The sequence below is a fragment of the Arvicanthis niloticus genome, chromosome 7 (assembly GCF_011762505.2).
Source record: "Arvicanthis niloticus isolate mArvNil1 chromosome 7, mArvNil1.pat.X, whole genome shotgun sequence".
Classification (NCBI taxonomy): domain Eukaryota; kingdom Metazoa; phylum Chordata; class Mammalia; order Rodentia; family Muridae; genus Arvicanthis; species Arvicanthis niloticus.
Genome location: NC_047664.1, coordinates 35,194,173 through 35,302,813, shown reverse-complemented (window position 1 = coordinate 35,302,813; position 108,641 = coordinate 35,194,173). Strand labels below are relative to the sequence as shown.

General features: G+C 45.1%; 2 protein-coding genes, 2 long non-coding RNA genes, 1 other non-coding gene and 1 pseudogene across 6 annotated transcripts; 4 read left to right on the top strand and 2 right to left on the bottom strand.

Moving 5' to 3' along the window:
- Nucleotides 1-24,107: 24,107 nt before the first annotated feature.
- On the top strand, nt 24,108-25,599 carry LOC143442961 (uncharacterized). Its single transcript, XR_013111586.1, has 2 exons — nt 24,108-24,324; nt 25,242-25,599. It is a non-coding gene; the product is annotated as an uncharacterized LOC143442961 (long non-coding RNA).
- A 16,126-nt stretch (nt 25,600-41,725) lies between these two features.
- LOC143443062 (uncharacterized) lies at nt 41,726-48,448 on the top strand. Its single transcript, XR_013111773.1, has 4 exons — nt 41,726-42,040; nt 44,964-45,113; nt 46,358-46,452; nt 48,243-48,448. It is a non-coding gene; the product is annotated as an uncharacterized LOC143443062 (long non-coding RNA).
- Nucleotides 48,449-61,504: 13,056 nt separating this feature from the next.
- On the top strand, nt 61,505-66,327 carry Xbp1 (X-box binding protein 1). Its single transcript, XM_034509175.2, is given in 6 exon segments — nt 61,505-61,785; nt 62,463-62,559; nt 64,253-64,387; nt 65,167-65,226; nt 65,229-65,312; nt 65,662-66,327. Coding segments are annotated over 6 exon segments (1,140 nt in total). The 5' UTR covers nt 61,505-61,579; the 3' UTR covers nt 66,220-66,327.
- Nucleotides 66,328-69,932: 3,605 nt separating this feature from the next.
- Nucleotides 69,933-82,299, bottom strand: Ccdc117 (coiled-coil domain containing 117). Of its 2 annotated transcripts, none has more exons than XM_076938187.1 (5): nt 81,976-82,299; nt 81,502-81,552; nt 75,988-76,212; nt 75,519-75,653; nt 69,933-72,512 (listed from the first exon to the last, which is right to left on the bottom strand). In XM_076938187.1, the coding sequence occupies exons 1-5, from the start codon at nt 82,152-82,154 to the stop codon at nt 72,272-72,274; spliced, it is 831 nt and encodes a 276-aa protein (XP_076794302.1). In that variant the 5' UTR covers nt 82,155-82,299; the 3' UTR covers nt 69,933-72,271. The 2 variants fall into 2 exon arrangements, with proteins under 2 accessions (XP_076794302.1, XP_034365266.1); XM_034509375.2 differs by having other exon boundaries at nt 75,997-76,212.
- Nucleotides 82,300-91,701: 9,402 nt separating this feature from the next.
- LOC117713204 (small nucleolar RNA SNORA17) lies at nt 91,702-91,833 on the bottom strand. Its single transcript, XR_004607383.1, has one exon. It is a non-coding gene; the product is annotated as a small nucleolar RNA SNORA17 (small nucleolar RNA).
- Nucleotides 91,834-100,613: 8,780 nt separating this feature from the next.
- Nucleotides 100,614-102,129, top strand: LOC117712498 (uncharacterized; annotated as a pseudogene).
- The last annotated feature ends 6,512 nt before the right edge of the window (nt 102,130-108,641 follow it).

Genomic DNA, 108,641 nt, shown 5'->3' with positions numbered 1-108,641 from the left:
CACTTTAACCAACAGTATTTCTTTCTCTCATTTTGGAGGATCAAGGTATCACTAGGGCTGCATTCTCCCAGCTTGTAGCGGCTGCCAGGGACACGCAGCCAGTATTTTCTTATCTTCAGATGGGTTTATCCACACCTCTATGCATCTTCTTTTCAGTCTCTTCTGAAGACTTTTTTTTTTTTTTTTTTTTTTTTTTTTTTTTAAGTTTTTTCGAGACAGGGTTTCTCTGTATAGCCCTGGCTGTCCTGGAACTCACTCGGTAGACCAGGCTGGCCTCGAACTCAGAAATCCGACTGCCTCTGCCTCCCAAGTGCTAGGATTAAAGGCATGTGCCACCACCGCCTGGAAAAACTTTTTTTTTTTTTTTTTTTCTCACGAGACGCGGGAGGAGGCGGGTGGGAGCGAGCAGGATTTGAACACACGCAGAGACTTGCGGGCAGATGCCTTACGGGCTGCGCCACCGCCGGTTCGCTCTTCTTCTGAAGGCTTTTAATGTTACATTCACGATCCATCCAGGAAATCCAGGATGAGGTAGAATAATTGATATAGTTTTATGTGCAAAGACCCATTTTGAAAGCACCATGTTTACTTATTCTAATAGGGTACATCTTTTGGAAGTATGCTGTGCTGGGGAGTAGCAGAGGACGGACCACTGTGACAGACCTGACCATATTGTTTTGGGGAGGATAGAAGGCATGTTTGGAACCCTGGTCTGGAAAATCCATTGAGTGCTCGAAGCTTTAATGGGCTGTTCTGTGGGAGCTTGGAAGACATGAGAATTGAAAGAATTGCAGATAATGGAGACCTGGCTTGTAGAGTTTCAGAAACTAATATTCTGCTAGGGTTTTTGTATGATCTATTAAAATAAGGATATGTGGTTTTTGTTCAGCTGGGACTGCAAAATCAGCTGTGATTAACAAGAAACTAGCACTACTGAAGTGAAACCTTTGTTTACTGGAAACACAGCTGGTTAGTTGGAACTGAGAACTCAGCTGTCTAAGAACCCACCATCACCGAGGTGACATTTTTTAAGAGTATTTTCTAAGGGTCAGCACACAGAAACTGTGGTCCAGGATAGCCAAGGCTATGTCAAGCTATGTCAAAGCTATGTCAAGCTGATAACCAAACTTCATAATATGTAAGAGTCTCCCACATGGTAATGGTTTTGAAGCCCTAAAGGGGTAAGTCACGGAAAGCATCTGAGTCTTGGCACTGTGATAGCCCAGGAAAGGCCATCAGTGAAGATTCAGCTTCAGTGGTAGTGGAGACCTCAGGGTTGAAGATGTCATGGAGAGATGCTGAGGCTGGGTACCATGTGGCAGGGTTAGAGTCCCTCCTGCAGAAAGCCAGGGAGTCTTCAGTGAAGGTGCAACCTCAGGTAGAGTAGAGACCCCAGGACATTGGAAAGTCCAGGACTTGATAAGACCACCACAAACAGTGGCAGGTGTGCCGGAGAGCTGTCTTGAGCCTACTGACAAACAGTGGGTGCTGCAGAGCCCAGAAGATAACAAATGAGCCCCAGATGTTGAACACTGAGCTGTTTATACGGTTGGATTTTGGGTTTGCTTTGATCTGATTGTAACTATGTCCTGGTTTTTCCCTCTTGCAATAATGAAGTCTTTAACTTGTTTTGATTTTACAGGAGCCCATAGTTAAGAGACTTTGAGTATTTTTAAAAAGAAATTGAACTTTTAAACCCCTGGAATTTTTAAAGACAGTGGTACTTTTAAAGTTGTATTTGAGATATTAACATAAAATCTGTGGAAAGAAACGAACAGGGTATGAATTGAGGTGATGTATTTGTTTCAAGCTGACAGTCAATCATGCTGACTAGTTTTTGTCAACTTAACACAAACTAGAGTCACTTGAGAAGAGGAAACCTCAGCTGAGGGATTTCCTCTCTCAGATTTGACTGTGGGTAAGTTTGGGGGGGGTATTTTCTTGGTCAATGATTGATGTGGTAGGGTCCAGTTCACTGTGGGCAGTGGCACCCCTGGGCAGGTGGTCCTGAGGTGTTTAAAAATAAATCAGACTGAGCAAGTCAGTAAGCATTCTTCCTTTGCTCCTGCGTAAGTTCTTGGTCTGCTTTCTCTCAAAGATCAGATGTGACAGGGACATGTAAGCCAAGTAAAACCTTTCCTTCCCAAGCTGCTTTTGGTCATGGTGTCTGTTGCAGCAATGGGACCCACACTAGGACATATACTGTTCTGCAACTATAACTAGTATTCACTGACGAGAGAGGAAAGATGTCACCTTAGGTAACGAACACAGAACCAGTAGCTGGTTGTGGTGGCACATTCCAACAATCTCACACTCTGAGGCTGGGAGAACACAAGTTCAAGGTCAGCCTGAGTAGCTAGCAAGTCCCTGCATCAAAACACAAAGAACATATATGGGGCTGGAGAGACACTTTAGCAGTTAAGAACACTGTTTCTCTCCCAGAGAACCTGAAGGGAACTTAACATATCAGAGGAAGGAGAAAGTTCTAAGCTGGGAGTGGAGGATAGAAGGGACAGGTCCCTGCAGTACTAAAGAGACCAAGGCAAAGAAGTGAAGGCTTTACTTCCATAACCTCAAAAGAACCTAAATCAGGAAAGTAACATTAATCAGTTATCACTAATTATTAAACATCTGGGGAGAAGGGCTGGAGAGATGGCTCAGCGGAGCACTGACTGTTCTTCCAGAGGTCCTGAAACCACAGGGTGGCTCACAACCATTTGTAATGGGATCTGATGCCCTCATATACATTAAATAAATTAATCTTAATTTAAAAAAAAAAATCTGAGGGAAGAAGACTTGCTATTCAGTGAGAAAAAATAGGGGTAGGGTAGGTAGATTTCTTCATCATAACACACATAAAAATTCACTTTAAGAAAACTCAGGCCCAGATGGTAGTGGTGCATGCCTTTGACCCCAGCACTCAGGAGACAGAGGCAGGCAGACCTCTGAGTTCAAGGAGGTCAGCCTGATCTATAAAGTGAGTTCCAGGATAGAGAAACACAGCGAGACCTTGTCTCAGAAACAAACAAACAAACAAAAACAGAACAAAGCAAAAACCAAACAAACTAAGGGCCTGTATTTGAAAAACAAAACAAAAAACCTTGAAGGGAAGGTGTGTGTGTGTGTGTGTGTGTGTGTGTGTGTGTGTGCAGGTGCACATGTGTGCGTGGGTGAGCATGTACCTGTCTGCATAGGCTGGAGGACATCTTGGCTGTCAGTCCTCAGCTACAGTTTACCTTCTTTCTTGGGTTAGGTCCTTACACCCACCTGGGACTTGCCATGTAGACTAGACTGGTTGGCCAACGAGCCCAGGGTCCTGTGTGTCCCTGCCCACTTGGGGCTGCCATACAAGAGTGCCACCATGCCCTGCTTTTTTCCATGGCCTCTGAGGGATCAGGCTCCAGTCCTCATGCTTTCAAAGCAAGCCCTTTACTCCTGAACTAGCATCACAGTCCCTAAGGGGGTTCTTATATAAGTCAGACCATGCAAGAAACAGAGACAAATTCAATTTAAAATCTTTTGTTAAGGAGATGGAGAGATGGTTTAAGTGTTTATAAGCACGTGCTGTTCTTACAGAGGACCTGGGTACCCACATCAGGTGAGTCCAGGTCTAGGGGATCTAACACCTCTGGCCTCCTAGGACACTTGTACTTATCCCCACACAAACATACCTTAAAACATAACCTTAAGAAATAATAAAAATCCATTTTTAAAATCTTTTGACAAACAAGTGATATCATTAAAAATGGAAAATTACCAGCCACAGATGAGAAGATTTTTTTTTTTTTTTTTTTTTTTTTTTGGCAACAGGTAATCAATGAAAATTAGTGTTTGGGAGCCCATAAAATCATCCATAAATAAACCTAAGGAGTCCAGTAGGAAAGCAGGCAGCCGGATAACAGTAGGTGAACCTCCGAGCAGAAAAACTGACTGGCAACAAATGTGTAAGGAAATTCACTCACAAACAATGAAGAGCAAATTAAAATCCCTGTAGGAACACACAGTGGAACAGCCAATAAGACTAGCAAGAATCAAAAGTCTGAAGCCAGGCAGTGGTGGCACATGTCATCAATCACAGCCCTGGGGAGGCAGAGGCAGAGAGGCAGAGGCAGAGAGGCAGAGGGGCAGAGGCAGAGAGGCAGAGGCAGAGAGGCAGAGAGGCAGAGGCAGAGAGGCAGAGGCAGAGAGGCAGAGGCAGAGAGGCAGAGGCAGAGAGGCAGAGGCAGAGAGGCAGAGGCAGAGAGGCAGAGGCAGAGAGAGAGGCAGAGAGGCAGAGGCAGAGAGGCAGAGGCAGAGGCAGAGGCAGAGGCAGAGGCAGAGGCAGAGGCAGAGGCAGAGGCAGAGGCAGAGGCAGAGGCAGAGGCAGAGGCAGAGGCAGAGAGGCAGAGGCAGAGGCAGAGGCAGAGGCAGAGGCAGAGGCAGAGGCAGAGGCAGAGGCAGAGGCAGAGGCAGAGAGATCTCTGTGAGTTTGAAGCCTGCCTGGGCTACAGAGCAAGTTCCAGGATAGCCAAGGATACAAACAGAAACAGTCTCAAAATGTTAAATAAATGAGTAAGTAAAATACACACATAAAGTCTGGCAAATGCCGCTGGTGATGTGGAGCCTCAGTGGACAGATGGCAACGAGGATTTGAAGAGCAATTTCATAATACAGGCTGGACCACAAATATGGAATGCTCCAAATTCAAGTGTTAATTGATGCTACAGGCAGAAAATTCCATACGAGTCTCATTTAACAGGTTGTAGTCAGAGCACACCTTGTATAGAACTTACATATAGAACTTACATATACATATAGAACCTACTGGTGCACAGTTAAGCTATAAACATATGTAATATTCATAATTTGAGTGAACTTTTATGTTTAAAATTGAGTCTCATCCTCAAGGTCTCTTTCTCTCCGGTACCTGTGTGTGTGGTGTGTGGTGTCGGCTGTGTGGTGTGGGGTGCGGGTGTGTCTGTGTGTCTGTGTGTCTGTGTGTCTGTGTGTATGCATATAACATGCCTGGTGCCCAAAAGGCAAGAAGAGAGCAGTGGATTCCCTGGAACAGGAGTTACAGATAGTTGTGATTTTCCGTACTGGTTCTGGGATCGAGCCCTTAACCACGTGCTCTTAACCACTGAGCCATCTCTCCAGACCCCTTCTTCATCTTATTTTTTTAAGACAAGGTCTGTCACTCAACCTGGGACTTTGTTTAGACTGACTGGCCAGTGAACCTCAGGCCTCTGCCTAGCTATATCCCCCAGTACTGGGGTTACATGCATGTGCCATCATCGTGCATGGCTTGGCTTTTAAACTTTTTTTTTTTTTTTTGACAAGGCCTCAAATATTTCAAGCTACTTTTGAACTTGCTGTGTAACCAAATATGACCTTGAACTGACTCTTCCTGCTTCCCCTCTTGAGTACAGGGATTACAGGTTTATACCACCACAGCTAGAGAATGTGGTGTCCGGGGATCAAATCTGAGCCCTACGCACCTTAGGAAAGTACTCTTAACAACTAAGCTGTCACCCCAGCCTGCAAATGTTCCAATTAAAAAAATTTGTAACCCAAAGCACTTATAACCCTAAGCATTTTGTGCAAGCTCAAGCTGCCTCTGGCACCCCCACAGTGATGCAGGACCCCAACAGCTCTTGGTTATATTTCTACCTGTGTGTGCCCAGGGAAATTCTTGCTCATGCACACATGGAAGCACGTGGAAATCTTGAGAGGAACACTGTAACAGAAAGAAGAATTGGAGAGTGGACGACCATCAGAGGTGGATGGCGGGATGTGGCATAGTCATTGTAGGAGACAAAGAGCCAGGGAAGTGGATGGCCTGCAGCTGCTGGTGACAACTCAGTGGATTCAAATGTAACATTAACAAGTCTAAGAGCACATAATGTCTGATTTCATTTAAATAAGCTGTACAAGCACACAAAACAATGCCACTTCTTCTTAGGGTGTACATATAGACATCATGCAATTATAATGCCTTTATTATGGGAGTAACGCACCTAGCTGGGGCACTGTACACTTCATGGAAGGACAGATGTATTAGGAAGGGCACACAGAGATGGTGCACTCTGGTGGATCTGCCATGGCTCTTTAGAAAGGGCTCCATGTCACCCAAGCTGACCTCCAGCTAGGCTGAAGTAGCCCTTCTGCCTTTGACTCCCAGGTAGGAGGGATTATAGGCAAGTATCCCACGAAAGGCCATACATCCTGTATCTAGCTCTGTGAGTTGGTCTTATTTTATGTGTATAGCTGTTTTGTCTGCATGTATGTCTGTACACCACTTTTGTGCCTGGTGTTCACAGAGGCCAGAAGAGGGCATCAAATCCTCTGGAGCTGGAATTATATAGATGGTAAGCTGCCATGAGGGTGCTGAAGATCAAAGCTAGGTCCTCTGCAAGAACAAGTATTTTTTATTGGATATTTTATTTATTTACATTTCAGATGTCATCCCCTTTCCCCATCCCCCCCCCAAGAAAACCCCTATCCCATCCCCCTCCTCCTTTGTGCTTTTATACCATCTCAATTACACGAAAGTATTAAGGTCAGTTCTAGGTTGAGGAACTAGCAATACAATAGATGCAAATAGTCAAGGAACAAGCAAGACAATAAACACAAATAGTCAAATAACAAGCAAGGCATTAAACCCATTTACATGAACACTCCCATTATCACTGTTTCTAAGAGCTTATCAGGATGACCAAAGTATCTGAGCCTACTTCCCTGTCCTAGCCCAAAGTAATTTTCATGCCTGAAGCCCACTTCTTTGTTCTAGCCCAAGATTTAGATAACCAAAAAGTGTTCTTCATGCTGAAGAACACTAGTCCTGGCCAGTCTCTAGTCCTGGCTCTGTGGGTTTTAACGAAGTGAGCACATCTGTGTGTGAAGCACCTAGCAGATGAAGCCTGATGCCATTCTGTCCCTGAGGAGCCTCCTGACTCTCCCTCTCAGACCCTGCCGCCCTTCTGAGAGGAACCAAAACCATCAGTTCAATCAGGTGAATTAGGCTTGCCTTTGAACTGAACATAAATATAATTCGATGGCCGCAGTCTTTTGTGTTTGTGTGTTTATTTGTTTGTTGTTGTTTTTGAGATAAGGCCTTGTCATGGAGCTTTGGCTGGCCTCAAACTCACACAGATTGTTTCTGCTGGGTTTAAAGTGCTGGGTCTAAAACCATGCCTGATTGTGTGTGTGTATGTGTGTGTGCTCACACACACACACTCACACGTGCATATGTGTGTGTGTCCTTAATCGTGTAATTGTTTTATGGTTTTAAATATTGTATTTATTGATTGGTTGATTTGTGTACCTGTGTGTTTGTGCTTGTTGGTGCAGTACCTGAGTCAGCCAGAAGAGGGCAATAGGTCCCCTGGAGCTGGAGTTAGAGCCTCTGGGAGCTGCTTGCCTCCAGTGTCCTCTGTGCAGGAGAGTCCAGGAGCTTAACTGCAGAGTCATCTCCAGGACACAGTCCACCCTCTTTGAGTTTGCATTTTTAATTGAACACTGTAGTTATGAGATTCACTGTATTATAGTGCTTCCCTTTGATTATTCCATTCTCACGGTAAGAATCTCACAGTGTGAGCAAACCCCAACTTACCCATTATACTGTTGATGGGTCTTGAGGCAGCTTTCAGGGATAATTTTGGAAACAAGTTGATCTTGAACAAAAAATCCTGTCTCAGCCTCCCAAGCGGCTGGAGTTATAGGCGGATGCTACAACATGTAGCTACTCTTCAGTTATTGCGATTACAACACAGGGCGCACAAGAGGTTGAAGTGGAGGCGCTGAGTTTAAGGCTAGCCTGAGTTATATAGCAAGTTCCAGGCTAGACAAAAATAAATAGTGAGACCCTATCTGGGAAAAAATATGCTATACACTTTAGAACAGTGATTCTCAACCTTCCTAAGGCTTTATTATATGTTCCTCATGTTGTGGTGATCCCTAACCAGAAAATTACTTTGTTGCTACTTCATATATATAATTTTGCTACTGAATCATAATGCAAATATCTGATACCCAGCCCCCAAAGGGCTTGGGGTTTCTAACCCACTTTGAGGGGCTGAGAGCTGCTGTTCTGGGACATGTCCTTAGAGGAATTTGTGGGCACATGACTACTGAGTATCCGCAGGCATCTAGGAGTGGAAACCTTGGTTTACATGCAAACAGTGTACACATACTGTAAGCTTTTAAGTGCAATTCCAGCACTCAGGAATCACCATGAGTTGAGGCAGGCTTGGGGCATACAGTAAGTTCCCGGCTGGTCTGGGCTACAGAGTGAGACTCTGAACAACAAAGGACTCAGGAGGTAGCCCAGTGCAAGAATGCCTAGCATGCATAATGCCTAGCATGCATAATGCCTAGCATGCATAATGCCTAGCATGCATAATGCCCTGGGTTCAGTCTCCAGCATCAAAGAAATCGGATGGGTAAAACAAACAACTAAATAAAGAAATGCTGACATTTCTCCAGAATGGCTGTACTGATCCTTAATCCTGAAAGTCTGGGGCCAGGCATATAGCCCAGTGACAGGGGGCTTGCTTAGCATAGACAAGGTCCTGAGTTTCCTTCTCAATATCACAGAAAAAAGAAGAAAAGGCAGGCTGGGGAGATGTTTCAGTAAGTGAAGCATTTGCTAAACAAGCATGAGGATATCAATTCTTTTTTTGTTGTTGTTTTTATTTGTTTTTTTTTAAACAATTATTTATTTATTTATTATATATAAGTACACTGTAGCTGTCTTCAGACACACCAGAAGGGGGCATCAGATCTCATTATAGGTGGTTGGGAGCCACCATGTGGTTGCTGGGATTTGAACTCAGGACCTCTGGAAGAGCAGTCAGCGCTCTTAACCCCTGAGCCATCTCTCCAGCCCTTATTTGTTTTATTATTTATTTAGGTTCATTTTTTGAGACAGGGTGTAGCCCTGGCTGTCCTGGAACTCACTCTGTAGACCAGGCTGGCCTCGAACTCAGAGGTCCGCCTGCCTCTGCCTCCCAAGTGCTGGGATTAAAGAAGTATGCCACCAACTGCCCAGCAAGGATATCAATTCTTTTGCCTCCTTAGAGGCCACGTGAAATCCAGATGTGGTGGAATACATCTGTAATCTAGTACTATAAGATGAGAGGTAGAAAATCCCCAGAAGTCCTCAGACCAGCTAGCCTGGCACATGAATCATAACAACAGTAAACCCTGACACACACACACACACACACACACACACACACACACACAATTAAAAAAACAAAACAACAACAACAAAAACAAAATGAAGAAGTGTTTATCCAGGTACAGTGACACATACCTGTAATCCCAATTACTAGGGAGACAGAGGCAGAGGGATCATAAGTTCAGGCCAATGTAAACAAAATAGTAAGACCTTGTCTCACAACAAGCAAGCACACACACACACACACACACACACACACGAGTCTGGTTGTCTCACATCCTCAGTGTTTGGCTCAGTCCGCCTTTCTCATGTCTAGTGGGCCGGGGACAGCGGTGGTACGTGTGACACCTATAGCTTTGTTTCCTCTGAGACAAAGCATCAGCATATAGCCCTAAGCTGAGCTAGAACTTGCTATATAGACCAGGCTGGCCTCGAACTCAGAGATGTACCTGCCTCTGCCTCCTGAGTGTTGGGATCAGAGGCATCATCACGAACCTGTTATCCACATTTTTGAGGCTTTTTGTATGTGTGTCCCAATAGACCCTGACGCTTTAGTTGGCTTTTCTGCCAATAAAGCAGATCAGGAATCTTGAGTTTTTTGAGTTCAGGATAATAAGTTTGTCCCCAGTGGTCCCCTGAACAGCGTGTCTGGTGCAATGGACTTTCAGGACCTTCTTACTACCTGCTGGATTGCCTCAGTTTCCCTCATTTTGGGTATCCACTTATCAGTAGCAGACAGTTTATCAACTGCATGCCACCTCTCCAGCCATATTTATAACCCATATCATTCAAAAGCAACAGATCCAAGATTTCACAGGTGAGCCAGCACTGTACGCTTTGATGGGACTTTGTGTCTCTATCCTGATAGGAAGCCTGAGTTTATAAGCTGAAGTTTCAGAAGCCAGGGAATCCAGAGAGCTATATTCTTTATGTATCTATCACATACGCAGGAACAAAATTACCAAATGTGTTCCAATATGTTGGTTATACTGCCCCCTGGTGTAAGAATAAAGAACAGCATGTGATACCATTTTCTAGTGTCTAGTTGGCTTCTGAGCCATCAACTCTATCCCTTCATATGGCAGTTGAAAAGGGCAAGATCCATAGGGAGAAGGGCAGCCACCAGAGCAGAGGCAGCTTAGTAGGGCAGTGAGACTATAAACAAGGTCTAACCTCTGGTACCTTTAGTTCCAGGATGCTTGCTGTGGAGAGAGAAAAGAAATTACCCTCCCCACTGGTTTGATGGAGGGTTTCATGAGCCTGTCTTGAGCTTTCTATGTGGCTTCAATTTTAATACGTGGCCAAAGATGACTCAACTCCTGATTCTCCTGCCTCTACCTCCCAAGCACTGAGAGCATAGGCATATACCCCTGCACCCCGCTTTCCTTAAGAGAAACAGTGAGTAGTCCAGGAACTCTAAACAGCTAAAGGCACATTGAAGTCTCTTTCAGGCTTGGGAGATGTGACTCTGTGGAATTCTTGACTATGAAGGTCTAAAATCACTCTCTGCAGTAAACGAACAAACAAACCCCAGACCAAACAAACTCAAATCCCCAGTCTCTCCTTTTTTTAGAATGTGTTTAAAGACACAGACTTTAGGTGATATGCCAAGTACCCATCATAAAACTGGGAGAGATTCTGAATGTCTTCCACCATAAAGAAATGGCAATGTAGGCTGACTGGGTAGCTCAGTGGGTAAAGGCCCTTGCTGCCAAGCCTAATGGCCCGAGTTTGATCTCTGGTTCTCACATGGTAGAAGAAGAGAACCAACTTCTGCAAGTTGCTTCTGATTGCCTCACATATTTTCTGGCACTTGAATATCCATACTCTCCTGTCACACTAATAATAACTAAAAAAGAAAAAAAAATTTTAAATGTTAAAGGAAATGACAGATGTTTGCGGATGTAGGCTAGCTATCTTTGGCCTGATTTCAGTGTTACAAAGTTGCTGGGGGTGATCTCTGTGGCTTGCCTTGTATGCTCCAGGCACTGGGTTTCACCCTTAGTACAAAAAATTAAACAACAAAGAGAACATTATACTATGTACACGCACTATAATGTTACAGGGCTTCCATATATATGTACAGTTTGGATATTTTATGTATCAGTTAAAGTGGGTTTAAATTAAACAGTGGTAACAATAATTTGGATGGTTCTCACCACCTAGTGTGTTCTTCCCATGTGCCTGACACCAGGCTTGGTGGTGTTTGTCTGCTACATTGTATCCACACCCTCCTTTCATTCATTCATTCCACACACACCCAGCATCCTCTATGCCAGTTAACTATCTTGGTGCTGAAGCTGTCACTGTGGCCAAAACAGAGTGAGAGAGACTAAATTCTAATCCAGGATTAGAGTGGCAAACACATTAATAAAACAGGGTTATTATGGCCCGAATACCCATGTCCTCTGAAAACCCACATTTGAGGCTTAAACTCCCCAAAGTGACTACATTTATAGATAGGCCTATAAAGAAGTAATTTAGGTACATGAAATCATAAGGGGAAAGTCCTGCTCTGACTTAAAGAACAGATGCCAAGCCAAGGAGTTGGCACACACCTATAATCCCAGCACCCAGGAAGATCAAGGCTAACCTGATTTGTAGAGTGAGTCCTGTCTCAAAAAGAGAAACTGGCCCATATGACTTGGGTTGTATTTACTGCTGAACTTAGCATATGCCAAAACAAGCAGAAGCAGAGACACCTGAGAACTCAGGGTTGCCCCTCATCTTCCATCCTCACTGTGACAGCAGGGAGGCTATGTGATCAAACAAAGATGTGGCCTTCTGAAGCCACAGACAGAGCCTTCACCAGACACCAAGTCAGGGCAGAGCCACGACCTTGAACTTCCTGACATCCTCTAGAGCAGTGGTTCTCAGCCTTTCTAATACTGAGACCCTTTAATCCAAATCCTCGTGTTGTAGTGACCCTGCCCCAGCCATAAAATTATTTTTGTTGCAATTTTGCTATTGCTGTGAATCCTAATGTAAATATCTCTGTTTTCTGATGGTCTTAGGTGACCCCTGTAAAAGGGTCATTTGACCCCCAAAGGCATCAGGGTGAGAACCACTGATCTATAGTAAGAAAATAAATGTCTCTTGTTTTAAGTTTCTCTCTCTCTCTCTCTCTCTCTCTCTCTCTCTCTCTCTCTCTCTGCATGAAAGTGTGTCTGTGCTACTGTGCACATGTGGAGGTCTACTGGCCACCTCAGGTGGCTCTCACTTTCCACCTTGCTTGGAGCAGGGTGTCTTGCTGTTTGCCACTGAGTTCACATCGCTGTTCCAGGCTTTCCCAGGGAGCTTCTATCTCTACCTCTCATCTCACCAGAGGAATGATGGGATTGCACTGTCATGTCTGGCTTTATGTGGATTCTGGGGATGCAACCTCAGGTCATGATGCTTCAGTGTCGAGCTCTTCCCACTGGCTAGCTCCTCAGCCCCACATCTGGGCTTTTGTATGGTGGCCACCAGAGTTAGCTAACACAGGTGGTTGTGATTACTGTGAAAAGGCGGAGCGTGCCCCTGTCTCCCAGCAGCTACCTAAGAGTGAGCATTGTCCTAACTTTCATCAGCATGACCTAAGCTGTTCCTGAACTTTATAAGGACAATCTTGTGTCATGTTGATAGGGGGGTTGGGTCCAGTTCAAGGGTTTCCTATACAAAGTTGGAAAAAAATATTTTTTTGTTTTTCTTTTTTGGGGTGGTGGGTCTCTATATAGTCATGCTCGGCCTAGAATCTATGAAGATCAGCCTGGCTTCAAACTCAAAGATCTGCCTACCTCTCCTGTCTCTTCTAGGATTAAAGGTATGTGCCACCAGGTACAGCTTATGTTCTTGAACACGCTATGGTCTAACATTGACTGGCAGCTGTGTTCCCAGGAGTAGACTTTCAGAGGACACAGAGTAGACTCATGTTTAAGTCCGGTGTCTTTTCACCATATCTGAGCAGGGTGTTCTGTAAGGAGAATGTTGACTATAAAGAGGCACCAGGGTGTAACTGCACTCCTGTAATCCCAGCCTGGAGGGGGCAGAGCCTGTGGAAAATATACCAACATTGATTATCGAGTGTCTGAAGAGTGGCTGGCACGGCTGAGAAACCGAATTTGTTTTCTCTTGTTTTTGAGACAGAGTCTCACTATGGTTGGATAACAGGGGTATGCCACCAGACAACCTTGAATGTGTGTGTGTGTGTGTGTGTGTGTGTGTGTGTGTGCATGCATGCATGCTTGTGTTGCTAGATACTAGACACACAGTCTTATATATATATATAAAGATGTAGTCTCTCAACACTAAATCTCCAGCTATTTGCACTGGGAATGGTAACACATACATGTAATCCCAGGCCTCCAAAGGTGGAGGCAGAAGGCTCCATGTTCAACCCCTCACTGCACTACATAGTGAATTCGAAGCTGGCCAGTAGAAACAAACAAACAAACAAAATTTAAAGTGCTTTTAGTGAATACTATGGGGTGTGGGGAGAAAGCCAGGAGCATTTTTCCTTTAAAATGATTCATTTACAAGTTTATCTTGAAGAGTGGCAGTCTCTGCCTAAAGCCCAGGGCCTGGGTTCCCTAGAAGGCTCTGACAGTGCTCTGTGATCTAGCCTGGTACAAATTCAGCATTTGCCTCTAATTCCTGTCTTTCCAGGCCCTAAAGTCACGAGCAGTGCCCCGGCTTAAAATCTCTCTGTAGCTCAGCCTTTCTTCCAGTTATGGATTGGTTTGGCTCTGTAACTGAAAACCCAGCCAAATAATGGCCTGGCTCTTCTTGGACGAAAAAAAACCCAGAAGTGGGCATTCCAGGGCTTGTGTGCTGCCAGCAGAAACCCACTCTATCTGTCTGTCCTTTCTGACCACCTAGCCCCGACGCTCGACACTGTCTTGCTGGATTCATCCCTTCATGGTCACAAGATGGCTGCTCTGTCTCCAGGATCTCTGCATTCCAGACGTGGGGCAAAGTAAAGATCAAATGACTTGCAGGGTAGACGGCTCAGGGTGGATTGCTGCTAAGCTTGATCTCTGGAATCAACTGGCTTCTGTAAGCTGTCCTCTGCTCTACACACGTGATGCATGTAGTTTAAAGTGCCACCACCTTTGCCAGGACCATACTACCAGCTCCCACCCGGCTTCCCAGACTCCTGGGATAAAACACACACACACACACACACACACACACACACACACACACACACACAGATTGTTACTTTACAGCTTGCCTTCTAGGCACAATTGCTGGGGGCAGAAATCTCCTGCCTAGAAAAGCATGTGCTTACCAATCTATTGTCTCCATTTCTCCACCCACCCTAAACTTAGTGGCTAGTCTCACCTAGTCCCTGCCAAAGAGTCTTGGCTACCCACCTGTAGCGGAAGCCATAGGCCCCAGCTCTCCCAGAGACCTTACACGATTGCTGGATTCTTCTTCCTCCAAAGAATAGCAGAAAAGCCTCTCTCCTTCTCTGTGTCGGCCTCTTCCTGGGACTTGGAAGACCCACATGTACCTTCCACCCAGCATTTCCCCTCACCCACCCCCCAGCCTTCTTTACTGACAAATCAAGAACCAATTGGGGAACAGAATGTTAGGAACTGAACCTGCCCTTACACATACAAACTCAAAATAAATGTAAAAATATTTTAGATTAGGAAAACTATGTAAAACAATATCTACCATAGTGATTATAGAAAATAAAGAAAAAAGTTCCATAAGGCAAGCCTCACAATTGTCTTTTTTTTTTAAATTTATTAACTTATTTTATGCATGTTAAGTACACCACCATTGCTCTCTTCAGACACACCAGAAGAGGGCACCAGACCCCATTACAGATGGTTGTGAGCCACCACATGGTGGAATTGAACTCAGGACCTCTGGAAGAGCTGTCGGTACTCTTAACCGCTGCGCCGTCTCTCCAGCCCCACAGTTGTCTTTAAAAGATTTACTAGTGGGAGCTGGCTGCTCTTCCAGAGGTCCTGAGTTCAATTCCCAGCAACCACGTGGTGGATCACAATCATTTATAATGAGATCTCATGCCCTCTTCTGGCACACAGGTGTACATGCAGATAGAGCACTCATACATAAAATAAACATTTAAAAAAGAAAAGAAAATTCACTCCAAAGTCTATTTTAGAATTGAAGAGATGGCTTAAAGAGTAAAAGCACTTGATGCCAAGCCTGAGTTCCCGGAGTTCAAATCTCCTGGGATTCACAAGTTGTCCCAGAGACAGGTCTCTCATTGGCTAGGAACTCCCTACTTAAGCTTGATTGGTTGGTTGGCTAGTGAGCCTCAGCGATCCTCCTGTCTCTGCCTCCTCAGTGCCGGATTATAACAGAAACTACCAGGTGCAGCATCTTTATGTAGGTTCTGGGTATTAGATTTAGAATGTTTAGTAAGAAAAAAAAGATATTATAAGAAAACTGATATCTGAAGATCTCTAGCCAGCAACCCTGGTCCCTCACCAGCCTTTGTTTATTACTAGTGATGGCAGTGGTTTTTATTTGTTTGTTTTTTAAGACAGGCTCTCATGGATCCCAGGCTGACCCTGAACTTACTATGTAGCTGAGGATGACCTTGAACCCTTGATCTTCCTGCTCCCCGGTGCTGCAATTACAGCTTTGTGTTGCCATGCCTGGATTCCGTGTACTGGGGATTGAAGCCAGTGCTCATGCATGTTAGATAAGCACTCAACCAATTGAGATACATCCCCACCTCCTAAATATTCTTTACATTTTTTTCTCTTGCTTGCTTTTTACTTATTTTCTTTTTCCCATTCTGAGGATCAAGCTCAGGCCCTTGAGCATGCACAGAGCTACATTCTCAACCCTTTGGGGGTCCATTTAATGGCAATCAGAATCTTTCTCACAAAAGATTCCTTGGCGGGCTGGAGAGATGGCTCAGTGGATAAGAGCACTGGCTGTTCTTCCAGAGGTCCTGAGTTCAATTCCCAGAAACCACATGGTGGCTCACAACCATCTATAATGGGATCCGATGCCCTCTTCTGGTGCCTCTGAAGACAGGTATTGTGTACTCATATACATAAAAATAAATAAATCTTAAAAAAAAAAAAAAAAAAAAAAAAGCTTATTTGGCTCTGTGGTTCATCTGTCCTGGCCCTGGGGACAAGGCCTTGAGAACAAGGACTGTATATGGTGTCTTCCTCCTCTTCACATGCTCTTGTCAGGTGGGGAATAGAGTCTAGTAAGTTTCTGGATCAAACAAAGTGTGTGTGTGTGTGCATATGTGCATGCACTTGTGCAGTGAATGTGGGTGTGTGCATGCCATAGTTCGAGAGAGTCGGTCCTCAGCTCCTACCTGTTTGAGAGACTCATTATTTGCTGTGTACAACAGGTATGCTAGCCTGAGGGCTTCTGGGAGTCTTCCTGTCTCCATTTCCTGTCTCTCCATAGAGACACTGGGATTGCAGACACTCATATTACTGGTCTGACTTTTACATCGGTTCTAGGGATTCGAACTCAGTTCCTCATGCTTGCACAGTAAATGGTTTTACCCATGGAGCCATTTTCCCAGTCCACAAATAAAATATTAATTTTTCTATTGATAATAGAAATATTAGTGCTTTTTGGTTTATTAATTTTTCGAAATCACCAATGAGCATGTTGTTTTAATACTAACAGAATAAGATTAATAAAAGTGATAAGTAAAACTAATATTTAAAGGCATGGACATACTTTAATGTGGTACTTTACAGTGATACATTCATGGTTTTGAAGACGCCCCCATACTCGGGAGACCCTTCCTCAAGCCTCCGGATCGCGACCACCCAAAAATCACAAGAAACCATACCTGGATGCAATCAGCAGAGGTTTATTAGGGGAGGAGCCGGCGGTCAAAAACGACAAGCTCTTTAGCTCCAAGAGCAGAGTTTTTGGCCCCGTGTGGTGGGTTAAAGGGTCTTTTATAGCATGGAGTGGGGGGAGGAAGGCATTTTCACGCGCTTACACATGATTGGTTGTTTTACAAATTTTGGACATAGCACTGGGAAGACCAAGGGAGGGGTAACCAAGAACAGTGGAACATTTCAGAGAATCTAGCCCAAATGATCTAGAGTCATGTGAGATCACTCTGCACACTCATTCTTCTCAAAAATGTGGTTTTCACCATGCTATTGTGTCCTATTCTGCCATTTCAGATTACTATCTTTACTTTTTCTGGCTATAGGGCTATGGCCCCACCTAGGTGGTAGCATCTTTATCTGTAGTCAGGAATGCCTTCCTGCCTTGGGCGAGGCTTGGGGAATGTAATCCAGCAAGTGTCCTTCACCTGGAATGTGAAGGCCTGAAATCTTATTTTCAGTTCCGAGTTCTGTAAGGCGGAAAAATCTACACATATTTCATAAAATGGCCTTTATAATTTTTCACTCTACAGTTTAATCATACCTGCAGTAAACATTTAAACCATATACTGTGTTGGCTGTGGAGGCTACTGTGATGATGAAGGTAGGTGTGGTCCTTGCCTTACAGAACTGTTTTCTGATACCACTAGGATAGACACATAGTTCCCTAAGCAAAGGTGAAACATGGCCTGAAGTTTCCTTTGTTTACTAGTATACAGTACAACAATCAGTAAAGGATTTCTATTGTTAAATTACTGGAGGAGAAAGGGTGTTGGGAAAGTAAGTAGAACAGGTCTATTCTGGTTATCTTGTTGAAACTGTAACAAAATAAAACTAACAGATGTGTGTGTGGGGGTGCACAGTTGGGATCCCCACTCTCAGGGGCCAAGGCCAGCCTGGGATTGGAATGTAACATGATGAACTCTGAAAGTCCTACTGAGCATGTGCAAAGCCCTTGGTACCATGCCAGCACCAAAACCAGGAGCACAGCTAGAGAGATGGCTCAGTGGTTAACAACCTTACGCTGCTCTTGCAGAGGACCTGGATTTATTCCCCAGCACCTACATGGCAGCTCACAAACACCTGTGACTCCAGGTCTTGGGGATCTGAGGCTTTCCTCATCTCCATGAGCGTTATATGCACATGGTGGGCAGACAGGCAGACATAAGGCAAAACACCCATACTCATTAAAAAAAAAAAAAAAAAAAAGCAAAACAACAAAAACAAAAACCTTTCCCAAACTCCATGTTTTAAAATATGCCTTTAATCCCAGCACTCGGGAGGCAGAGGCAGGAGGATCTCTGAATTTGAGGCCATCCTGGTCTACCAAGTGAGTTCCAGAACAGTCATGACTACACAAAGAAACCCTACCTCAAAAGGCCAAACAAATAAATAAATGAATCTGACAAGGGTCCTGGGGCTGGGCTGGGGTGGGGGTGGGGCACCCAGCTGCCCTTCTCTCCACTCCTTATTCTCCTGAGTTCAAGGTCCATCCTTGGACCTCCTAAGCCTTATATAAGTGGTACTACTCACATGGTGACCTTCCCAAGAGAGCACTTGGAAGAGCAGGCCATTCTTACAACTTAACTTTTTAAAGGCACTTAGTATCAAAACATGCTTAATCAGGTTCTATGAGACTCAGGTCCTGTTAATGGGAGATGTCATGGTTAGGTTTATTCTGGTTTTGAAACCAGAGCTTGTGAATAAAGACCCTAGGTCTCACATAGAGCAGGTTGGCCTTGAACTTGCTCTGTAGCCAACGATGAACTTAAGTTCTCATCCTCCTGCCTCCACTCCCTGAATGCTGAGATTACAAGTATGTACCACCACAGTTGACCTTCTTTGGGTTTTTATGTGTTGAAGGTGTGGTCTTCAGTGCAATGGTTCAGAGGTTAGGCTTCTGGAAGGTGACTGGATTATGAGGACTCTAATTTCATAACATAAACATGGGCAATTCATGCACACACACAAGCATATTAACTCATTGGGCTTTATTTATATTAGAATTTCATGTGATATAATGGTTGATACACCCCTGCCCTGAAGTCAGTCTCTTAAGCACAATCAGGAGGGGCTAAGAGCTGGGCAGCTGTTTGGAATTAAAACAATGTCTTTTGGAAATAGCTGAAAACCTTTCTAATTACAAGTGTCAATGATTAGTGAAGGGTCTCTAGACCAGTGGTTCTCAACTTTCCAAATGCTGTGACCCTTAATACAGTTCCTGACCATTATAAAATTAGTTTTGTTACTACTGTATAACTGTATAGTACTGTATAAATACTGTCTAATTTTGGTACTGTTATGAATTGTAATGTAAATATCTGATACATAGCCGCCATTTGACTCCAAAGGGGTCACAACCCACAGGTTGAGAACCATGAGTGCCGCTGTAGCATGAATACAAAGATATTAGATAACTTTTAAAGTCCAATTATGTTAAAATAGTAACAACAGCCAAGTTGCTCCTGAGGTGCTAAGAACCTGCTAGTTGCTCAGTTTACGTGGCTGGGACTGAAAGAGTTAAAAAATTTTAAACCTTCCACAGATGGAGTCAAGAGTGCAGATCAGCTTGTTCTGTGCTCTGGGTCCTAGGAAACTAGCTATCCACAAGACAAAATAAGTAAGATAAGAGTTCAGAGCTGGGAGTTCAGGACAGTGTGACCAAGCGCTATGGGTACCAGGAACTAAAAATTGACCATAAGATAGATTGAATAGGGTTTGAGCTGGGAGTTCAAGTTAGCGTGCCTGTGCACCCTGGATACCAGGAACTTGGCTGACCACAAGATAGATGGCTGATTACGTATAGGCTCTTAGAGAATAGCCTGTTCCTTGTACCCTGTCACAAACTGAATAATGGGCTGGGACTTTCCACAGGTGCTCTCCAATAGCCCTCCCTTACTCCCCCTGGGTTGTGGTTCCCCCCTGAGTTGTGGTTTTGGGCTTTAAATTCTCTCTGTTTCCAAAGCCCCGGGGTCAGACCCCATTGCCCTTTCGTGGGCCATAGGTCTTGACCTCAGTATACTGATTAAAATATGCCTCTTGCTGATAACATCAAGTTCCGTGTCTTGCAGTTAATGGGTGGCAGCGAATTCCTGAGGCTTGAATGAGGTCCTCCATTCGTGGGGGCCTTACAGAATCTCAGCAATCCCAACCTGGCCCCCAAAACCTAGAGAGTTCTGGGAACACAGCTCATTCCCAGTCAACAAAGAAAGCCTGCAAACACTGGTTCTAGTATCAGAGAAGGAAGTGAGAGACCAGATCTTTTGGGTTCAGACTCCATCTCAGAGAACCTGATCTAAAGTTGAACTTGTAAGATTTCAGGTCTTGGGCTGGAGAGATGGCTCAGCCGTTAAAGGCTAGGCTCACAACCAAAAATATAAGATTTCAGGTCTCAGTCCAAACTTAAAATTGAGAGAATCCCATTGTCCCAGGACACATCCCGGGAGGGGCACATTCCTTAGTCAGAGCACACTAGCTAGATTAACATTCAGAGGAAGAAGGGAGAGGCAGATTAACATTCTTCAGACCACAGGGAAGGGAACCCACCTGCAGGTGAGGAAGGCCCAGAGCAGGTAGACACATTCCAGGAGAGGGCCTCAGGATGGGAGGTGGTCAGGAAGCTGGGCCCTTAACATGGTAAACCTGGGCAAACTGAAGACACTCATTGTTATAAAAATAATGTGTGAATCTGAGTCACCTAGAGACTGGACCTGGGAAGGTCAGCCTGTGTGGTTGCCCTTATGGATTCTATATAAAAGCTGCTTCCAGCTTTGGCTCGGGGTTCCTCTTGCCTGTGTTCGAGGGAACCCCAGTGCACTGTTATTATCATTAAACCTCATGTTTTTACAGCAAATCCCCTGTCTGTGAGTGTTTCAGTTGGGTCCAACAAACTCAAGTTGACTCACAGGCCAGTAACTAGCACCAGTTTCCAGGTCATTCCCGAACAAAACTGCCCCTCCAGGTTACAAGCCTGTCCCTGATACTTCATTTCCTAACAACCACTAATCAGGAGGAAAACAGAGGTTAAGTTAACGGTTTGGCTCCCAGCACTAGCCAATTATATTAAAGGCCACAATAACCCCCACCACACACCCCCAGTAAGATGCTTGCCAGGCTAGAAACTCTCACCCCTTGCTTGCCATTTCCTATAAAACCTTGTCCCGAGGAGGGTTTGGGGCTGCTCCACAAAACCGTCCTGTGGGTCAGCGCTGAGTAAGCACAAGCTCGAGCTTCTGAGTAAAGACCCAACAGGAGGAGAAACTCAGCGGGAAGCCCGAGGGGGATTGTGGGGGTCGGGTTGCGGGGTGGAGGTGGTGGGGGGATGAGGCGCCTGCCCCCATGCCCTTTATACCTGGCTGCTTCCGTAAGGGGCTGCCCACACTTGGGCACGTCTTCCCGCTTCCATTAAAGGCAACAGGACAGGTCTCCAGGTGCTGCTCCCTGCAGGTGATTTCGGATTTTGGCCTGTTGCTTTTAAAGATGACCAATGACTTTGGGAGATTCACAGGACAATGAGAAAGCCAGACTCTTTTTATACCCAAGATCACAGCCTCTGCTAAGCCTAGAGCAACAGCAGAGAGAGGCTGATGAACAGGCTTATGCTTTCAATAACTGAGAAACTTGGTCAACGACTGAATTTACCAGAGGGAGCAAGGTTGTTCTTGGAGCTGGTAAGGTGGCACGCACTTTTAACCCTGTGCTCAGTAGGTAAAGAAAGGCAGATCTCTGTAAGTTCAAGGCCACCTTGATCTACATAGTGAGTTTTAGGATAGCTAGGTCTACATAGTAAGACACAAACAAATAAATAATTTTTTCCTGGCCATCGAGTGGAAAATAGTTTCAGAAGCAATTAAGTTCAGCTGTACAAAGATGGCAAGAGGGGTTTCTTCTCCAGTCTTGGAAAAACTGTAGTCAGACTAATACAAAGAAGCCCAGGGAAAAGAGCGGGTTGTAGCTGTTTTTCCTGTCCCAGTGTTTTAGTCCTCAGATTGTTTACAACCAAAATAAGTTATGAATTTCTTGGGGACCTAAAAATTGTTGGAAGTTAGACAAGCCCCAAACTGCCGATCGTTGGAAGAATGGATGAACAAATACGGAACAGGCCTTATAGAGCTTGTCTCAGAACTCCGGGGGCTGAGGGTGGAAGGTAGAGTTCAAAGCCAGCCAATCAGTCTAGGAGAGAAAACCAAACACCACCACCACAGAAACAACAGACAAACAAAAACCAAACAGCATTCCTTCAACACAAAAAAAAAAAAATCATTATGCTAATTCTAGAACCTGGAAAGTAGAGGCTGGAGGATCAGGAGTTCAAGGCCATTCTCAGCTATATCTGAAATTTGAGACTAGTCTGAACTACATGAGATCCTGTTTCAAAAAAAAAAAAAAAAAAAAAAAAAGGTAACAAACTACATTTTGCATTATATGTATTCTACCATGACTTAAACATTTTTTGAGAAGAAAGTTTGATTTTATTCCTAGAAACTTTAAAATGTAAGATGCTACTAGTTTCAGTAAATTGAAGATTTCTGAACATCATAAAGTAAAATAGTTTTTATTTATTTACTAGTCGTTTGGAGGCAGGGTCTCATTGTATATCCCTGACTGGACTTGAATTTGCAGCAATCCCCCTGCCTCTACCTCTAGAAAGCTGGAATTTAAGGGCATTTACTATAACACCCAGAAAGATGGTTTTCTTTTTAAAAATTTGCTTAGTATGTGTGTATGTGTGCGTGTGCATGTATGATCATGTGTGTGCATGTGCATGCACACATGTGCTTGCTAGCCTATGAGCTTCTGGATGAAACTCTTATCTCTGCCTTCCATCTCACACTACACGTAGCTTTTATTTATGTGGGTTCCTGAGATCAAACTCAGGCCGTTAGACTTGGTGGGAAGCATCCTTTCCCACTGAGGCATTTCACTGACCACACAGAACAACCTACATGGCTGCCCCAAATATGGCAGAGAGTGCCACAGCGTCTGCTAGTTGTCTGGAGGGCCGGAGGGGCTGATGGGCAAGTGAAAGGACCAATTTGGTTGGGTGTGAGGCTTTGAAGTAGTGAAGGATAAGTGTCCATTTTTTACATGTGCCGATTACACTAGACACCTAACACTACCCTCACCAGTCCTTCCATCGCTGCCTCTGGCTGGAAGAACCCAGAGAGTCCCAGTTTCATGTCAGTCCTGACCCGTCCATGCTCGGCCAGTCTTGTGAGGTAAATCCCGAGGCTCTCCATACAGCGCATTCCTGGTAGGGAGACAGGTTTCAGTTGGGAGATATGGTGGCTCTGTCCCAGGCAGGGAGGCAGTTTTCCTTCTTTCTACCTTGCTTAAATCAGCCACATTGTTTATCTCAGACTGACCCTCTGCATGAGCTAAGTGTCATCCATGACCTATAGCTGAAGATTTAAATAAATACATTAATAAATTAATAAATAAATATGCACATTAGAAAGATTTATGGGCTGGCAAAGTTCCTTAATTTCCAGTACCCATGTTGAGTGACTCACAACTACCTGTAACTCCAGCTCCAAGAGATTCAATGCCTCTGGTCTTCATGAAGACTCATGTACACATACCTACGCGTTGACACACATGCATACACATAATTAAAGATTAAAAATGCCACAAAATGGCTCCAGTTATTGGATGGGTGTGAGAAAACCATTTTGGGAACCCTTGTATTTGCAGTAAGAACCAGTGGCCACTAGATGGCTCTGCAGCTCTTTGTGGTACCTTTGCCAACCGCCTTGGCTCAATGATTCCCAGGGCCAAACCACAAATGAGAAGGGAGGAAATGCCGAGCAATGTAGGACACTTAAAACAAAACAAAGCAATCCTCCCCCCACAAAACAAAAACAAACAAACACAAACAAAACTGAAGGCACTGAATTGCAAAGGCAATCCTACACCCAGACACCCTGTCCTATGCCCCCTGAGTGGCCATAGATGTGACACTCATTTCTCAGCAAACATCTTGCTTGGCATAATTGATCTTAGACACACACCCTCTCCACACCCCACTTTCTGTTTGTTTCCAAACTTTATGAACCATGTCCTCTCAAAGTCTGAGATCAATGAGGTTAAGCTTTCCACTGATACCTGTATTTTCTCCCAAGTGAACAGAAAGAGGAAATGGGCACCTCTCTCAAAAGCAGGAGGACTCTGCCACCTGGCCATGCTGGTTGGGAAACAGCCACAAGGCTGATAGGCACGGCAGCCTGCCCTCGTGAGCTGTGGGGAAGAGAGATACTGAAGTCTGAATGGGGAAGTCCAGGGACAGTAGGTTTTGAACAATAGCCATAATGGAGCCAAGGACAGGTAAGCAATGGGGTTCAAGGACCAAGAATATTTAGTAAGCTACCACTGCCAAGACCTTGAGTCAGTTATCACAAACTCCAGAGAGCATCAGAAAAAGAGCCTGGCCCAGCATCTTACCTCCACCAGGCGGCCCAGGAGTTAAAGCCTGTGGGGGTGCAGTGGGGGTGAGGGGCTGAGGGTTGGGAAGATTGGAGAGGGGGTGTTATGGAGTGAGGGGAGATGACTCCTCTGTGCTCATTTCCCCTGTTTTCTCCCTCTGGTTGCTCTGAGCCCTAAAATTACACCAAGTTTTTCACAATGGGAGACAGGCATGCAAAACAGTTCAGTAGGCATGCAATTTGATTATTTTAATTCTAGGCTTCCATTTTCAAACTGTATTTTTTAAAAAAGAAACACATACCTATAATTTGTTTTATTCATCAAGGTAATTTCCCAAGCTTATAACAAAACCGAGATTTTTGTGCTAGGGCGACAGAGCACACTCATGGTCTAGGCTCAGTCTGTGGCACTGAACAGGAGCTAGGCTCAGTCTGTAGCACTGAACAAGAGCCTGGGCTCAGTCTGTAGCACTGAACAAGAGCTAGGCTCAGTCTGTAGCACTGAACAAGAGCCTGGGCTCAGTCTGTAGCACTGGACAAGAGCCTGGGCTCAGTCTGTAGCACTGAACAAGAGCTAGGCTCAGTCTGTAGCACTGAACAAGAGCCTGGGCTCAGTCTGTAGCACTGAACAAGAGCCTGGGCTCAGTCTGTAGCACTGAACAAGAGCTAGGCTCAGTCTGTGGCACTGAACAAGAGCCTGGGCTCAGTCTGTAGCACTGAACAAGAGCTAGGCTCAGTCTGTAGCACTGAACAAGAGCTAGGCTCAGTCTGTAGCACTGAACAAGCAAACCCAGCTTGCCTGTTCTTCCCTTCCCTCAGGCTTTACATAAAACAAAGTAAACAACAACAACTAAACAACCTGTGTATGAGTGTTTTGCCTGCATGTATGTGTGTCCATCACATTTGTGTCTCATGCCCATGGAGGTTGGAAGATGGGCATTGGAACCCCTGGATCTGGAGTTAACAACCAGTGGTGATTCACCGTGTGGATGATGGAAACCAAACCGGAGTCCTCTGCAAGAGCAGCCTGAGCTCTGGACTGGTGAGCCATCTCTCCAGTCCCATCCCTCCGCTCAGTCTTATTCCATAAACGAAACTTCCTTGCTGTTACTTTATGTATTTAAATGAGTATATGCTGTAAAATAATAAACTGCTATCCATTCACTACAGAAGCTTACACTTGTTTTTATCTGTCTATCTGTCTATCTATCTATCTATCCATCCATCTCATTCCATGACCCTAGCTGAACTAAAATTTGTGGTAATCCCCCTGTCTCAACCCCTTGAGTGTTAGGATTTTTGATTGGGTTCCAGTTTTAAACCAATTCCATTGCCTTTCATTCTCCTAATGCATTTTGCATCACAAGTGTTTATTATATTTATTAATGACTGTGAGTGTGTGTGTGTGTGTGTGCGCGCCACAGAACATTTGTGGTGGCCAGAGGACAACTTTTGAGAGCTGGTTCTCTCCTTCCATCGTGTGTCTTGAGGATTGAACTTGAGTTGCCAGGCTTGGCAGCAAGCACCTCTGGCTCGTATGCCACCACCTTAAGGAAGCCAGTTCTGCATGTGCCCTGTGGGTCCCTGGTGTCACTGGCATAATGTGCAGCATATGGCCAAAATTTCATTCTAGAACTTTCTGTTTTTCATATGATCAGTAACTTCCCCCCCCCCCCACCTTGTTTAGCCTCACCTGGCCTGAGTTTATTATGCAGGCCAGGCTGGCCTCAAACTCATAAGAGATCCATCTGCCTCTGTTGAGTGTTGGGATTAAAGTCATGTGACCCCACACCTGACTCCACTGCTAGTTGGTTTTTTTGTTTTGTTTTTCTGAGACAGGGTTTCTCTGTGTAGCTCTGGCTGTCCTGGAACTCACTCTGTAGACCAGGCTGGCCTCAAACTCAGAAATCCGCCTGCCTCTGCCTCCCAGATGCTGGGATCAAAAGCGTGCGCCATCACTGCCTGGGTCACTGCTAGTTTTTACACAGTGTTTCTGAGGATCCTTTTTTTTGTTTGTTTGTTTTGTTTTTTGTTTTTGTTTGGTTTGGTTTTTTCGAGACAGGGTTTCTCTGTGTAGTCCTGGCTGTCCTGGAACTCACTCTGTAGACCAGGCTGGCCTTGAACTCAGAAATCTGCCTGCCCCTGCCTCCCAAGTGCTGGGATTAAAGGCGTGTGCCACCACCACCCAGCCGAGGATCCTTTTTGTTGTCTCTGTGTGTTGAACCCAGATTCTCATGAGTGCTAGGCATATGCTCTCCCACCCGGGCACACGCCCAGCAAGTATGGCTGTTTGTATCTTTAATTACTGTTTGTATAATTATAGTCCCCCTTCTCCAACCTACACTGCCTATTCTCTAGAATAATTTTTTCTGGATCTTATACCTCTGTCCCGCATCATTTTTATTTTTAAAATGTTTATTTAGGGCCTGAAGAGATGGCTCAAGTGGTTAAGAACAATCTGCTCTTGCAGGGGCCCAGGGTTTGATTCACAGCACCTGTATGGCAGCTCACAACCATCTGTAACTCCAGTTCTGGGGCACCTGACATCCTCTTCTGGCCTCCAAAGGTGCCAGGCATGCACATGGTGCACAGAGACAGATGCAGGCAAAACACTTATACACATAAATATTTACTTTAAAAAAGATTTACTTTATATGTATGTTTTACCTATATATGTATGTCTGAGGAGGTATAAGACAGTGTCAGGTTTTCTGGACTGGAGTTAGACAGTTGTGAGCCTCCATGTGGGTGCTTGCAATCAAACACAGGTCCTCTGCAAGGGTAGCCAGGTCTCTTAACTAACCGCTGAGCCATTGTTTCATCCTGAAACATACATTGAAAAAACAACTTTATAGCTGGGCGGCGGTGGTGGCACACACCTTTAATCCCAGCACTTGGGAGGCAGAGACAGGCAGATTTCTGAGTTCGAGGCCAGCCTGGTCTACAGAGTGAGTTCCAGGACAGCCAGGACTACACACAGAGAAACTCTGTCTAGAACTCCCACCCCCAAAAACCCTTTGTTTAAATATAATCAACACACTATCCAATTAGTCCATTTACAGTGTTGTTTTATGATTCTTTTGTAAGCTCACAAAGTTTGAAACTACTCACACAATTGATGCTTTCAGAACATTTTAGCCATCCTCAGAGGAACCTCCATACTGTTAGCCATTACACCCACACCCAGACTCAGTAACAGCCAACCCCTGTCTCTATGGATTAGCTTCTTATGGATTTCTCATAAAAGTACATTTATAATACATGGGTCTCTTCAGTGGCCTCTTTCCCTTGCCTGGAGTTTTCTTTCCACTCCCACTGAGAATTGAACCAGGATCATTTATATCACAACATGTATCAGTATTACCTACCTAATTTTTACACTAATTTTTTTTTTTTTTTTTTTTTTTAAGCAAAGTCTCATTTATCCCAGGCTGGCCTCAGAGTCCCCATGCAACCAAGGATGACCCTAAATCTTCTGGTCCTCTCTTTACTATTTCCCCTTCCCTGGGTTTACAGGCATGCACCACTGTACCCAGTTTGTGTGTTGCTGGGGATCAAGCCTAGAGTCTTCATTTATATTAGGCAAGCAGTCCACCAACTGGCCTACCTCTCCAGCCCAAAAATTTTAAAAATATTAAAAGCCTGAATAACATAAAATTACCTTATCATGACCATGAAAACAGTTTTATTACATTTATTATTTGTTTATTTCTTTATTGAAGTGTGTGTGTGTGTGTGCACTTGTGTGCCACAGTATGTGTGTGAAGGTCAGAGGATAACTTGTAAGAGTCTGTTCTCTCCTTTACTGTGTGTATAGCAGGACTGTCTGGATACACCAGTGGTTAAATAATGACACAGAGATTTATTAATATTTATCGTAGTTTAGGCCTTTAGCTGAGCAGACTCTCAGCTAGCTCAATCTAAATGAACGTAACTATTCTAGCCTACCATGTGACTAGTTCTCTATGCTCCCGTTCACATCAGAACACCTCTGTGTCCCGCTCGTGAATTTCCCCTTCTAATTTCTTCTCCCAGAGACCCTTTCTCTGCCAGGAAGTTCCGCCCTCTACTTCCTGTCTAGCTATTGTCCATCAGATCTTTACTAAAGCCAATCAGCAAGTGAGGAAGGCGAATGTTTACAGAATAGAAAATCCAGTGATGGGCCACAGCTCTACACTGGTACAGAATTAACAATGGAACGTACAGAGACACACCTTCACACAGTGCAGACCAACACATGTGGGTCCTGGGAATCAAACTCAGGCTGTCTGCTTGGCAGCCGACACTGTACGAAGTGAACCTCTGTAAGAGTGGCCATCAGTCAAGTGCGTTCCTGTTGTGCAGATGATTAACTGTGTCTTTCTATTATGTAAAGTGGAAACTCTACGTACCACACCAAACCCTTTCTCTCTTTTGCACAGCATGAAAACCATCCTTATTTAGTGTGTGAACTTTCTTGTGTGGGGGGCGGGACATGTTCATTTTTTTTGCACAAATATGGAGACAAGTTATTGACATCTAGTGTCTTCCTCAATTGTCTCCTTTATTTTTGAGACAGGGTCTCTCACTGAACCTGACACTTACTAATTTGGTTGGGCCGCTGGCCAGCAAGCCCCAGAAATCCAGGTGTGTCTATCACCCCAGTGCTGAGATAACCCCGTGACCAGCTTTTTGCATGGATGCTGGGATCCAAACTCAGGTCCCCATTTTTGCTTGGGAAGTACTTTACCAGACTGAGTCACCTCCCTATCTCCCATATTGACTTTTAGTTTTTTCAAGATTTACTTTCGTGTGTGTGTGTGTGTGTGTGTGTGTGTGTTAGATCCTCTGGAGCTGGAGTTTCAGAACTGAATGTCTCTGGAAAGGCACTCTAGCCCCATTGTTTGATTTTTTTTTGTTTCTAAGTCTGATGAACTCCATGTAAGTGGAATGAGACAGCATTTGGTTTTTTTTTTTTTTTTTTTTTTTTTTTTTTTTGTGGTTTACATTGTTCTACTGAGGATTATGGCCTCAAGCTTCATCCTTGTGGTAATAATGACAGAGCATCGGGAAAACATGTTTTTTTAGAGAGTCTCATATATTTCAAGAAGGTCCCCAAATGATATGTAACGAAGGATGACCTTGAACTTCTGATTCTCTTTCTACAGGCAAGCAGTACCACACACTTGGTTTATGTAGTGCCAGGGGCCAAAACCAGGGCGCTGTACACGCTGGGCAAGCACCTACCAAATGAGCTACATCCCCCCATGCCTGAATTCCTTTCTTTTTGAAGGCTGAATACTTTCCCACTGTATGTATATGTCACATTTTCTTTGTTTTTCTGTCAACAGACACAAGTTGTTTCCACTTTCTGACTACTGTGAGTAATGTAGCCTTGAACACGATTGTACAAATATACCCAACCTCTGGTTTAAAATTCATTGCAGAGGCCCTGGGGAGATGGCTTAGTCAGTAGGGCACTTGCCACAGAAACATCAGGACCTGCATTTGGATCCCCAGAACCTATGTAAGATGCCAGGCAGGGCAACATGTGTTAATTCCCAGATAGGGCTTGCCAGCTGGCCAGCCTAGCTGAATATATATGTGAGGCGAATAAGAAACCCTGTATCAGAAAACAAGACAGAGAGTAATTGAAGAATAAACTATTTGGCCTCCACACATATGTACACACACACACACACATATGCACACACGAGAGAGAGAGAGAGAGAGACAGACACAGAGACAGAGGCAAATAGATACACAGAGACAGACAGATACACAGAGACAGACAGATACAAACAGAGAGATATGAGAGATACACACAGACAAAAAGATCTACAGAGCTCCCAGGGTCTAAACCACCAGTCTGGGAGCACATAAAGGAGGGATCCATGGCTCCAGCTGTATATGTAGGGGAGGATGGCCTTGTTGGGCATAGGTGGGAGAGGAGGTCCTTGGTCCTGTGAAGGCTGGATGCCCCAGTGTGGGGAAATTTGAGGGTAGGGAGGTGGGTGGGGACACATCCTCATAGAAGCATGCAGAGGGGGGATGGGATAGAGGGTTTCTAGGTATGTGTGGGGGAAATGGGGAAAGGGAATACCATCTGAAATGTAAATAAAATATCCAATAAAAAAGATGAAAAAAAAAATAAACAGAGACGTACGTATCAGTGTGGTGTTTTGTACAGACATGGTTCTATGCACTGTGGTATGGAGATTCTATGTTTTGAGGGTAGCCCAAAGCAGATGGACTATTTTAAGGTCCCAGAACAGGCACAGAGGTCGATTTATCTACATTCCCATCCCCACCCTCCCTCGACATACTCATTGCTGGTCTTTTCTTGATAGGAACCCCAATGTTATCATGAGGTATACCTCTTTGTGTTTGTTTTGGTTTTAGACGGGGCCTACTTAGCAAGACTAGCCTCAAACTCATGATTCTCCTCCTTCAGTGCTGGGATTACAGGCATGGCCACCATACTTAAATTATCTTTGTGCTTTTGGTCTACAGTGTTCTAATAACTACGGAAAAGAGATGCTTTTTTTTCTTTTTATTTTTTAAATCAGAATTTTTTATTCATCTTTTTTATCTATATGAGTACACTGTAGCTGTCTTCAGACACACCAGAAGAGGGCATCGGATCCCATTACAGATGGTTGGGAGCCACCATGTGGTTGCTGGGAATTGAACTCAGGACCTCTGGAAGAGCAGTCAGTGCTCTTAACTGCTGAGCCATCTCTCCAGCCTGCTTTCTCTTTCTCTTTCTCTTTCTTTCTTTCTTTCTTTCTTTCTTTCTTTCTTTCTTTCTTTCTTTCTTTCTTTCTTTCCTTTCTTTTTCCTTTGGCCAACTATGCATCTTAAAAATTATAGAAGTGATGGGGCTGGAGAGATGGCTCAGCAGTAAAGAATGCTGACTGCTCTTCTAAAGGTCCTAAGTTCAAATCTCAGCAATCACAACCATCTGGGATCCAATGCCTTCTTCTGGTGTGTCTGAAGACAGTGACAGTGTACTCACATATATAAAATAAGTAAATCTTAAAATTTAGAGGGGCTGGAGAAATGGCTCAGTGGCTAAGAGTCTGGGTTTGAATCCCAGCACCCACATGGTGTCTCATACCATTTGTAAACTCCACTACCAAGGGATCTGATGCCCTCTTCTGACTTCTACAGGCACCAAATGCATGTGGTGCCCAGTTATACATACAGGCTGAAGAGTCACACACATAAGATAAATCTAAATTTAAAAAAAGTGTGTGTGTGTGCATGTGAGTATGGGTGCCTGTCAAGTCAGAAGAGCACTGAATCTCCTGGAGCTGGAGTTGCGATTACACAGTGTGGGTGCTGTGAACGGAACTCTGGTCCTCTGGAAGAGAGAGTCTCGGGCTCCTAACTGCTGAGCCAGCTCTCCAGCATCACTTAGAGTCTTGTCAATTTGAAGTGGGCTGTTCATGTTACTGAATTGTAATGTATGATCTAAATGTACACACCTCAGATACAGAACTTGTTTTCTCTGACTTTGTCCAACTCTTTTTTTGTTTTCTTTCTTTCTTTCTTTCTTTCTTTCTTTCTTTCTTTCTTTCTTTTTATTTTTTGAGACAGAGTTTCTCTGTGTATCCCTGGCTGTCCTGGAACTCACTCTGTAGACCAGGCTAGCTTCAAATGCAGAGATCTGCCTGCCTCTGCCTCCCAAGTGCCCCAGTCAAAGGTGTTCCACACCTCACTGCTCTTGTTTTAAATCGTTTTTTAATCTCTAAAAATCTCCCAATATTTCCTCAATTTCTTCTGCTATAATCCTTATTATCAAAACCTCTGTTTAAGGTTTGTTCCTTTCATAGTAGCCTGCTTTGCAATGTATTGTCTGTCTCTTGAAAGAACTCTATATTTTGGTATGTCATTATTGTTGTGGTGTTGTCACATGCTCCTAGATAACCTGCTTATTTATTTGTTTGTTTTGTTTTGAGACTGTAGGGGGTGGGGTTCTGAGGTCCTGTTCCACAACTGGTTCTTGATCTATCAGTAAAGAAGCCATGGGCCAATTGCTGGGCAGAAGGGACAGGTGTGACTTCTGGGTCCTGGAGGCAAATGGAGAGATGCAAGGAGAGGAGGTGAGAGTTTTCAGTGCTTCTGAGGGAGAAAAGTTGACCAGCCATGTAAGATTTCGTTCAGAGTGGCCATACGGGCTGTTCCTACAGGTGGGTGGTTGGGGTTGTCTAGCAGGGACTAGAGGTATTTTCGGGCAGGTGGAGAGGGGAGGAGCTTAGAGTATTGATAAGGACATGCTTTTCCAGGCCAAAGATAGTAGTGCCCAGCAGTTATGTCAAAAGCAAGTTGAGGGGCTGGAGAAATGGCTCAGTGGTTAAGAGCACTGGCTACTCTTCCAGAGGTCCTGAGTTCAATTCCCAGCAACCACATGATGGCTCACAACCATCTGTAATGGAATCTGATGTCCTCTTCTCGTGTGTCTGAAGACAGCTACAGTGTACTCACATACATAAAATAAATCCCCCCCCTAAAAAAAAGCAAGTTGAAATTGAACAACTACTGAATGTGTGTGTCTTTTATCCGTGGATTCAAGGGAAGCTGGGTGGGGATAGCCAGAGTTATACAAAGAAACCCTGTCTTGAAAAACAAACAAAAAAGAAATATCGCATAGTACCTTATAAATAAGCTTAAATTTTCCATTGAGAATAAGCAAATTAATTCAGTATACTATGAAAATATGTGGGTAGGGCAGAAGCAGAAAAGCTTTCAGTACATCCAAATTTTATGTGTCAATTTTAAAAAGACTTTTGTCTTGTTTTTTTAAGAATGAGTCTGGATGTATAGTCCTGAGTGGCTTGGAAATCACCATAAAGACCAGGCTGGCCTTGAATCATGGCAAGCCTTGTGCCTCTCAGGTGCTGGGATTGGAAGTGTAAGCCACCATGCCTGATTTAAAAGTGTACTTCTTCCATTTATGTGTGTTCATGTGTATAAATACAGGTGTGTACATGCCACAGCATGTATGTATGCATGTAGGTATGATGGTCAGTAGACAACTGTAGGGGGCTGGAGAAATGGCTTACAGGTTGAGAGCACTGGCTGCTCTTCAGGAGGACCCAGGTTCAATTCTCAACCCTTCTCAGCACCCACATGTAACCCGAGTCTTGGAAGATCCGATGCCCTCTCTGGCTTCCTTGGTCACAGCAGCACACGGAACAAAGACATACATTCAGACAAAACATTCATATATATAAAATAAAAATAAATAAAATCCCCCCCAAACCCACAAAAACTTAGGTATCTTCCTCATTTTTCCATCTTGTTTGACCCAGGATCTCTGAGCCAGCTGGCCCACAAGTGACTCAGGACTCTTCAAACTTGAACTACTACATCTGACTTTATGTGGTGGTGTAGAGATTTGAACTTGGGTCTTCAGGTTTATGAGGCAAGTGCTTTACCATGGGGAACCATCTCCTGAGCTCTTAATGTTTTTGGAGACCAGGAGATGGTGGCAAATGCCTTTACTCTGAGCACTTGAGGGATAGAGGCAGGGCTGCTGGGAGCGTGAGACCAGCTACAGCTATACAGCAAGGTCCTGTCTCAGAAACAAAAAAAGTAAAATAAGTCAATAAACAGCTGTACATGAAATAATATTAATAATCATAAATAACAACAGATGACGAGTCCAGGAAACTTTATCAAATCAAATGTTGCCTTTTCCTAGGATGTTTACTTGTTTGTGTGTTTACTGCAGGCTACCCTGGGGCTGGAGAGGACTCAGCAGTTAGAGCACTTGTGCTTCTGCAGAAGACCTGAATCCCCAGCACCCACATGGGACGGTTCACCAGTGCTTATAACAGCCTCAGGAGATCGGTGCCTCTGGTCTCTGAGGGCACCCACACTTGTGTGAACATACTTACACACAGATAGATACACATACATGCACACAAATACAAGAAACCTTTTTTTGTTTGTTTGTTTTTTGAGACAGGGTTTCTCTGTATAGCCCTGGCTGTCCTGGAACTCACTCTGTAGACCAGGCTGGCCTCGAACTCAGAATTCCGCCTGTCTCTGCCTCCCAAGTGCTGGGATTAAAGGCGTGCGCCACCACCGCCCGGCTACAAGAAACCCTTAAAAACAAACAAACAAAAAAACAAACAAAAAAACAAAAAAAACCCCAGGCTATCATGGAGCTCAGGCTGGCCTTGAATTTACTATGTAGCTTGAACTTCTGACTCCCCCTGGTCTCCTGCCCAGGCTGGCCTTGAACTCACACCAAAGCAATTCTCCCATCTTAGCCTCCCAAGTACCTGAAACAACAGGTGAGCGCCTCTGAATTTCTTATTATTTATTTATTTATTTATTTATTTATTTATTTATTTATTTATGTGTTGGTGTGTGTCTCGGGTACTTTTCTATTGCTGTGAAGAGACATCTCCACCAAGCCAGCTTTGAGAAAAACACATTTAAGTTGTGGCTCATGGTTTTAGAAAGAAAGCTATAACTATCCTGGGGGTGGGCGGGGCATGGCTGCAGGCAGTCGGGCATGGCTCTGATGCCGATGCTGTAGCTGAGAGCTTATAACTTGATCCACACACATGGAATGCGAGACACCAGGATCCTTCAAAGGTATGAGCTATGGGGCTGTGCTCACTGAGGTCACCACGGTGCAATACATAGCAATAGAACCTTCAGATCTTCAGTTATTTGTTGCTCTGAAATCACTGTCTAAAGGACAGTGTCTAATGTCCTCAGGACATGGTTGCCACCCCAGGAACTCCTTGTTCATTGTTCCTCTTCCCAGTGACCTCAGATTGTTCTCCGTGTGGAGAGGCATAGCAGGTTCTCAGCTGCAGGTGCAGAGACTCACAGACTGTGCTCTCTGACAGCTGCCTTTTCCCTGTAAGGTCACGTTTGCTTTGTGGTTGAGCTGAAATCCACGTGGTAGGAAGGTAGTCATTAGCTGGGTGTGGCTATTCACACACACCTGTGTGCACAGTGGAAGCAGAGGCCTGAGAAGCTTTAGTTCAAGGCTGTAGTGTGGGCTACAGGGTGAGATCTTACCTATGGGGATACAAACCACCACCCCCTCCCCACGCCTCACCCCCGAACAAACGAACAACCCCACCATTTGAAAGTGTGCAGTTAATGCATTTAGCTCACAGTGATGGTTAGTCAGTGCCTTTGTCTAGCTTGAAAATGTCCACACACCTTTGCTAGGAAAGATTTTTACAGGAGGCTTGGACTGGACACTTGCATCAGGCCTAGCAGGCTCAACTAGTGCAGATTCTGTCCATAGTAGTTGCCTCTTACTGGCTGCAGGAGGTTAGGCAGCTAAATAGCTAATAAAGCTATAAACAAGTAACTAGTTGGGTAATAATCAACTGGACAGCTGGTAGCCGGCTCATTATCCCTCCCTCCCTCTCTCCCTCCTTCCTTTGCAGTCCTGGGGATGGAACCCTCCCCTCTCCCCCCTCCCCAATTCAGAGAACAGGTTAGTGAACTCTCTCCCACTGAGCCACACCCTCAGCTTCTGTCGCTTCCATTTTTTCCCTATAAACGCTGCCGGATTGGGCTGTGGGCCACACTTTTCAGAACCTGCTTGGATTCCAGGAACTGCCCAGTTCATTTTGCTTCATTTTGTGCTTTGCTCAGAAAAACTCTACTGAAGTTAACTGGTGTAAACAATTTCCCCTTTGGCACTCCCACGGGAGATGCCCTACCTGTTGACCAGGCCTCCCCCTCCCCCTGCCCAGCACCTGGCATGCCCAACCCCGCTTTCAGCCTGCCCTTTCCTTCTATGGCTCACTGGGTTTTTACTATCTGATAAAGTCTACACGAGAAGAGAAGAAACATTTAGGGTTTCAGGACTCCCAGGGACAAGACTGAGAAAACAAAACAAAAAACCCCACAACTCTGAAATCAAGGAAAACTCAGCCAGGGTATCCAGCCCAGAAGAAACCATTAGTAAAGTCAACTACAGACGCTGCTCTTCATCCTGGATGCAGGGCTCCTCCTGGCCCCAGGCTTGAATGCTGCCCCTGGTGCTATCGACAGTGTTTATTTTCTTATCAACCAAGTAAAAGTCAGAGGCCAGGTTGAAAGAGAAAAATCCCCACAGCTGGCATTGACACAAAGACTAAAGTAAATGTTAACATCCTGGAAACGGGCAGGAGTTTTGAATGCAGGAAAGGCCAGGGCTAATGTGGCCGTCTGTTAAACAGCACCTCCATGGAACTTATTTAAGCACTCATAAAGGACGTGACGTCATCTCAGTTTTAGATTTTTGGTCTTGTATTGTTTTAGGAGCTAGGGTCTCATATAGGGTCAGAGCTGGTGTCTGACTCATTGTGTAGCAGAAGATGACTTTGAACTTGTGATTCTTTTGATTCCACTTTCCAAGTCCCCAGAAGGTGTTGGTCATCACGTCGGATTTCGCTTAGTGCTGGAGACTGAACCTAGGGCTTTGTGTAGGCCAGTCAAGCATTCTACCACCGAGCCCTGCTCAGCTCAGCCCTCCTCATGCTGCGACCCTTTAATACACTTCCTCATGTTGTGGTGACTCCCAGCTGTAAAATTGTTTTCATTGCTACTTTATAACTGTAATTTTGCTACTGAATCATGAGGTAAATATCTTATATGCAGGGTATCTGGTCTGCGACGCCCACAGGGGTCCAGACCACAGGTTGAAACTGCTCTAGCCCCAGCTCCTATCATATCTAAAAGGAAGAAAGGAAAAATAAAAGAAGGAAAATTTTTGGGTCTGGGAAGATAGTTCAGTTGAAACTTGAATTCAGTGTACAGAACTCATGTCTGGCACTGTGCTGAGAACTGAGAAAATAATCACTGAGCTTCTCAAGAGGACCACACACACTTTATATGTAACTGGTTAATCCCCAGTTTCTCCTGAAACTACCATGATGCCACTTCATGTGTGTGTGTGATGTATATATGTCTGGGTGTGTCCATGTGTGTGGTGTATGCTTTTATGTGCATATATGGAGGGCAAAGGTCAAGCACAACTGTATTCTACCATTCTCCATGTTGTATTCTTGAGACAAGGTTTCTCACTGAATCTGGCAGCATTTCTGCTAGACTGGCTCACTACTGAGCTCCTGACCTCAGTCTGTCTGCACTCTCTCAGCACTTGGGGTTACAGACATGTACAGCCACATCCAGCTTTTATTTGGGTGCTAGGAATTCAAATACAGGTTCTTATGCTTACAAAGCAAACTCTTTACCCACAGAACTATTTCCCCAGCCCACAATGACAATTTTTAAAAATATTTGCTATGTGCATGCAGTACCATAAGAGACCAGAAGAGGGCGTCAGATTCCCCAGGAGCTGAAGTTATACATAGTGAGAGCCGCCTTGTTGGAGCTGGGAATTGAACCTGGGTCCTCTGAAAAAGTGGACAGTGCTCTTAACCACTGAGCCATCTCTTCAGCTTCAAAATGTCAATCTTTAAAATTATATTTGTATTGCTTTGAGGAACATGTGTAAAGCATGTGTGTGGAGGTCAGAGGGCTCATTCCGGGCCTCAGTTCTCTCCTTCTACCCTGTGGGTTTGGGAATTGAATTCAGGCCGTGAGGCTTGGCAGATGTACCTGCTGAGCCATCTCACCGGCCCACAATGGCATCATATGTTTTTTCGCATCATTTTAGAAATGCTTCTTCAACATATACTTTTTTCCTTGGGCTGGGGAGATGACTCAGCATTCAGGCATGAAGACTTGAATTTGAATCTCACAACCTACATAAAGATGGATACACTAGCTCTGGACTGTGGCCCCAGTGCGGCCGTGTGGAGATGGAATGGTGGGCAGAGGTAAAGGTTACCTAGCCTGACCTGAGTTAAAGATCCTGTTTCAAACAATGTGGAGGGGGAGGACCGACACCCAAAGTTGTCTTCTGACCATTACACATGGGTGCTTGTACACACACACACACACACACACACACGCATGCTCGCATGGGAGAGTGTTTTAAAAAGAAAAGATGCTGTTTCGCTCGCCCTGTCCGAGTCACACTGGGTTGAAGGTGCTGCCACCATGCCGCTATTACAATCTTTAGGACCTAGAAGAAAATTGCTTGGCCTTCTCCTGAACCCCTGTGTGTAGGGGAGGTCTGATCATGGGTCTCAAGGGTCCCTCCATGTCTTCCCTCTGTGCTTCGGCCACTCGGTGTGGGGGAACAAGTGAACCCTGAGAAGGGGGGGGGAGAGATAAAGGGAACCAGAGTTGACTCACTGCCTGCCGACAGAGATCCAGGATCAGAGCCAGTGGGACAGATTCCTAGACCGGCTGAGAAGAATTCTAGGGAACTGGCTTAGGTAACTTCTCACAGAGCCAGAGTCTGAAGAGGGCAGGGTAGCTCAGTGGACTCTGAGTGGATGTCAGCACCGCAACCTCCTGCCCCTCCCCCTCTTCCCCATCTTCTCCCACTCCTCCTCTGCCACATCCTTTCTGTCCTCTCCCTCTTCCTCCTTCCCTTTTGCCCCATCATCTTCACCCTCTCTTTCTCCCTCTTCATCCTTACCTCAGTTCTGACCCAGAGAAAGGCCCTTCCTGGCCGGCAGAAGCCTGCTCAGATCTGCTCTACCTGAGTCGACTGACTGTAGATGGGGCCACACCACCTAACCTACATTAGTGTTCAGTGGTCAGTCTTACACATGGCCAGGTTGGACCTCAAAACGTCACAGGAGGAAAAGCACTTGGAGGAGGTGTGTGAGCCACCTATATTATTTGAATACACACTCTACACAAATGGAAGTCAGCCTCCTCCATTTTTATTGCTGTGAGTACGGACTGGGGCAGGCATGAAGTCTCAGTGCAGGTTCCAGATATGTGACTTTTACTCTGTCACCATCCTGTGACTGTGTGTGGGACAGGAGTCAGAGATGGCACTATTCGAGTGCTAGGAATCTAACCTGAACCTAGATCTTCTAGAAGGGCAGCCAGTGCTTTTAACCACTGCAGCTCTTTCCAGCCTGGACTGTGCACTCTTTAACAAGTCCACAAGTCTAGACAGAGCCTAGCACCCCATGCCAGGCACTCAGCAAACATTTAAAAAATTAGAAGATTAAAAAAAAGATTATACACACACATACACACACACACACACACACACACACACACACACTGTTGCTGTCTTCAGACACACCAGAAGAGGGCATTAGACCCCATTACAGATGGTTGTGAGCCACCATGTCGTTGCTGGGAATTGAACGCAGGACCTCTGGAAGAGCAGTCAGTGCTCTTAACCACTAAGCCATCTCTCCAGTCTCAGAAGATCTTTAAAGTAGGGGCACAGAACTAGGGATTGGATCTGAGGCCTGAGGCCTGCTAGGTGTTTGCTGTACTCCTAAGCTATACCTCAGCCCTCAAAATCACCGATAACCTTTATGATGGACGGAATGTTCTATGTCCTATTCCTGAACAAAGCTTCAACTTCTCACTGTTGGTATGGAACAGGTCTCAAGGAAATCAGGCTGGTATTCAACTCAACTATGAAGTCAAGGATAACCTTGAATTCATAATCCTCCTGCCTCTATCTCCCAAGTGTTGGGATAACAGGTGTGAGCCTTGGCTTTTTTTTAAAACCTTGAGATAGAGCTACTTTGGCCCAGAAGTCATATGTAGTCCAAATGGTCTTGAATTCAGAGTGATCCTCCTGTCTCAGCCTCTCAGAAAAAAAAGGAGAAGTGATAATCAAAAGAAAAGACCCTGTGTGACAGTATATTCTAGAATTCTATAAGTACTTTGAACTCTACTTGCCAGCCCCAGGGAAGTCTAAGTTGGTCCCTTACAAGAAAACAGAAGCCGTGGAAAGCTGAGACAGCCTTGGTGTAGGGCCCACACACTAGTGCTTGATCCCAGCAACTAGAGATTCCACCTGGTATCTGATAATCAATGCTCATGCCCAGTAGAGAACTCACCTATTTTTTTTTGTTTGTTTGTTTTGTTTGTTTTTGTTTTTCAAGACAAGGTTTCTCTGTGTAGCCCTGGCTGTCCTGAAACTCACTCTGTAGACCAGGCTGGCCTCGAACCCAGAAATCTACCTGCCTTTGCCTCCCAAGCTCTGGGATTGAGAACTCACCTATTAATGGCTCATTCCCTCTGTTCTAGAAGTGAGCAGCACAGAGGGATGTTTGTGGTAATAACCAATGAAGGGGCGGGGCTTAGTTGGTAGAGTGCTTGCCCACATGCCGGAAGCACTGGGTTTGATTTTTCAACACTGCTTCAACCAGGGTTGTGGTGGGGTCTTGTAATCCCAGCACTGGGGAGGGACAGTTGGAGGATCAGAAGTTTAAGGTCATTCTCAGCTACATAATGAGTTCAAGGCCAGCCTGGGCTGCATGCTACTTGAGAACCTTTTTTTTTTCTTAATTAGTATTATTTTGTAAGCAGCTAGGATCGTCCTGAGCTCTCAGACCTTGAGCCCTTTCTTGGTCAGCTCTCCAAGGCAGACCACAGCTGAGAGCTAATGAGTCCTACAGTGGCCTCCATATGCTGTTTGCTCAGCTGGGTGTGAGCTCTGCTGTCTCAGGACTTTAGTGCACTCTGCAAATGTCACCTGGGCTCCCCACCAGTCTGTATCTGCCACCAAAAGACGGGAACAAAGACACAAAGGAGCATTCTCTTGCTTGTTTGAGACACCCTCACTTAGTTTTCAGTCTCTGTTGAATACGGAGGAAAGTAGAGGCCAGTTAATAAGCAAGGAAGTAGCTGGTGATAGACTACCTGCCTGCTGGGCATGTGTGCAACCCAGGCCGGCTCCATCCCTAGAACCAAATGCTAGGAGGTCATTGGTAAAGTGTTGCCACCAAAGAGCAGTTAGGACAGGCCCTGCCTCCTTCCATGCCTGGGAACCCACAGGACTCTGCACAAAAGCTTCAGCTGCCAGGAACTAGGATTGAATCCCTGATCATTCTCTCGGAACTGGGGTGACTGTGTTTAACCTCTCAGAACCTCACCTTTCTCCTTTGACAGGCATAGCCCAGGCTGGCAAAGCAGCTCAGGGACAGGACATTTGCCTAGCCTCTGCATAGCTTGGGCTTGCAGGAATAACAGGAAACGAGAATGGCAAATGTTCACAGTGCTTGGCTCGTGTCTGTATTTCTTGGCCATTGTTCCTAATAGTGACTTATTTCACATGGTGCCTCTGTAAATAAAGACGCTTCAGAGTCGAGTGAGCAGAAAGTGAGCAGAATGAGGCTTCGTGTTCTTTGTTCCTCTTCTTCCTGGAAAAGGCTTCCAAGAACTTCTAGTCATGGGAAGTGAGCAAACAAGGGAGATACTAATCTATAAAAAAACACATGCCCCCTTTCTCCAGCAGCTGGGCACAAGTCCACTCACTGGTAACTCTACCCCCTGATCAATGTACAGCCAGAGCTTCCTGGTCTGACCTGTAAACAAAGCCCCTTACTGGAAGCCAGGCTTCTAGGCCTCTGGGATTTCGTCAGCTGCTCACTCTCCCAGGAGAACCAGTGATACCTGGCAAGCTTGCAGCCAAATCCAGAAGGCAAGGTGCACACTTCAAGGTCTGCCAGCCGCTTCTTTTTGAGTTTCTAAATCAAGTGTCTCGAACGTTTGAAGACACCTGTACCGTTGCCAAGCCAATCGAGGCTGGAAAAGAAAACAGGAGACTAAAGGTCAGTAGTCTCACTGTGCAAAGCAAGGAGGCAGAAGAGGAGAGTGGGGATAACACCTCTGAGAGTCTGGGGAGCATTGGGGCCTTGCCCAACCCCAAAGGCCACTACACTCACAGAGGGAGGTGGGAAGGTGAGGGACTGGAGGCCAGAGGGAGAGGTGGGGAAGACTCTCTTACTGTTACCTCTCTTTATTTATCTGTTCATTTATCTAATCTATTTTTTGAGATAAGATCCCATAGTCCAGGCTAACCTCAAACTGTGTAGTGGCAGCTGTCATCCAACTTCTGACCCAACTGACTCCATCTTCCGTGTGTTCACTGTAAGCATAGGCCCTACCCTTGGCTACCTACCCACTTTAACCAGTTTCTGAGAAACAGGAAAGCGGGGCCAAGGTGCCCATACCTTCCTTGTAAGCTAGAACTGTAGCACGGAGGCAGGAGGATTATGACTCCAGGTAAGCCTACGCTGCTCAGTGACTACAAGTCCATCTTGGGCTGCAGGGCAAGACCCTACTCCTGCCTCTCTCTATATTCTGACCTGTGTATCTATGGTTGGAATCTTGAGTAGTTTGGGAGCCATATTAGGAAAAGGTTCACACACAAAAATTAAAATATATAGAGAAGGAATCTTCTTGTGCCCTCTTGGGGGCAGCGGCAGGTGTTAAGGTCTGCACCTGTCACTCTGTCAGTTTCAAGTCACTTTTAGCACCGGATGAACATTACTTCCTTCTCGAGAATTGTCTTGGGTGCCAGGTGGCACTGAGCTTCCTTAGCAAGGAGAAGCAGAGCAGGGGGAAACACCATGCCAAGCCCTATGCAAACCCCTACCCATCCTTCAAAGCCCGTTCCAGCATGCCCTTCTTTATGAAGCCTTCCTTGAGGGCCTGGGGATCAGACCTTGTTCCTAGGCTTTGCTAGGGGCCTTTTACAATTGGGTTGCAAGGGCACTGGACATAGTGTTTGCACAGTTGTAGAAGTTGTGATCCCAGTTACTCTGGAGGCTGAGGCAGGAGGATCACAAGTTCAAAGGGTGCTGGGACCACAGAGTGAGTCCAAATCCAGTCTAGGCAGCTTAGCTGAGATACTTTTCTAAAAAAGTGTATACTGGTGGTCTGTAGTGTGTGTGTGTGTGTGTGTGTGTGTGTGTGTGTGTGTGTTGGTATTGTGTGGTGTGTGTGTTGGTGTTGTATGCGTGTGTTGATAGTGTGGGGCCGTGTGTGTTGGTACGTGGTATGTGTGTATGTGTGTTGGTAGTATGGGCTGGAGCTGTGTGTGTGTGTGTGTGTGTGTGTGTGTGTGTGTGTGTGTAGGGGTGAGGAACAGGTGTGTATCTCAGTGATAGAGTATTTGCCTAGCATGCACGAGGCCTTGGGATAAATCCTCAGTACAGGAAAAAAGAGCCAGGTGCGGTTGCAGCTGTTTCCTTATTGCTGGAAGGAAAAGAGATCGCAGCCCACCCTCACTGGGAGATCGCAGCCCACCCTCACTGGGAGATCGCAGCCCACCCTCACTGAGGGATCGCAGCCCACCCTCACTGGGAGATCGCAGCCCACCCTCACTGAGGGATCGCAGCCCACCCTCGCTGCTGAGTGAATGACCACTGCACAGGCAGCAGGGCTCTGAATGAGACAAGGGACTTCTGGGAATTCTCACTGCCGTCTTCACTAGGTGCCTGGCCTATTTCTGTCCAGAGCAGCCCTTGGCTCAAGGCGTAGGGCTCTGAGTTGGGTTGTTCCAAACCTCTGCCCGTGTGACCCGGTGCTGAGGAAGCTAAGGCCACCTGTGAGCGGGCGGCCCTGCAGAGGTTGTTCCAGTTGTGGTCGCCCTTCTCATTTACTTGTTCACAAGCATCTGTAACTCCAGTTTCAGGCTATCTGACGTTTTCTGACCTCGGGCTCCTGCATACCGTTGGTGCACATGCACACACCCAGGCACACACTCATATATATAATAAATAATGTTAAAAAAAAAAAGAGGCAAGGTCAGGAGTTGGGGCATCTCATTTGCTGGTGCTGTTACAGTGCATGTAGACCAGGGCGGGGTACTCCTCTGGTGGTAGAGCAAGCTTGTACTTTCAGGACACAGGACATGGAGGCAGGAGGATCAGAAACTCAAGGTTATCCTCAGTACACAGTACCTTCAAGGCCAGCCAGGGTTGCATGAGACGATCTCAGAAGGTAGGGGGAAGAAGATAGCTTAGTCAACGAAATGTTTGCCATACAAGCACCCATGAAAAAAGCTGGGCATGCTGGCACATTGTAATTATAATCCCAGGACTGGGGAGGCAGAGACAGGCAGAACCTCTCTGGCTAGCCAGTCTGGTTTAACTGTCAAGCTCTAGGTCCCAGTGAGAGACCTTATCTCAAAAAGCGGGGGTAGGGGTGTCCTGGAAAGATGGCTCAGTGGTTAAGGGCACTAGTTGCTCTTTCAAAGGACCCTGTTTGATTCCCAGCACCTACCCGGCAGCTCACAACGGTCTATATTTCTGAAACTGTGGATACTGTATGTGTACATGGTTACATGGTACACAGATATTCACGTAGGCAAAACATCAATAGACATAAAAATAAATGCATGAATAACATTTTTTTTTTTAAAAGACTTGGCTATGGAATGTTCCCTCAGTCTTCTGGGAAGTGCTGTGTGTTAGCTACTATCTAGGGGATGAACTATCTGGAGGAGCAGAGGCATGGCTGAGGAGCAGAGCGGTCTGTCTTGGAAGTACCAGGCCCCGATTCCATCTTTGGCCTCTGGCCAAGGACTAGAAAGAGGAAACCAGATATTGAACGAGGGAGGAAAGGCTGGGCCTGCTGGAGATTGGAGGAGAGGGGGATGCCTGTTGATAATAACAGTGATTAGCATTAGTCCATGCTTTCCCTGACACATGCTGGGCTAAGGCATTCTCTTATGCAATCTCATTTTAGAGACAAGGAAACAGAGGCTTGGAGAGATTAAGCAACCGGTCCAAGCTTACTCAACCAGTGTGTGTGGAGGCCTGACAACCCGCCCTGTGTTTCTATTTCACAAGCCAACGCCCGGGCCACCACCGGGGCAACTGTTCCTGGGAATAGAGGGTGAGTGGTTTCTCTCCCAGTACCCTCTGAAGTAAATGCGATTCTTTCTCCTGAAGCTTTTCTCTATCTCTATTCACCAAACCAGAACTTGTTGTTGTTGTTTTCAAAGTTTAGAGTGTCCCTAGGACATTCTTAGGAAGTCTAGACTCTAGTGAGACCCTGACATCACCCAAACCTACAGCGTCTTTGTCTTTGAAGGTGAACTTGATGACTCAAGTTTAGCTTTTTACATAAATATTGCTTTTTTTGGGACCAGTCTCAAAACACCCTCCTGGGTGCATACACTACTTAGTAGCAAGGCCATCAGAACCAACACTGAGACTGGAGACTGCTGATGGCTCCTGCCTGTGTGTGGAGATGATGGCATGACAGGCTGGCTAGCAGAGGGAGAGACTGGGTCGACAGACAAAGCAGAGCCCTGGAACAGAGAGAGGACATTGAGGACAACTGCCTCAATCTACCTCAAGTCTAGCTCAGTGAGTGTCTCGTTGACTTACTAGTTTATGGCCAAGTGGATCAAAATAATGTAAGCTGATAACAGGGAAGTGGAGGTTGAACAAGAAGGAATGCTAAACACAAGAGTCTAACACTCTGAGACCATGTCTCAAAACTTAAACAACTGCCAGGGGTGGCAGGGTATGCATACCTTCAATTCTAGCCCTTGGGAGGTAAAAGCAAGAGGATCTCTGTGAGCTTGAGGCCAGTCTGTCTGCATAGTAAGTTTTAGGACAGCCAGAGCTATCCAGTGAGACCTTGTCTCAAGTAAAATAAGATAAAACAAAATAAAATAACAATATATAAAAAGTTATTATTCTGCCAGGCAGTGGTTGGTACATGCCTTTAATCCCAGCACTCAGGAGGTAGAGCCAGGTGGATCTGAGTTCGAGGCCAGCCTAGTCAACAGAGTGGGTTCCAGGACAGCCAGGGCTGCACAAGAGATCCTGTCACAAAACAAATAAACAAACAAAAACCAAAAGTACTATTTCCTCTTTATAATGTGTTTGATTGAGTCTACTCCCAACTCCCTCCCTACCAATTCCTCCCTGTCCCACTGTGATGGTTTGAATGAGAATTGGCCCCCAAAGGTTCCTATATTTGAATACTTCCCCAGTTGGTGGAAGTGTTTAGAAAGGATAAGAAGGTGTAGACCTCTGGAGGAAGGGTGCCCTTGGGGGCAGGCTTTGAAGTTTTAAAAACCTGGTGAGATTCCAAGTCTCTCTCTTTGCCTCATGGTTGTGGATCAGGATGTGAGCCCCCAGCTACCGATCCAGAGTCATGCCTGTGGGCCTGCCGCCATGTTCCCAGCCACGATGGTCATGGATGCTAACCCTTTGAAACTGTAAGCAAGCCCCTTGTGAGTTCTTTCTATATAAGGGTTGCCTTGGTCAGGTTTCCTTTTGCCATAGCGATAGGAAAGTAACTGAGACACTCATCACCACGATCCCCTCCAATTTCACGTGCTCTTTCTTTTTTCTTTAATAGCTCTGTAAGTGTCTGGGTATAGGGCCATCTACTGGAGTATGGGTAGCCACTCAAGGGCTGCAGCCCAGAGAAAATGGTCTCTCCCTTGCCCAGTAGCTCCTCAGCTGGGGTGGGACCTCACGTCTGTCTTGATTCTGTGCTCAGTCACGATCACTGTGAGTTCTTATGTGCAGCTGCCTTGTTCTATCCCTGGAGTCACTCGCAGCCTCTGGCCCTTACAGCCCCTTCCTCCAAGATGATCCCCGAGCCTTGGGGGACAGGGTGTGTAGATATAGACATCCCGTTTAGGGCTGAGTACTCTGGACTCTCTTATCCTCTGCACATGAACCAGTTGTGGGTCATTGTGTTAATCCACGTGTATTACAAAAAGAGCGTCTCTGTGGAGGGTTGAGCTATGTGCGAATCCATGGGTGTAAGGATTAGTCTTTGGGAGTCAATTTAGTACTACGTCCACTTAGTAGAATAATGGAGGTAGGTTCTCCCTGGGGCCTATGACCTCTCTAGCCACAGACTCTTTGTCCCAATATCAGCATCAGGCATGGCTTCCTTTTTGTGGAGTAGATCTTACATTCAATCAGAAAGTGGTTGGGGACTCTCATAACGTCTCATCAGTGGGCATAGCTTGCCAGGCTGGTCGTTATTGCAGTTTGTAGGGTTTCCAACTGCATACGATTGGTGCTATCTTTTCCAGTAGCATGCATAGTCCCTTTCAGTGCTGTGAAAACTAGCCAGGAGGGATGAAATTTCAAGATCTGTACCAACCTGATTTCTTCAGAGACTCATTTCTCTGGAACTCTCTATAGGCCTTGATCTCAGAGATTTATCTACCTCTGCCTCCCAAGTGCTGGGATTAAAGGTGCTTCCAAGTGCTGCCATGCCTGGAATTGCATTTTTTTTATGTGTTGTATGTGTGTGTGTGTATTGTCTCTGTGTGTATATGTGTTTGTATGTGTATATGTGTCTCTGTGTATATGTGTATGTATGTATATATATATGTATGTATATGTGTGTTTATGTATATGTGTGTATGTCTGTGTGTGTATGTGTGTTTGTCTCTCTGTGTATATGTGTTTGTATGTGTGTATGTGTCTCTGTGTATATATGTGTGTATATGTGTGTTTGTGTATATGTGTGCATATGTCTGTGTGTGTATGTGTGTCTATGTAGTATATGTGTGTGTATGTATGTATATATATGTGTGTATATATATGTGTGCATTGTATGTGTGTTTGTGTGTATATTTGTATATATGTATGTGTGTTTGTGTATGTGTCTGTGAGTGCATGTGTATGTGTGTCTATGTATGTGTGTTTGTGTGTCTACGTATGTTTGTATGTTTGTGTGTATGTGTCTGTCTGTGTATGCACACACCATGTAGAATTCAGAGGATAGATAACTAGCTGAGGTTGGGTCTGTCTTCCCCTATCTGTGTGGGTCTTGGTTATGGAACTGAAATCATAAGGCTTGGCAGAGTTCCTGCTCACAGAGTCCCCTCCCTGCTCACTCGTCTGCTGTTGGCCAACTTCTCCTCATTCCTGCTCTCACAGCTAGAACATGTGTGTCAGGGGTTGGGGGGGGGAGGTTGGTCAAATAAAAGAATTAAAAAATAAATAACATTTATTCATTCCATCTGTATGTTTTCTATAGGTATGTATGTGCTTTGCCCCCTCAAAGATCAGAAGATGACATTGGATCCCTTGATTCTGAAGTTACAGGTGGGATGGCTGTGAGCCACCATTGGGTGTGGGAATCTAACTTGTGTTCTCTTTAAGTGCTCTCAACCACTGTGCTGCCTCTCTAGACCTTCTTGGTAAAATTTAAATAACATCAAAATAAAAGATTTCAGAAATTTCTTTTTTCTTTCTTTCTTTTTTTTTTTTTTTTTTTTTTTTTGTTTTTGTTTTTGTTTTTTGTTTTTTGAGACAGGGTTTCTCTGTGTATCTCTGGCTGTCCTGAAACTCACTCTGTAGACCAGGCTGGCCTCGAACTCAGAAATCCACCTGCCTCTGCCTCCCAAGTGCTGGGATTAAAGGCGTGTGCCACAACTGCCCAGCGATTTCAGAAATGTCAACGCCAGTGGAGTGCTTTTATTTCTTCTCAGCGAAGAAAGGGTTCACGATGGTTAAACTTCTTTCAAGCAAGGTAAAACTGGTTACCCTTGATGCTTTTGTACATCAGAGTCCAGAAGACTTAGGGACAGTGGATAGCTAAAATAAAATCTGAAGTCGGGTGGCAGTGGTGTACTCTGGAAGAGGCAAGGGGATCTATCTCTGAGTCTGCGGCTAGCCTGGTCTACAGATCGAGTTCCAGGAAAGCCAGGGCTATACAGAGAAACCCTGTCTTAAACAACAACAACAACAACAAAACAAAAAACACATCAAAACAAACAAACAAACTGGAATTATTCTCTGCCACGGGTGGCAGTGAGTGGACACCTTTGTCCAGCCAATGAATCTTGTCCTCTGATTGTACCCTTCCATGCCTTGTGTAATTGACTGGGCAAACTGACTGCAGCACTGCAAACCCAACCTCCCAATGGAGGGTTGAACTTCCTGGAACCTTTAAAAAAAAATACCAGTGAACTTCAGGAAGTAACACACGCAACTCTTTTTCCAGAAAGAGGTCAATGGTCACAGAATCAAAGGAAATACCACTATGACCCCAGGACTTCCTGCCCCACATACTCGGCATCATCTCAAAGTTCAAAGGGCTCAGGAACTGACATCCGGCTGACAGACTAGGAGTGTGGCTCAGTGGTAGAGTGCTTGCCTACCTCGTGAGGAGCCCTGGCTTCTATCTCCAACCCTGCAAAGAAAAAACTTAATCAAACGAAACGAAAATAAAGCAGGCTTTAAACGGGGAAAAAAAAAAAAAAGAGTATGAGAAGAAATAGCTTTCCCTGGGGTCTGGTTCTCTATCTAGAATGGGAGAGCTGATGACCACAGGTCCTCCCCTGACCTCCACAGGAGTGCAAAGGTATAGCCGTGTGCACACCCGTGTGCACATTCATACTCACACACACAAAAGAAATGACTGTACGTGTTTAAAAGTTCCAAGTTTTCTTTGAGATTATAAAATGTCATCCCAAGCATTCAACTTCCTCTCAACATTCCTCTGGTTTTGGACAGGTTCTTATTTTGAAGCCCAGGCTGGCCTTGAACTTAATCCTTCTGCCTCAGCTTCCTAAGTACTGGGCTCGGTGGTATGCACTACTAAATCCAGTCTTTTTCATCTTAATTGGTGTGCTTGGGTTAGTCCTCAGTGTGTTGGGTTTTTTGTTTACTTGTTTTGTCTATTTATTTGTTTGCTTGTTGCTGGAATTGTGGCATCACCACAAGCAAAGTGCACATGAAAATGGTGGTACCAAGCATGCTGAATTCTATGCCTCTTCTTCAGAAAAATTTCCACACCTGGTTAACTGATTGTCAGGCAGACACGCTTCTACATACCTCGTGAGGCACAAAACACAGGATAGCCTCCCCCACATCACCACAAAGAATTGTCTAGTTCCAAGTGTCAATAGTTCTGAGGTAGAAAAACCTGACTTAAACAGAAAGAGGAAATGGGATTTGTGAGCACAGTAAAAGGGAAGAAGGGGCTGGAAAGACGGCTCAGGCTTCCAAAATGTTCGCCACAGAAGTACGAGGACAGACCCCTGTTCATATCTCCAGCACTCATATGACAAAGAGAGGCACACTGACACATACCTTCATATACCAGAGGAGGAGACAGGACGATGCCTTGGTTTGCTGGTGAGCCAGTCTGGCCAGTGACTCAGTGAGACCCTGGGCCCAAAAGTAGGGTAGAGAGTGATAGATGAGACCAGAAGCCAGTTTCTGGCCTTCCAACATATTTGGATCAACACTTGAGTGCACACTCAGGTGAAACCATACACACACACACACCACACGGGAACAGTCTTGGAATGAGACAGGGATAAATGAGAGATGTCATCAATGGACAAAACTGATTATCTGTTCTTTTTCTTCCCACCCACAAATGTGACTCCTGCTGAGTGGCTCAGCTCATTTCCTGGTATCAGAAAACAGGCCACTGTCTCAGGATCACCTGCTTTCAGATGCCCTGCTCAGATGGAGTTGCTCCCAGGGCTGGCAACCCATCCATGAGAGCAACAAAGACTCAGTATTCAGAGAGGCCATCACAAGTCAGTGGGAAAAGCAAGGACCGTGTTTTGTGACATGTCACAGGAACCCGGCTGCCCCGGTATTTACGGTTCTTACATAACTGTGCATGTGAGCATGCTCAGTCCTGGGTAGACGGCCACTCTATGAAGCCACGAGGTATCGGGTTCTCACATCTTTAGCATGCGTGAGCTCTCTTTCCTCATACTTGCAAAATGGCTGCTGAGACCCACTCGAATTTTGGAACTAGGTCAACATTCTAGGCAGGATGGAAGGAAAGGAAGTAAAGTCAATAGGCAAGAGGTGAAAGGCTTCCAGGGAAGGCCTCACCTCTGAATAAACTTCCTGGAATCCTCAACGCCTCTGAACTTCCACTGATACATTGGTTCAAACTGTACTGTTTTCTTGCCTGAGTCAGAAAGCAGCCACTTGAACTTTTCTTCCCTGTGTAATAGAGGAAAACAGATATCTGGGTGTGGTTTGTGTCTAATCCGGAGTCCGGAAGGGAACCCCCAATGTGCGGAGCTCTCCTTCATACTTAGCATGTGTATGGCCCCAGGTTGGTGTCTGAGCACCAAGAGACAGCGACCATGATGATGAGGACAACAATGACTGCGACAACAAAATCATCAGTACTGTAATAAACAGAAACTGTCTTCTAAGAAGAAGCTATAATTCACTCGCTTTCATTATTTTTTTTTCTACTGAGCCATCTCACTAGTTCTCTTTTGTTTTCTTTAAATGTAGTATATAGCCCAGGATGGCTTTGAAATCATACTGCAGACAAGGATGGCCTTGAACTCCTAATCTTCCTGCCTCCACCTCCTGATTGCTAGGGCTGTTGGCCTCTGCCACCACACCCAGATTATTCACATTTATTTGTTATTTTATTTCATGGTGTATGAGTGTTTTGCCCTCATGTATGTCTGTGCACCACTGGCATGACTGGTACCTGTGGAGGACAGAAGATGGCTTCAGATCCCCCAGAAGTGGAGTTATAGACAGTTGTGAGCTGCCTTGTGGGTGCTGGGAATCGAACCCAGGTCTTCTAGAAGATCATCTAGTGCTCTTAAGCACTGACTCAGAACCTTCAGCCATTAAATAAATAAATAAATATTTATTTATTTTAAATATTTATATATTTGGATGTGTTTACTAGTTTATTTCATGTCTTCTAATTATTAATTTCTTTTAAATGTTTAAAAATTTTGTGTGTGTGCACAGGCGTGTGCATTTGGTACTGGATAGGACCCAAGGCTTTGCAGTAAGTACGATCCCTCCTGACATGTCTTCCCTTTTGACTCTATTTTGTGGAACAGTTTTTATTGTTCTCTGCCTTCTAGTGCCTCTGTCTCTCGTTTCTGTTAACTTTCTTCCTCACAGTGTCTGGTTCTGCTTTTCTAGCATAGTGCTCCCAAATGTTTCAGTTCTCACTGACACTAAAATAATGTAACGATGTTATATCTCCCGACAAGGCTCCTTTGCTTGTAATCCTGGCCCAACTCCTCCTCTCGGCCTGGGTGTGCACTTTCTTACGGAATCGCTGCATTATGAATACTTGTCTGTCTCTTGTCTGTCATGCAGGACTTGGATATCTGCTCACCTCTAACTTGTGGCTGGCCACCTGACTTGCCTGCAGTCACACAGCCTGTTAGGTCGGTTTAGCCAGGATCTCCTTCACCTTTGAAGCTTCCTCTTAGTAATTTTCCATCCACTGGCTTCTCTCCTGCTCCTGCACTGAAAAGCCCGGCTTGGTCATGCTGTGTCTGGAGTTGAACCCAGTCTGTCTCCCAGCTTTAGGAGCCATTGTTTGACCCTCCATCTACAGGGAGTAAAATCTAACAGGATGTCTTTAACAAACAGCACAAGAGGTGTTTTCTTCAACACCCCTATAGATTTCTAATTTGATAACTAAAATGTTTTGTCATAAACGTAAATATTTCCAAGGATGTTGTTTCATTTTTTTTAATTAAAAATAAATCGGCAGTGCTGGGGTCCAAGCCATAGCTTGAACATGCTGAGTGCATACTTTTACTACAGAGTTATAGTCTCAGGTCCAACACAGTAGGTCTTTTCCTCCTCATCTTAATCTCTGCCCTCCGCCTCATTTTCATTCTCCCTTTCTTTGTTTTGTTTTGAGTCATGGTCGTATGTAGCCCAGGCTAGCTTCAAACTGACTTTGAGGCTGAGGATGACCTTGAACTCTTGATCGCCCCGCTTCCGTGTCCTGAGTGCTAGGGTTCACAGGCACGTCACAGCAGGGGCGGTTTATGCGGGACTAAGAAGTGAGCCCATTGAGGCAGCCCTCTACCAGCTGAACCCCTAGTTCCTCTTCTCTGCCCCATTTGTGTAGCTGAAAGTCGAACTCAGGGCCTCAAAGGTAGCACACAAGTATTCTGTAAGTTTTAACCCCAGGTTCATCATATAACAACGCTGCGTGTGATTTCACTTAATTGTAAACTTTCCTTAATCTTTCAACTCCGTGGTGAAGCATCCTTTGAGGAATCCCGCTGAGAAAGCCACGCGGGGTCATATATGTAGTGATCGTAAAAACTCTCTGGAGCAGTCACACACAGGTCTTTCCTAATAGACTTCCTGACTTCCTCCAGCTCACCCTGAAATTCCTCCCCGCAGCATCACCAAGGTTTCCCTGAGGGCTGGACCCGACGCTGGAGGGAGATAGAGGCTCCCCAGGCTGGTAGAGGCTGTGTCGAGCTGTGTCTGCCTGCTACCGATGGCAAAAATGTACTAAGAAAATGAAACAAAACGTGAGAGCCCGTAACCCCAGTAAACCAAAGCGACTCCATCCATTTCTAGAGGCCACGAAATCCTACCCAGGCTGGTCTTGACTCACAGAGATCCGCCTGCCTCCGTCTTTCATGTGCTGGGTGGGACTAAAACCTTGCACCACCACCGCTCAGCATCCATTCCAATTTAAATGACTAAAATTTGTAATAAAAAATTTAAAACAAATAAAACTCCTTTTATGACTCTTTTAAACCTGCTCAACCAATGAGGGTAGGGAGCATAGACGGTAAGTAAGCCCTCATCGCCACAGATGACGTGATGATGAACCGAGGCTCAGTGGGTCGAGGGCTTGCCCAGTCTGGTTGCAGTGGTACCTGGAATCCAAGCACTTGGGGTGGGAGTGGGGGCGGGGCAGAGACAGATGGAGCTCCGTAGCCCATTGGCCAGCCAGCCTGGAGGAAAAGATGAGCTGCAGGTTCAGAGAGGGACCCTGACTCAAAAAACAAAACAAAACAAAACAAAACAAACAAACAAAAACAAAACAAAACAAAACAAAAAAAGGTGGAACGTGACGGAAAAAGACACCTGACATCAGCCTCTGGCCTCTGTACACACGCTAATGCGCATGTGCACCCCCCCCCCCCAGCCCTACACTAATGCGTATGTGCACAACCCCCATGAATGAATGGCTGCTCACACTGTCACCTGAACACTCTCTGAGGCTGAAGATTGAACTCTCGCTTGATGATAATAGATAGACTGCAGACATGTACAAACATGAATATTTATTTAGCAAGTAAGGTCATTAAGGTTAAGAAGAGCTTGTTCTTCCCTCGCTCCTTTCTCTCTTCCTCTCTCCCTCACTTGTCTTTCTCTCTCCCTCTTCTCTCCCTCTTTCTTTCCCTCCTCTCCTTCCTTGCCTCTCTCTTTTCCTCTCTCCCTCCTCCCTCTCACTTGTCTTTTTCCCTCTCTCTCCTGCTTGCTTGTATCCCTCCCTGTTTCCTTCTCTCTCTCTTTTTCTCTCCCTCTCTCCCTCCCTCCCTGACAGGATGCCCCTGCCCCACTCAGTACCCAGGCTGTCTTTGCCCTCATTTTCCTGCCTTGGCCTCCCAATAACTGGGTCAAGCTGACACACCCAGCTTGAAGGCCCTAGTCTCACTGTTAGATAACAGAGTAAAGGACAGGAAGGAGTCGGGGAGCTGGAGAGATGGCTGAGCAGTTAAGAGCATACACTGGGTCTGCCGAGTTTGGTCCTCAACACCCAGGTCAGGCAGGTCACAACTGCCTGTAACTCCAGCTCCAGGGGCTCCTAAGCCTCTGGTCTCTAAGGCACCAACACATGTGTGCATATACCCAAACACACATACAACTGAAAAATTAGAAAAATCTTAAAAAAAAGATCTGGAGGGAGAGGGTAAGAATATGCCTTTTGAGCTGACACAGTGGCACAGGTACTCGAGGGGCAGGGGCAGGGGATTTGCTGTGAGTTTGAGGCCAGGGCCACCAGAGCCACATAGTGAGACCCTGTCTCAATATACATATATACATTTTGTTGTTGAGTTAGAATTGGAGTTATTAGAGTGAACTCAGATTTTTTAATATACAATGCTGATCAACAGGAAAGTAAACATAGTTATCTACATCTCGTTATAACTGTTGGTATGCAGATATTGCATGCACTGAGAGTTCTTGATTCTGGATACTATGAAAATGTAGAAACAGTGACACCCCACCAGCACTGTTAAGTAAATGAATATGTAAATAAACAATAAAAAGAAGCAATAATAATTCTAGCAACAACAAACAAGTTTAGTGCCAGATCTTGGTCACTAAGTAACATTCTTCATTTTTTTTCTTGAACGAGAGAAAGTACATACACATTTTCTCACATGCTTAAGGCATTGGAGTATGAGGTCACACTCTCTGTTAAAAGTGTGAGGTTTAATCCCCACCACTGCCAAAAAAAAAGACAGACAAACACAAAGCAAAGCAGAGCATGGTGGTGCATTCCTGTGATCCCAGCAGGGAGAGGCTGAGGTTTGGGGCCAGACTGGGCTACATATTGAGCTGCAGGCCAGCCTGGTTACATAGCACAGACTTGTCTCATAAAGACAGTAAAAGGGCCTGGAGCGATGGCTCAGCGGTTAGGAGGAGAACTTCCTGCAGTAGTTTACTTCCCAGCACCCAACAGCCGCTCACGACCATCTGTGACTCAAGTTCCCGGGGATCACCAGACATGTATATACAGACATACATACAGGAAAAACACCCATAAGCATTAAAAAATAAAATAAAACAAAAAAAATTTAAAATGGGAGGAAAGAAGAAGGAAAGGGAAGATCATTTGAGTTGGGCATAGCTCTGTAGCAGAGAGCTGCCCTGGGATGTGCAAAGCCGCATGTTCCATCCCCAGAGCTTGTGCAATGGCTGGTTACAAGACTAGATCTGGACTAAGAACAGAGGGATGTGGCTCAGAGGGTATGAGCCCGGCTGCTCTTGCACAGGACCCTGTCCAATTCCCAGCACCCACATGCCAGCGCGCAGCTGTCTGAGACTCTTGTTCCGGGAGATCTGTTGCATTCTTCTGGCTTTGGAAGGCAGCAGAAACATATATTGTGCATAGACATACATGCAGACAAAGCATTCATATACATAAATAACAAAAAATTAAGAGATTTACTGAAAACAAATCAAATATATTAAAACTATCAAAAATGGTCAAAAACTGAGAGAGAGAGAGAGAGAGAGAGAGAGAGAGAGAGAGAGAGAGAGAGAGAGAGAGAGAGAGAGAGAGAGAGCAGGCATTGTGGCTCAGTAGTAGAACAGTTGCTGAGAATGTACAAGAGCCTGGGTTTCATCAGCACAAGGGGAGAGCGTTACAGGTCAGAAGGAATGCTTTAAGTTAGGTCTGGAATGATGGTTCAGTGGTTAAGCACACTTCGGAGTCTGCCAGAGGGTTTGAGTTCAGTTCTCAACACATACGTGGCAGCTCACAACCACCTGCAACTCTAGCTCTAGGGGATCTGGTGACCCCTTCTGAACTGCATGCATGTGGTACACAAAACACAATCAGGAAGAACACACATACACATAAAATAAAAGTAACTGAGAGTCCTGAGGCAGGGGGATTTCTGTGAGGCCAGGCTGGTCTACAAAGCCACTTTCAGGCTAGCTTCAGGTACATAGTAAGACCTTGTGTCAAATGCATAAAATTTACAAAATAAGTAAAAAGATATTTGCAAATTTAAAATTTAATGAACATAGATGATGATGCTGAGGTACTGTTCTTCCAGGCATATGGCTCTTGGGAAGAGTTTTCCGCAGGCGCCCCTGTACGTGCTCTGTGTAGAGGGTTCCTGCACCCTTGGATTAGTTTAATTTTAGACACAGGCTCTCCCTATGTGATGCAGGCCTGGAATTCTTGGAGCAAGTCATCTTCCAGCCTCAGTTTCAGCAGTCGCCATGTCACCTGTCTGAAATCTTATTCTAAAGCAGTGAAATATCAGTAAAAAAGATAAAATTACAAACAACACATTTATTTATGTAAATAGTGTCTGAGATTAACCTGCCTCTGTCTCCTGAGTGCTGGGATTAAAGGCGTGCACCACCACTCCCTGGCTTTGATTTGGTTTTTTAATTGCAGTAATATATATAGACAATTTAGCATTTTCAACTTCTCCAAGCCTACAGTTTGATGGCATAAGCTACTTTGCAGTGTGCAGGCGAGTGTCCTCAGAGCAGCCACATCTCAGGTGCTTTGTGGCCCATCCAAGATCTCCTAAGAGACAGTGTCCCCTCTGTGGGTTCAGGCCATCGATCCCCCCTTTTCTTTGACTTGTCTCTTGACTCCATATTTTGCTTGCTTGTCATTGCTTCTTGCTTGTCACAGAAGCTGGGGACTTGGTAGTTTATCTGTTTTCTATCAATTGCATCTTGTGGATGTTTTAAAACAGTAATGGTATCTGATGCAAGACCCATCTACTTAATCTTGGACAGAGGATCTGAAACCACTCAAGCGTCTGCACTTGACTGTTGAAGATTTCATGAACGGCAGTTTGCAGCAGGTCAAGTTACTGTTTTCAGTATGATTTGAAATGTTTGCCAGAAAGATAAAAAACCTTGAAAAATATTAATGAGTGAAAAGTCACCATTCCACTTCTATTCCCCTAACCAAGACCAAAATAGAAGCCACTAAATGCTTCTCTCCTGGCCCACATCCTGGGCTTTGTCCACTCACGAGTCAGTCACTTTGCCCTGCAGGAATCGTCCACATTCTTTTTATTTCTCTCTTGTTCCTTCCTCCTTCTCTCCCCTTCTCTTTCTTTGTTATTTTTTTTTCCAGCAGTGGTAGGATCCCGTAACTGAACCCCACCCCCAATTCTGCCTTTTCTTTTTATGCCTAATGGTTTATTATAATTATTATTACTGTGCGTGCGTGCGTGCGTGCGTGCGTGCCTGTGTGTGTGTGTGTACACGCGAGATGTAACTAGGCATGCACACAGCCTGTGCGTTGGAGGTCAGAGGCAACTCTCTGGCGTTGCTTTTCTCCTTCTACCTTTCTGTGGCTTCCAGGGATCAGCTCTGATCTTCACCTTTCAGGAGCCAGAGCCTCGATGGGCTGAGTCATCTCCTCAGCTCCTAAAGGTTTTGAATTTCAGTGTTTCTCCGGGATTTCTAGCACAGCCAGACATTCTCTTGGCATTGATAAATCCTCAGACATTGAAAGTGTATGCCAGCGAAGTGACTTTCTCCAGATTTGTAAGGTCCTTTCACATGGATCTCTACCTGGAGACACCTCCAAAGAATTCTCTGGAAAGAGCCCACAGGCAGCAGGAGGCTCTCTAGGACCCAGCAGCTCACAGCCCCAGGGATGCCGGTTTCCTGTCCTCCAGCAGCTTTGATTCCTTGCCTACACTAGCTCGAGGAAACAGTCTGCGCTTCAGATGCTGAGCAGGACCTGCTTGTTTTATAGGAATGGTCACTGGTTTCCCCTCGTCATATGGACAGAGAAAATGGATGCCAGAAGGCTCACATCCCAGCTAGGAAATAAAAATGTGCTTATTTAAAGCAGCGGTTCAATCTGAGTAGCGGCTCCTTTGGGGGTGTCGAACAACCCCTTCACAGGTGTCCCATATCAAATATCCTGCACATCAGATATTTGCGTTATGATTCATAACAGTAGCAAAATTTACAGTTTTGAAGTAGCAAAGAAAATAATTTTATGGCTGGGGGTCACCATAACATGAGGGACTGTATTAAAGGGTCGCAGTATTAGGAAGGGTGAGAAGCCCTGCCTTAAAGCGTGGATGAAAAGAGGCCTTGCTGTTAGTTTTCTCCCTGGTGCAGCATATTTATAATTTCAAAGAGCTAATCTGAACCATCACTTAGGACTCTTTGAAGTGTGGCATAATTTCTATTTGCCAGCTACCAATTTTATTCATTTGAACACTGAGAGCCCGGACGTGCCAAGCCCTGAGCAGGAAGCAGTATCTACTTGCAAAGGTTCTGTTCTGTGATCTAGGGAACTTAACACCTGTAGTTGCTTCCAAAACCAAACATGCATCTGTGAGTTGTCTCAGATTTCTCCGGGTTTAACATCTTGATCTAAATTGTTCCCTTACTGTTGTCTGGTGACTCTTCCTCCAAAAGAGCCTGGCTCTCCTCCTTGGATGACTGACTAGATAGACCAGAGATCTAGGGTAAAACCAAACTTTGCTGGTCTAAAAAAACGAACAAACAAACAAATAAAACAAAACAAAAAACTCAACCAACCAAACAATTCTATCTTCCTGAATGACTTTGCCACGGGCCAAGGAATCCAGGGTAAGGCCCAGCTCTGTTTTTACAAGGAACACATTTTATTTTCTCCTCATTAAAAAAAATACTAAGGTTGGGTTGCAGAGATGGCTCAGTGGTTAAGAGCACTGGCTGCTCTTCCAGAGGTCCTGAGTTCAATTCCTAGCAACCACATGGTGGCTCACAACTGTCTGTAATAGGATCGGATGCCCTCTTCTGGTTTGTTTGAAGATAGTGGCAGTGTACCCACATAAAATAAATACATAAATTTAAAACAAACAACCCCCTCAAACCAAACCAAACCAAAAAACCCCTAATCATGGGGGTAGGTGGGAGAGGCCTGGGAGCGAGAATGGAAGTCAGTGGGATGGGAGGCTTCTCTGGAGGCCTTGGATGGGACCAGGTGGGGGTGAGTCTATGGGGGTGACCCTACCAGATGAGGATATAGAAACTGAAGTGGCCTCCTGTAGCCAGGCAGGACTTCCAGAGGAGGGACAGGCACATCAATCTGTCTTGTGTACAAGATGTGCAGGGATAAAGCAGACCAGTGGAGACGACCAATGCCTGGCCCAGCTGAGATCCATTACATGGAAGACAGCCAACCCTTGATACTATTAATGATACAGACAGGAGCATAGCATAACTAATCTCCTGAGAGGCTTCATCTAGCAGCAGATGGAGGCAGATGCAGAGACCCACAGCCAAGCATCGGGTGGAGCTGGGGAGTCTGGTGGAAGAGTAGGGGGATAGAAGTGAGCAAGCTGGGGGGGGGGGGTCAAGGACACCACAAGAAGACACAAAGAGTCAGCTAACCTGGGATCATGGGGGCTCACAGAGCCTGGGCACCAAGCAGGGAAGCTGCAGGAGCTGAGCCTAGATCCCCTACACATTTGTAGCAAATGTGAAGCTTGGTCTTCATGTGGGTCCCCTAACAAGTAGAGTGGGGTTGTCTTGGTTTCTGTTCCCTGCCATTGGATCTTCCTTCCCCTACCTGGACTGCCTGGTTGGGCCTCAGTGAGAGAGGTTGTGCTTAGTCCTGCTGGACTAGATGTCCCAGGGTGGGGTGGTACCCAAGGGAGGGGGCAATGGGGCTGTGATCAGGATGTAAAGTGAATAAAAAAATAAATTATTAGAAGAAGGAAAAGAAAAAAAAATACTACTGTAGGGGCTGGACAGATGGTTATGTGGGGTGAGAAATGCCCAGCACCCAGGTGGAAGGTTTGCAAAGCTGAGCCGGCTTGTAACCCCAGTGGTGGAGAGCAAAACCAGGCAGACCAACGGGGGTTTAATGGCTATCCAGTATAGTCCCAGGGGCAAGCTTCAAGTGCACTGTCTCAAGAGAATAAGGCTGAGAGCAACAGAGGAGGACACCCCCATCCCCGAACATGCTAAAGGCTGGACACAGCTCAGTGGTACTTCTAGTTCCACAGATAAAGTGGGCTGAGGGAATAGTGGAGTGGTAGAACACTAGGTTCTGGGGTCAGGCTCCAGCACAGCAAAACAAAGACAACGGGTGATAAAAACGCAGACCAGAAGAGTTTAGAAATGTGAAGAAAACCCAAACCACACGTATTCTCACTATGCAGACTTTATTAATCCCTTATTACACGCTAACCAGGGTTCTGGTGTTTTCGTTTAAAGTTATTAATTAATCAATTAATTCATTAAATAGAGTTTGATCTATAGCCCCCAGCTAGCCTAGACCTTCCTAGTAGCCCAGTCTGGCCTCAAACTGGCAATAACGTGCTGAGATTACAGGCAAGCACCACCTTACTACATTTAGTTTTGCAATCATCTCATTTACTAAAGACTCATTTTGTAAAATGACCCCAGGTCTGTGTGTGTCCGCTAGCCTTAAGCCGGATATGCCACCGGTTCGATTTTTGGCTGTACTAGTGGCCGATGTGGCACTGGACATTAAAATGTGGTCGGCCTAGGGTAACAATCTTTGAGACTCGGTCTGGAAATCTGGTCTGAGAGGAAAGCCTGGCATTCCGGGTAAACAGCCTCAGCTGGGTGGGGACGCTTTTGCCGAGGACCCTGAACTCCAGCAACCAGAGGTCGCCACCGTCCACCTACCCTAAGGCCCAGCTCGCCCGGCCAACAGCTGTGCAGCCACGCTGGACACTCACCCCGCCTTCGTTGAGCCCGCCCCCGTGCCTTCAGGACCAATAAACGATGAATACAGCCGCGCGTCACTCAGCACGGGCCAATCGCAGACGGCCACGACCCTAGAAAGGCTGGGCGCGGCAGGCGGCCACGGGGCGGTGGCGGCGCTGGCGTAGACGTTTCCTGGCCATGGTGGTGGTAGCAACGGCGCCGAGCGCGGCCACGGCGGCCCCCAAAGTGCTACTCCTATCTGGCCAGCCCGCCTCCGGCGGCCGGGCGCTGCCGCTCATGGTGCCCGGCCCGCGGGCAGCAGGGTCGGAGGCGAGCGGGACACCGCAAGCTCGCAAGCGGCAGCGCCTCACGCACCTGAGCCCGGAGGAGAAAGCGCTGCGGAGGTGGGCCGGGCGGCCGGGGCTGGGATCCGGACGCTCTTGCCGGTGCCTGGCGGGTGGGCTCCGTACGGTGGGTTAGAGTCGCCTCTAGTACCTATTCCTGGGGAGCGGAGCTGAGGTGCCAACCCCTGCGAAGGTCTGTGTCGGGGGTGTGCTGGAGCACAGGTACAGAAGGTGCCTGACGCCCAGTCCTCTGCAAATGCTTGCTCTTTGCGGTCGCAGGGCAGGAGCCGCTCCGGCTGTCATTGCAGCCACTTGGGAATTCAACCCTGGGAACCGAGTCAACAGCCTCCGGCATCCCGAGAGTTGGGGTTGGGAAGGGACAGTTGAAGGATCCTGTAGGACGGAATTGGAACCAGAAAGTAGCGGGGGAGGAGGGAAGAAGCTTATGACGCAACGGGAATGTGTCAGCCGGGTGGTAAAATGAGATCCTGGTGGACAGCCACACGGGAGAGAATCAAGCAAGTCTTCAAGGCCTGTGGACAGAAGGCCGTGTGTGTGTGTATGTGTGTGTGTGTGTGTGTGTGTGTGTGTGTGTGTTTTGATAGGAGCCTCAAGTGTGTTTACTACTGCTGAGCCTTATTCTGTAAAGTCAACGAAAGGACCAGCTGGCCACGTTTACAGATGAAGACACAGGAAAGCCCGAGATGACTCAGTTATGTTCCTTGTCTCCCCTCCAGGAAACTAAAAAACAGAGTCGCAGCGCAGACTGCTCGAGATAGAAAGAAAGCCCGGATGAGCGAGCTGGAGCAGCAAGTGGTGGATTTGGAAGAAGAGGTAAAGGGAGTTCAGGCTATGCTTTCATTCCTTCCGTATCAGGGACCATCCTAAGCTGCTTCAGCCCTTTAGAATACAACTCAAAGTGCCATTTAAAGTTTAACTAGCCTAGCAGATGGGCGGTGAAAGCAGACATGGCTCCACCCTAGGCAGCTCCGTTCTATCCTTAGCCTGCTCAGAGATTAGCCAGGTTGGATAGAGCATTGATTGCTCAAGCTGTAGTGCCTCCTGGCTTTTCCAAAGGCTCACTAAAGCTGCCCTTCCTTTTAGGGTCCACCCACTAACCAATCTTAACAAGAACTATTGTTCTTTTGAAAGTTTTAATCATCAGCTGGTTCTTAAAATGTGGGCTATCTCAATAGCGATTTTTAAAAAAACAACTATTGTCAGGTATAGCCCACCGCCCCCACTACACTGCCTACTCAGCAGAGTATCCTTGGGGCATTTCAGACAGCTTGTTTTAGTTGATTGTCCTTTCCTGTCCTATCCCTCCTCCGGTCTTCCTTCCATCCTCCCACTCCCATATCCTATCTGCTGTCAGTGCCCCTTTGTGCCCCAGCCTCCGTTTTCCCTTTTGGGAGTTATTTTAGTTTTTAAGTTAAGTTTAGTTAACTTTAGCTATTTCTAGCTTTTTTAGGCAGTGACACATTTACATCCATTTACACGCACACGTGTGCCCTGGTTTGAGTTTGGGTCACCTCATTTAATATACTTTACAAATGCATACATTTTCCCTGCCAGCTTTCTGTCCTTTTCAGATGAGTAGTGTCACACTGTGTGTGTGCACCACACGTTCATGTTCACTGGTCGTGCTGGTGGGCATCCAGGCTGCCCCTCCTTTGCTGTTGGACCATCACCACTTGCATCTACACTTGTCCATTCAAGACAGGATGGTGAATTTTTTTTTTTTTTTTCGAGACAGGGTTTCTCTGTATAGCCCGGGCTGTCCTGGAACTCACTCTGTAGATCAGGCTGGCCTCGAACTCAGAAATCCGCCTGCCTCTGCCTCCCAAGTGCTGGGATTAAAGGCGTGCGCCACCACTGCCCGGCGGAGGATGGTGAATTATTTAAAGATTGTTTCAGATAGGGTCTTGGGTTGGCCTGTAACTCATGGCACGCCTCCTGTCTCAGCATGCTGATATTACAGGCAATGAACCACCTTGCCATACTTTACTTAAAAGGGAGAGTATTAACACATATGTAAATTAAAGCTGCAAGTGACCTTTTTTTGGCCGAAATCTGGGAGTAGTGCTTGTAGGCATTCTGTTGTTTCTGACACCATTGAAAATACTTTGGCTCTGTTTTTTCAGAGACGCCTTGAGTAAACTGTTCTTGTGCTCAATGGCACTCTTTTGGGAGACAGCTTGATGTATCCCAGGCTGGGTTTTTAACTTGCTGTGTAGCCAAAGATAACCCAAAATTTCTTTCTCTTGCTGATATGTCCTAAGTGCTGGGATTACAGGCATGAGCCACCTATGCTAGTTTATACAGAGCTGAAGGTGGAACCCAGGGCTTCAAGCCTGGCAGGGCAAGCCTTCTGCCAACTCAGCCATACCAGTGACACAATGACTGTGAACTGCACAAGCATAGAATTTACCACGTCAGTAAGGAAACCGACTGTAGCAAAACTTCCAGTAGATTCTTTATTGAAGGAACCCCACATTTTAATAGCCTCTTCTGTATTTTCTTACAGAACCAAAAACTCCAGCTAGAAAATCAGCTTTTACGAGAGAAAACTCATGGCCTTGTGATAGAGAACCAGGAGTTAAGAACACGCTTGGGAATGGATACTCTGGCTACTGAAGAGGTTCCAGAGGCAGAGTCAAAGGTAAGACTTGTGAGAACTGGTTGTGGCATTACCAGATATGTGTTCTGGACCTCCTATCCAGTCCTTTCTCCTTTCCTTTTTGAGACAAGGTTCTTATGTCTGATTTTGGCTGATCTTGAACTTGGGTCAGCTCTTTTGCCTCTGAAGTAGTGGGACTATCTGCACGTGCACCGTGCCAGCTGATCGATCTGAAATTTTCCCCATTTCCTTGGATTGAACTCATGATCCTCTTGCCTTAGCTTCCCAAGTGCTGGGATTATAGGTATGAACAAATGGCTAGTTTCTTGGCCATTTTTGGGGGATAGGGTCTCATGTAGCCCAGACTGGTCTCAAACTTGCTATGTAGCTGATAATCCTATCTCCGCCTTCCAAATGTTACCATTACAGGCAGATGCTACTTTGTGTGGGTATGTAGGTGTGCATGTGCACACAGGTGTGGGTTTGTACACATCTGTGCTTATGTAGGATGTCTTACCCATCACTGTCCACCCTAATCCTCTGAAGCAGTATCTCACTGAATCTGGAGCTAGGCTGGTGGCCAGCAAGCCCTGGTGAGCCTCTTGTTCATGCCTCTCTTGGTGCTGAGGATTTGAACTCGGGTCTTCAGGATTGCACAGCAAGCACACTGAGGATTTCAGGATTGCACAGCAAGCACGTTATGTTCAGAGCCACCTTCTCGGCTCCTTTCTAGGCTTTTGCAGAGCAGAGACTCAAAGCTGCCTGATGTGTATATCCTTAGAGACTTTTGGCTGTTTACTCACTGTGGTCTTTCCTCCCAGGGGAATGGAGTAAGGCTGGTGGCCGGGTCTGCTGAGTCCGCAGCACTCAGACTATGTGCACCTCTGCAGCAGGTGCAGGCCCAGTTGTCACCTCCCCAGAACATCTTCCCATGGATTCTGACACTGTTGCCTCTTCAGATTCTGAGGTAGAGCTCATTCTGCTTTACTAAAGTGCTATGTGACTGGCTCATTCTATAGCACCTATGTGGCGTGTGACACGCCTAGCCAGGCAAATGGAGAAGTTAAGTGTTGGTGGGGTTAAGCAGTCACTTTCCTAGTCCTCAGTGGATTATGTCATGGAGTAGGGGGAAGCTGTTCTGGTGGGTGGGTCCTGTGATCTGAGAGCATAAGTATGGTGGGTGGGTGGGTGGGTCCTGTGATCTGAGAGCACAAGCCCTAGGTGATGTTGTGGAACCCAGCACTAAGAGTATCCCCGGTAGACTGACTGTCACATCCATTCTAACAGTAAACTCTTTTGTGTTTTGCCTCTTGTAGTCTGATATCCTTTTGGGCATTCTGGACAAGTTGGACCCTGTCATGTTTTTCAAATGTCCTTCCCCAGAGTCTGCTAATCTGGAGGAACTCCCAGAGGTCTACCCAGAAGGACCTAGTTCCTTACCAGCCTCCCTTTCTCTGCCAGTGGGGACCTCATCAGCCAAGCTGGAAGCCATTAATGAACTCATTCGTTTTGACCATGTATACACCAAGCCTCTAGTCTTAGGGATCCCCTCGGAGACAGAGAGCCAAGCTAATGTGGTAGTGAAAATCGAGGAAGCACCCCTAAGCTCCTCAGAAGAGGATCACCCAGAATTCATTGTCTCAGTGAAGAAAGAACCTTTGGAAGATGACTTCATTCCAGAGCTGGGCATCTCAAACCTGCTTTCATCCAGCCATTGTCTGAGACCACCCTCCTGCCTGCTGGACGCTCACAGTGACTGTGGATATGAGGGCTCCCCGTCCCCCTTCAGCGACATGTCTTCTCCACTTGGTACAGACCACTCCTGGGAGGATACTTTTGCCAATGAACTTTTCCCCCAGCTGATTAGTGTCTAAAGAGCCAAGCAACACTGGGCCCCTTTCCCCATCATACTGCTTAGAGGATAGCATAGGCCTGTCTGTTTCATTAAAAGCCAAAGTAGAGGCTGTCTGGCCTTTTAAGAATTCCTCTAAAGTATTTCAAACCTCATAGATGACTTCCAAGTATTGTCTTTTGACACTCAGCTGTCTAAGGTATTTGCAGGTATTCCAGTACTACAGCTTTTGAGATTCTAGTTTATCTTAAAGGTGGTAGTATGCTCTAATTCGCAGGGTCATTTGACAGTTACTTCTCAGCTTGGCTTCAAACTATGTAGCTGAGGTTAGGCTGAAACGTCTGACCCTACCTCTTGACCCTACCTCCCAAGTGCTGGGCTTTACCAGGTGTGCACCTCCACACCTGCCTCTTGACATGTCCTGAGGTGGATATGGGATTCATGAACGGCCCCGTATCATTTTTCTCCACCCCCCGCTTCCCAGGTTTCTTTTCGTTTATTTCTACAGGCAGAGAAACACCAACCTGAGGGGGCTTGTTTTCCCTTGTGTACGTTTTAAATGAAGATCAAGAATCTTTGTAAAATTGTAGAAATTTACTATGTAAATGCCTGATGGGATCTTCTTGCTAGTGTAGCTTCTAGAAGGTGCTTTCTCCATTTATTTAAAACTACCCATGCAATTAAAAAAAAGCAACACAGCATCCTGTTGTATGATTTCTAGGGCTGCTGTATTCTCTTTATTGTTTGCTAGGGGAATAGACTATCCAACTAAAGTGAGCATACCACTTTTTAAAAAGTCACCGAAAGCTTTTTCTTCAGGCCAGTTGACCAGTATCACAGTTACTAAGTGGCAGAGATAGAGCCTAACCACCTTTGGTTTTTTTGGGGGAGGGGGAATTAAACCTAAGATGTGCATACTGGGCAAGTATACACAAGCTATACCACTGAGTACAGCTTTTTAAATTACTATTTTGCCGTGATCAGGAAGTTATCAGACTCCCCGATTTTAACTGACACTTTTGAGCTGAGTAACTGAGGGGACAGATAACCAATTATAACTCAGAAGGACTCTAGAGTGTCTCTAGCAGCTGAACACCTGCCAGGTGTCTTCTATGCACTGAGAAGTTGAGTTTTCAGTCCTGATCCACTTTGGAAAGGCTTTAATCCTTCGCTGAACCTTAGTGTAGGCTGGGGTTATCTTGTCTAGCATGCATGAAGCCATGGTTCCATCTCTAGAATGGAAACAAGCAAATTTATTCAGAAAGAAATCAACTATGAAATGTCAGAGACAATGACATCATCCTCACTGCACATTCTGCCCTGGCAAAGAACTCCGTTTTTCACTGCTACAGGCAGATTAACAATTTAGCCTTTAAATAGATATCTTCCCTATCAATATTACTTGGGGGGGGGGTGATCAAAGTGAACCTACAGACAAAGTTTGAGTCAGCAGGTCCAAGCAGGCTACAGCTGCAAACAATACAAGCTCACGCGCTGACTGCTGTGGTAGGAAGGGCTTCCATGTGCTCACCTCAGTAGGGACCTGAGCTCAATCCACAATCCACAGCTCAATCACTTAGGCCAAGTTCCAGTGTTATGACTGAAAGCTATCATGAATATTTGAGGATCAATAATCTATTTAGGGATTATACAGGTTTCTAAGTTAAAAGACAGTTACATTTAATAGCATCACTGAAGTGGCTGCTGTACTAACAGGATAGGACAATGTGTAGATTTTCAGGGTTTCATTTCCTGTACAGATGGCCAGAAAAGATACACTCCTCAGCTTTGACAAAACACCTGGTTTTCAAGAACATTTTCATACCGAAATACCAGGCTGCCTGGCTAGATCAGAAAATCAACCACTTTACTCTATGAAACCAAATGCTCCAGTAATAATGTGTTCTTCCAGAATCCAGACTAAAGGTGCAAGCAATGGCTGCAGACCAAAGCCCTGGGCCTCGCAACAGCTAGGCATCTGCCTCATTGCTTTTCTGTCAGGAGCTACTGGAGCTGGACAGCAGACACACAGCCTACTCCAATAAATATCAATTCTTGTTTCCTAGAATCTCAAGAAACTCAACTGTTACTTTTGTGACCTTATTGAGATGATGTCTATACTTTTTGCATTTGCGTGTATATGTTCCACGTATATATAGGTATGAGTACCTATGGGTACATGTGTTAGGCCAGAGTCAACTTTATTTTTTGAGACATCCCTCACTGATCCTGGAGCTCACAAATTCAGGTAGACTAGCTGGCCAGGGAGCTCCAGGACTCTCCTACCTCTGTCTTCCCAAGTACTGGGATAACAAATGCACACAACCCCAACCCCCTTTAAAAGTGAGTGTTAGGGATCTGATTGCTTGAAAACCAAGCACTTTATTGCCTGACCCACCCACCCTGGACCGTGAGACAGGGTCTCTTGCAGTCCATGCTGGGCTCAGAAGATGTTCTCAATGGGACAGACAATAACTCTCCATTTGGGATCTTCCTTTGGCCTCCTCTCAAATGCTGGGACTACAGCATATTACCCCCACATACTTTACCCTGTGACTTAAATTTTTTTTCTGACAACCTATTTGTGTCTTAATCATATTTACTCCAATATTTCATTTCCCCTCCTACTGAACCCCTCTCTTCCCAATTAACCCCGCTTCCATCTTGTATGAGTGTGTCCTATTGTATTTAAGGTTGCTTGTATATGCATGGGCAGCTTACCAGTGGCTACATCGCTTAAGAAAATGACTCTCTAGCAACCCTCTTGACTTCTGTCATTCATGAAGTAGGATGACTGGTATACCCACCCAAGCAAGGCTGCAAGTCAACATCAGGGTCTTGCAGGAGCTTGCATTTCAGCAGTGCTCTAAAATGCCACCACTAGTCTGAGGAATGAAGGGACTAAAAGAGAACCATATCAATACACATCATCCTACTTTTTGAGTATCTACTCACAAGTCATACAGCCTGGAACTTACTGTGGAACAGTCTGGCTTTCAAATTTTAGGGATTCTGCCTCTCTCTTGAGGGATGGGATGACAGGCAAGTACCACTATGTATGCCTCTAATTTGGTATCACTCTCTAAGTTATACTCCATTGTTTCAATGAAGTCGCCATGACAACATCACAGGCACTAAAATTTCTGTATAGCCAATAGTTGGTCAAAAGCAAGAACCCTAGGACTAATTAGCTGGTGAGATACTGAGCTATAACTATCTATTTTATCTATTTTAATCTTAGGTTCCAAGCTGTTATGTTAGACAACTTTTACCATAGTTTTCAAAATTTGGTTAAAAGTTTTTTTTTTTCCCTGCAACTGTAACCCAATGATAAAACTCCCAGCCTCAGGAGTCAAGGATCTGGTTAACAAAGAATGACTGAAAATGTAGGCAATACTGCCACCCAGTGACCTGTCAGCTCTAGCACAGGATCATCAACACCACAGACTTCACCTAGTCTCTTCAAACCCCTCCAACTTGAGTTTCTAACTCTATCTACATCTCAACATTAAAGGCTCAGTCACAAGGTCAGCATCTGATATCCCATGACAGTGACCTGCTAAGGAGAATGTTATTGGCACATTAACAAAAGCAAAGCAGCCTGCCAATTCTAGAAACAGCTTACCTTTAACCCCACAGTATCAAACTTTTCACTGATAAGGATGCTGCCTTAATTAAAATTTAAAGCTAAGGAAAAAAAAAGTTTAATTTATGCTTATACAGGATTACAGATACTTTAAAAGTTCAAAACATTGAGTTTTATTGAAAATACAGAAACACCAGATTCTCATCTTTAAAGCAAATCTGACACATCTTCCAGAACATGGCTAGTACTGTAGCACTCTTGTCTGTTACACAATGCCAGGCTACAGATCCAGAGCAGTGAACGAACCTGCTGGCTAATAGTCTTCTCTCAGTTCTAAGGCCTGTCTTGTTTCTAAATCTTAGTTTTATCTTTTTAAGAACAAGCAGTTTTTAACTGATTTTTTTATCATGAGAACTGGATTCTCGTATTTCTTCATACTAAGAACAAAAACCCAAGCCAAGAACCAAAAAAACCCAGACACACCCAACTCACTGAAAATACACATTTGTTCATCAGAGCTCAGCTGCTTTAGATAATTGTTGACTTTCACATTAGCACACTGAGGCAATGTTTGATTCACACTGTAAAAACTATACACGATGAAAAAACCTGTTAATTCTTTAGGAAAACCTTAAGGCAAAAGCCAAAGTCTTATACTAGAAAGAAAACAGAATGCAGAGGCTTCAGGGCTGTGGACAGTCGGATGTAAGCACCACAAGGATGAAGATGATTTTTGTACAAACATGTGCAAGAAGATAAAGTCCAAAAAGGAGCACGAAATATCTACTTTACTGTCGAAACAAGGTCATGTCAGGTAAGGACGCCTGACAAGTTAAGACATCTCTGCTTTCAAGTGGTTACCAACTGCATCAAAGCCACTTCAGGCCTTTTACAGAGGCAGTCCTGGTGTTTTAGGCCCTTTGGAAAGCTGCCACTTCCTTCCTACCCTAACACTGGGCTAACTCCAGACTCTCAGCAGTCCCTGCACGTTTCTAAAATTTCTTAGCACAGAGATTTAAGGCTATAAACTTCACAAGTTGGTCCCATTGAATAAGCCAGGAGTTTGTCAAATGACATGAGTCAAACACTTGCACATTTCAACAGAAGACAGTTTTCATTCACCTCTGAGTCTGAGATGAAGAAACAAGTAGCTGGTTTCAATACTGGTTTGAAGGTTGAGTAACTTTATTGTGTAGACATAAATATTTTGTTTAAATATTAAACATTAAACCTTTTCCTGACATCCAGAAAGAAATAGAGAGAGCAGGAACAACAGGCAAGAGAAGAAACAGTCCAACGAACAGACGTGTGACTCCTATGCCATCCACAGGAGGGATTTCAGCACGGGCTGCAAAATGTCAGGAAGCTAAGTTTCTGAAAATTCACCTCTACTCAGCATAAAGCTCTTCTGTTTTCCCCTATATAAAGGGAGAAGAAACCCAGAAACTGAAAACTGAACCGAGGTGTTCTGCTGTAGAAAGAGCCACCACACTCACCGGACATCTTCCTGCTCTACAGCGCTGAAGGACCTGCCATGCTGAAGAGCTCTTCCTGAGAAATTAAAAACTTTAACCCTGGTTATTCCCAAAGAACACCTTGAGCCTGGTTCGGGTACTAAAGGGTAAAGATTTCCTGCTGGCAGGAGGCCATTTTCTGCTAACATTTAGGCTTACTGCACAGTAACTTAAGCACCGGACAATTAGCTATTTCAGTAAATCTCCAAGACACTTGTCCATTTCTTTTCAGCTAATTCACTGTTCGGAACCAACATTAAAACACTCAACTTGCTAATACAAGCACAACCTTCCCCTTTTAAACTCTAGAAGCAATCAATGGTAGGTTTAGCTGACACAGCATGTCCTTAGGATTCATGAAAGACACTTCTCTCACAGGCAATTTACCACACACTCTTTAAATCAATCACTTAAGTTAATTGAGGTGTAAACATTACTGACCAACTGAGCTTACCAGTCATGAAAGGAGACCAAGGGCTACTGCTTGAGCGATCCGGCTACACCAACCTGACACCAACACAAGTTTCTTTGCTTGTTCAATTCGTGCTATCTTCCCTCCCGAGCCCCAAGTGTACAGTGACCACTACAAGTATCTCAATACATGACTCAGCAATCGGTGCAGTGGCAATTAGGAGCATTCCTGTATATAATCATCTCAAGAATGAATGGCTTCAACAATGTGACAGATGACTTAAGTCACCGTAACACATCCAGCATCTAGAGCTGTCTTTAAAGAGACATAACATTTCTTGGATAAGCCTACTAAAAAACTGCATTTCCCTTGAGATAAGCTTCCTTGGCAAGAAGTTGAATTCAATAAATGGCTACCCACAATGACAGTCCCACCCAAGTCACAGGCAGAGGAGATATTACACCCGTTTCATAAAACTTTCAGGCCCCTATAGTGTGCAGGCAGGCTCATACTGAACACAGGAGCCTTCTACAACTTGTCAAGTTGGAGCAGAAACTGGTGTCTAGAGCTCCATCTCCTCCTCTGTGCTAGCAGCTGTCTCCAGACTATGGTAAAGCGGCGGCGTGTCTGTGCACTGAGGTTCCAGCAACAGTTCCGTTCTCTGTGGGAAGGCAGTGCCCGTAGCTGCGTGCTTTGTTTGGCTCCCTCCCATGTAGTTCTTGGGGTTAGATGATGGCTTTGGCTTCTCACAAAGGAGTTCAGGGAGAGGTTTCCAGAGCACAAGCTCCATGGAAGGACGGCTCCTGGGATGTAAAATACAGATTTTTATCAAAACCTTTAAGACATGCAAACAAAGGCTACCTGTACCAAGCTCCCGTTCACTAGTCAACCCCGTGCAGTCGGTTAGGAGCCGGCGGTCCTGAAAGGGCCGGCCTATTGTTGGTGTATCTCTAGCCATTACCTACTGCCAATTTCACCATTATTTTGATCTTGATGTCTTTTATCAGTTCTCATCATAGAAATTTAAATCTTTTAATTAGAAGTGTGGCTGGGTCATGGAGTTTCACGCCTTCACGAGGCAGAGGGATCTCTGTGAGTTCAAGGCCAACCTGGTCTACACAGTGAACGCCAGAACAGCCAGGGCATTTACATAGAGAAGAACCCCCAATGTGTTAACTTCACAGCAGATATACTAAACTTGGAATGACACTGATCAGCGTGAGCTCTGTACAAAGATGACATACACATCTGTTTAGTTAACCAAGGTTTTATTTTAGAAGAGAGCCAGACATAGTTAGAATTCAAATGGACTTAGCAAAATAAAAAACAAACTTATATGCATGTGTGTCTGAGTGTCCATGGGGATATGAACATGTATGCAGTAGGGGCCTGAGGAGGTAGGTTCTCCTGGTGTCTCATTAGAGCAATGGAAACCTAACTAACACACCCTAAAAGAAGTGAGTATTGTTTCCAACCCCTCAAATATATAAAAGCTCACGTGCTGGAGACTGAACCCAGGACTCACACATGTGAGAGCTTTACTTCTTAGCAACATCACAAGCCCTATATATGTAGTTTAAACTAAATTGACCACCCAGTCTTACAGATGCCACGAATAGCAGTAATATAAATATATATAATATATTATATTAATAGCAGTAATATAAATATCCAATGTGGAATACAGGGCCTTTGAACTGGGTGTACTGGTGTACAGCTTTAATTCCAGTACTCAGCAGGTAGATACAGGTGGGCCTCTGTGAGTTCAAGGCTAGCCTGGTTTACATAGTGAGTTCTAAGATAGCCAGAGCTACATAGAAAGAACCTGTTACAAACAACAAAAAAACAAAACCAACAACAAAAAAGAATAGGGCCTTTGATTTGATTTAATGCTATAATTTGAAGCAGGTATGTTGGGGATGAGGACCGCTGAATCCCATCACTAGCTATACTGATACACACAGAGAGATGGTTCAATGAGCAGTTCTGCATGACTGCACTCTTGTTTACATCTGTGGCACTGAGTCTAATGCATGCTGAGCAACTACTCTAGTGCCACATTATCTTCCTACCCCAGTGGGTATCTGTTATGTATCATTGTCCATGAAAATGAAATCCTGGGCAAACATTAACTTCTGATGCTTTTTGTTTCATATAGTTCTGAAGTAGAATGTTTCACAGTTAAACCAAAACAATTACACTAAATATGTGAAATAAAAATATTTTCCTCGCCGGGCAGTGGTGGCGTACGCCTTTAATCCCAGCACTCGGGAGGCAGAGGCAGGCGGATCTCTGAGTTCGAGGCCAACCTGGTCTACAGAGTGAGTTCCAGGACAGCCAAGGCTATACAGAGAAACCCTGTCTCAAAAAACCAAAAAAAAAAAAAAAAATTTTCCTCAACCATAGCTGGGAGCAGTACCTGTAATCCTAGCACGTGGAAGGTGCAGGCAGAAGGGTGAGAAGTTCTAGGCTAGCCTGGGCTAAATGAGTACCTATTTCCAAAGTGGAAAAAATTGTCTTTACCCTTGGTTATAGGAAAAATCTTCTGGGACCCAGAAATAAATAAATAAAAAGACAATGAAGAATACTCCCAAAGGCTCAGTTCTGGAAAACTACTGAGAGCAACAGACACTATTTTGAGCAGAAGGGCAATGTGACCTGCATACATAGTGGCTACACTACTGACACACCCTCAGGGTTGAAGAGTTAATTATAAACTTAAGCTAGGGCCTGACTGAAAACCTGCATCTCCCACAAGTAATAGTGAACGGCTGCCTCTCTGCCTGAAGGCAACAGTGGCCAGCACTACTGAGGTCTGTGTCCCAAGAGCACTTTTCAGCTCGCTGGACTCACCCTCAGTGAGTCTACATCTCCCAGACAGTACGTAAGTGTACTGCAGATGAGGACGAGCCCGCCCACACTAGATCTAGGCTGAGCTCTTTCTAGGCTGCCACTTTGCTTGGTAGGCCCTTGGGTTTGAGTTCTACTATGAAAATATAGCAAACCAGTTAAATGAGCTCATTAAACTATGGGGATATTTTCCATTTTTCTTTCTGTGGTGCTATGAGCAGACCCCAGGGCTTCACTGGTAAATGGCAAGTCCTTTACACTGAGTCACTTCTCTAGTCCTTGCTTCTTGTTTTCTTTCTTTGATCTCAGGACGTAGCTTAGTCTGGCTGGATACCTGGCTGGCCTGGAATTCACTATGTAGACCAAAATAGGCTGGAAACTAAAACTTCTGCCTCTGGAGTGCTGATGGGGTTACTTATATAAGCCAGCATGCCTGGCTTAAACTATGTTTTAAATCAAGTCAATGAAGCTGAAGGAGGAAAACTGTGGATATGAACCCGGGGTGCACAGGAATATTCCCACCCCGCTCCCAAAACAAATCCAAAGTTAAAAACACTAAAATGACCTCAGAAGGCTGTACTATGGTTTGTAGGCTTTGTGATAGCGATTCCAACTGTTACTAATCTGACTCATCACCTTCTGTTCCCTCGTCTCCATGCTGAGTCTGAGAAGTCAGATAGAACAGACAAACTGGAGCTTTCAGAATGTGGCTCCTCCTCCTTCTCTTTCTCCTCTGACTTTAAGAGGAAAGGCTTGGCCAGGCAGTGGTGGAGCCCGCCTTTAATCCCAGAACTTGGGAGGCAGGCGGATTTCTGAGAGTTCCAGGACAGCCAGGGCTACACAGAGAAACCCTGCCTCAAACAAACAAACAAACAAAAAACAAAAACAAACAAACAAACAAAAAAAAAAAACAAAAAAGAGAGGACAGGCTTGGCACAAGCCTTATGCTAATCACTTACATAGACTCAATCATCTTTGTGAAGACTTCATCAAATTCCCTCTTCAAACCCGTTTTCATGGTGTCAGAAAGGATAAGACTTGGGAGGTGGCTAACATTTCTGTCACTTTCAACCTCTTCATCTTCATCAATTATCCTAAATAATGAAGTGGAGAAAGAAAGAAAAAAAAAAAACTATCAAGGAATTATAGTTTGAAACTAAAAGAACAGAAACCACAGGTGCTGCATCGAGAGACCATGTAAGCTACAACACAGAGCAAAGTGGGCAAACGAGGCTGCTTTTCACCGAGGAGGAAGGTTTGGAAGAGTTAAGTTAGAAGTGTCCTGACATGGCTAGTAAAATGCTTAGTCGGGCTCTACCATTAAGTGTCTGTTTTTTTGTTCCCCATCTCCAGCATCACCACATGACCCTGAGCAGCCTAGCAGAGGAGAGCTGTGACACAGGACAGGCAGCACCAGGTGACACGCACTGTCGGTACCTGTCCTCAATCTCTTGAAGCCTCCTTCGGGCAACTTCAAACTGTGGTTCTCCAGTTGTCTGATCCATTTCTTCACAAACAGCATCTAGCATGCTGGGCACAGAAAGGTCACTAGGACATGTGTTTACCCCATGACCCTGCTGTGTGCCAAGAACCCATTCATCACCAACTGCACCGAGTTCAGCTTCAATCAGTCGCTTCTTTCTTACTGGACATCTAGAAGGAAGAAAAGCAATCCTATTACAGATGAAATGTAAGTCATTTCTCTAATGAATTAAAAAAAGATATAATTTTTGAGACCAAGTCTCATTCTGTACCTTTGGCTGGCCTCATTCACAAAGTTCTGCCTGCCTCTGCCTAGAGTGCAGGGATTAAAGATATAGGTTACTAGGCTCAGCTAAAATTTATTTAGTTAAAAAAAATCCATTTATTTTATGTTCAAGTTTCTGCCTGCATGTACATGTACTGTCCGTGTGCCTGGAACTTCATGGTGGTCAGGAGAGGTCTCAGAGCCCTGGACTGCACTGATGGAGATCTCTGAGCTGCCATGTAAGCGAGTGAGACAGAACCTGAGGGTTTTCTGAGAGAATAAGTGCCCTTAACTGAGCTACCTCTTCAGTCCCAATTTACTATATTATTTTTTCCTAGTTAGAACATCATGCCTTTTTCCTGTCCTCATACCTTTCCTGAAAATTTTTCTTCTACTCCCCACCCCTTTTTAAAAACAATTTATGCAGCACTACAAAGACTTTAAACTTTTAGATTAAAAAGAAAATAATTTGTAGGGCCGATCAAACGGGACACAAAGCAATAGAGAAGACAAAGGAGGGCTGGAGAGGGACTCAGCAGTGAGGGGTACTGCTGCTCTTCCAGTGGATAGAGGTGTGATTCCCAGCACCCACATGGTGGTTCACAACTGTGTGTAACTCTAATTCCAGAGAATTCTATACTCCATCCTGGCCTCTAAGGCACACTAGGCACAGACCTGGTACACATGTATAAACATAAGTAACACCATACACATTAAAAAAGAAAAGACAAAGAAGTAATTTCTCACCAGCTACATTGCTCCAACCACCCAACCCGTGGCTGGCTATAACAACTGTATTTCCTCACACCAAACATACATAATTACTAAAGCATACTTCAAGTACCATAAAAGCAGGTCATTAGCACAAATTTCTTGCCTTTGGCTATGTGTCCCTGACTAATAATGGGATCTACCTTTCTCTTAGTGTAATACACCCCACCTGCATCTTAGATATGTTAGTACTTAAGAGAGAACTTAATTCAAACCCAGCTTCTTCCTTTTGGACGTATTTGGATACTAGGGCCTAGAAAGTGTCACAGTAAAGGAAATTTGAAAGTTGAGGGTTAGACCCCAGAGACCCTGATTCTCATCGCTATGCTTTTCGAAAGGAAGTTAACTGTTAAAGCTCTTATAAACTCATATTTCTTGAACTCATATTTATTGGCACTATGGTATGTGCATTGCAAGCAAATAGCAGCATGAAGCAAGTAAGACAGGCTGCCTTGTTTTTCCTTTTCTTTTGACAAGCGTTTAGAGCACAGGCATTGTCCTGCATGGCAGCATCATGTGTGGAAACAGGACTAGACCACAGGCATACAGCCAAACGCCCACCCATTACTTCTACTCAAGAGTCACTAAACTGGGGGTTAAAGGAAACAAATCCATATCAATACTGTGGAAATCAATATTAAAGTCTCTAGAATATAAAATCTAACAGTGCCTCTTAAACTTGTACCCCCCCCCCAAAAAAAATCAAAATCCACTGTATGTTTAATTTTGGATTTTACCTCATTCTAGTACTAGAAATATCTAGGAGACAAGAAGCTGGAGGGGCAGAAGTTTAAGGCCTGTGTCTGCTCCACAGAAGTTTCAGGACAACCTGATCTACATGAAATCCTGTCCTTTAAAAAAAAAAAAAAAAAAAAAAAAAAAAAAAAGAAAGCAGGGTGTGGTGGTCCATGCCTGTGAAATGCCAGCTAAGAAAAAATAATAAACTGAGAGAGAATGGGCAATCTCCCAGAACATCTAATAATTAAATGTATGAAACTGTTCTTTGACCTTAGGTTGTTTTATGTCTAGAGGGTTATGTTGCTAATTAATAACTTAAAATCAATAGTATTAAGCCCTAAAGAAACCATGAATTAAAAGGCTTCTAGGAGCTGGGGATGGCTCATCAGTTAAGAGCACGTGCCACTCTTGCAGGAACCAAATTCAGTTCCCAGCACCCACTATCAGACCTGCTCACAACCACCTGGAACTCCAGCTTCTAGGGACTCTAATACCTCTGGGCTTTGAACATCAACATACATGTGTGAATGCACATACACACATAAAGAAAAGAAACTAGAATTTTAAAGAAAGGCTTTTAGATGCTGAGCAGAGCAGCAAGGGTGGCAAGCTAGGCAGTACACATCTGGGCATGTATCTAAATGTGCAGGCCACCCCTGTTGTTTTAAAAACAAAATTCCCAGCTGTTTATTTTACATGTTCATGAAGACTCAAGAGCCAGATGCTGGGGTGAAATGAAGCAACTAAGACAGCTGGCTTAACTAACGCTGCAAGCTCAGAGAGGCAGAGCAGACCCAGTGGACCTTCCTACTCTACTGTCCCAAAGAAAGCTTTCTTTCTGCAGGATGTCTTTAAATGCCTTCAACTCAAAGACCCCCGTTCTGTTTACTTATGTTCACTTCCTGTCAGTTGGTTGCTTGCTTGTTTCTTGACCTAGGCTTGACTTTAGGTGTGCTCTAGGGCTGAGCCGTACACAAGATTTTTCTAGTTCACACAATCTTGTGGCTCACAGAGTGACCAAATACCCTGAAATATACCATACTCCCTTTCAAGGCTGCTCTCTCTCCAGCCACAAATCAATGGCAGCTAACCTTTTTCGTTATTGTTTTGAGACAGGGTTTCTCTGTGTAGGCCTGGCTGTTCTAGAAGTTGCTCTGTACACAAGGCTGGGCTCAAACTCAGAGATCGGCCTGCTTGTCTCCCAAGTGTTGGGATTAAACGCACAAGTAAGTCAAGTTTCTACACCCCTAACTGCAGACAGGGTTTTTTTTTTTTTTTTTTTTTTTGGCTTTTCAAGACAGGGTTTCTCTGTGTAGCCCTGGCTGTCCTGGAACTCACTTTGTAGACCAGGCTGGCCTCGAACTCAGAAATCCACCTGCCTCTGCCTCCCAAGTGCTGGGATTAAAGGCGTGTTCCACCAACGCCCGGCGCAGACAGGGTTTCATTATGTACCCTGGCTGTCCTTGAAGAGATCTGCCTGCCTCTGCCTCCTAAGCACTGGAATTAAAGGCATTTGCAACCACACCTAACTTAGTTTCTACACCTTAAGCAAACACTAGAATCAGTAATTCAATAACCTATAGCACTGTAGAAGACAAAAAAGGTTGAGTTATCTATAGCAATCCCAAGGCAACAAACCCCCTGATCTAGGGTTTTCTGGGCTAAGTGCAAGTTGATCTAAGGCAACTCTTTGAGCTGGGACAAACAGCTCAGTGGGAAGAGTCCTTGTCTTGTAAGTATGAGGACCTGGGTTCAATCCCCAGGACCAACATTTAAAAAGCAAAGCATAGTGACCTGTAATACTAGCACCAGAGAGCAGAGGCAGGAAAATCCCTGGGCTCTGTTTGACCCCCTAACCATACAAAAACTAGGTGGGGGGCTATGGAGATGGCTCCATGGATTAAAGTACAATACATGCTGTGCTAGCATGAAGACCAGAGAATATATGAAAACGAGAGGTAGGCACGGGAACCCACCTGTAATTATAGGGCTCAGAAGCGGAGATGAGATTCACAGAGCAAGCCAAATGCGGGTTCTGGGTTTGGGTGAGATACTCTGCCTCAAAATATAACATTTAGAGTGACTGAAGAAGATACCTGATGTCAACCTTTGGCTTCCACATATATATACATATAACATACACACACACACCCCACCCAGCAAGGCTGGGAATTTTGGCACTTTAATCCCAGCATTTAGGAAGCATAGGTAAGTGGTCAAAGCTAGCCTGGTCTACATAGTAAGTTCCAGGACAACATAATGAGCCTTTTCCTCAAACAAACAAAAAGTAGTGGTGTGCTTGGGAGGCAATCTCTGAGTTCAAGGCCAGGCTTGAAAAACAAAACAAAAAGACCCCAAAACAACAAACCAAAAGCCAACCAAACAAAAGGTAAGGTGCATGATATCTATGACATCCAAGATGGGTTATTTATGCCTCCCTTGCCTCTCATTCACAAAAAATAAGGTAATTTTCAGAACTATTTTTTCTTTCCTGAGACAGGGTGTCTCTGAGTAGCCTTGACTGCCCTTTTAACTTTGAGCTCTGCCTATCTTGGCCTCAAGTTCTTAGAGGTGTAGGCCACCACCTTCTGAGTCTAAGTATCAAGTCAATGCAAATCCTTTTTTAGTTCCTTTTTTTCTTTCTAAGACAGGGTCTCATGAATCCCAAGCTGGCCACGAGTCAGTATGTTTCAGAGGATGAACATCAATGTCTGATCCTCCTGCCTCAGTCTTCCTTACTAGCTCTTGTTTTGTGCTTTGAGACCTGGCCCCAAATTCTCCATCTCAGATGGGATTACTGGATTAAGTCATCATACTCAGAAAAGAATTTAGTTTCTACAAGGATGGGGTCCAGGTAGGATCATACAAACTATCCAGGACAGGGCCTGGGTGGGACAAACGAAACTCAATGGGACAGTAACTGCCTAGCATGTGCCAGGCCCTAGGTTTGATCCTTAGCATAGGAAAAGCAAGAAAGCAAGATGACTCAATGAGTAAGGATGCTTGCCCCTAAACCAATAACTTCAATTTGATCCTGGAACCTACATGATGGGAAAGAACCAATTTCCAAATGTTGTCCTCTAATTTCCACAACCCATCATGAGATTTGTGTATATATTTAAAAATAATGATTAAGAAAAAGAAAAGCAGGCATGGTGGCATGTGGGCCTTTAATCTCAACACGAAGAGGCAAACAGATCAAAGTTTGAGGACAGCCCTGGTTAGGCAGGGCTACAGAGCAAGGCTGCCTTGAAACCAATAGGTAGACTCTGTATGTACTCATTTGGAATAAGCTACAAGGCAGTAAAAGAAAACTCCAAATGCACTGCAGAATGACGGACCAGGTATCTGGCTACAAAGCTAAACAACTGGAAGCACATTTTTAAGTTTTTGAACTCTCTTCCTAAGGAGAAAGAAAACAGGTCACAGGTTACAAGGTTACCTCCGTGGAGAACACAAAACTCTTCCAATATATAGCCTGTGATTTTTTTTCGTTTTTTGCTAAATACTCTGTCTGTAATGGCAGTTTAAAATGCAGGTGAATTTTCCTCTACCTGCCCAGCAAAGGCAAACAATGTCACCAGTTTAAAGAGATACATATGCTTCACCTTTATTCTCTTCAAAATAGGATACACGTGTTAAACTAACAGCGATCACAAAGAGGACAAATTGGCCCCGAAACTTACTCATCATCCTCCGCCAATCGCTTCTGTTTCTTTCTACAGTGAATGGAAACACTGTTGGAACAAAACAAAAACAAACCAGTCACTCAAGACGAGAACTTAAATGTAAGGTTTCTGCACCCTGTATTTCTCGCCTCGCTTTATCCGGATCTCCCGCCACAAACTGAACATTCTTTCCTTGGCCGTGATAGACCGACACAGGTCCCAAGTGATCACGTTTTGCCGGGGACTCCAAATAACCATAGACAAGAAAATCTGAAGTTGTCACTTCTGTAGGGGCAGTGACAGTTGAGCACTCGCCCCAAACCCATTTCTGACCCCCCACATTGGTACATGAGGAACCCAAGCGTCCCGGCCGGTGGCCGCGCCTGTGGAGGGAAGCGGCCAGGCCAAAGGACCCTCGAGGTCGCCGGCTCTGAGACCCGGGACTCACGGTTAACGTCCCTCGGGGTTAACGGGCCTGCCCCGCCTGCTCACCGTCCGCGCGCTGCTCTCCCGACCGGGCTGCTCGGTGCGCGGACACCGGGCCGCGGGGCCAGGTCATGGCCGGCGGCTCCTGGCGGGAAGGCCCGGCCCGCGAAGGCCGGCGGCGGCTGCAGGAAGTCCGCGCTGCCGCTCAGAGGGAGGCCGCTAAAGGGGCGGCCGAGGGCTGCCATGGCTTTCCAGACGAGGCTGCGTCCGCGACCCCAGTCGTTCGTGTTCCCAGACTCTGCAGCGACCACCACCACCGCTACCCACGAGAAACCGCCTCTGAGCTCTCTTCGATCCCACAACCTCACGCCTTCTAGAACCCTCTACTCTGGACCGCCCAGAGACACGTCGGGATTTGTTGTGTATAGAGGGCCGCTGTCGTGAGGCATGCCGGGACTTGTAGTCCTCGAGGAGGACTACAAGCAAGATGGCTGTCGGTGTACTAGGCGAATCGCTGGAGGTCAGGTCTCCCTCACAAGGCTCTTGTGTCGTGGCTCACGATGATATTCCCAGCTCCTTTTATAAGGTGGAGGCAGGATGATCAGACACGTTCAAGGCCAGCCTTAGACTATGTAGCATGGCCAGCCTAGTCTACATTAGACCCAGTCCAAAATAAAAAAGTTACACACTTCTGTTTCTTCTGTAGTAAACAGGATAATAACAAATGTTTTCAGAGTCGGAGTAGTAAGTGAATTAAAAAAATAGAGGTAGAGCTGGGCATAGTGGTGCACAATTTAATACCAGTACTCCCTGGACAGAGGAGAGAAGATCTCTGTGAGTTCCAGGTCAGTCTGGTCTACTTAGCAACTTCCAGGCCAGCCACTGTTACAAAAGAAAATAAAAAAATGCCTAAGGGTGGCACCTGACAACTGGAGTTATTATTCTAAAACCTAGGGTGAAAGGAAAGTTGTTCTCAAACTTTCTCGAGGGGTGGAGGGCTTGGTGGGTGCTCCCTGTGTAAATATGCACTCTCATGCACACATACAATAATAATAAAACTTAGAAAACTAAGAATTAACAAAAATCTGGGGATGAAGTGTGGCTCAGTGGTAGGGCACATGTATGACACCTCCCTCCACAATATTTATATGTAAAGCAGCTGGATGTTGTGGCATACACTTCCAGTTAACCCCAGCAATGGGGAGATTGAAGCAAGAGAATTGTTTGAGGTTAGCCTGAACAACAAAACAAGATGCCAAGGCTTAGAAAACTCTACTCCACATGTGTGCACATATAATGCTATCTTTCAGCTCTTTTTGTGTTTTATTATAAATAAAACTGTTGATGTATTGGATCCCATGGACAAGTACCAAAGCCCTCAGAGATTGGGAGAGCAACTGGAGGGGAAAAACAGAAGTTCAGCCTGGCATATCCAAAGATGGTTAATAATGTCTTCTGCTTAGGGTAGCAGGATTGGTCAATCCCATCACTGATCATTCCTCATTTTTTTCCGCCTCAAAGAATGATTCCCTCACCAACCTGAGTGGCTTATACCAATATGAATGCCATTTAGCCAAAGACTATCAAGGACACACCAGTAACTGAACTAGCGTGGACTTAATGAAGTGAGTTAGTGTCTTAGCCAGGGAGAGTTGAGTTAGTGTTAAATGTTTGGAGGAAGATTCATCAAAGCAGCTTTATACAAGCAAGTTGAGGTGGCATACAGCTCTAATCCCAGCATTTGGAAGGTCGAGGCAGGAGGATCTTAAAAACGGAAGGGCAGCCTCAGCTAAGAAGGACATGTAATGGATGCGTGAAACCCTATCTCCAAAACAAACCAAAAAGCACCTTTGACTGGAATTAATTGTTAGGAATTTAGGATAATTCTATGACTCAAATAATTTGAGGCACAAAGGATATTTCCTATTTTTATTTACTTTAGTAGAAGTCTCTGAGCTTAGAAAGGAGTCTCATCTTAGCAGATCAGTGAAAGTACTAGATAGAATATGAGGACTAATTTAGGAAACTAATTCTATTGTCCCACCATACCTTGTTTTTTTTTTTTTTTTTTTTTTTTGTTTTTTTTTTTTTTTTTTTTTTTTGGTTTTTCGAGACAGGGTTTCTCTGTTTAGTCCTGGCTATCCTGGAACTCACTCTGTAGACCAGGCTGGCCTCGAACTCAGAAATCCGCCTGTCTCTGCCTCCCAAGTGCTGGGATTAAAGGCGTGCGCCACCACCGCCCGGCCCCACCACCATACCTTGTTACATGCTAGAAGTTTACCAGTTTAGGGAAGACACTAGATAGGATATGAGACATAATTATTCCTTCTACATGTCTGTGTTATGACACAATTATTAAGTGGCTTTGCTTTCATCTTGAACTTTAGAGGTAACAGAACAATTTTGTTTGAGGACAACCTGCAGAATTCTTCAGGAGGACCCTGGGGCTGCCCTAAAAGTACCATTATCTAACTCTGGTCCAGAAGATCATCTCCCAGAACAAAAACAATGTCTGAGAACTAAATTTTAGGGGCAGAGAACTGCTTTATGCAGTGGCCATTCATGCTGTCACTGCCGGTTGAGTCCTATTTATTCGCTCTCCAAACATCATGTGTCCTCCCACAGGTCTTGCTTCAGCAAAACACCACATGGTCCACATCACATGACACTACCAGAAACTTCCACTTCAGCCAATGAATGGAGAATTGCCCATATACCAACTTCCTCCCTCTGAGACCACTACCACAATTCTTGAGCCAAATTTGAAGCAGCCTTTATTAAATAGTGTTCAGGACCATGGATACTGGCCAGGTCCATACCCAAGACCTAGGTGTAATTTTAACCTTCTCAAACCTTATTTTTAATGATGGTTCTTAAACGATTTAACCTCCCTTGTTGCCCACCACTCGCCCACCAGAGGTAGTGAGAAAGAAAGGATAAGGGGGAAGTGGGCCTGTTTAGAAAGGTTCTTTGGAGCAACTCTCTTCTGTGTTGTCTGGAAATCAGTTCAGTTCACAGGTTAGTAGTGGCAGCTTGATCCACTGGCAAACACTTCAGAGATACACCAGTTCAGTAAGATTCAGGCTAGAAACAGTGGTGACCAGACCTAGCAGAGACAGCCAGGCCTCAGCCTCAGCATGAATTAGCAGGAGCGACCAAAAGGAAGGCCAGAAGAAGTTCTCAGCTGTGCCTCTCTCAGGGAAGGGAAGATCAATGAAGATGAGAGACCCACAAGCTTTGCACAGCTAGGTCTATAAGCAAGTCTAGCTCAGCCTCTGTCACTGTCTGTCAAATCCTATTTATACTCTCTCTAAACATCATATGTCCTCCATGGGTCTTGCCTCAGCACATGCATCTGTCTCAGCTGACATCACTTTGCCAATCAACCCAAGTCCTCGAGAGCATCAAGAAACTGCAGCACACCACCAGAAGCTTTTTGGTGCATTTCTTTCTATGGAGTCCCGCCAAATGCAGCTCAACTAAACAATGCAAGGTGGGCCAGCACATATGTGCTGCCAGCAAAGAATCCATCATGTGTCCTTTCATGTGCTTGCTTTAGCAAAACATCCTTGTAGCAATAGTTAATGCTACTCAAACCACCCAGTGGTGGCAGTGTGCACTCCTCCCCACTGCCCCAAATGCTCTGGATTCTCCAATGAAATACAGACAGACAGACAGACAGACAGACAGACACACATACACACACACACACACATGCACACACAGCCTTCTATTTTAATATGCCTTAATGGCTCAATGGCTGAGTCACTCCCAAACTTCCATATTGCTAGTGCCTTCCCTCCAATACTCCTGAACTATTACTTATTAAAATCTATATTTTATCTTTGCTACCCAAGACCCAGGCTTGCAGCCCTCTTGGGCCAAGATACCCAACTCTTACATTATGGCAGTCTCTTTGTCTCTCTGTCCTACAGTTCTCAGGCCTGGACCTCTTTCCTCCCCAGCAATGGTGATTCTCCCCCATTTCCTGCATTCCTTCACCAGGAACCTAAAAGTCCCAGTCTCTGTCTCCCTACCCAGCCATTGGCCACCGACAACTTTACTTACCAATCAAAGCCAACTGGGGGCAGGAACCCTCACTGTCTTGCATGCAGACCTACAGGTTCCTATATAATTTTGGGAGCTGGGATAACACAAGTAGCATTAGAACCCACCCACAACACACTTTGACCTGTGTTTCTTTCCTCCAAACGTTCCTTCACAAGTCTACCTTTGCCTCTTACCTGTGTCTATTTCAGCTAAATGTTCCTTCACATGTTTGCACCAACAAAACACCATCCAACCAACTTTCCAAAGAACCCTTAAGTTTCCACTTCATCCATGCTCAGAATATGACACTAAATTACATTAGTCAAGGGCTTATCAAGACAAAATCCATAAGGCTACATATTTCCCACTTTTGTCCAGTCAAAGGCACACTTCCTGCCTATGTGAGATCAAGTACATCCTGTGCCAGTTGGAGCAACCAAGTTTGTTTACATAAGTGAAAACACACGGCTTGTTATCTTCCATGAACAACAACCCCAGCATTTCATGCAGTTATCTGTTCTTGGGCAAGTGGGGCTTATAGGTTAGAGGCATTTTTGTTTTATAGATCTCTTCAGCACAGCAATTCAAACTTAAAACATAATATTAGCCATCACACAGAGAAACTGAGGGATTGAGATAGAGTCTTGGAATGATAGAGAGACATCCTAACCAATAAAAGAGGAATATCAATCCCTTTCTGGGAATAGGTGGAGATCTTCCAGGAACTTGTTCCACCTCTTTCTACTCCTTCATGGTCTGGTGCTTCTGGTCATGGTTGTTGGTAGGTGTCTTTAGCCTTGACAAGAACTTAGACCAGTCTAGGGAAAGCTAACCCTGTATTATTGTTCTGCATGAGATATTTATCCAACAGGGAAATTACACATGTGCCTATGTGTACTATGTGCTCTGTGCAATTGTGTACTCATGAGAGTGTGTGTGAACATATGGGATGATCTTCATATGTGTGCATATGCACACATATACATATGTGTTCATACATAGATGCGTGTGCAAGGCATTTGAGTTCCTTTTTATGTATTGATACATATTGATGTGTGTGTACATGTGTGTGCTGACAGTTACATATTCACTTGTGTTGTTTTTAAAACAAAAATTCCAAACATTCAATTACCAAAGGAAGACTCAGGAGCCAGACGCTGTGGTGAAAGCCTGCTAGCTCAGAGAGGCAAAGAAAGCACCCAGCTGACCTTCCTACTCCACCAATGTCCCAGAAGGAAAAAAGATCCTTCTCCACAATATTTTAAATGCCCTTCAGCCTTTCTTTCCTTTTCCTTGGTTTTCTTATATTCACTCTCTCTTAATTGGTTGCTCCACCTCTTGACCTCTTGACCTCCCCTTGACTTTATTTAGCTCTTGTTTAAGGAAAACTCTTGAGTCAAGGGTGTGTTCTAGGGCTAAACCACACCACAACTATTTGTTTACAGTAACCAGAAAGCTGTTGGTTTAAAGGTGTGTGCTAGGGCTGAGTCCTGTCACAACAAGAAACAGGCTTTTCCAGTTACAATCTCAGATTTCACAACCCTGCAACACACTTGTTTTTGTATGTATATACCTGTGCTCTCACACACATGTTCTTGTCTGTTCTGTGTGTTCTTCTGTGCATATATGTATATATGTGTGTACTTGTTTGAAAATGTGTGTCTAATGTCCCATACTTATATGTATGTGCCTGCCTGAGGAGTCACATACTCGGAGTAGTCATATGTCTTAACACTAAATAAATAACAGTAAAATATATATGTAAAGTAATATTTTGGGTCAAAATAATAACAAGACACAGCATTTAAATATTTATTATTCTTTCTCTCTCTCTCTTTCTTTCCTTCTCCCTTTCTTTCTTTAAATAGAAATATTTAAAGTCAGGTTCTCTCTATATATATAGCCTTGGCTGTCCTTGAACTCACTATATAGACCAAGCTGGCATCAAACTCAAAGATCCACCTGCATTTGTCTCTGTAGTTCTGGGTAAAGTAGTGTGCCATGACACTCACCTAAATTATCCATTATATTCTTAAATCTCCACAAAGTTGAATGGAAAGATCACCAACTATTCGGAATTTAAGACAAACACAGTGCAGGACCATGAGTTTGACCTCAGCATTGCAAAACAAAAAGTTTAAATAGCCGGCGGTGGTGGCGCACGCCTTTAATCCCAGCACTTGGGAGGCAGAGGCAGGTGGATCTCTGAGTTCGAGGCCAGCCTGGTCTACAGAGTGAGTTCCAGGACAGCCAGGGCTACACAGAGAAACCGTATCTCGAAAAACCAACAAAACAAAACAAACAAACAAACAAAACCTACACAAATGCCTTTTCTTAATTTGTATGTATTGTAGCCGCCCGTGGCCACAAGTCAACTGGGTTCACCTGAAAGGGGGGCTGGGAATGAAAGGGGACAGAGGGCGAGATGAAGCCAAGACAAAGTTCTCTGATCAAGGCTCAAAGCTTTAATGTTCAGCTCTCAATTTAAAGGGGAAGGTCCAACCCACAACCCCTCCTGGTTTCAGCTAGAGATGGGTGGGATAATCCATAATCCATTCTAGGTCACAGCCAGAGATGTCTCAAGGCAAGCCCAGGGGCAGTTCTGCTTCTGTGTTCTACAACCTAGGTGGGTAACTCCACCTAGATCCTTATCACTTGGTCTGTTGTGGTAAGCAAGGTCTCTCAGGCCTGCTCAAGGCTAGGGGAAGGGCACAATGTATGTCAAATAATTCCCAACTGTTTAACTCTGAGATTTAAGAAACTAAAAGAAAAAAAAATAATAAAAACTAATATATGCCGGGCAGTGGTGGTGCACGCCTTTAATCCCAGCACTTGGGAGGCAGAGGCAGGCAGATTTCTGAGTTCGAGGCCAGCCTGGTCTACAGAGTGAGTTCTGGGATTACACAGAGAAACCCTGTCTCAAAAAACAAAAACAAAAAACCCAACAAAACAAAACAAAAAAACTAATATATTTTCGTTGCCAATTTTAAAAGAAGATTTTTTTTTTTTAAGTTACGTGTTTGTGAGTGAGTGAAGACGCCTGTGGAGGCCAGGAGTTATGAGACTTCCCTGGAGAGTTGGGGTTTCAGGTGGGTGTGGGCTACCCCGTGTGAATGATGGGGACTGAACTCTAGTCCTCTGTGAGAACAGTACAAGCTCTTAACCTTGTGTCATCTCGCCAGCCCCTGTAGCTGCTGGTTTTTTATCCAGATCAATTGTGGACGTTTCTTATCCAGCCTCAGCCCCAGTGAGCTTCGAACAATGCCATTTGATCAACTCCTTTTGATAGGTGATAGACATTTACACAGCAAGGGGAGGGAAAAGAGACGTTCTGCTGTGCAACTTCAGGATGGGAAAAGAAACATCTTAGATTACTATCTTGTCTTGTCATGCTATGCCTTTTTATTATATGACTTAGAATATGTGCACTCTATTAATATGTTATAGATGCGTAATAATGAATATGATATATAGCTGGGCCATTTGTATTTTAAATCAAAATTGGGCTATAAATCTCTTTTTCAAAGATTGTTTTAAAAACCATTTTATTGATTTGTTGTGAACCTCACATCATGCACCCCAATCCCAGTCATCTCCCCCTCCCCTTGTACCTGCCCTCCACCCTTGCAACCCGCCCCCCAGAGGAAAAAAATTCATGGGAGCTGTAATGTGTCACAACGAATCCCACAGTAGACCCTTCTGTCCACACTTCTTTGCTTACAAGTGTTCATTGCAATGGCTCTTTGGTCTGGTCTGAGGCCTTTGGCTTCTGCTACTCTATCAATACTGGAACCTCATGGGGACTCCTCTAGGATATCCTGTTGTTGCCCTGTGTCATGGAGAGCCTGTAGTTTGGGATCTGTAGGACTGACCCCCTCATGCATTCCAGCAGTTCATTGGTGGGGTAGATATTGGGGTGGGTCAATTCAAAGCCCTGGATCTGGACCTGTGAGGTGTCAAAGATGGGCAGCCCACTGGTTCTCATGCTCTTCGAGCTGGCTTACCCCAAATCCCTGTAACCAGGGCCAGCTTTACCCAGCTGCCCAGGCGAGGAGCAGGACCTGCTCTCCTGAGTGCTGCAGCCAGTGAGGGACGTGGCCAGTTCTCCACTCTCATAATCCTGGGGCCAGCTTTCCCATCTGCCACAGATGTTGAGGGACAAGGGAGGGGAGGAGAGTGTTTCCCCCTTGTTCACACCACAGTTCAGCAGATAAGAGGCAGAGCTGGCTCTCATGTACTCACACTCTTGGGGCTGGCTCACCTGCAATCCCCACAGCCAAGGCCAGCTCTACTATGCTGCCCAGGCAAGGTTCAGGGCTAGCTCTCCTGTACTCATGACCCCAGGGCCAGCTCTCCTGACTGTCCTAGGTCACAAGAGGTGAGGGTGGGGGACGCTACCACATGGCAGACTAGAGGCAAGGCCAGCTCCCTCATATTCATACCCTGGGGGTTGGCTCACCTGCACATCCCCCCAACCCCCACCTCTGCCATCAGGGTTAGTTATAACACTGTCCAGGCGAGGTGCTGGACCTGCTCTCCCTAGTGCTGAGCAGGTTTGGGCAAAACAGCTCTCCTGCTTTCATGACCCTGTAGAGGCCAGTTCTCCCATGTCCAGTGTCCAGGGCAAAAAGAAGGAGAGGGGATCTCTCCCTTGCCAATGCCATGGCACAGCAGACTAGAGGCAGGGCTGACTTTCCCACACTCATGTCCTCTAGGTTGGCTCACCCACAACCTCCACATCTAGGGCTGGCTCTATTGTGCTGCCTGGGTGAGCTGCAGGACCTGCTCTTCCAAGCTGCCAGTGTTGAAGGACAAGGCCAGCTTTCCAGATCTCACAACCGCAGGGCTAGGTCTCTTACCTGCCTCAGGTGGTAAGGGGCAAGAGGGGAGGAGGGTGTCTCTCCCTTGTCCATCCCACCATAGGGAGATGAGTGGTAGGGCCAACCCTCTTTTATCCTTGGGGCTAGCAAACCTGCAATTCCCCCAATGTACAGACTGCTCTCCAAGTACTGCAGCTGGCTATAGGTGGGGCCAGCTCTCCTGTTCTCATGCCTCTAGGGCTAGCTCTCCAACAATGCCGGGTGATGGGTGGGGCCTGTTCTGCACAGCCTTCAGACATCAACATGTCCCCAGTGACAGTCCAGATCAGGGAAGAGACATCTGCCTGGCCTTTGGTGGTAACAGACCCCTGCTGCTGCGGGGCTAGGGACCCAGACATGGCCCTAGTGGCAGCACAGGTCAGAACCTCACCAGGTGGCATCATTGGCTACTCACATCAGGCTGTCTCTCATTACCCTTGAGCCTGTAGTTCTGCCTCTCTTCACTGTGCCCTCATCCTTCTGTTTCTCTTTCTCTTCCATTTCTCCACCACTCACTTGCTCCTCTTTGTGGCACCCGGGGTCTCTGAGTGTCTGAGCCATCTCAGGAGTGCTCTCGGGAGCTATGCTGTGCTCCTGCACTATGGCACCAGGTAGGGGTCATCTCGAGCATGGGGGTGGAAGTGTCAGGCTGGTGTTCATCTCAGGCCAGCTCCCTGTCCTGTGCCCTACGACACCGATCTGGTGGTCGTTTCAGGGTGCTTCCTCTACCTGCGAACACAGTGGCCATCTGTCTTAGACTCACTTTAGTCCTTGGCCTGTGGTCCCAGGTTCTTCTAGTCTCTGGCTTGCTTCCTGTCCTGGGAGTCTGTCCGGCCCTGCTTGACCCTGGAGTGGTGGTCATCTCAGGTTCACTTTTAAAGGGAATGTTGGGCTTCTCGTCATTCAGATGTTCACAGGTCAGAACACTGAGCATAGACATAGCCTCTCTCTTCTCTGCCACCTACTGACACACATGTGACACAACAGCCACACCGACAATGCCTCTAGGTGCAGGGGGCAAAAATCTTTATTTATTTATTTTTGTTTATTTGAAACAAGGTTTCTCTGCGTAGCCCTGGCTGTTCTGGAACTCAATCTGTAGACCAGGCTGGCCTTGAACCCAGAGATCTTCTTGCTACTGTCTCCTGAGTGCTGGGACTAAAAGCGTGCACCACCAGGATCCAGCTTACAAATTTTACAATTAGGGCTTCCCCAGAACAATGGGGCTGCCCTGTGCTGCTGATGGAGACGTGTGTGGCAGGAACATCAGAGGCTGCAGTCTGACAGTTGGGATGTACAGACTCTGTTACTGGATTAAGCTTTCTGAGAAAGAGCAAAAATCAATTAAATGTACAATGTGTGCTTTATAGATTCATATCCATGGCAAGACTTTTGGACAATAGTCTCAGCCAGTAACTCCTGTGTTGTTATTTCTCTTGATGTGTATATTGTGGGGTACTCACCAGAAAAGACTGCTCAGACATGGGTTTAAGATAATAGAAAGTATTTATCAGGTAGCCAGCAGCTACACTGGGTGTTAAGGAGCCCAGTGTAGCCCCGAGCTTTTCTCAGGGTAAGTTTTAAGTTCAAAATCCATGTTCTGGATTGATACACTCCAGTTAACAAGAACAGTTAGCCAGAAACAGAACTACAGAAGCTAAAAAGCAAGGTTAGTACATTCAGAGACTTTCCCAGAACTGTGGACTTTGATAGATTTGGTCTTTTGTTTTGGCAGAGGGTGCTGTCCACTTGCTGAGTTTTACAACATTAATGGTGCTTTCATCTTGGAGTCCATTGTCCTGGAACCTGGGAGGTGTGGGGGGGAGTCATCTAAGGTCTAGGGCACTGGTACAGGTAGTGGTTAATGCAGAGGGTCAAGGCTGTTCAAATGCAAACATAGAGGTATTAAAGACAGGGAAGGTCATTCTTACTGTAGGGTCTAGACCAGATGGGGGTTGACCCTTGGGGTAAAGGGAGCACTTACCTGTTCTGACCCGGCTGGAGCTGGAGTCCTTGGAAGAGTGTTGTCTTTTCCTGGGTGTTTTCACCATCTGAGCTGAAATGTGATTGTGGGATAAGGTGAGGGCATCATGGAAAACCTTCAGCTGCACACCACATGGCTAGTCCATCCTGGACACCCAAGCATAGACCCAAACAATACTGCCCTGCTCTTGCCCACAGTCAGGAAGTCTAGGGTCCCAGATGCCTCCAAAGCTCTTAGGGCCATGCCAAGGAGAACTCCGGTCTCACCACTTGGAACCCTCACCCTTCTGGAATTGCTGTCTGATTGGCTGGACCTCCACTTACTTTTACTTGGCTCTGATCAGAAAGTCAGAGAGTTTAGATGACAGAGTGACCTGACTATCCTCTAGCCTGTGACTGACACCCCCTACCCCCAAGCTGTGTAATTCCTTCTGTGAACTCAGAGTTCTCTCCCTGTTTCAAGGAGCATATCCTTATCTCTTGGATTCTATTTGCTAGAACCTTTCCTTACTGGTTATTTTCTTACTCTGTCCCTGAGACAATTTCAGTTCTGCTTTCCTCTTTTTCTGTTTTAAACTTAATTTTATTTTGCTACACTATTTCATGATGTGTCCAAGTAAACATTTTTTTTTAAATTTCTTCTCTTTTCTCTTAAGTTTCATACAGGTATACAATGTATCTTGTCCATCCCCGCTCCCACTCTCTCTCCCTCCTCTTCCCTTCTCCAAACATCTAGCATCTACCTCTGAGCTTCAGATCTTTAAAAAAAAAAGATTCACTTTTATTTTTATTTATGTGTCTGTGTGCCCGTGTCTGTGTCACTTGTATTGAATATATTTGCAAGACAAGTAGAGGGTGCCACTGTACCTTGAGGTAAAATTTCAGGTGGTTTTGAGGTGCCACAAGGCTCTTGGGAACAGAACTCTGATCCTCATAGTGCAGCAAGCCTCTTAAGCTGGCCACCGTCTCTAGTCTCATGCTAGATTAATTAATTAATTAACTAACTAATTAATTTGAGACTGGGAATTTCTATGGAGCCTAGGCTGTCTTGGGACTTGCTGTGTAGTCCAGGATGTCCTTGATATCACATAGTTCTAGCCTCTGCCTCCATTGTGCTGCATTAAATGTATGTGCAAGCTGGCCCAGTTCCCTTGCAAGGTTTTTTTTTTGTTTGTTTGTTTATGGTTTTTTTTTTTTTCTGAGATAAAATTTATCTGTGTTTTGGAACTTACTCTGCAGACAAAGCTTGCTGCTGCCCAAACTGCCCCATGTTGGGGGCCAAAATGTCGTGGACTGCTCTGTCAGTGTTGGAACCCGCACTGCCAAAAGCCTTGGGGGCTAAGTTGTTCTGGCTTGTACTGCCCAAAGCTGCTCTGGTCTGCGGATTGGAGTTCAGCAAGAGAGAGAGAGAGTGAGGACAGATCGAAGAATGGAGACCAGACAGAGTGTGATTCAATCCTGTTAGTTCTTCAGTCTTCTTCTCTTCAAGTTCCTAGTTCCTAGTACCAAGTCTCAGGTCCTAATTCTTAGTTCTAGTTGCTAGTCTCTTTCCCAGTTCAAGTTCTTTCTCCAAGTGCTAAGCGCCTAATAATAGTTGCCTGTCTGAGTCTCAAGTGCCTATTCCAAGTGCCTAATACTTAATAATAATAATTTAATATGTCTCACTTCTAAGCCATGCCTTTAAGTCACACCTTTAAGTCATGCCCTTAGGTCTTGTCTCTAAATCTGATCTTTAAGTCACACCCTTAAGTCACACACCTTTAAGTCTCACACACACAAGGGAAATCCTGGGTATCTAAAACAAGATGTTATCAGAGTGTGCTCAGCTGTTGAAGGCTTTTGTAATCAAGTCTCTTGTTGGGGTATGTGGCTCAAGATGGCTGCAAAGATGATAGCCACCTTCTGTTGGCTCCCCACAGGTCCCCCTTTTAAAATTTTTTTCAAAAGGGAAGGCTGGGTAAACTTACAGAAACCATGTCTGTCTTAGGTTGGAACAAAGGACCCCAGCCTCCCTTTCCTGTCTTTGGATACTCAACAGCCATTGGTTGAGCTCTTGTCTTAGGATGGTGAGGCCTCCCTTTTTAGGGGCAAGGGTCTTGAAGTGTTCTCTTACCCATCATTGACTATCTGGCTTAGTGCATAAGTTAGGGGATAATCCTTGTTAGTCTTGATGACAGAGGTTTTACAATCCCCTACTTCCAGCCTGTAATAATGGACCTGTATGGGTTTTGTACAAAAGCCATCAGTTTGGTGAACAGCATAGACCCGAGAGACAAGAGACTTAACAATGCCTGAATAGTCAGTATAACAGCAACACTCTTTTTTAAGGGCAACACATAACTCCCTCTGTCTGAGGAGTAAAAAGTTTAAGCCTCTTCTACTCTGTTTACAAATGTGTTATAGCATAATCTAAATCTATAGAAACACAGAACTGATCATAGTTTTGATCTTAACAAAACAAATAAGGAAATCCCTGTTCCTGCTCTAGTCAGTCTCAAACCTATAAAACAACTATAGTAACTGTGGTAGTGGGTTTTCTCCTGGGTTTAAACAATGCTCTCCACTAAATCATAAGTTGGGGAACCAAGAGTCCGATAGAGCCACCCTGGAGGTACGGTGGTGATGTCTCCTTCCACAATGAGGACTTCCCAAGTCAGGTTTGCTGGTTGATCTATTCTAGTTTGAAGGCAATTGAGAAGCATCTTCATGTTTTCTGCAAAGAAAAAATGCGCTTCTCAGGGGGTTTCTCCTCCCTGGATTTGTTATTGTTGTCTATTTGTTTAATCAGTCTCTCTGGCAGCTGGCGTGCAGCATCTGCAGTTTGGGAATATATGCAGACAGAACCTCTTCCCCAGATAAGCACTGGATCTGGCCCACTCCAGGTTCCAGTTAATGGGTCTTCTGATAGGACTGTTGTAAAATTCTTTTTGGTATCAGGATGCCAGGATCTATCTGCAGTGAATTTTCATTCAGAATCCAAAGTTAAAAAGTTTAAAATAAAGAGCGTGTGATGAAGGATATTTCTGGGGGATCCCTTGGTAGGGTACCATTCCCCCTTTTTAATTTTTTCAAATTGACATTTAATGGTTTGATGTGCCCTTTCTACCATACCTTGGCCCTGTGGATTATATGGAATACCCGTTTTATGTAGTATTCCCAATTTTTCACAGAATTGGTGGAAACTGGAGCTTGTATAACCTGGGCCATTGTCAGTCTTTATCTGTTTAGGCACACCCAATACAGCAATTGTAGCAAGCATATGAGCAATCACATGCTTGCTTGCTTCTCCAGACTGTAATATCGCATAATGAAACCACTGTATGTATCTATACATACATGTATATATTTTTGATTGCCAAATTCATTATAATGAGTAACATCCATTACCATGGACCTCAACAGGATGAGTAATCCCTTCTTCACCTTTTCCTAATCCTTTCCCTGGGAGAAAATCCAGAGTTTACCATTTGAGCCATGATTACTTCATTAGGGCTGCACATAATCAATCCCAACTGGGATAACAGATCTCTGCCCCAGAGATTAATAGGAAGGCCTGGGATGACATAGGGTTGTATATTCCCTGTATTACCTTCTTTATCTTTCCATGTCAGCACCTTAGAGCTTTGTTGTGGATTTTGACTTTGGCCAATACCCCTTAGATTGGTTAAGGTTGGGGTCAGAGGCCAGGTGGCAGGCCAATCACTTTGTTATAGGATAGTCACATCAGCTCCTGTGTCAACCAAGCTGTGGAATGCCTTTCCATCCAGCCATAGTGTCATCATAGGTTTTGTTTAACTATAGGCCATACCCAGTATGCATCAGAGGAACCAAAACCTTGATCCCCTATCTTAGGACTCTTATATTTGTGATTAGTAGGGTACAATGGAAGTAACAATAGTTGAGCTATCCTCTTTCCTGTAGGAATGGCAACTATATTCTGAATTGCCTGTGCCATTACGTTAATCTCACCTTGATAATCATTGTCTATTACTGCAGGAAAAAATTGTAGTCCCTGCATAGTAGTACTGCTTCTTCCCACTATCAGGCCAAACACATTTGGACAGAGTGGTCCAAAGACTCCAGTGGGTAAGGCCTGAGGTCCCATTTCTGGGTTAAAACTCTGTGGGTGGAAGAACTGAGATCTAGTCCTGTGCTTCCTGGTGTTGCTCGACTAAGTTCTAAAAGGGATTGGTGTTTGCTGGTAAGAAACTGACTGCTCCATAAGCCTGTTTTGGCTTGCTTTGGTTCGGGGCCTGCTGTTGGCTCCCCACAAAAGCTGGCCTCAAACTCACAGAGATCGGCCTGTCTCTGCCTCCCTACTTCTGGGATTAAAGGCATGGTCCACCACTAACCAGCTCCCATGCTAGTTTTTTTTTTTTTAAGGTTTATTTCTTCATTTAATGTATATGAGTACACTGTTGCTGTCTTCAGACACAGCAGAAGAGGGCATCAGACCCCATTACAGATGCTTTCAAGCCACCATGTGTGTTGAGAACCACACTAGCCCACGTTCGGGCGACAAAAATGTTGAGGCCCGAGTTGCCCCACTTTGGGCGGCCAAAAATGTTGTGGCCCTCTCCACTCCACGATTGGCGGCCACTGTTTCCTGGCCCAAGCTGCTGCTCCGCTCTGGTCTGCAGGTCAGGGTTCAGCAAGAGAGAGAGTGAGGACAGACTCAAAGAATGGAGACCAGACAGAGTGTGATTCATTCCCGTTTACTCTTCAGTCTCTCTTCCTAGTCCAATTCACAAGTCTTGAGTTCCTAGTTCCTAGTTCTTAGTTGTACTCCTCCTAGTTCCTAGTTGTACTCCTAGTTGTTCTCTTCCAAGTGTCTAATGTCTATTCCTACTCCTAGTATCTGAATCTCTGTTACTCCAAATTGTTCTGAACTCTCCTGTCGGCCTCTCGCCTTTTATATGTGTCACTTCTAAGCCATGCCTTTTGGTCACGCCTTTAAGTCATGCCCTTAGGTCCTGTCTCTAAATCTGATCTCTAAGTCACACATTTAAGTCACACACCTTTAATCTCACACACCTTTAATCTCACACACCCAAGGAAAGTCCTGGGTATCCAAAGCAAGATGTTATTAGAGTGTGCTCAACTGTTGTAGGCTATTATAATACAAGTCTCATGTCAGGATATATGGTTCAAGATGGCTGCAAAGCTGATAGCCGCTTTCTGCTAAAAGTTGGCTCCCAACACAGGTGGTTGCTGGGAATTGAAATCAGGACCTCTGAAAGAGCAGTCAGTGCTCTTAACCACTGAGCCATCTCTCCAGACTGTGCTGGTATTTTTTAATTCTCTTGATTTGTGGAGGTCTTGATCACATAACCATGGCTGCTGAGAGTTTGTATAGAATAGCCATGTGCTGTCCAGAAGCCAGCCTTCTACAGCATTCTTCTCTGTCCTCTGGCTCTTACAGTCCTTCCCTCCACCCTCCTTCCCCTGATGCTCCCAGAGCCTTGATGGGGAGGGTTGGTGTAGATATCCCGCCCACAGATGATCATTCATGGTCTCTTTTTTCAGCATTTGAACAGCTTTGACTCCTCATTAACCTCCAGCCTCTGCAACAAAAAACTTCTCTGATCAAGGGTGAGAGCCACACACATCTATGGAGACAAACACACAGAAGTGCTTAGACAGCAGTTAAAAAACATGGCCTCCCAGGGAAACACTATTCATTCATATCCTATGTGGATGCATGATGTCGAGTGACCACGATCGACTTTAAGGAATTACACGGTGAAAGAAAGCTTGATTGTTGTCTGAGACTGGCCTAATTTGTTTAATATGAGTATTCCCAACTCGACCCAGTTTTCTTACAGGGTGTGAGGTCATTCTTCTTTGTGGATGGGAAAGATTCCATTGAACTACACACCACATGTTCTTTATCCATTTCCATCTCTTGGGACACCTAGATTGGCCCCATAACTTGTTATGAAGGGTTGCTCTGCAGGAAACCTTAGCATGTATTCATCTCTAAGGAGCAGGGGGCTTTTGCATCAGTACTCAGAAGCGGTGTAGATGCTTCATGTGGTTTCAGTCTTAACGATCCTTCCATGGAATCCAAAATCAGGGATAATTAAAATCATCTCTACACTCAGTGAGGCACCTCTGGTTCTCACCGTAATTACTGCTAAGCCCTAAAAATTCTAATTCTACCTGGGTTGAGGAGGGAGATGGGTAGCAAGTATGCACTACAGACTCCTTGTAGGAGAAGGGTTTAGGATTGACAATTATTATTATTATCTGCAAAAAGACAGAGAACTGGCCCATGAGGAAATGAATGGCCAAGTGTTGACATTCAAAATGGGTTTTCAGGAGAAAGGACCAAGGGCTTGGAGAGGGTGAAAGCAGTCCTGGGGAAGGGCAAACATGGAGGGCAGGCCCCAGCACAGGGAGGGGACAGTGGGCTCCCAGAACACTGTGAAGAGTGGGGCTGAGGTGAGGGGAAGTCTTTGTCTTCCCTGACTGACTGGCTGGCTGACTTCCTTACTTTCTCCCTTTCTCTTGAGATTGGTCTGTCTGTACCCAAGACTTGTCTCAGCTTGTGGTTGTTTAACCTCTTCTGCTTTTCTGCTTGAGGTTTGGTGCCCCATCCTCAGTATTTGATAAACTCTTGGAGTTGGTGGACTCAATTCAGTTCAATCACATTTGAACTAATTAACTTGATTGGTTTTAATTTTGGGTGTGGTGGTTCAGGCCTTTAATCTCTCCAGAGACACAGGAGGCAGAGACCAGAGAACTCTCTGTATTTCAGGCCAACCTGGTTTACAAAGTGAGTTCCAGGACAAATGGGGCTACAGTGAGACCATGTATCAAAAAAGAGGGGGTACATTTGACACTTACAGCCATCTCTGTCTGTTTAGATTATCACGTTCAGCGTCTTTAAGCCAACATTTGCAACCTTCTGTTTGTCATTGCTAAGGATACACATATACTGTCATTATAATGGTGATTTAATTTAGTGTCTGAGAAGGCTTGTCCATGTCTAAGACATTTCTTGGTGAAAAGAGGAGGAAGAACTAGTGGTGGAGTGCCCTGCCATGCTGTCCACTGTCTCTTTGTCCCTGGCTTTGACATCCACCTTGGCTCATTATGTAAAGACATCACAAATGCCTCATCATTATCTGAGACTCAAGTCCATGAAAAAAAGATTTTTTTTCCTTAGACAAGGAGGGAATTTTACAGCCAAGGAGAGAGACCTGCCACCAAAGGGACTTACAAAAGGCATCTGTAGCAGGTTAGCATCGACTTGACTATATCAGGAAGTCACTAAAACATAAACCCGTCTGGGCACACCTGTGAGTGATTGTCACTTAATTAAATCATTTGAAGTGGGAAGGCCCACTTCTATTCTGGATCTCTGAGCTGGGGGCACACACCTTTAATCCTGATCTTTGGGTAGACCCACCCTAATCCAGGCCACACCTTCTGCCTGAGGCCTATATAAAGAACAAGAAAGGTGGAAGCCTCTGTCTTTGCCAGCTTGCTCTCCCCTTTCTAGCAAGTATCTTCCTCCATTGGTCTTGCATCAGACTCGCTTGGGATTCCAGCATATACTGAAGACCACCTTAGACACCCAGCCTTGTGAAGCGAACAATACTGGACTCTCAGATGTTCTGTTCACAAGCAGCCATTATTGGATTAGCCAGACCACTGCTTGTAAGTCTTTCTAATATAGATTTCTTTCCTCTGTGTGGAGAGAGACTCATTCTGTAAGTTCTGTTACTCTAGAGAACTCTGACAAATATGCTAACCATAATTCCTTCTGTTCAGGGAAGAGAGAAAGCCTTTCAGTTCAACCTGAGCATGGATTCAGAAACCCCCGATCTAGGCCCTTCCTGTCAACCACTGGACCTCCCTACTGGGCCACAAAGCACCTCTGATCAAAGGACATCAGGTGAGGAGAAGCAACTGAGAGAAAATGGGGAGACACTGGCTTCCCATTGCAGTGCAAACAAAGCTCAGGTTTTGGGGTGCATTGGACAGGGGAGGGAAGAGGGCTAGATTCCAGCCACAGAGCTGTGATGATTTAGAAGGGTGGGTAGGAATGGCATAAAATGGTGGACAGTGGTCGTCTGAAGGAAAATAGGATAAACTCCTTCAAACTGTGAGCTCACAGAAGGAATTATGTACCTGGTTGGTCAGTCACAGGCTACAGGATAGTCAGGTCACTCTGTCATCTAAACTGTCTCTGGCTTCAGGATCAGAACCAAGTAAAAATGAGCAGATGTCCAGCCAATGAGACAGCAATTCCAGAAAGCACACTGAAGGATCAGATAGGTTTTGGTTATTCTAGGGTGAGGGTTCCAAGTGGTGAGACAGGAGATCTCCTTGGCACAGCCCTAAGAGCTTTGGAGGTATCCGGGTCCCTAGACTTCCTGACTGTGGGCAAAAGCTGGACAGTATTGTTTGGGTCCATGCTTGGGTCTCCAGGATGGACTAGCCATGTGGTGTGCAGCTGAAGGTTTTCGATGACGCCCTCACCTTATCCCACAATCACATTTCAGCTCAGATGGTGAAAGCACCCAGGAAAAGACGACACTCTTCCAAGGACTCTAGCTCCAGCTGGGTCAGAACAGGTAAGTGCTCCCTTTACCCCAAGGGTCAACCCTCATCTGCCTTATACAAGGCTCAGGCAGGCAAGTGGCTGGGTACCTCAGAGCACTTAAGAGAGGCCAGGGTCTCAGTGCATGTGGGATCTGAGAAGGAATTCAGCCCTGCCCAGTGTGGAGGCTGACATGCATGGGAAGGAATGGCCATCAGCTTCCAGGCTCTGGAGGCTCTAGAGGCTCTAGAGGAGGGTCTGCAGTGTGGAGGATGGAACTTTCCTGGTCCTTCTCTCACTCTCAGGGTTTTCCATAGGAAATGAGAGCAGCTCTCCTGTGAAAAAGAGACTCAAGACTTCAGTAAAGAAAGCTGAGCCAAAAGCCAATGGCCACCAAGATGGATTAGCCCATTGCCCAGAGCCTAGGGACACAGACCCACCACCAATTCGGAAGAGCCTGGTGAACTTTCTTCGAGGGAAGTCTGAGGAGATTTATGGAGACACAGTCCAGATGCAGGCTCAGCAGGATGGTTCTGGTTCCCTGCTCACCCACGAGCAGCTCTCTCAGCTCAGACAGCTCTCAGATTCTCTGACTGCCATGATGCACACCTTCTACAGCATGGCCAACCAGGCAGGCTTTGGCTTCCCTGCTGAAGGCTGGCTTGTCCCAGCCCCCATGTTTTCCCCTCGGAGCTGCCTGGCAAGGAATCTCAGAGTCCTTTGTTGGAGAGAGGAGAGAAGACCACAGATCCTGTCAGTTCATCGGACAAGTCCTGAGCCAAGGCCATGAGACCCTCCTAAGTAGAGTTACACTCTGAGACAACAAAGGACCACTCCACCTCCCTGTCAACACAACCTGTAGCATTCACCCTCTGTGTTCACATGTAACAGGCACATCGATGAGAAGAAGAGTTTGAAGTGTTTACTCAGGATTATGAACTGTGTTTCACTGGGATCTAGGATTCAAGTGCTAAGTGAACAGTCAATCCTTACTTTCTTTGGATATTGTGCTCAAGTGTGTGATGGATTTGTGTACCTGTACTGTAGACTGTGACAAATAAGTATTGATTTACCAGAAAATGCTGTAGTTCTTCAGTCTCTTCATTTAGTGCGAGGGGGCAGATACCAGACATCTTGGAGTATATTCCTTGTAGCCCATAATCAGCCCTTCGCATTGCCTGTCTCCCCTTCTGCCAGCCCCCTTCTGATTTTATATTAAATATGTCTTTATTTTTGAGAAAGTAATGAGACATTGTACATAGCACTTACTTTGCATATCAGTGATCTAAACTACTTGTCTTCATGTTCTGTGATAATACAGAAAATATTCAGCATCAATAATCACATAAACTAATTATCTGTAATAAATTTAAATAAAACTAATCTTGTCTTTTGTTTTTTTATGATTTTATAATAGCACATTTCACAGTGCGTATTAATGAGTTTATATTAGACTATTGTAATTGTTAGTATTATCAACTGACAGGATCCTGAATCACTTAGGAGACAAGTCTCTGGCCATGTGATAGGGATTATTCAGGTCAGACTGTATGGGTGAGAAGGTTTCCCCTAAAAGTGGGTTGGGTGATTTTCTGTTTCATGCCCTCTGAGGCCAGTTCTCCCATGCTGCCCTGGCTAGGGGCATGTCATCTCTTCTGGGACCTTGCCACTTTATGGCATTAGAGGGGTGGGACAGGTTCTCCTGCTCTTGATCACACTCTCCCATGCTGTTCAAGTGAGGGGTGGGGTCTGATCTGCTTAGCCCTTGGACCTGCATTTGCTCCTCAGTAGCAGTCTAGACCATGGCCATCCACATAGTCTTTTGTAGTATTCTGGGCCAGGAATGTCAACACAGACCCTTGCTTCTGCAGGGCCATGGACCCTGACATGGCCCTCACAGCAACATGGGCTAGGACATCGCCATGGCCTCAGGTGGCAGTGCAGGCTCCTCACATCAGGATGTCCCTCTCCACCCTTGAATCTCCAGTTCCACCTCTCTCCATAGTACACAAATGGTTCCACTCCTTTTTCTCTCTCATTTTTCTATCACATCTCTCATCATTCTTGCTCATTGTATCAGTGCCTTCACATGCCATGTCAGCCAGGACATCTTTTGAAAGTTAAGATGGAGCCAGGCCGTGGTGGCATGCACCTTTAATCCCAGCACTTGAGAGGTAGGGGCAGGTGGATTTCTGAGTTGGAGGCCAGCCTGGTCTACAGAGTGAGTTCCAGGACAGCCAGGGCTACACAGAGAAACCCTGTCTGGAAAAAAATCAAAAAAGAAAAACCAAAAAAAAAAAAAAAAAAAAAAAGAAAGAAAGAAAGAAAAAAGAAAGAAAGTTAAGATGGTTAACTGTCTAACCCAAAGATTCCAAAGGAAATAAGTCCCTTGCCAAAGTTAAATACAGCACAGAAGAATTGTAATTCAACCCACAGTTGTTCAGTCACATAGTTAAACCACCACAACCAACTACAGAGATGAGCAGATAGGCAATGGTGAGCAGCAAGTACAGCAGGACATATCCAGTCAGCCATGGGTCTCCACTCTGCAGGTCCTGCATTTCCTCCTTGACCAGGATGCAGCCCCAGGAGTCACATCCACACACACAGTGGTTGGTTTTCTCAAAGGAGGGGGGCAAGGTCGGACTGGCACTTGAGTTTGTTGTCGGGTCTATTGATGGACAGTGTGACTCACCATTTCCCAAGAAGTCCTGCAGAAGACTGGGTGAGGCCCAAGAGGATGTCTAGGTGCTTCTGTTGTGCCTGTGCCCCCAACAATTTCATTTCTGCTTTCCTTTTTTTTCCCTGTAATTTCATCTTAATTTAGCTTACATTATTTGGTGATACATCCAGGTAAAAATTTTTTAACATTTTACCCAAGTATACAATGTATCTTAGTAATATAAATCCCCTCCTTCTCTCTCCCTCTTCTCCTTCCCCCTCCCTCCCTCCCTCCCTCCCTCTCTCTCTCCCTCCCTCCCTCCCTCCTTTCCTCTCTCCCTCCAGCCCTCTTTAGCACCTCCGTACACAACTAGCATCTTGCCCTGAACTTCATATCTTTTTGAAAAAGATTAATTATTTTTCTTTTTACTTATGTGTCTGTGTGAGTTTGTCTTATGTGTGTTGGGGTGTTTGTGAGGCCACAAGAGGGTGTTGGATTCCCTAGTGTTGGAGCTACAGGGAGTTGTGAGGTGCCTAGTGTGGGTGCTGGGAACTGAGTTTTGCTCTTTTAGAAGAGCTCCAAATACTCTTAAAGACCTCTCCAGCCCCCCTTGCCTGTTTGGTTTTTGATAACCCACTAATTCCAATCAGTGCTGCTGGGGTGTGCATGGTGTGGGGTGATTCACTGTGTGCTGGGCAACTTCTCATTGCTCCTTCCCAATAACAATGACCCTTCCTCCAGCTGGTAATTATCATTAGCTCTTCAGTTAGGATTGGTGCATTGGGAGTCCCTCTTCTCTTTATGTTGGAATGTTTTTCAATATTTATTCATATATATGTATATATATATATACATATATGTATGCGTGTGTATGTGCGAGTGTGCATATGCCTGAGGAGTTCAGAAGTAGGCCTGGATCTCCTGGACCTGGAGTTACAGACTGATATGAGTCTCCCTCTTGGAAACAGAACTTAGATCCTCAAAGTGTATCAAGCATTTTTAAGCACTGAGCCATCCCTCCAGCCTTATACTGGATTTATTTGTCTGTCTGTCTGTCTGTCTGTCTGTAGTGGTTGTTTCCTTGTAGCCTAGGCTGTCCTTGAACTTTCTGTGTATGCTGGCATGGCCTTGAAATCATAGATATCTACCTACCTCTTCCTTCCTACTGTTGGAATTAAAGATGTTAGAATTTTTAACTCTCGTTCTTGTGGGGGGCTTGTGCACATAACCATGGCTGCTGTGAGTTTGTGTGGAATAGCCCCGTGCTGTCCAGAAGCCAGCTTTCTACAGCATTCTTCTCTCTCCTCTGGCTCTTACTGTCCTTCCCTCCACCCTCCCTCTCCTGATGCTCCCTGAGCCTTGGGGGAGGATTATTCATGTAGATGGTTCATTCACAGTCTCTTTTCTCAGTGGTTTGAATAGCTCTGGTTCTTCATTAACCTCCATCCTCTGCAACAAGATGTTTTCTGACCAAGGGTGAGGCTTGCACAAGTCTATGGAGACAAATGAGTGTTAGAGAGGAGTTTGAGAGTAGGATATCTTAACAAAATAGCATAATCCATTCATTTCCTATGCATATACATGATTGGCTGTGATTGTTATGGTTCAGGAGTTGCCCTACAAACTACAGGAACACCAGTCTCATTCAGACAGGGATTTTATTGAACTCACACTCTTTAAGACTTGATGGGGGTGCAGCTTCAGACTTGAGAGCCGGAAGCTGAGACATGAACACTGTCCAGGGTCAGTTTATATAGGAAAGAACCCATAATGAGCTCCTAAGCAGATACAAGGGGGCCTGCAGGGTGGTTGGCCCTCTTCCACATTTCTTTAGTAGTTTAGACATAGAAGTTCAGGCTGACCCCTATCTTGCTTGGCCCTGAGTGAAGGCTATGGCTAGGGAATTTCCAAGAGCCCTCAAAACATGATAACAAACCTCTGAGCATAACAGGATATATGTTCAACTTGACCTTGTACCAGGAAGTGTTCCTAAACCCCAAAAGAGTACCAAAGAGCTGTTTCCAGTGTAATCACATTAGGGTCTATTTATTACAAACTCGAGTTTGGGCTTGCCACCAGCCCTCAGGATGGTTTTTGGTGAGGCAACCCCAAACTCTCATCCGGACAAAATTGTATAGGAAATGGAAGTAAGTGAGGGGGGTCCAGCCTGGCAAGCATCTAATTGAATGTGTATTGTAAGCCAACAGGTGGATGCTCTGAAGCTGTGAGACCACCCTGACAAATTCGCCATAACAACCAAGGAAACAGAAAGGGTGAATTAAAAAGACACAACCACCCTACTGGTCAGGCTGTTCCTGATAACTGGGAGAACGTTAAAAAAAAAATTCAGAGAAAAACCGCAGAATGTACTGATTAGTAACCAGCTGTGTCCTTCACAGCCCTAGATAAACATAGCCCACCAGAAATAATTGCCTGAGTGTAGCCAATAAGTTTAAAGGCTAAGCAAAGTGTCCAATTAAGTTTAAACAAGTTTTGCTGTTGCTAAAGTCTGCCTATGCTAAAGTATAAAAGGTGTGTGCTTCAGAAATTCGGGGTCTTTCCTCCTGCGAGAGTGAAATGACCCGGACTCGTCAGAATAAAAATTCCTCTTGCTGTTTGCATCAATCTTGGTCTCCTTGTCTCTGTGCACTGTGTGTCCTGGAGTTGAGACTTTCAGGTCCAACAAAGCAAGACCATATACAATCACAAATGGTCTGAAAATACATCTGAACAATCAGACTAATCTTTGATTAACTGTTAATAGGAAGTAGCTAGGGAGTAACTCTGGCCAAGGACAAGTCGTGGGGTCAATCCTTCCTGGTGCTTGAGTGCAGTTTGGGTTCAGCTGAGGGGAAGGTTCTCAGGCTTTTCTTTTTCTCTTTCTTTTTTTTTCTTTTAAGATGGAGGCCTTTCCAAGATGGAGTAGGTTTAGCCTCTCAAGCTTGCTCTGAGCCAAACTATTTTTCTGTGTCTATAATCAAGCTGCTTTTTTGGTGTGTGTCAGCAATATGGGATGGCTGACAAGTCTGAAGCAAAATGGCAACAGTTATGCCTGGGCAGTGATGCCAGGGGATCACAGCAGGGAAGCAGACTTCAACAGTGACAACTCTAAGGAATTACAAACCATGAGAGAAAACACATATTATTTTGTGTCTCTGAGATTACACTAACTGACCTAATATGATATCTCCAACTCCACCCATTTTTTTTTTTAGCATGATATGAAGTAATACTTCTTTAACAGTGAAAAGGATTCTATTGTGCTACATGTTAAAGACTAGTAACTGTTACCTGGCTAGCCTGCCATTTTGTTTTGTTACTAATTATAAGAAAACTTTCTCATATGTTGTTTCTGCTGTTACTACGAAACTTTCTCACACCCAGGTTGATTACATATTCTGTTATGTTCTGTGCCCTTGGAAACCAATAACAATAAAAATCAGTAGAACTTTTTTTGCATAATTACCCACAATAAGCGTGGACCCAAACCAACCACCCACCAGCACTTCCTACACCTATGTATAAATTTATATGGTATTTGCCTTTATAACCTGCCACTGGGATGGACCACAACATAAGAGAGACATCTATTTAACAACAAGACATCTATTTAACAAGATTTTCATTTTGAGTAGGGGTCAAATAAAGTTTAAGTTCCCAAGACCTCCCTGGGAACTGACTTCCTACTTGGCAGAAAGAAACATGTACGTGGGCAACTGACATCTTGGTTGGCAAATAAAGACATGAAGGTTAGACAAGTCCCATCCTGGTGGACAAGTTAGAACATGAAGATTAGACAAGGCAAGTCCCCTGCCACAGATGAATACTCAAACCAATGGGAACTGGATAATTGTACAAGGATGTGTTCCTAAGGAAATCCCCTATCCCTAAATCCTGATTGGTGTAGTAACTTGGCATAAATGTTTGTAGATCTCAGACTTAAAAAGCCCTAACGACCTTAACTCGGGGTCATGGTTCAGCTCCCAAGCCTGAATCATGTCCCTGATTGATCAGTCTTAGGGTGTGGCATTCAATAAACCATTTCTATTTGACTGAGGTCAGTGTTTGAGTGGTTTGTGTGGCAGTTCCTAGACCCCAGCACTACATACGACATTTTCTTTATCCATCTTTTGGTTCACTGAGATTGGTCCCATAACTTAGTTATGGTGAACAGCTGTGCAGGGAACAGTGCGTATTCATCTCTACAATGTAATTACTAGGAGACTTTTGGATAACACTGCAGTGGTGTACACTGGTCACGTGGTTTTGTTGTCGGGTATTCACCAGAGAAAACTGTTTAGACATAGGGCTAAGCCAATGGAAGCTCTCTCTCTCTCTCTCTCTTTTTTTTTTTTTTTTTTTTTTTTGAGCCTGCCAGTGACTACCATGGATGTTCAGGATCCCAGTGTAGCCTTGAGACTTTGTCAGGGTGAATTTTTAAGCACAAAACCCATGTCTTGGGTTAACATACTTCAGTTAACCTGAACATTTAGCCAGAAGCAGAACTACTGAAGCCAAAAAGCAAGATAAAGCAAGATAGTACATGTGGGGAGCCGACGGAAGGTGGCTATCATCCTTGCAGCCATCTTGAGCCATATACCCCAACAAGAGACTTGATTACAATAGC

What these genes read in the sequence shown, in the direction of transcription:
- Ccdc117 (XM_076938187.1), bottom strand. Translation starts at nt 82,154, where the DNA reads ATGGCAGCCCTCGGCCGCCCCTTTAGCGGCCTCCCTCTGAGCGGCAGC. An exon ending in GGGAGAGCAGCGCGCGGACG is followed by an intron (nt 81,553 to 81,975) that starts GTGAGCAGGCGG and finishes TTGTTCCAACAG; the next exon opens with TGTTTCCATTCACTGTAGAA. An exon ending in ACAAAGATGATTGAGTCTAT is followed by an intron (nt 72,513 to 75,518) that starts GTAAGTGATTAG and finishes TTTACATCCCAG; the next exon opens with GAGCCGTCCTTCCATGGAGC.